The following is a 121896-nucleotide window of genomic DNA, read 5'->3' on the forward strand; positions in this document are numbered from 1 at the left end:
GACCTGGGCAACAGCTGTACTTATGACTATTTATCATGTGAAAGCCTCAATGGTTAAAGGTTGAAATACAAACGATTTCACTACAAAGTTTTTTGATGAGCAGAACTTGTACTGTGAACTTATTACGTATACGCCTAGTAATATGAGAGTCGAATACAATTTAAACAATTTTATGTATATGTACATTAATGAAAGCTCGTCAAATTAAGTATACGTTGTGGTGTACATAAGATATATTAACATTATAGTGAGCATGAATTGGCTGCATCAACTTTTCACTTTGATATATCAAGTATACGTCTAGTTGTTGCCTTTTGTTGCCTTTTATTTCCTCTGTTGAATAAACTAAATTGCTACTGAGTTATTTATAACACTGAACAAATAATAGTGGCTGTCTAAACTGGCAGCATAAAGGCTTTTAAAATATATAAAAAAGAAGAAAAAAGAATTGCTAACAACATTGTTAATATTTAGAAATTAGTTAAACGAAAAAACTCACATATTTGTCTTCTTTTCTTCTGCTAAGAAACTAAAATTACTTGCACTTCAAGAACTAAAATTACACTTTTTAAAAATTATAGTAAAAATATGGAAAAGAGAATTATAAAAAAATATTTTCATATACAAGAATTTGTCTCCCATATTTTGTCTGGTGAATAAACTCAGATTTATTTATAAAACTGAACTATCTGGAGTGGCTCTTAAAATATATAAAAGAAGAAGAAAAGAGAATTCCTAATATTTTTAACACTCCACAATCTACACAGAAGATAGTTGTAATAATTCGTTCACAAATTTATCTTTTCTTCTTCTGCCAAGAAATTGAAATGTAATGTTCTTCAACAACAAGAATTACACTTTATAAAAATTATAGTAAAAATATAGAAAAGAATATTGTAGAAGAATTTGTCTGCCATATTTTGTCTGTTGAATAAACTAAAATGCTGCAGATTTATTTATAAAACTGAACAAATAGTAGCAGCTGTCTGGACTGGACTTTCACATGGCATTTCGAATGGAAACTGGCAAATCTCTTGGGGTAATAGGATCTTTGAAAAAAGAACCTTGCTGTAGAGCGTATTTGCTATTCAGTTCACGCATTCTTTTCACGCGATTGTTTTTTACAAAACTCTGTGCAATATTTTAATACCAAATTGACAGGTCCACAACAAAAGTGTTGCACGGAAAGCGCGAGGCCGCAGTTTTATGCGGTTGTTATTGTTGCTTTTGCTCGTTGTTGATGTATTTGTTTCGCTAGATGTCAAACGAGAGATGCGACGCTGCTGTTGCTGCTGTTGGCTGTTGCCAATTAATCACGCAGCTTGCCCCAATAGATTTAAATTGTCACATCGTTTATCAAGCGAAACAACAAACGTGGCAAGTGGCAACTGCTAGTTGCAAAAAAAAAAACTGGTCACAAAGAATATTAAATATTTAATAATTATTCGCGTGAGTGCGTAAAAAATAGTTTTGTAATTAGACAGGTCGATGGAAAGCAAACAAATTGTCGAGTTGAGCTAATAACGCGATAAACTTTCAAACAGTAAATTATTGATAATCCGCTTAAAAGCAGTTTGCGAAAAAGTGCTGGCAAATACCATTAATAAAATGTACGAGTAGTCAACTAATCGCAGCAAATTCAATAGCTATTAATGCGAGTATAAAATAATAATATAATTTATGCGACTGACCGAAGTGCAAACGAGCAAAAGCAAACCGATGCGAAGCACAGTACAGAACAAGAGAAATGTATTCGAAATGCGAATGCAAACAAAATGCCAGAGAGAAACCGAGAAAAAGCAAAGCGAGCTAAGCTTCGGTCCAGAGAAAATGTGTACTAGAAATTAAAAGATAAAATAGCAATTAGTGAATCTTATCTGAAGAGGAGAGTTTTCTATCTTCTATCTTCGCTCTAAGCGCTGCTGTTTGCTAATTGAAAAACAAACTACATTTGCGGCAATTTATGCCAGAGACACGTTCGCAGCTTACTCGAAGAGCTTAGCAAACTGCCATAAAAATATTTATTGTATTTAAATTATGAATATGAATTCGAATACGATGCTTGGCAGCTCTTCGAGTGTGTATGTGTGTGTCATGCCAACAGGCCAAACAAGGCATTGCAATCAGCAACAAGAAGTGTTAAGCAAGCATTATGTTTGACACTATCGGCTGTTGCCACGCCCACTACTCCCACACACACAGCGGAAACGGAAGTGTGCCACAAAAGCAAGCTGCATTTTAGCCTCTTCCTTTGATATGTTCAGAATATTGTACAACAGTTTTCTCTCTCGCTCTTTCTCCCTCTCTTTGAATGCAAATAAAACCCCACAGCTCAGATGAATACACTCACATGCACTCACAATCACACACACTAGCGCGCACATTTATTTATATTTCTAAACAATTTTTCCTTTCTTATTTTATTTGAACACGCCTGGTAAATATTTCAATATACTCGTATTTGCATCATGAAGCTGGAATAGAAAATGAAAATATTTTCCAGGCTACAATGAATTCGAAATGCTCTGAGTTGAAAGGATTCATTTTGAAGAAATTGAACATAAATAGAAGCGAATTTAAAGCTCTCTAGAATATGAATTTACTTCTAATTTAAATCGTAACTAAAGGCAACTCTAATTGTGAATTACAACTGCATAAAATTATGCATTCTCTCGGCATTTCTTTTAACTTTTATTTGCGTCATGAAGCTGGAGTGGAAAATTGAAATGTTTTCGATAACAAGTTTAAGAGAATTAATTCAGAGAAAATTAGTTCTGGATAGAAACAAATTTAAAGCTGACTAGAGTATTCATATACTTGTAATTTAAATCTCAACTAAGCTCAACTCTAATTGTAAAGTAAAACTTCCTAAATAATAAAAAATGTAAGAAATTGAATCTAAATAGAAGCGAATTTAAAGCTGTCTAGAATACTAATTTATTTGTACTCTAATTATAAATTGAAACTGCCTAAAACAATGCATTATTTTGCCTTCCATTAGCATCTGTTATTCCCCAACTTAACTCTCATTATAAGCACAAATTTAAATAGCATAAAGTAGCTGACTTACCCAAGATTATAGTGTACACTTTGACAGCTTCTAGTTAGATTTCTTGGTCCGTTGGCTTCCTCTGCAGTTGCTGCATGCGTTTGCTATCTATTGACTTCCACATGATACCCTTTTGCGTTGCATTGAAAAGCAGCTAAAACGAATGCAGCGAGAAACGAAGTTATGCAATGTGTCAGCAGCAAAATGGAGAATCGAGAATGGAGAATGGAGACAGCACGTAAACTGAAATCAACTTACCGAAGGATGCGAGTATTTGCCTGAGCCAGAGCGAAGCAATTGCATGCGGCATACGTGGCGTATGCGCAATTAATTACATAGTTATTAATGTGAGGCGAGCGAAACAAACAAAAACAAGTTGTCCACTCGGTTGGGTCCATCATTTTAAGTGGCCATATTGCAACATGATTACGACTTAAGCTGCAAAAGACAGACAGATAATGGTCAAGAGAGCGAAGAGAAGAGAAGTGAAGCGAAGTGGACTGAAATATTGAAATGAATCGCGAAATATGTGCAATAAAAATGTTTTAAATAAACGACACTCGACTTTACGGAAAGCACTTGGCATAAATGTTTTGCGCACACAACGAAAACCGAGTCGACTGAAATGGAGGCTGATGGGGTCACAGCAGGCTTTCAGAAAAAGGATGATAAATGAGCATAAGAGTTAAATGCCAGCGCAATTGAAGGCGGCAACATGGAAACAGAGAGTGAAACAGAGATGGAGATGGAGACGGAGACGAAGAGAGTTGCATATGCCAAACGAGCGTCATTAAAGCTGTTTTATGGTCAACAAAAGCAGCTCAAATAAAAGCTCAAAGCGAGACTCCGACTCCGATTGCGACTGCGACATGCTTAATTGAGCCAACCATCGACCATCGACCATTGCAGCATTGAGCTGAAGCTGAAGCTGAAGCTGCCTTCGTCGTCTTCGTAGCGAGTAATTGACATTTTAAATGCGAGCATTTGCTCGCTCACATGGCGTATGATTGATGTGAACTCAGCTCGACACAGCAGCAGCATATGGTCGTCGTCGTCCCTCGTCTCTTCTTCTGCAACGTTCTCTCAGCTAAGCAGCTTACAGCTGGCAGTATGCATAAGTAGCTCAAATTAAATTTGGTAAGCGCAACAAGCGTTGCCCCATATAAAGTACATTCTCAAGGAAGAGAACTGTGTCTCCCTCTCTCTCTTCTCTCTCTCTTTGGGGGCAACGCATGTTTATGAAAAATTACTTAAGCTGCAGCAACATGAAAATGAATTTTTCAACAGCGCTCAGTCTGCGTCTGACCTGCTGTCTTAAGCTGTCTTAAGCAGCCAGGATAACAAACAAAATACACACACACACTCGCTCCTCTTTTCCCCTTCCCTCTCTCACTCACCCATTCTCTCTCTCTTGTCGTGTCACGCGTAAACGGAGAGCGTGGCAGCCTCTGCAGGAATCGCAGCCACAACAGAAGCTAATAAATAATTGTCTGGTTAGCAAAAGACAAAGCATAGGCGCTGCCTCTACAAAAGGGACGAAGGACAGCAAAAGCGACTGCGACGGCGACGGGTTGAAAAATTCCCTCAGCAATGGCAACATAAATAAGCATATATAAATCATGCATGCCTTGCTTCTGCTTCTGCTCCTTCTACAGCTTCTCTGCTCGTCGTCTTACTTATGCCGCATAAATATATATGGCAACAGTCAGTGTTAGAAATTAACGTCTGTGGCCAAGCAGCCTGCAGAAGTCGTAGACACATAATTTATAGACAAGCACCCAAAAGGGCTCTACTTTAGCCGAGTGTAGTTAATCTCATTAAAAACAACACTGCTTGCGAGATTATTGTGAGCTTTTGAGTTGCAGTAAACTATCGTTAAACTAGGGAATATCAAAGTTGGACACATTAAAAAGGAAATTACTATTTATGCTATGAATTGAGTTCATATGTCCCTGCATTCATTAAAAGGTGCTTAATGTAATGCACTCATAGCATTGTGAAAGTTATTGATTGTAAATATTACCTCGAAAACTATGATTATTATATGAAATTGAAGAGAAATTGAAATTAAATGGTGAAGAGTAGCACTCTACTTTCAAAACTTAAAAAAATTATTGAAATTGATTTTTAAGATCACTGTAAGACTATTTTAATTAAGGTAATATAAAAATGTTATTGACTATTGCGATCATTTTTAAACATAGAATAAATCATTAAAGGGTTATTGAATTTGTAAGCAAAGAGTACTGAAGTTTCTCTTAATGTTTGTCAATGTTTTTATCCTATGTCAATTGAATTCAATCAAATGAACATAATATGAAGTTTTCAAAATACAATTACTTCATCCTAATGACACAATTGTAACAGGCTGTCAGAGCTGTATACATAATAGTATGGCAATCTAGCTATATAACATGAAAATAGCTATAACAACAGTAGAATATAGTACTGTTAAAACATATGTAATACGATGATAAACAAAGCATCGAGTAGTCTATGTTCACACTATGTTAATTTTCCTCTTTAAAATGCTATGTGGAATCATTGGAAATGAAATGGAATATTTAAAATTAAAGAATATAATGAAATTTAAAGAAAATAATGTCTCTCACTTTATGTTAATGTTGTTAAAGTTTTTAGATATCAATTAAATTGAATATTAAATATTAAAAGAGAGAATATTGCATATTAAAGTGTGTGTTGTCTTTTTGTTACTTTAAATGCATTTAAATCTATCAAGTATTATAAAAAATGAAATGTCAGCTACTCCACCTTAATGGTAACATATTAATATTTAAAAACTAGTAATATTATTTGCTAAAGTTCCACCCATTAATAAATGATATCTTAACCACCATCAGATTACTAAGATCTTAATGCCATAATAACTTTATCACAGCCAAACATAGTTGAAATGTAAACAAAAGATTACTGCATAAAATGGCTGCTTTAGTAGTTAAATTGGTTATAGGAATGCCTTCATTAATAATTGAGTAGAGTTGGCGTTGTGCGCAAACATTTAATGCCCAGTGTATTATTTGGCATAGCAACTTTTAATTAATTCCAAACCATTTAACTGTAAACAAAGACAGCATAAAACGTGCCCACTTAAACGGGACAGACTTATCTAATATTTTACAAGCCATTTGAAAATGATATGCCAAGTTCCCAGCACTTTAAATGACTTTAAGAGAGACGCCCACTCAAATAATTAGCGCCAATTGTTGGTCGTAACTCAAGTCAGAAAAGGGTTAATTAAGCAATGCGATTCATAAGCAAAGCAAATAAAAACTGCTGTTGATTACCTTCTAGATTATTCATGGACACTCTTTAGTTTTTATTGGCATTTTCACTTTCGTTTCGTATTAAAGCACAAACTAACACTTAAAGTTGGGCCACACACAAATTGAGCAGCTTAATTGAGCCGCAAATCTCGGCCCACATAAAGTACTCTCTCTCTCTCTTGTTGTTGTTGTCGGGTGACTGGCCCCGAAGCGATTTATAACTAAACAGTAACAATACTTAATTAGATACTTTATCCGGGCATTAACCGTAACACCTATGAGAACACAGCGCAGTGGCCAAGAAGTTATGGCAGCTCAGGCTCAGTCTCTTCCTCTCTCCCTCTGTGTGTTTTTAGCAAATTAGGTTAGCCAACTAATAGATATACACACACACACACAACAACACACTCATTTTGGTAAGAGTACTTGGGGCAGCAAGCACAACTACAACTTCATTAGCTAATTCAATGCGGCCGTTACGTGAGGCGATGTTCAACCAGCACCGCGTATGCCAATAAACACAATTTTACGCTAATTGGGTAACAAATATAATTGCCAAGAGCAGCGCAATAAACCACACACAAACAACAGTCAATACACACACACAACACACAAACAACGGATGTGCAAGTGCATAAATATGAGAGAAATTGTAGTGAGCATTTTGGGGCAAGCTGCTAGACGAGTGTCTGCCTGTTGAACGGTTGAACGAGGCAACGAGGCAGCGAGGCAACCAATCAAATGCCATCGTGGCATCCATTTAGTGGGGATCAACCTCAACAGGTTCATTAGGTAAGTAGCTGGTAGCTCACGTCGCCACTGCATTCGTAGGTTCCCATTGTAATTAGCCCAAAGTGGAGAAGCGGCAAACGCTTATGCCCCATGCCGCATGCCCCATGTTACCTGCCACAACACAACGAACGCACGCTGTTTGCTGCCGCGTAATGAGTTTCTCAATTCATTATTAATTAAAGCCTAAACAAACTCCAATGCTAAATTATTTGCAATTCAACAGGCAAACAGCCGAAACAAGTTCCCTTCCCCCCTCCCTCTGTGGTCTTGCTGCAACTACAAAGCAAAGGGAAAAATTTGCGAGAAAACTCAAGCTGAAGCTCAAGTCAAACGTTTGCTGTTTGGTTTTTGTTTGCCTAATGCCTCGGCCTCAGCTCGATTTATTTGCATTTGCTTAATTGAAATAATTGTCCTTAATTTGTTTGTGCCTTCGAGCAGCAGTCCCCCGGCCCCTTTCCCACCTCCTCTCCCCACTCTTTTACTTCTTTCGAGTCTTTCGCAATTGATTGTCTGCGATTTGCGCCGCTAATGGCGTACAAATCAATTATTTGCAAGCACTTCTCGGTCTCGACTTCGACTTCTGCTGCTGCTTCTGCTGCTTTTACGCACAACACACAAAAAATTGATTAAAATTGATTTGCCACAACCGCTCAAAGAAAATGCGATGCGCAACACAACACACAATTCAAAAGATAGCAGACAATGCCACTGCATATTTAATTTTATTAAATTATTTGCGGTTTTTCTGCCTTTGCTATCGCTTATACACTTGAAATGCCTGTCTAAAATTAGCTAGAAACCTCAAAATAAAACATTCATATTGCAATTTATATTCAGCTCAAGACGAGCCGCAAAAATGCAAAGTAATTAGTTAATGATATTCATTTAACTAATTCCTTTCTAGACTACAAAAAGGGGTTTCAATGGATTTTTAATTCAAGCCGCAGACAGTCTAAGCAAAAGAAATAAGTTTAGAAATTGGATTTAGGGAAAGATTAGAAATATAGAAAATAAAGAAAAGTATGAAGTTCATATCTAAGAAAAGAAAGCCTCAAATAATCTATGCAAAATAAATAAGTAAAAGAAATTGAATTCACAAAAAAATTTGTAGCAGCAGAAGCTTATGTGAAAAAGTCGAAATTAAATAGAAAATTAATACAGCATCAAACGAAGATTTAAAACTAAGATTATGCTCTAAGAATTTGAACTATTTTGGAATGCATATTTTCAAAAGAAATGAGTCTATAAAATCGAATTTAAGAAACAGGTTTGCAACAGTTAAAGTTAAAATATAAAGGACAAAACCGAATAGAAAACAATCCATTTTTAATGACAGCAAAACAGTGCAGTACTAATGTAAAATATACCAAATGAACAAACAGAAAAATAAAAAAATATACTGAAGGCTATAATTGGTATATCGATATAGTATACCAAAAGAAGATATTTACTAAATTGAATCAAATTTGCTGAAGGCAAAAAACAAATTAAGATAATAATAAATTAAACATAGTTATGAAGATAAATTATCAGATTTATTCTATGATCCTATGATCTCTAACGATTTCCGAAATAATTCTACTTTAATTTGGGTTTCAACTATTTTATTATTATTTATTTATTTTATTTTTTATTATACTTCTATCATTCATGCTTGCTAGCTATTTTAAACTTTGTTCTCTTTATTTTAACCCATTATTCGAATTTATTTCATATTATGAAAAGCTTTTTGATATTTTTTACGAAAGAAATTCGCAAATCGCATAAGCTGAAATCCTCGTCGACCTGTTAAGCAGCATGTGTGCATTATTAGCTAATATGGCAAACACCAAAAATTCATTTGAATTGATGTCAATTCGAATATGGAATGCACCCTCACGCACATACACATTTAATGGCATCGCTTGCAATTCAGTAATATATTATATGGGATGTGATCTGTGAATTTACATCCATGAGCTAATGCGCAGACATCAAAGCTAAAAAGCAGCGAAACCAAACCGCTAAGCAGGCACCACATTCCGCACTCCGCACTCCTCTCACCGCTCACCACGCCACCGCAAAAAGAATAACACATCACGCATACGACATGTAAGCCGCATTATGAATATTTTGTTAGCTAAGCGCTCTTGACTGCGAATTTTGCCCCCCGCCCGCGCGTGTGCAAATATCAAATACTCATAATCAACATGCAGCGACAAAACATTGAAAACGCATTTCAGTTCATTTGATTTATGAATACAGCGCGACAATTGACATTGCGATTTTATTTTTTGGTGGTTTGTTTTGCCGGTTCTTTGCTTTTAGAGTAAATTGCAAGGGGAAGGGGGAATATATGTACACACAAGCTAATGCATCAATTATATCCCTTGGTGTTTTCGGTTTGTCGTGCATTAAAATGCAGCATGCAACATGCTGGCAACATTAGTACTTCAATAGAAATGAAAATGGAAATGGAAATGGAAATATAAATAGAAATAGAAATAACTCTCGCCCACTTTGCGGCTATTGCACTTTAATTGCTGAATATTATTATTATTATTGATTTTGCCCATGTGCGACGTTACACTAAATGCATTCAATTCCAATTGCAATGGCAATTTTTTTTTTCTCTTGCTGCTTTTTTGTTGGTTTTGCTAAACCGCAAATGCTTTTATACCCCAAGTAGCTTAATAGGAAATGCTAAACTAGTTATTATTAGTAGTTAGGGTATCTGCAAGTCGTACTTTGAATATGTTTCAACCACAAAATTGTCGAAAATGTTTTGGAACAGTCAACTTTATTGTGCGTAAGCCCGAAATTGCAAATGCAAATGCAAATGCCAATTGTTGAATCAGCCAAATCAGCGCAATTTAACGAAGCGAATTTTCAAGTTTATGGCAATTGATTTGGCGATTTGCATTGGGCTGCTTATTACCGCTATTAATGTTACCTAATGGGACCCTAGACTCGGTGTCAGCTAATTGAATGTTTTGCCAACGATTTTGTATGTGAAATATCTTTAAAACCGGGAAGGAAATAAAAAATACTAGTAAGAAAGATGCAGTCGAGTGTGCTCGGATGTGAGATACCCGCTACCGCATATTCATTTTAAAATATACCAAATTAATAAACCGCAAAGGTACTACAAATATACCAAAAGCTATGTTTGGTATATTGATAAAGTACTCTATATTGACAAAGTACCTATTGACGCTGATCAAGAATATATTTAAAGGGTCAGAGTTGCCTTCTTCCGCCTGTAACATAGATTTTCTGCAGACACAAAGTTATAATACCCTTCTACCCTTCTATGGGTAGCGGGTATAACAATTCGACACAATATTCGTAGTTTTTATCGGGCTTCAATACATGCCAAGTGAGCTGCATAATGGACTGCCATAGTCTTATCAATGCACTGCCATCGCCCCCAGAGTAGACCCAAACAGAGCAGCTGTCCGAACCGAAATGCCTAGCGTGCAAGTGTGTGTGAGTGTTGGTATGTGTGTGTGTGTGTGAGCTGGCAAGCAAGCAGCCAAGTATAAAATCGTAGCATACTTTTGGGCAGCACGAAAAATACTACGAAATAAATACGTTGCATTGCAAAAGCAACTTTCTGTTGTTATTGTTATTACATACATATATGCACTCTATATATATATATATACAAATATATATGTGTGTACAGCTTTACATTGTTGTAATTTCTTGGCTGTGCCGCATATTGCGCAATCAAAAAAAATACGAAACGAGGCAAAGCGCCGCAATCGTGAATTTTCAGGTGCGCCACAGCAGCAACCCCAAATAAAAACAACAACAAACATGCAAAATAAAATATAAAAAAGGGAAGGAGAAAAGGGAAACTTGTGTGCAGCATATTTACTTACCTACATAGTAAAGTATTCCCACGTATATATTTGTATAGAGTGCAAATGGAATGCGGCATCATTGCATTGCTTTATATTGTTTATATTTTGCCATTCACTTGTTGTCGCTGTTCATGCAATTGGTATTGTTTATTGTCGTCGTCGCTGGCTGCAAAATAAATTGATATATTTTATTGCAAAAGCTAATAAATAAAAAACGATGCAAAACAAATAAAACTGGTTATTTATTGTTGTCATGTTTAGACGCAGCCCATTGATGGACTTTTAAGCTGATAAAATGTATATTTTTATGTTCAAATGAATTATGCCAGCAAATGAAATATATTTCAAAATTTGTTCAACTATTTTTATAAATATTATTTGAATATCAAACTAATTTATGAGCTCTGAAATTACCTTTACGTATATTTGCATTTAATTTCACATTTTTCACCTCATTTCTGATTAGAAATTTTGTTGCTTACACATTGTAAAATCGAGTTGTGAATTTAATCAACACACACACACACGGGGCGTATGCTTAATGTGCTGGCTGCTAAGTCAAATGCAAATACGATTACGCAGCTGCTTCAAAATTAATTAACTGCCAAAGGGAAACTCACTTAAGTACCAACTGTTTTTGGCCAAACATTTTTCCGGCAGCAGCCAAAAAATTGAATACTTTTTACCACAAGCAGCAGCAGCAGCATCAAGTCGGAAAAATACTTGTTACTGGTTACTCGTTACTCGTTATTCGGTAACTGTGAATAGCTCAAGTACAAGGTAACAAACCAAAAAACCAAAGGCAAAGTCTGCAATGCCACAAAAATTCGGTTTTACCAATCGCACGTTGAGTTGAGTTTGGATTAACGTAAAGTTGAACACACACACAAAGCTACATAAAGAGTGAGTGAGCGAGATAGAGAGAGAGCGAGAGAGATACAGTTGCAGATAGCTGAGGGTAAATCAGTTTTAATTGATATTTACCAAAGTACTTCATGTAAGCAAACACTTTCAATTTGCGTCTAAAGCAAATTTCATTGCCAGAGTATTTTGCGCACGGCCAAAATTGAAAGTATAGAATTCTTTTTTTTCTTTTTTTTTTTTTGGTTTTCTGTAAACCAACTGACAGAGAAATATGCAATGCTTTTACTATAATATGTATGTGTGTGTTGCAAATGAATTTTGCAACAATTTTCATTTCACATTTCAGAATTTTCATTGAGACCATTTTGGTTGTTATTGAAACAATAAACCGCGATGTTCTCTCTGCTCTCTCTGAATGTTTCTGCAGTGTTCAGTGTGTTGACAAGTGCTCGCCGGGAAATTAACGTTTTACCGCAAAACTGTTCGCATGGCCAGCGTCCAACATGCAGCGTTCAGCGTCGTCGTTCCACATTCCAATTGCACTGTCAACACTCGCACATACACAGAGATCCACAAAATTGTTAACCGAAAAACTGCAGCAGTTGAGTGGTTGTCAGTGGTTGCCACCATCTCTCCCTCCCTTTCTCTCTATCTATGTGTGTGTGTGGCTTTTGCGGTATTGCCTTTGCACACACATTCAACGTTAATTGATCCAACAGCAAGCAGCAATAAAGGATTTGATTTTGCAGCATGACAAAAGGCAATCCCAGTCCGATGCAGGCTCTATCATTTGCTTTTGCCAAGCCAACCAAGTAGTCATTCAGTCACGCAGTCAGTCAATCAGTCAGTCAATCAGTCAGTCAGTCAGTCAGTTAGTTAGTCAGTTAGCCTCGCAATCAACTTGTGAGCCATTGCCTTGTAATTGAATTTTAAACTTTATTTACTGTTTGCGCACGGTGCGCACTGCATTTGCCTAACGCTAGACAATTGCTTCTTCAGGCTCAGCCTGAGCTCAACTCAACTCAAATCAGCTCAAAGTGGGCGTTCCTCTCTCTCCCTCTCTCTCTCTCTCGCACAGTAACACAAAAGTACTTACAGTTCAATTACCCAAAAAGAAAAACGGCAAAACTTCAACCACCTCCCTCGATTACATGTTTTTTTTTTTGGTTTTGCTTCACTTTACAAAAATACAACACTTGGCAGCTTTTTTCTGGCCGCCGTTTTTCGCTGTTGCCTGTCAATCAAAAGAGCGCGCACACACAGCAGACAACAACACTCTGAAGATGATGGCAGAGGTAAAGAGGGGCGTGGCAATCATAGAGAGGGGAGACCGAGTGAGTTATGGTTATCTGTGAATTGCGGAACAGCGGGAAAAAGCAGCGCACAGTGGTTGCAGTCAGTAAATGCCCAAGGGCTTAGGCATCACAACTGACTAACTGCCTCTGCATATGCTTCAGCAATTGCCACACAAAACGCTGCACAAAGTTAAAAGCCAGAGAGTGTTATTTTAAGCAGCTTTTTGCCAAACAAAGTTAACTCACATAAACTGATGAATTTGATCGATGAGTGACTAAGTAATTTGACAATATGGAAAACAAGAGAGCTTCTGATATATTCCTTATAAACAGTAATAGAACTTGGCTAAAAAAATCACAAAGTTAACACACAAACTGAGCCTTATATGAAAAAGTTTCTCAGCTTGGAAACTGCTAAAAACATATTTAAAAATAAATCATACTTTAATGATTCCATAAAATATATCTAAGCAGCTTTTGCCAAAGAAAGTTGACTCACAAAAAGTGATCAATTTTATCGTCCAATGAGTAAACAATTTCACAATATGCAAACCAAGAGAAAAAGCTTCAAAAATATTCCTCATAAATGGACCTTAGTCGCTCTGACTCAATAAGAAATTGTATTCAATATTTCAATAAAATAACAATAATAATAGAATTCACAGAATGCACAAAGAACTTGAGCCTACAATAAAAATGTTTCCCAGTTCAAAAATAATTTCTACTCGAATGATTCAATTAAACTGAGCCATAAACATTTCTATAATAACAACGAATTTAAACAAAAGCTCTCCAAAATAAATAAATAAAGTATTCAACAACTTTTAGCTACTATTCGTAAATATAACGTATACGTAGCTTCATAAATGTATAAGTGTTCAATAGCAGAAAATGAAGATAACATAATCTAAATTCATTTTAAAATTCACAATGACCTTCACTATATTAGAAGCTAAGATTATTTTGAGAAACTTTTTCTGTTTTACAATAAAATATAAATTCACTCGTTTTAAGTTATTCGTACGAATTCTTTCATTTGTAAGTACCTATGTTATGTATTTCAATTTCAAAGATCTCAAACAATTAATTAACTATTCACTCTCGCTCTGAAACTCTAAATCGAAATTAAGCACAGATAAATCAAAATAAAGTGTAATTTTATTCTTTGAAGTAACAAGTTGTCTGCCTAAAGCTAATAATAAAAATAAAGAGCCCGAATGCCAAATGCATAATAATATATTTTAATGTGGTTTAAGGCAAATTGAGACTACTGTCAGAGAAGACATGCAGTTGGTGGCGAAGCTTTTTGGCTTTGCGCCGACTGAACATAATAATTTTGTGCTGACTTATTGTTGAAATTTGTAAATTTGTGCTGAGCTAGGCTAGACATGTCAGACAGACAGACATGGAGAGGGAGACAGCAGACAGACAGAAAAAGAGAGAGAGAGAGAGAGCGACTGACAGCGAAGTAATTCAGATAATCACAAAATCATTGACAGTTGAGATTTGAACAAAAAGCTGTAATAATAAATGCCAATAGACGCTGCCAAAAATACAAATAATGAACGGAGTACGTGTGCGATGCCGATTGTCTGACTGATTATATACATATAGATATCCATATATAGAGATAAACGAGTGTATTCATTGGCATATCGTTGAGTATTTGTATTTGGGGGGGTAAATTGTGAAGTGTAGCAAGTCAGCAGAAAAATGCATTATTAATAAGCTGTTAAATTTGCCGAGCAAACAGAACACAACGCATAAATAATTCACAGAGCAACAGACGCATGAAGAGAGAGGGAGAGAGTGAGGAAAGGGGTTGCACAGTGGGGCAACATGTGACATTTTGCATTTGCACAAATCGAAGTGGAAATTATGCACATCGAATGCTGCATTTTTCAGAGCGGAGTTCGATTCGCGTTTCGCATTCAACGTTTACAATATTTTGAATGTTTAATGCCACAAGCATTGATTCGCTGTGACAGACAGGCGAGCAGATACCCTGTACTTCCCTGTCACGATGCCTGTCGCTGTCAGCTGCCTCTCTGATGCAATGTTGCACGTTGTCAACGCCATGTTGCGTTTGCCCCCAACTCTCTCTTTTGCCACATCCAATGCGCGCAGCTGGCAACTGGAATAATATCAAACTGTGTTTATGCATTTGCAATGCAACAGCAGCAGCAGCAGCAGCTCGGCTTCTGCAACTTCTTGTCTGCTTCTTCGGTGCCAGTCGAGTGCCCTGATGTATGCATTTTGGCTGCAACAGCGAGCATTACTTTTTCTTGTTGTTGTATTAAAAATTCATTTTTCTGCGTGTTGTTTACATTGACATTTCATTTATGTTTGCTTATGCAGCTGCAGATAGCTTTGCCAAACTCCTTTCGGGTTTCGCCTCGATTCGATAAGTAATTGATACGGTTTTCAGGTTCGTTGCTCCAACAGCAGCAGCAGCTGCTGCTCCTTAGCCAAAGGCAACTTGCAACTTACAACTTGCAGCTGGCAACTTGGCAACTTATGGCAAAACATAAGCATAAATATTGCACTCTATGTTGCCTTTGCTTTAAGTGAAGTACAAGGAATTTAAGACAACTGATTTCTAAAAAAACAAAGCAGAGTGTGCAGCAAGTGTCAATTACGCCAAAGGATAACCGAAAAGGCCGCAGCAAAGTGTGGCATGGTTAGACTGTGGTCACTTGCTTTTTATACCCGCTACCCATAGGGTAGAAGGGTATTATAACTTTGTGCCGGCAGGAAATGTATGTAACAGGTAGAAGGAGGCATCTCCGACCCTATAAAGTATATATATTCTTGATCAGCGTCAACAGCCGAGTCGATATAGCCATGTCCGTCTGTCCGTCTGTCCGTCTGTCCGTCTGTCCGTCTGTGTGTCTGTCCGTCTGTCCGTCTGTCCGTCCGTCCGTATGAAACACTGGATCTCAGAGACTATAAGAGATAGAGCTATAATTTTTTTTCGACAGCATTTGTTATGTTTGCACGCAGATCAAGTTTGTTTCAAATTTTTGCCACGCCCACTTCCGCCCCCGCAAATCAAAAAAATCGAATAACAAGCGTAATTTTAAAGCTAGAGTCACGAATTTTGGTATATGCAATAATTACTGTAATAATTATGATTCCTGAAAATTTGGTTGCGATCAGATAAAAATTGTGGAAGTTATTAAAGAAATACTTTCGTATGGGCAAAAACTCCTACTTACTAGGGGTCTGAGTTGCTTTGGCCGACAATCTGGTACATTGTGCCGTCTATGGTATATTTTGAATGCGGTACTATATCGATATACCACATATACCATTTGGTATATTTTTTAGTATTTTTTTTAGTATTTTCGGTATATTTTGAAAATGATACCGCAATATTTTGCCTTTATTTAAAATGGGTAGCGGGTATCTCACAGTCGAGCACACTCGACTGTAACTTTCTTACTTGTTTCTAGCTGCTGCTGCAGCGAAAGTGTGAAAGAACGAGAGTGAACGCGTGGTCAGACGTTGATATTATGGTGCTTTGAAGTGGCCCCCGAACACGATGATGATGATGATGATGTTGGCGATGACAATGCCAGCAACTGTTGCAACTACGACTGCGACGGAAGCCAACAAAAAAGGGGAAACAGGAAATGTCGCAAACACTAAATCAGTGGAGTGCATTAAAGCACAAGTGGCGAGGGTTGAGTGTGTGTGTATGTGTTTGATTGCTAGCAAATATTGATGCCATTATGGCAAATGAAATGAAATGAAAAGATCTCGTCGACAGACATTATTGCGACAGTGAAGCTCATAAATCACTTGTCACATCGCAGCATCGCAGCATTTCAATTTGTATTTCCATCAGCTTCTGTCTTTCAACTTAAAGGCGCCATCAAAATTAGCAAGCATCAAGCAGGAGAGAGAGCGAGCGCTACATGTGGCATGCAAAATGTGGCTGATTACGTGAGCGAGCGGCAGCAATCCGTTCGTGCAACAAAGCCAAACAACGCCCAGCGCCAATGTCAAAATTACCCGCAGACAACGCGCGTTTGCTATTGTTGACAATTTCCTGTCGTTGTCGTTATTCTCTCTATGTGTTCGAGTGTGTGTGTGTGTGTGGCTGCGGGGCGTGGCAGTTGCCCTCATTGTCATGCGGCTCATCAGCGAGTTGCAATAAAGCAAAAAGGAAACCAGCCCAGGCGACCCAGGCTGCCAAAACAAAGCTGCATGTGCATATAGAGTAGACAACAAAAGCAGCTATGTGCGTGTGTGTGTGTGTGTGAGAGTGAATAGGAATATGTGTGGGCGTGGCCAGCGACTTTGAAGTCTTCAAGACAATTTCAGACATCAAAAAGTAACTTTTGTTTTTGAAGAATTTAGCGAAAAACTTTAGCCTAATCAACTCGTTCGTTCTTTATCTCTCTTCCTCCTATCTCCCTCCCTTTCTTCTCCTATTAGAGTGCCTAAATTTAGTACACGCCTCGTATATTTAGTAACTGTCCTCTTAAGCCGCTTCCGGGCAACTAAAAAGAGAATCAGCCCCTTAATTTGTACGCTTCCCTTTACAATTTTTGTATTCTTTTCTTTTCTGTTTTCGCAGCATTTTGTCCCTTTGTATTTTGTCATTCTCTGTGGCCATATAGAAGCCGCGTGCGAAGCCGCTAAGTAATCACTTGCTTACGCAGAGAGTTACCAACAAAGAAAAAAAAGAAATGGTAAAGAACAAGCGAACAAAGTTTGGCGAGAAACTTGCGACGAAACGAATTGCAGTGTGCCTGCATTAAAAATACAAAAACCCCCCAAAAGGCGAGCCAAAAGGGAATGCAAAATCAAAGTATGATGGCGCCAGGTGCCCAACCTGAACTGCAGGACATAAGCTGCAGGACGACAGCGTGGCAGCGTGGCAGGACGTGGCCGCAATGCGGTCGCAACAAGAGGCAAACCCAGAAGCAGCAACAACAAGACCAACAGCAGCAGAAGCAGAAGCAGAACCAGGCCAGGCGCAGTCCATTAAACGTGTCAAAAGACGTAACGCCCGAGGGATACAGCTCCATATACACTACACACACACACACACACATACAGACACACAGCTCGGGGGAAGGACGAACGACGTGGCACAAAACAAACGAAGTCAAGTTGCAGTTACACTGCCTCCCTCTTTCCCCTTTCTCTCTCTGTGTGTGTGTCTGCACTTTTGCGGTTATCGCTGCTCAAGTGGCCTTTTCTTTTGGCCAACGAGGCGCACCAGCAGCATGGCTGCTGGCCAACAAATAGCTGCTGCTTGTGTGTGTGTCTCGAAGTGCAAACTGCAAACTGCAGAGAGCGTTCAGTGACACTTTGGGCCCAAGTCAGTTGGGCACTTGCTAGTCGCATTTCTTTGGCGACAATGTCTCAATTATCGCGGCAATTCGCTGACAGTTTGCAAGCGCCGCAGCACGATAACTAAACAAACAGAACGCTAAGTGAAATAAGCGCAGCAATAAAAACAATTATTACGCTTTAAAATTTAAGTGATTTTCAAATTAATTGCATTAAGGGCAGAAAAAGAAAGAAATCATTAAACTTTGAGAGCCTTAAATGTAGTAATAAGATAAACAAATACTACAAGTAATAAAATATAATAAAATGTAGTAAGAATGAAAATAATTAATACAAAATAAATATAGAAATTTATTTTTGTATGCTTATTCAGATCCACCCAAACAAAATGCTTCAATTACCCAATGCTGCCCTAAAAAGTATGCTATGAAATTTTACCTATCTTCACACGTTGCCCTAAAAAGTATGCAATGAATGTTTGCCTAGCTTCATTGCCTCATTTTGGCAGCGAAAACAATTGTTAACAAGCTGGCTACCTTCGAAATGGAATAAGTATCGAATATAATAAATTCTGATTGCGCATAAAAGTCCAAAGTGGCCGCCATGGGAGTTGGGGCAATCAAATAAATTAGCGATCCGTTGGGCGATGACTTTTTAATTTGAACTTTGCAGCTGCATAATTGCAACAATATCTGATTCTTTGTTGTTGTTTTCATTTTTATTGTTATGTTAACTGTGATTGCCTGTCATATGGGCTGGCTGCTTGAAGCACTTTTGCGCTCGACTGCGGACCAAACAGCAATTTTATTGACCATTTCAAAAAGGGCCACAGGACACAAGAGTGCCCAAGCTGACAGAGAATGAGAAAGCAGAAAAACACAAAAAACAAAAGGCATATCACACAGTTAACAAACGCGTGTAATGATGCCAAACAACAAACAGACAGACAGAGAGAGAGAGTGCAATAACAATGCCAACAAACTGGACAAACTGGACAACTATGTGGAACAAATGCATAACTAAGATTTCCTATTTCAGTTAACAATTTGATAACAACAGCAACTGGTTTTTGTGTCAACAGTCAGACGAAACGAAACGAGAATTTCTCTAGATTTTCAGTTGCCTTCTCTGTGCGTTTCCCAATTCCCCGGTGCACTGAGCCATGAGACAAACAATGGCTAACAATATGCCATAAAAATGGAGCAGACACACACACCGAGAGAAAATAGACAAAGTCCTTACAGCAGGCTGCAATTTTTGGTTTACGAAAGTGAATAAAGAGTCAGATTCATGTGAAGAAAATGGTGCTGGGTATCTCGTAGTCAGGCGGACCCTTTATGCAAACTTTAACTTGTTTTTACTGTGTGCAGTCAGCAGGCAAAGAGCTAAACTCAAAGCATTCAAACGAATTCATTTGAGAAATTGATATTAGAAAGCAATTAGTAACATTGCAAAACTTCGACCCCAACTCTAAGTTCATTTTGATGCCCCTCGATGGGAGGCGATGGGAGCCGAAGAGAGGCTCGGCTCATACAAGCAATTGCAATTAACGCCTGACAGTTGCTGTCCTCCTCAGGGCAGGAGAGTGAGGAAGGGAAGGAGGCGGGGGTACTGCCTCTGCCTCTGCCTCTGCCGCTACCTCTGCCTCTCTCGTTAAGTCTTAAATTTATGCCCGTACACAGTTTACTTATTTCTGATTCGCATTTTCTCTCTCGTTTTTTGTGGCGCCTGTTGTTGTACTTCTGCTTACACGCAATTGTCATTTATCACTTTTTATTGATTGCCGTGAATTTATCAATATCCGCTTTTACCGAGTACAACAACGGTAACCGCCCACGGTGTGATGCGGTGTTCAACCACGCGGCCCACTTGCCGTATACGTAACAATTTTTAATGCCTCTCGAATGGGTCGCCTGCTATTTGGGTTTTTTTTTGTTTATTTTCGTTCATTCCTTACTCGCTCTCATTCCAGAGCTGTGTATTTCTGTTCAAGGCATGAAATTGATGCGCTTTATATGTAGGTTTTCCTCTGTGGGAGGCGTGTGCAAAACTGGGCGTGCTTAATGTGATTATTTAAAACATTTCGCCAGCCAGAAAGAAATTGAATTGAGCGGCGCGGAGCGGGGAAGAAAGGTGTCATTTATTAAGAAAATTAAACCAGCAAAGTTGGCGCAAAAAACCAAACAATTTGTCTAACACGATCAAATGCCAAATGCCAGACAAATGCCAAAAGTATTACATAAATAATTCAAGTGAATGCAGAAAGAAATGTTAAATGTTATAAAATGCTCTAAATGTAATTAATTTAATGAGCACAATTTGTCTAGCCTGATCAAATGTTTGGCATTTGCCAGACAAATGCCACTTAGACAAATATTACATGAATAATTGAAGAGTATGCAGAAAGAAGTGCATAAACATGCTCTTAATATAATTAATGTAGTGAGAGCAATTTGTCTATCTCGATCTAATACCAAATGTCAGATAAATGCCACTTAGAAACTTCGACATTTGATTTCATAAATATGTTAGGTGAAGTGCAAGTAGATAGAAGTGATACAAGTTTTGAAATTTAAGATGATTTAAAAGAATGTTTTGATACTTTTGGAATGCTTCAAAATAAATTAAAATTCCCACATTTAACATGAAGTTTTAAAGAATTTGCCTAGCAGGATCAAATAGGTGTTAGACAGAAAGTAGTAGAATGTGTTCTAAAGCTCATAAATTTAATGAGAAGCATTTGTCTATCGATATCAGTTATATCTACCAAAAATATTATTTAAAATATTGGAAGATTTGCAACAAGAAATCATAGATGATTCCATATATAAGTACAGAAAATCCTTTGTAGATAGTAATAAAAATACTCTTAAAAGCTCTACTAAGAATGTACCAAGTAAAAAGAAGTGACAAATCTTTTAAACATAAAATGCCTATAAGATTTGCTTTGTAGATTCAATTCAAAATTCTTTTGGTAATCGGGAAATGTAATTAATTTTACGACATAGTTTTTCTGTCGCATACAAAACTGTTCACACAAGAATCCCCTGTTGAAACGATAATGATAATGTCCAAGGACATAACTCGCACCTAAGCTCTGACATATTAGATCTCAACTGGAGCACACAACTGAAGTCAGTAGCAACCACCCGAGGTTGATCTCCTCCCCATGCTTAGGGCACAAACATGGGTGCTACCCTTTTGCATTTTGCCTGCTGTTCCCCAAAATCGAGGCTGCTTCTTCAGCTCCAGCTCCTGCTTCTCCTGCTCCTGCTTCTCATGCTTGGTGCCTGAAATGGCAGCTTAAGTCAGTGGAAATCCAAGGACTTTGCGTTAAGACCGACTCGCATGCAATTTAGCCGAAATGTATTACATTCAATTTGAATACTAAGCCGCTTACCAACACTAAAAGTTTGATGTGCACACAATAAACAGGATTTCTGGCTACAATTAGCATGTAAGCTGTAAGCAGAGGACACACCAACAGACTAAAGCCATGCATAAAAAATGGCAAAAGGTCAAACTGGCACCAACAGAGAGAGAGAGAGGGAAGGGGAAGTAGAGGGGAGACGCACATGAACCTCGAAATTGGCATTGTGCTTGAAGTGAACAACCGCAAAACTGGCAGTCAAAGTCGCACTAACCAGCGCAATTAACACACAAAAGGGCATATCAAAGAGCGGCAGGATACGAGTATATCCTGCGAGTGCAAGGACGCAGAAAGCAGCGAAAAGAAACGGATACTTATTTAAAATTTATGTAGCGTAATTACAAGCGATTTAACCCATTGCTTTGGGCCCTCTCCCACTCCCTTGTCTCTCTCCCTTCTCTCTCTCTCTTGAATTTCTCACTCTTCCCCATCAAGGAAAGCGAGCGGCTCAAGCAGCCCCAAATTGTAGGCAATCCTTTCGAATTAAAAAACTCAAATACAAATGGAAATGGCAACGGCAACGGCAGTGGAAATGAAAATGGAAAAGTATTTGCTTCGTTCGTTGCTTTTTTTTTGCTCTCGTTGCGGCAGCTGGGTTCGCCTGTTAAGCATCTAAATGACGGAAAAAGGGGCTTGGGAAAAGGGGCTCAAGAAGATCCAGGGGAAGGGGTTTGCGGCCTACCGCACTTTCAGATACTAGTCTATAATTTTTATCGAAAACAATCTCATGCCCAAAAACCACAAAAGTCATTTGCCTTTGGCTCTAGCTTTAATTAGTTCAACGGTGTTTATTCTACCCTCCGAATAAAACGGAGAAAAAATCACATCAAAGGGTATGCTGAACATAAAAGAATTCAATTGAAGTCAAAGAATATTGCAGCAGCTAAAGAAAATTTATGTGAAAGGAGAAGCAAACGATTTGCAACAAAAACAAGAATATCAAGAAGCCCAAATATAATCAGAAAACAATCTTGAGGATAAAGAATAAATCAGATAAGAAGAATCGTGAGGAAAAAATAAGCAATAGATTTGTAACCAACACTTAAAAAAGAAATCTGGGTGCCAAAAACATAAAACTTTAAGAATCTGAAGGATAAAGAATATGTGTACACGCTATAGATTGGCAACAATAATAAGAAAATCATAGGGAAGAAAAGATAAAGAACAAATCAGCTACGAAGAATTTGTCACAATCACAAAGAAGTGAAAGATAAGCAATAATAAAGAGGAAATCAGGGAAACAATAAATATTGAGCATAAAGAAGCTTTTAAGGACAGTCACACTTAAAAAACTTCAAAATGAGATCAGGAACACAAAAATTTAAAAAAAAAAAGAAACTTGAGGATTAATGATAACTATGTCATACATAATTTGTCACTATCAACAAGAAAATATTTACAAAAGGTAAGAAAAAGATTTATAAATATTTACAATACAAATTTTAATGATCAGCGAGTTTCTAATAATCTTTCTTTTAATAATTTTCCATTCGAAAAGTAAAAAGGGAATTATATTCACTGATAAAAATATAGAACAAGTTGAAGTCCGAAAGTAGAAAGGGAGCTCTACTTAATGAAAATGTATAGAACAAGTTTTGACTGCATGAATAATTCATGAATTAAAGCCAACAACAGGGTATTTTCGAGTCTATCACGCTCAGTTGACATTCATATTCACTATTTTTGCTCAGCCCGCAGAATAGGAGAAACGTTGTTGAGCCCATTGCACATTGGGCTGATAATGAACTTAAATTATTTATACACGACGCAACAACAACAGGAACAGAAACAGAAACAGAGTCAGGCTCAAATTTATTGCATTAGGCGCGTTTTAATTACACCTGCGGCAGCACACACACACACACACACACACATGCGCAGAAATAGAGAAGGGGAAGGGGAAGTGAGATCTGTTCAGTCAAGTGCGGGCTGCTTGTTGTGCGTATAATTTAATTAGTGACACCAACAAATGCAGCAACAACAACAGCAACAACAACGCACTCAAACAGTGGCAACAGTTTGTGCCACGCCCATGCCGCCCTTATCCTAATGATTTTCATGCTTTCGCATACTAATTTTCGTCCAGGTAGCCCTGGGAGGTGTCCTCCTCCAGTCCCCAGTAAGTAATGATGGCATATTACACCATCGCAATGGCATCAACATCGCCATCGCCATCGACATCGACATCGCTTCGTATCGCATAGCAAAAAAAGAAAATTACTCACCATTTGATGCTTAAATTTATTGCGTGTGGTTGCTGTGGGCGACCCACGTTGAGTTGAGTGTGGGTTGAGTATTGTGGAGTTGACTGTGGTGTTGCCTTCCTGATAATGAGATTCAAATCGCATGCTGATTAATGCGTCACACAAATTGAAACTGAACCAGACTCAAATTGTATTGTACTACTGTGGGCAAAAAGTAAGGTGAATTTGTTTGTAAAATGAAAAATCTTTATTTATTCTTCTAAATCAATATCATGCCCTTCAAAGTAATCCTCTCCCGATAAAATACACTTATGCACACATTTTTTCCTATCCTCGAAACATATCAAATAGTTCCTTTTCGGTATAGCCAACAGTGCCTTCTTCGATTTAGCTTTTATCTCCTCAATCGACTCGAAAAGCGTTCCCCGAAGTGGTCTCTTCAGTTTTGGGAATAGTCAAAAGTCACACGGAGCCAAATCAGGCGAATACGGTAGTTGTGGAACGATATGCCTCGAATTTTTGGCGAAATGGTCAAGAAAAACGTGTACAGAAATTGGTCGTGTTTGGTACCAAACGAGATTTGACTTTTGGTAGGCCCTAATGGTCTTTTAAAATGGTTTTCACAGATCTTTCTGATATTCCGATCATATCAGTAAGGTCTCTAATAGTCAACCGACGATTTTTGCCTCCACTTTATTGACGTGTTGGTCATGTGTTGACGTCGATTGTCGTCCGGAGCGCTCCAAGTCATCAACACGTTCTCGACCCTCTTTGAAGTCTTTGTACCACTTATAAACATTTTTTTTGTGTCATGGTAGAATCACCAAAGGTCTTCCGCAACATACTCAGCGTTTCCGCAGCCGAAATTTCATTCAGCAAACAAAATTTGATGGCACTTCTCATTCAGACATTGTAAAAAATCGAAAAATGCACTCTTGGTCGTTTGGAAAACACAAGCGTAAATATATTTCTGATAATGACATTCATATGAAATTTGGCCCAGATGTCATTAAGAGTCTTCACAACTTAAGAAAAATAGAAAAATATTAGGCCGAATTGTTAGGCCCGCGAAGTTTAAATTGAAAATTCACCTTACTTTTTGCCCACAGTAGTATTACTCTCTTCCCACTCTCTCTCGCTCTTTGGCTTTGCCAAATTGCTGCAACATTCCGAGAGTCTGCGGCAAACTCTACAATGATGAAATAATACCTATTAAATGATACTAAAATAAATACACTCTTGTACTTACTTCCACAATCGCATTCTACTCATGAGTGTAATTTGATTGCTGCGCATTCATTCGGTTTCACTTTGAGTGTGCTACTCGATTTTGAGGTGGGTGTATTCAAGGTATTTGATGAGTACCCAATGAGAGTGCAGAACATATGCTGGGCTTGATGGTCAGAGACATTTTGGAAGAAGTAAAGTTCTTTCTTCTTTCTTCTTAGAACTTCAGCAAATGAGTATGAAAAACTGTAAAAAAAAAAGGAGAAAAGTTGTTAGTTAAACTTGAAATTAATAAAAATATAAGAGCAATAAAAAACGTACTCCGAAATACTCCAAATTAAAAGAATTAATAGTCAACTCTCTAGTAGCAAAATAAACAAGTAAGAAAGCTACAATTGAATGTGATATTTTGAAAATTTCGCTATCCATTCATTAAAAATACCAAATAATTAACCGAAAACATACTAAGCTATACCGAAGGCCATATTTGCTAAATAGTGGAAGGCAAAAATACCAAAATATACCGAATACTATATTCAACATATCGCCGAAGAGCCGAAGAATGTTCATAATATATCAAATTATATACCGAAGGTGATATTGGTATATCGCTGAAGTAATACATTAAAAATATACCACAACTGTGAAAATATACCAGATTGTCATATATCATGTCAGGGTATAAAAATGTAGTTACTTATTTTTAATTATAAGTTACTTTTTAATACTTTCTTCCTTATATAATAATTTGCATTTACTACTTAATGAAAAATTGCAAAATTTGGTATAATTATAATTATAATTATTATTATAATTCTATAACTAGTTAAAATATAATTAATCTTATTATACTTAACATTTTTTACATTGTTGTCAGACTAAATACGCTTAAGATAGTTACATTAAATTAGAGGTTAAGTTAGTTACCAAATTACACAAAACTCTAGCGCATTTTCCTTCTCTCTAAATATTTACAATTTTTTACATTTTCAGCGTCGCTTTTTCTCTTTTTTTTGTGAATGAGTGAGAAAAGAGCAAAGTGGAAATGCCGCAGTCACTTTGTGCTAATCATCATATAAATGGTTTGTAAAATATTAGATAAGAGCCAGAAACTGTTAAATGTTTTGGAATTAAATGCGTGATTTACCCCGTTGCCGTTACTGCTGCTCTCGTTGCTCTCGCTGCTTTCGTTGCTGTCGTTGCTGGGCAACAGCTCCTGCTGGCAAGGACGACGCCAAGCGATTTTCCATTAAATCCTTGAACAGCTAACGCGCTTAGCTGTCGCAACCACAGCCAAGGCATCTCCGCCCCAGCATGGATGTGACCCGAGCTGCAACTGGAGCTGAACATGAAGCTGAAGCTGAAGACGAAGACGAAGCTGAGGAACCATTGCCAGAGCTTATGCAAAAATTTTGTTTTATAAAATTTTCAAGTCAAGCGCCTAATCCCAACACTTATTCTTATACACTTCAATGTCGTACACTAAAAGTGAGAGAAGAAGAGAGAGAGAGAGCGAGAATCCCTCACAGAGGGGAGTCCAGAGAGCGAGAGGAGTGAGAAGGCCGACGCATTGAAAAGTTTTTCTTTTCTTACCAGACAATATTTTATGACAAGTGCTGCGAGGAAGTCAGCGAAGGCGGAGGAGAAGATTTAAGGTTGTGGTTGGGCGTGGCAACACATTGGCACATTGCCGGATTATGCCACTGAAAAATTCATTCATTTGCCTCAACGACGACGACGAAGACGACAAAACACAACTCAAACCGAAGCAAGGCGCAGCCACAACACTTTGTAATATATAATTAAGATTACAAGCTCCTTTGGTTTAAGTATTTTGAGGGCTGGCAGGGCAAACAAACAGGCTTATACTTTATGTACGTATATCTTAACTTGACTGATAACCGAGCTGCCAAAATTTATTCATGGCCTGGCGGTTGCCCCGCCTTTGTCCCTTCCCCTCTCTCTGTCTCTCTCTCTCGCGGCCGTTTTCCAGCTTATTTGCTTGTTTATGTCAAGCAGCGACCCTTTTCGCCTACCTCCCCCACTCTTTTCCCCTCTCTCCATTTCAGTCGCAAAATTTAATTTATCCACTGCGCGATTATTAAATCTTAAGTGTGAACTTTGACCGACAGCTCTACGCGGAATTAACCAAAAGCCTTGACGAAATGCTCTAATGCAAATACCAATTCAATCAGCTAAAGACGCTTGAGGAAAAATTCCCAGAACTCAATTGATAGACAGATAGATTACTGTGTATGAAATTCTTGGAGAAATTATCTAATTAATCTAATTAATTCGCAAAATGTTCAATTTTAATTTGCATCAAAAGGTTGCAAATTTCAACTGAAGTAATACATATGAATCCTTTATGAAAATCATTAAAAGGTTTTGCTATATTCGTTGAACTTGAATTCATATTTTCTCTGGCTCATTTCTTTGTAATAAGGAGTTCTATTCGTTTTACAGCAAAAATAAATAATTATTTGAACTAATTTCGAAATTTGTTACAAAAATTTGCAAAATTTGTTAAACATTATACATAAAAAAAACGTGATTGTAGAACAAAATATTGTTCAAGACTTAAGAAACATACAAATCATTTTTCAGGATTCTTTTTAAAACCGAAAATGTTTCTAAATTTGCAATCTTTTTATCAATCTAGTTTTTTTTCTTTCTGTGCAGAATTGTACAACACTCTTCAGCAATTGTTGCACAGTACATTTATAGTTGAATATATTAATTCTTTAGGAAAATTTTGTGAACAAAATCTTTAAAAACTGTTAAAGTTCTTAAATATTAATTTTCGTTTCTTAGACTTTTAAATATACATATTTTATTCAAATTTTGCATTTATTTACGTATATTTTATTTTAATTTTGATTTCGCAATCTTTTTTTGTGTCACAAATGACTTAAAGTTCTTTGGCTGCTGTTTGGCGCATAATCCACAAAATTGGTTTAAATAATTACACACTTTGCACCGCAGCGGATGTCGCCCGACCATGCAAATTAAGTGAAAAATTACAAGGCAAAAAATAATTACACACTTTGTATGCACTTCGCTTTATGTGTGTGTGTGTAAATGTGTGTGTGTGTGAGGGGAGGTCACACAATGCCATTTGTGCTTGCATAATTATAAAATTACTTGCCGCCAAGTGGCAAACAACGCGCACTTCCTTACTTCATTCTTTTGTGGTTCACACTCTATTCCTTAGAGTAAAGACTGTATATAAGATATAGTATATATAAATGAGTATATATAATATACTTTTGTGGACTTTATGCTACGCTTGCGTTTCCTGTTAAGTACGCAGAATGAGTAAACTTTGAACATGACTAAAGAAAAAGTTTTTTTTTAACTCCGCAAAAGGCTGAAACTATTATAAGAATAGAGACTTCAAGGTCTTGGATTAGATTTCCAAAAAATTAAAATATAAAATAAGTATTACAAATATTGCTAATAAAAATTCAATTTTTATTAACCGCAGAATCTTTGCCATTGAAAGTTTAATTCATTGCCTTTCAATTATGATATGAGTCCAAGAAAATTAGCTTTTTATTTCAACTCAGAAATTTCAACACCATATTGTAATCATTATCATCAATACAACTAATTTAAGCTGAATATTGTAACAGCTTCTTCACCTTCTAAGCTTCAACCCTCTCGCATATCTTATGCGATTTAATCGCTCAATAATTCCCCTTAAGTATTCTCATCGAAAAGCCCCCCTCAATAACTTTCGAACCCCTCGCAAACTGTTGCGCAGACAAGAGAAAAAACACGAACTCAAGGTTCAAATAGATTAATTAGCTAGAAGTAGTATCTGGAGCGCAGTTGTTGGCGGATATAGCATGTGTTGCATGTTGCACGTTGCATGTTTACCACTTACTTATGTATAAGAACTTCCTCTTTTGAAAAAAATGGGGGACTAAAGGGGAAATCGTTACGTTTGTTACGTGTGAAGTTCATTAACAGACGTCAGGCGATCACCTGCGTTGCATCATTTTTCAATGCTCAGTCCTGCTGAGACACACACACACATAAACACACTCAATGGAGGGGGGGGAGAAATTGCCATTATGGCCTGCCACTTGCCACTTGGCCAACGACAATGCCCAATGCCAGCGGCTGGATTTTCTTATTCGACTGCAGCGAGCCATAAAATTATTATGCAAATACCGAGGGGAAGGTGTGTTCGACAAGGAGTCAGGCGTCCGAGGGGGGCGAAGGGGGAGAAAGGGAGGAGAGTGTGCACATTAGACGCACAAGCCGTTAATATGCAAATGCACGAGGCTCATTCATAAAAAGCAGCAGTAGAGAAAGAAAAAAAACACACACACACACATAATAAAAATGGGAAAAAGGCAGCACAATTTTTGCACTCAAAGTCTGCGGCGTCTGTGTGAGGTGGCCATTCATCTAAGAGGCAAGCAGAGGGGGGAGAACAAGGGGCGCAGAGTTGGGGATCAGCCTACAAAGCTGCAACTGGGCAGCGGAAAAGGAGCACACAATGAAGCGCACAACTTTAGGGGGCGTGGCAACAACGAGCATGTGCATAGTTTGTAAGACTAATGAGCAGTCAGAAGTGGCTTAGACCGATTGTGGGGGGAAGCGGGGGAATTACCGTTAAGATGTTGCATTCTACGAGGGAGAACAAAATGAAGGGGAACTAGCAACAATTTTATTCCTAAGCGGCCTCGTTTTAATTGATTTTGTGCAAGGCAAACACTTTGGTCTCTTGATAAGAATATAATTGTTAAAAAATCTCTACAACGTAGAGAAAGAACTTGATTTTGTCTGTGCTGTAAAGTTAATTTCATTGACTTTAAGTTGCAGAAATGAGTGTAGAAAAGTGGAGTTTAAAAATAGAATTTGAATATACTTAAGCTGAATTTGAAATTAAATTCTTACTTACAAAATTAGCTAAGAGTATTCATATATTAAATTTCTTTTTAATTATGTTTAAATTGCATTTAAATTTTGAAATATAATTTACACTAAACCTTAAATTTATCAACACATAAATTGCTCAATAAATCTTGTTGGTAATTACTCGTACAATAATTTGCAGCAGTTACTTTACACTATATTATCAAACTAATATTCATGAAATTAATTTCCAATCTTGCAGCAATCAAATTGCACTTAAAAAAAAGACAAGCAAACGAAAAAAACAACTCGCAATAAATTAACAATTTGCATTTAAAGCTGAGCTCATTAAACCGAATGCTGTCATTAATTTAAAATAATTATCAACAGTTGATGTTATTTTATTTATTCCGTTTCGTTTTCGCTTTTTTTTTTCTAGCTAAGAAAGTGAATAGCCAAAGCAACTCCCCAGTTGGGTACAGTGGCGCATCATTAAAGTTGACAATGTCCCAGTTGTTGAGTGCTTTTTATGGACCACTTGATTATATGAGACACTGAGAGGGGAGTAGAGAGCCTGAAGTGTCTTGGCGAGGGTGACACACATTTACATAATTATTAGAAACAGTTAAATGTCCACAAATTGTAATCGTACTTGAGGCAGAGGCCAAGCACACGGGGGAGTCGTTATTCTGGCCAGTCGACTTGACTCTCAACTGTCCAATGGGGACAGATCGAGGCCACATTATTCAAAGTATGCGGCGTCAATGTCTCAGCGATGTTTGTTGTTCGTCTTCTTGCTGTTGCTGTTGCTGCTGCCCACGCAATCTAAAGGACGAAAATATCTTGGCGTAATTTGTGAGCTGGCCAAGACTTCGTCGACTGTCGACTGTCGACTCTCGCCTGTTGATGTGCGTGCCTTTGACTATGTATTTAAAAATGTTGTGTTTTCACAGCAACAACAACAAGAACAGCAACAACAACAAGCTAAAGTTGCCACACAACACAACGAAATAAAATAAAATGTAATTTTTATTATGCTCAGTGGTTTTTATTGCCTGCTTTATCGTTCTACAAGTTCTTCTTCGTATTGCCCTTGTCTTGTCTTGTCTTGTCTGATATTTGTCTATGGCATGTCGCCTTCATGTGGCATGTGGGGCATGCCACAATGGCCACACACACACATACATACCCAAACATAGATAGACAAATAGACTTGGACTTGGACAGGCGCCTTGAGTTGGCCTTTGGCTATATATTTTTGCTTTTTATGGCTTTTTTATTGACTTGATTATTATGTTGCTGCTTGTTTTCGACCAAGCGAAAAGTTTTCTTAGACTTCGGCCCACCCGCAGAGAAATTAAAAAATAATTTAGCGCCCCTCCCCCGCTCCCCGCTCCTGCTTTGCTCTTTTACCGTTCCCCCCCGCATTCCCTCGAGGGTTGCTGCATAAATTTCGAGAGCTGTTTGCTTGACTGGCGCAGGCTGTGTCTGATTGCCTTGCGGGTTTGCCACATAAATAAAAAGCCCATTGCCCAAGTTAGTACTCAGTTTACCGGTTGGCAATTCTCTCTTAAGCATAGCCGTAGCAGCTTCTAATGACGCCTTTTGCAATTTATTGTGAGTGAGTGTGTGTGTGTGTGTGTGTGTGTGAGTTGCAATTGTTATGACAGCATCGAGCTCATATTTCACGATGGAATCTGTTCGATCTGTTGAAACCAAAACCCAGCATTTGCAATACGTATACGCAGTGTGGCCCTCACATGCCACTGAGCAAATCAAATTTGCCAAGTGTGTACGCAATAAATTGTCAAAATTTCAAGTTTTCTCGTATGGTTTTTTTTTTTTGTTATTTGTTTTTTTGTTCGCTAGAAAATCGTTGGCACATTTAATTGAAAAATGTTCCGTTGCCAGACAACAGACGACGATGCAAGGGGCGAGAGACATGAGACATGAGGCGCGTTGGCAATTTATGAACTCGAATGGAAATGTGAGAACTGGTCTCTGCAACTTGCCGATGGCCAAAATGGCCAATAGCCAATTTCACAGTAAAAACTAATAAAACTGTGTCGGACTACAGCAAATAAATGTATGTATGTATATAGTATGTTGCGTATTGTATGACCGAATATCCATTAGTGGCATCAAATGTCCACTGAAGTGACACGCTTTGGGCAACAAAATCCGAGAAATCAAATGCCCTGCAGTTCAGCACACAGTGCGTATGCGTTATTTAAATAAGAAGAAACAAAACGAAAGTCAGACAAAAAGTGATTTCAAATGCCAGACGAAAGCAAAAACATATTCGAAATCAGTAAATAATACTCAAGGCGTAAATATCAATAAACAAAAGTTTCTAAGAAAATGTCGACAAATTACGTATACGTTAGTTGAAGTTGGGGTCGGATTTAAATTTCGCTTGCTTCCAAGTGTCAGTTTGGATTAATTGCAGTCCCATTTTAGTAAACTTAAAATTAAGCCAATCTCTTCTTTTGGGCTTGCTTTTTAAAAAACAGCCATTTTATAAGCCAGCATGTTGACTGCCTGCGGCTCTGGGCCAAAATGACAAAAATTAACTGCCACAACGTCAAGATGCAGAACAAAAACAAAACACAAAACACAAAAAAAACGACACAAAAAAATGTAAGAAAAACAAAACACAAAGAGCGAAAGCACTGAAAGAGCAAAGCATACTCGTTTGGCATAAGCGAGGACGAGCCCACAACGAGAAACCTAGTCTCATAATTAAAAATTAAGCCATTCGCCTATTAGTTTTAACCCTCATTAACTTTAGATAAACTAATCTCCAAAGTAAACCACTCGCATTCATGGCCTTTTGTCTGTGTGTGTGTGTATGCGAGTGTGTGTTCGCTTGCTCGCGACCCTGCCCGAGGGGTGCCACGCCCCCACCGCCCTCGCTGTGCACAGTAAGTTGACTCTCGACTCTCCACTCTCAGTTGTTCGTCCGCGCCTACAGTGCGTGAAAAGCTCATCAAATGCGAAGCGAACGCCAACGAATTTTTTCTTATTCGCTTGGTTTTTTTTTTATATCTCTGCAGCCTTCTTCTTTCTTCAGCTGTACAAAATGATGTAGAAACAGGCCGAACCTAATAGTATGCTAAGCAAAGGAAAAAAAGAATTAAAGGAGCTGCAAAAAAAAAGTACACAACTCGGAGCACAAAAAGCGGAATGAACTCGGCGCAACAAGAGAAAGGAAAAATAATTAAAAACGCAACCTTGATGAAAATGAAATGTTTACAAAGACACAAGCGCACAAAATAAAGAACTGTGACAAGAAAAAAAAAGAAACGAACTGAACTGAAATTGTTGAAAGGCTAAAAAATAACACGAAAAAAAACACACTGAACTGAAACTGAGAAAAAAATACAAGCAACATTTGCGCTGCTCAAGCAGCGTCACAAAACGAAAACAAAAACGGATACACGCAACGGATGCAAAGTTTACTCAAGCAAACGAGACGAAGGCGAAGGCGTTGCGGGGGGCGTGGGCGTGCGAGGGGTAGCTAGAGGGGCCCCAAGTAGTAGGGACGGTCAGAGGTTGGGGCAAAGGAAGGCAGCTAAGGCGAATCGCAGAATGCAAAGTCAGGCAAAAATTAACTAGAAATTTTCTTTTTAGCCAAGCAAATGGCAGTCGCTATTCAAACTGCCAACCATATGCTTTTCCTTCCCTCCCTCTCTCCTCTTCCCTCTTCATCGCCCACCCAAATCAAATCCTCTTCCCAATCCTTGGCAACTATAAAGACTTTTCTTAAGCTCAATCCATAACCCGCAGCTCAGCTTGCGCTGTCAGCAGTCAAAACTAAATGGACCCCAACAAGCTTGAGAAAATAAATGTGCAAGAATATTTAAAAAGAGTTGAGAGATATCAAAAAGCAAAAATATAAATAATGAAAAAAGGAACTTATATCGAATAATAGGCAAAGAAAATGGATTACATTATTTGCAATAGAAATCAATTAAGAATTTAAATATTAATTTTCTTAAGTATAGTAAAAAGTTATGAAATACTAATTAACAATTAAGAAAACAGTGCGGTACTATTCTTAAAATATACCAAAGATTATATTTGGTATATCGATAAAGTCAATATACCAATTATGGTTTTTGGTATATTTTAACACTTTTCTGGTATATTAATGTGGTATATTTTGAAATTGATACATTCTTTAAAAATGTGTAGCGGGTATTTCGCAGTCGAGCACACACGACTTTAGAATTTGGTATCTTTTTATTATTTTTCTGGTATATTAATTAATAACGCACTGTTTTGTTTTTATTCACAATTCGTACCTGGTATCTCACAGTCGAGCATAGTTGATGAACCCAAATCCTTGCACCAAAAACTTCGTTTGCTTATGGTAAGTATGCACTTTGAAAAGTTCACTTTATTTATTATTATCTATTTAGAAACTTACACAGTTTGCTGCTTGCATATGTATAATGTGTGTTTGTATATCAATTAGAGCTACTTATAGTTTAAACATTGGCTTTGCTCATGGGTTTGCACAATCTCTCTCTTTTTGTTTACAAACGATATAATAATAATATTAATAATAATAATTACAAAGCGCTAAAAATTGAGCAAATTACATGAAGCACTTGACTTTACACTTAAATATCCAAAAAAACAAATTGTATACGATCCATCCATTCATTCGTTTCCAAAAAAATAGCAAACGCGAGCAAACAATTACAAAATGTACAATTACAATTACAATTACAACAAAGCTGCCGAAGTGGCTAATAATTATATATTAATACGAGTATCTTGACTATATATCATTAAACATTCTCACAAGTAATTGAATCGGATCGAAAAATTACGCAATTAATAAATTACACTTGAAACTTTTGCTATACAATTGCTGATTACAACTAATTAATAAACACATTCAAATCCTTCGAATCTCTCTCTTTGAATTGTCAATTGTCACTGCTCTCCTAATTGGCCGAGGGTCGATGATTCTGTTGCTGCTGCTTTGAGTTTCCTGGATCTGATTTATTCTCACGCACCATCAGCAGAAGTTGCAACATAATGAGCGCCTCCACCTTGTCCAGCGGATCCATGAAGCCGCGCTGCAACCACTTGGGAATCGTGGTGCGTGCATGACTGAAGCCCAGCTTGTTCAGTATGTAATCCACTCCATACGGTTCGATGGACTTGCCAGCCCATGAAAGCAGTCGCACTGTCGGCTCCAGATGCCACGTTTGGCACTCAAAGTGCCGCCAATCTCGCACAAATGATTCGATATCAAAGCTGGGCAACTGCGCGGCTCCATCTGCTCCTGCTTTCGCCTGTGCTCCGCCATCCTTCACATCGCCTGCGGTCGTATTTGCTGTGCTCGTTGACGGCGTCGTTGCCGTCGTCGCTGATGCTGTTGTCGTTGTTGTCGATGTATTTGCTATTGTTGTTCCTGTCGTCATGGTTGTCGTCGTTGTCCCACTATTCGTCGCGTTGGCCAAACTCGTGTGACTGCCGCCCTGCAACGGTTCCAGGCTGCTCTTGCTGCCACTCATCTGTGTGCCCTGCACCGTCAGGTTCGTGTTGGAGGCACTCTTCTTCTCCTTCAGGTCGTCCGTTAAATAGGGCTTGAGGTTCGTCTTTTGTGATAGATTCGGGGAGGCTGCACGTGCCGACTGTGCGCCCAGCTGCAATTTATGGAGTACAAGTTGGAGTAAGTATTTCTTATATTCTTTATATCCTCTATCCATTTTAAGTAGGCAGACAAAGGTGTTGAATGTAGGTGTGTGTGAAATGTATAGGTGATGAAGATGAAAGTGTGTAGTTAAAAGGCAGAGGCATCTTGGTAGGATCTATTTAGCTTGTATATTTTAGAGTATTATCAATTGAATTTCCTCTACAAGTGTAGGAATCTTTGTTGATTTAAAGACCAGATCTTCGAATGTTTGTGGGTGAGTAAATTTTGACAAAGTTGTACACATTAAGTGGGTAAAAGATGGTGTTGAAGGTGTGTATAAAAGTATGTAGATGATGAAGATGAAAGTGTATAGTTGAAAGCACAAGACATCTTTTAGGTCTATGAAGTAGCAACTATTCAGCTCGTTAATAGGATTATCTATGAATTGAATTTCATTTACTAGTGCGAGAATCGTTGTTGGTTTGAAGGCTAGTAAGTGCTCCAATATGAATTCATAATATCTTTGGATGTTCGATGCGTATGGTGAATAAGTTTTTATAAAGATGAAAATGTACATTCCTAGTGTTGCAGGGTTTGTGTTTATATAGTTAATGAGAAAGATGAAAGGTTGAGATCTATGAAGTAGCAAGTATTCAGCTCGTTAACTCCATCAATTAAATTTCAATCACTAGTGTGGGGATCTTTGTTGATTATAATATCAGTGAGTGCTCCAATGTGAATCCATAACATCGTTGGATGTTTGATATGAATGTTGGGCAATTTTTTGATAAAAATGAAGTTGTATATTTCAATTGGGCAGAAGACGGTGTTGAGAGGTAGGTGCTTATGAACATGCAGTTAATGATGAAATTGATAGGGTGTAGTTGAAAGAACGAGCCATCTTTGAGGTGTATAGAATAATAACTATTCAGTTTCTTAACAGGATAATCCGCTAATTGAATTTACTCCACAAGTGCAGAAATCTTTTTGCTTTGAAGACCAGGAAGTGCCCCAATTTGAATAATAAGATGTTCGATTGTTATGACTGTTGTTGTAAAGATGAAGTGATACGTTGTTCGGGAATACAACACTTGGTTTAAGTAAATTGGCGCACTATTATAAAACACTTGTGGAGAATTTCTCCTCACTAAAAGCAACAGCACTATCTCACTTAATAAAAAAATGACGTTATAGTCAACTATACATACTTATTTATGTATAACTCATCTCGTAATATAACTATTGGAAATGTACATTTAAAAATTGTACGTACAGACAAAACTATTTTCTGTTCTCTACACATAAAATGTAGAAAGATAAAAAAGGAAGTTGGTTTGAGGTTGAGCTTAGTGTGTTTGATAGTAAATTAAGGCTCGATCTTGTTCGATTTATATGTGTAATGAATATGTGTATATGTTGACTCACCACTTTCTCCTTCTCCGTGACATAGGAGGTGATCAAATCATGCAGAAAGAAGAAGGCATCCGCATCCACTGTGACAAATATGTGATCATCGAATTCGGTGATGAAACTGCACAAAACTTCGGGCTTTGATTCTGTTAATAAAATAAAAGTAAGTCAACTATGTTATGTGACTTATAAAGTGTTAGTTTACCACTTGGTTCTGGTGTTGTTGGTCCCTGCTTGTGCTCCGTCTTGAAGTGCAGCTGCAGACTGGGCAGCGCGAAGATGACTTCACGATTGTGATTATGCTCCTGCGATTTGGCGGCGCTGCTGCTGCCCGAAGCACGTGTTCGCTCAATGGAATTGGAGGCAATCTCTCGCTCGCACTCCAGCATGGGGAAGCGATCGACAGCTGCAAAGAAAAGATGTTATAAATAAATATTCAATAACTTTCATTAAAGACAACTCACCATCGATTTCGCTGTTGGCAAAAGCATAATGGAACCACTCGTTGAGTGTCTTGAACTGTGGTGGAAAGATTATGTTGCGCGTAATGCGACTGACGATGGCCATCGAATGGTTTTGCTGCTGCTGCACCTCGGTTGTTTGTCCCAAGCAAGAAGTCAATGTTTGGGTGACGAGCACTTCGCTGGTGTCCTCCAACTGTCGTGCCTCGGTGGCAAAGTTAATCGAAGGCGACTTCAAGCTAAACAACGCCCACGCCTTCGACTTGAAGTTGATGCCATGGAAGCAGGCCAGCGAGATGTTCTGGCCACGCAGCTCCACGGTACCGCCAAGCACGTTGCCATGGCGTGGCAGCCGCGTGACCAGCGATGGAACCACCAACCCTATGGCCTGGGCCAGCGGCTTCTGCCAGTGCCGATGATGCCGTGCATCCGTGTTGTCCACACCGTAGATGTTGCCCACTGTTGCGCCCGTTGTTGCAGTTCCCGTTCCAGCTGCTGTTGGCAGCTCTCCGTTCGGTTTCTTCTTGAGCTGCTGTCGCCGCTTGATGCTCGCAGTGCGATCCTGCAGACGCGGCTCGAGGCTGGAGAAGACGCGCTTTGATGACTTGAACTGCTGCGTGAAGAACTCTTCGAGTTTGAAGTACATCTTCATAAGATCCGCCGTCGTCGACTTGGATATCATGATCTGCAGCTGATCCCAGCTCAGATCGCCGTGTATAAAGATCAGCGCACGTGGCTGATCCTTTCCACATGCAGCAGCTTGAGCAGCTGTGCGCCACTCATCTTTCATGGCGGCAGCAAATGTGCTAATGCGAGTCATCAGCACCGAGGTGCCCATGTAATCGAGACGCAACTCCAGCGCCATGAAGCTCAGGCCCAACGTGTGATACGGTTCCATGCCCGCTTCCTCCTTGATGTGGAAGCGTTTGTTGATCTTGTTCACCTCGAAGCTGCCGCCCACAATGCCACCCTTGGCATCCAGCGCCGAGCCACCCAGATAAATGCCAGCATACATATTCTTGTAACCCGTGCTGCCGATCGAGAGTCGTCCGTCGGAGCGAAAGTCTTTGGTCAGCCAGACGACATTGCCACAAACGTTGCCAATGTTCATCTGCACATTCAGCTTGGTAAAGTTGACGGCAAAGATGACCAGCGTCTCCCAGGCGGTGATCTGATTCTTCTCCGACGGCGGCGTGCCCGACGACTCTGCACTCGAAGATTTGCCCAACGATTTGAGCTTACGCACGGCCCCATAGTGTCCCAGTGGTTGCATCGCTGGCGGCGTAGCTGACTGTGGCTGATTGTCAAAGTCCAGACGCAGTTTGTCCTTGCTGCGTCCCTCGCTGGGTGTGGGCGTGGCTGGCGGCACTCCAGTGGGCGTCTCACAGCCCGACTGCTGCTGCTGTTGTTGCTGCTGATGCACACTCAAGTCACCGAGGAAGAGACGCCGCACAATGCGACGTCGATACCAAGCCTTGGGGAAAGCCAAGATCTCGGTCAAGCGACGCATATCGTACTTGAAGCTGGCGCTGCCAATGTCCACAATCGTGGAGAAGCGTATGACAGCACGCGATTGATCTAGCGCACGCTTTGAACTAGGCAAAGGTTCGATGTAGACTTTGCGACAGCGCGTAATGTGAAACTTGACAAACTCCACATTGATGCTGAGCGAATCTTTGCGCTCGCTGTCGCTCAGCGGCGAGAACTGTGTCTCTTTGGAGGTCTTCTTGCCGCCATACGGATGGAAAATGTACACATTAAAGTCCGCCAAGCAGCCGGTGACACTCAGTCCGCCAGTTGGCAGCGGTTGCTCAGCATGCGATTGTGAATTGTGTTGCTGCTGCTGTTGTTGCTCCTCATCGCCGCTGCGCTTAGAGCTGAACACAATGTCCAGACTGGGCAGTTGCAGCATGCACTCGACACGCGAAACAGGCAAACAGCTAAATCGGAACGTCGATGGCTGCATGTGGAAGTAAACTATGACATCCACTGGGAACGAGGCGTAAGTTGCATAGTTGGCTGGCAAAATGTCCAGATTAACAGCAGCCTGATGCGAAGGCGTCACCGGCACGCTGTTGTTGTTCGCCTGACGCGTTGGAATCGGTTCAAGGGTTTGCTCGAGGAACTCGAGGATATGCGGCGATATGATGGTCTCCTCAGGAATGCTCTGCAGAGTCATCCAGGCACTCAATGTTGCCCGCTTGTTGCCCAAGCGTCGCATGTGTCCAAACGAAGTCGCTGAGCCGCCGGTTAAAGGCGTGTGCTGCAGTTCCTGCGGCTCTGGCAGCGTGCGCGATTGATAGTGCAGCTTGACATCGAGTCCGGGGATGTGGAAGATAGTCAAATCAGCAAGCAAAGCATTATTGTGAGCATTGGCATTGTAACGCAACTTGCTTTTGTCACGCTGCCTTCTCGATGGCGTTGGACTGCCCCAATCGTTGCCAATGCTGCGCTCTCGCTTGTGAGACTTGACACTCGAAGCAGCTGCTCCTGAGGCTCCAGTGTAGCCCGCACGCTCCTCGCCGCTGTTGTTCTCCTTGGTGTGCAGCACACACTTGCCGGAATTGACCAGAACTTTAACATCCAGCTCAAAGTCAATGTTTGGCTCCGGTTGCTGTTTCAGAGCATGCGCATGCTTCCTTCGCATCTCCACCGAAGTGCCATCCACATCGATTTCACTGGGCGTGCAATCGCCATGACCTCCAGCTGCTCGCCAGTCCAGTTCATTGTCTGCTGTTTCGGTGTCGGTGTCTGCATTTGGTAATGAAGTCTGCCGCATGGCATCCGTGAAGGTTACTCTTCCCACTCCAGTCTTTAGCGAAGCACTGCGCGAATGACACGAAGCTGGTGTGCTCTGCAGACTGGAAATCTCATCGTTGGACGCAATGGTGTCGAGGCGTCGTCCTGCGTAGCCATGGCTGCCATTGTCCAGCGGCAGCTCCCGCGCTGTCATGCCAACTGCCACCCCAGAGACGCCAGCAACGCCTCCACTTCCAATGTACGAGTGAGAGCGACTGTAGTTCTTCAGCGAACGTCGCAGCGAGGGTCGCTTCCACTTCTGGATCATGTCGCGACGGAAGTATTTGTAGCACACCGCCTGCAACTCCTGCAGACGACGCTCCTCATGCGCCACCGTGTTGTGTGAGGCACCCAAGGTGCGCAGATCATTGATGATCTTCAGCTGCTCGGCCATCTCCTTCTCCATCATAAACGAACGCTTCTTCGAATCGATTGTTGGGTCAAACACAAAAGCAGGGAGATTGTCAAACTCGCCTCGCCGTCGCACATACGTATCACGGCAGCTTTGATCACCCTCATCACTATCGGGCGATTCCATTTGCGTTTCGTCCTCCTCGAAGCCCGTGAGCATGGTAAGCGTGTGTCCCAGCGAGGACAACTGTTTGCCAATGTTCACATCCAAATGGATGTCGACACCTTCCATTTGCCACTTGACATTCAAAAGCCACTTGGCATTCTCGCCCTTCTTGGCTGCCGTCGTACGCGAGCAGACCTCAAAGGTGCCCTCGGAGACAACGCACACATTCATAATGGGCTCCACAGAACTGGGCTTCCAATCATCCAGATTGGTTTCGAAGTCATCGGCAAAGCGCAAGCATAAGCCCTGGAACTTGCCCTTGGACACAAGAGAGCCTGAATTACAAGCTGAGATGATGGTGTTCTCCAGCGTGATGACCACAGCGCCCTTGGCATCAAAGTCCTGATGATATGATCGCGAGCCATAGGACTGTAAGGGAAGATTTGTTAATTAGAAAGGTATTCATAATGAGAAAGTGTACGATAAAGACAACATCAGCTATAGAATTAAATTATTACTGATTATCATTAATGAATTAGAAAACCTTTAAAGAATACTATTAAAACGTAAGAGCATGAGCATTGATTGAAATAGTTCTAGCACTGAAATTATCAACGATAAAAGTATTGTTATACATAGACGGACAGACGATCAAATAATCTTGTCTTTAGCTGTTGATACTGTTGCTTAAAATGAAGTTGGAGACGATTCCTTATATATATCCTTACACTCTATGGACTCTAAAGCAAGTACATTAATAATTAGCAACTATTAAACTTTTACTTTTTTAAAAAAATCATCACTTCTGATACATACCACAGTATTGACCTGTTTGAGTGGCAAACAAATGCCCATGTCCTCCACAGTTAACTGCAGGAAGAGTGTCGATAAATTAGAGCTGGCAATCTGTCCAAAGGCCACGCGATCAAACACCTGCTGAGTGGTGTGAGGCGTGTGATCATAGCAAAGATTGGCACGCTTCTCCGCCCAATATTCGTAGGCGTTCTTGTAGTTCAGCCAGACCAATATGGCCTTGTCCACGGCTATCGGCTGTACGTAGACCAGGGGACGCTTGAGCGTCAGCAATATGAGCTCCTTGTCTTCGTTGAGCAGCTCATCCTGGAAGGCATTACGCAGACCGATGGTCGTATGGAAAAAGGCATATTGCTGGAACTCCGGCTCGGCCTCATCAAAGATCACATTGCGTATGATTTGGCCCAGCGACAGATTGAAATCGATGTGCGCCTTAAAGAACAGCTTTCGATTGCTCAAATCACCCAAATTCTTGACACGATTCGACAGCTGCAACTCCAGTGTGCCTGTTTCGAAGCGCACAGCCGAAGAACATGGCGTGGTCGCAGTCAATTGAATGCGTTTCATCGATATGTTAATAGAGAATAAGATACGTTTCAATGTCGACTCCTGCACACTTGCGCTGTCGCCACTCTCCTCAGTCCAAAGTGGGACAGGCTTCTCGCCGCCGTAAACTTTTTGCAGCACCTCGTTGATCTCACGCATGAAAACCTTTTGCACAAAGACCAAATGATTGAGCAGATCGGTGGTCAGACAGCGCTCGAATTCGCCAATCTCAGCGCTGGCATTCACATAGCCACCTTGCCGTAACACAATGCCCTCAATAGTCTCTGTGTGCTCCTGTCGATTGTCTGGAATATACTCTGCGAGCACATGCACTGGCGGCAGTCCAATGCAAGCCTCCGAAGGCAGGTTCATTTCATTCTGCAAGTATGGGAATTAATAAAGAAATTTCTCATTAAACAACTGCTTGACTCACCTGTATCTTGGTGTTGAAGCTCAGCGTATGCGTGGGCAAATCAATCACAAACTTGGCTCGCTGACCTGTCACCCCCATGGAGCTGACGTGATTCATGCGATACTGCGCCTGCAGCGAAGGCAACAGCGCAGCATTGATAGAGAGGCTCTGCAGCAACACATTGAACTGCATCACCAGCGGCTGAAGCAAACCATTTTGATTCGCAGTCGCTGGCTTTGTTTGCGCCAAACGCGCTGCTCTTCTCGCTGCCATTTGCGGCTGTTGCTGTGCGCCGCCAGAAACTGTGCGCTCTCTCATCTCACTCGCTGTTCCCACTCCGCTGCCTGCGCCGCCCGAGTTACGCGCATGGAAAGGCGACTCGGGTTCCTCGGCTGTGTGCGAACGCAGCGTGGAACGTCCCGAATTTCTTTTTACTCTCAATTCTTGCAGTGTAGAAGACAGTTGCTTCGAACTACGAGTCATCATGCCGTGCAATGCCACCGGATGTTGGGGTATATCAATGTTGACAGCGCCAATGGAAAGCAGCCCGCTGTTCTTGTCCTTGCCGCGCTTCGAGAGACTCGAATAAAGCGTTTGACTCTTGCCCACAGTCACCTTGACAACAGTTCTGAAAAGGAGAAAATAAAGTTAAATAACTTTTCATTAAATGGGAGAGCGTAAAGCACTTACTGCTGACTGGGAGCCACGCCCTCGAGCAGCACAATCATGGCACGCCCCACCTGCCCAGTGAGCGAGCATTCTAGCGACACAGGACGTGCCTTTTTGCGCCATGTCGCTGTGCTGTTTAATGTGGTAATCTCCGACTCCAGCTTCAATCCGGAGAGCGTTGCCAGCAGTCGCGTCTTGTGTATCTTGGCAACGCCAAAGACAATCAGTCGCGTGCGCTCCTGCGGCACACCATCCAGCAAATGCATATCGCGATGCTGTGGCAATGGCGTCGGTGCAATTGTCAAATTGTCATCGTCATCATTATTGCCAAATGTCGACGCCGGTTTCTTGTGCTCGTTCAACGAGCTGCGCTGCACAACAGTCTTTGTCTCTGGCATTGTGCCATACAACTCCAGCAGATGATAGATGGTCTTCCAGCAGTTGGGTGTCTCCAGCAGCGGGGGCATTGGCGCCATGCCCGATTTGGTCAACGTATTGTTGTAGTCGCCACTCACACTGGTAGCACAGCCGCCATTCAAGGATGCCTTCGACTCGGTGGACATCTTGAGAATGTTCTGATCATGCAGCGAGAGAGTGGGACTGTCACGCAAGGGCGACGAACTCGATTCATTCAAATTTGTGTAGCCCAGTTTGCCCTTGACCGATTTGCCCGTGGAGCGTAGCTTCTGTGCAAAGCTCTGTGGTCGATTCTTGGCATTTGGCGAAGGCGTTAGCTGTATTATGGGCGCCAAGCCGCTGCCGCGTCCACGTGTTGTGGGCATCGTAGGCATTGTCTCGTTGAACTTGTCGTAACGCTCATCCGAGAAGCTTTCCCCATGGCCAAAGCGCTCGGCTACCGAGGAGAAGGGCAGCAAATCCGTTGGCTCTGAAGCTGTGTATAGAAAAGACATATAATTAGCACACATTCAATTCAAATTTTCTTCATTTTCACTCACCCAAACTGCACTCGTCCTTAGTCTGACTCTTCTTGCTCAGTTCTGGCTGTTCGTGGAACTCGTTCTGCGCATCCTTCACATTCTGATACATGTTGCAAATCTGATGCAACAGTCGAAGCAGCGGCATATTCACCTGCTGCGAAATGAAGCGCACATTGAGGCTGAAGTTGACCACAGTGCTGGTGTGTTTCTTCAGCTGACGCCGCGACATGTAGATGACGTTCTGTCGCGCCTGATCCACCATGCCATCGGACATCTTCAGCACCTCAAGCTCAACGCCAACGCGTTCGCACAGAAACAGTGGCGTATCCATCATAATCGATGCACGTCCTCCATTGGATTTCTTGTTCAGCTTGGCAGGCTTCGTATTCGTGTTGTTTTTCTTATCGCCCGCCTCGCTGACCACAATGTCCACGCGTATCGAATCAAAGGTGCCAATGAGCGATAGATTTGTGCCAAAGTTCTCCAGCGACGAGATGTCCGCATTCGAGAACTTGTTAATCATTTGCTGTGGCATTACGCCGAGGCATGTGAGCAGCGGTTCAAAGATCAAATGAGCATCCAGCAGCTTAATAGAATCTTGCATAATGGCACTGCGAGTATGCGTCTGTCCAGGCATTTTGGGTGGCACAGGACGAGCGTGTTCCTTTTCGGCAGAATGCTCTTTCTTCTTGTTGTTGTCCTGCTGCTTGGCCATCCAGAAGTACAAGTCTTCCTTGTGATTTTCAGCACCCAGCCAAAACTTGTTCACCGAGTTCGTTGAACTCAACGAACCCTCTTGTAATGCGCCATATTCTGAAGGAAAATTGCATTTATTAGCAATCACTCTTATTCAATAAATTACAATTCTTAGCTTACCAAACTCAGGCATCTGCTTCTCCACCAGATTCGAGATGATGGGCAACATTTGTATGCTAGAACGAGATGAATTGCCATGTGAATAATTCGAGGCTTTGCTGTGCACTTTGCTCAGACTTGATTAACATATTTTGGTAGCGACGACATTGTGATGCAATGGACAAGGGTTTTTTTATGAAAAGAAAAACACAACACAGGCAAATGGCATTAATATATATTAGCATACATGCACAAGCATAAAAGCACATCTACAACTTACCCACGACGTGTGTGATGTATATTGGGCGATGTCGAAGTCGAACGCTGCGATGCGGGACCTTGATGAACTGCTTCATGGGGATAGGACATGCCTCCATATTGGGAGTTGTCTGTACAGTGAAAGGAATTTAAAACAATTGAGTATTTGCAATTCAACTTAAAGAGTATCATATGGCATATCAATTGTGCACTATTGTGGAGTTATAGACAACAGAATTGATATAACATTTGTGTGCTGTGTGTGCAGCAATCAATAGAAGAGAAAAGCATTTACTAATTAAAAAAACAAAAAACAATTACTGCACACACATCACTTGATTTCTAACATAGAATCAAAATTTTGGAAAGATAGTATAGCCAGAAAGAGAAGACTGAGTAACATTCAATATTTGAGTACATAATGCAAACGCAAGGCATCAAACAATATGAAATCATGAACACTTAAAGCGTTTTCGTAAAGGAAACATGTGAGAAAAGTAGGAAATAAGGAAAGTTAGGGTAGTTTTTAGAGAGTAGAATAGTTAAAATAGAACACTTAGAACGCATTATAAAACTGTCGTTAAAGTAGCGAGCAGACAATTCTACAAAACGAAGAAATAACAACAGAAAACGTGCATAAATTAAGAAACAAGAACAGTAACAATAAGAACGAAAACGATAACGTTGACGAGAACAATCTATATAGCTATATACAATATCATAAAGGTTATAACAAAAGGAGATAGCTGCACGCCTGCATTGAGGCGTGACAGCTGAGCAGCGTTAATCAAAGGAATACCAATGTGAGTTCGATGATGCTGTGTTTGCCCAAGTAATAAAGCATTCTCACTCTCTTCCGGATGCTCGCCGACGCCAGCATAGGCGCCCATTTCAACATCACCTTCACACTCATCCGCCTCGCACTCCTCCTCATTCTGCGGGAACGAGAATGTCACATTGATGGGCCTGGCCAGCTTGTTCTTGTACTGATGCTCGAACAGAATGGGATTGTACAAGGTGTTCTTCCACTGACGACTCAGCACAATGATGCCCTAAAGATATGGCGAAATGGTAAGCTACAGTTGATATAACTTACTATATTTACTCACCTGTCGCAGCGTATTCAGGTGCGGCACCTCGCCATGCTTGAAGATCTGCTCGGTTCGCTGCACGCCATCGTCCAACACCAGCTTCTGCATGATATAACACAATTGACAGCTGGGATCCTCCTGCAGCGTCTTCGACAGCAGCGTGTAGTTGTTCGCATAGCGACTCTAAGAAAGAACAAGGAATTAGTAAATGAATTTCACACGTATTTCGTTGCCAACCTTCTTAATCTTTGGATTGCGCTTGATCTTCTCGTTCTCCATGGCATCGGCCATGAGACAAGCAGCCACCGCGGTTTGTCGCGTGTGCAAAGCCTTCAGCAACGCCACAATTTTAATGGCCAAACGATTGCTAGGATTCATCCATGCCGTGATTGCAGGCGACGCTGTGCTTAACAAATTCCAATCGAGTCGCGTCAAGTCAATCTTGCGAGTGATGGGCACGCAAGGAGGCGCCGCAAAATTGAACCAAACCGATTTCAGCTCAATCACACACGAAGAAGTCTTGTCGGTGCCTTTAACATTCGAGAGCGCCTTGTCATAGCCATCCTTACCATCTTTGCTAGCGCTATTTGGCTTCTGGGCACCAGAATTCTGTCCACCGGAGCCTACACCTTTCTCCACATCCTCATCGGGTGGTGGCTTCGCTGTACCTGGTGCAGAGCTATCTGTAGCCTCGGGAGTATGCTGGAATTTCTCTTTGGGAGTCTTGGGTGTTGGTGGCTTCTTGGTAATCAAGCGCCAGGCAGCTTCCGCCTTCGATGTGGCACCCGTGGCATCTGTTGAGGTGGCAGCTGCTTCATTGCCAGCATTACCCGATGCCACAACCAATTCGTTGAGATTGAATCCACCGCCAGTTGCCGTAACTCCTTCAGCACCAGCTGTCATCTCGGCCAGCTCCTCTTTGCTGTTCTCCGACTTTTCAAAGTGCGAACGCTTTACGATCTTCATGCCCACGCCTTCGAGACCGCACTCGAACATGATGTAGCCAATGCTCTCGATGCCCGTGCTCTCGGGCATCTTAAGGCACTCGAAGAGCACTTTGCTCTTGTGCTCTGGAATTGCAGTCACAATCACTGGCGTCTCTGGGGCACACGATTGGCCCTCGGTCTTCAGGCGACGCAGCTGCGCATGCGCACGTCCAATATCCAGTGTGATGACAAGTTCTTCCAGCTGCTTCTCTGACGTCTCAATAAGTATAGGTTCGCCTTGAACATTGTCAGGTCGCGTCTGCGAAGAGAGATGTGCTAGCAGAGCTCTTGTGCCTTTCATGATGCCGCCCTTCTTATGACTGCTGCCCGATTGCACCGCCTGCTGGATGTAGACGTTGTGCATGGAAGCACGTGTGGTTTTGCCCAGATGGAACTTCGTGGAGATGCCCTCCATGTAGAACGTCAGCAGCGACACGCAGCTCAAATCCTGTTAAATATTTTCCCATTAGTACTTTATTAAAAAGAGTTAGTGAGCTTTGCTTACCTGCACATTGTCCAGCGCTGCTACAGAGATAATCTCCTCCACAATCGATGACTGCAGCATGGTGATGCTCACCTTGGGCAGTACAATCAGTCCTTGGGTCTTGGTCGAAATACTCTCCTCATACACATCGCTCAAGAAGGAATCGCCAGGTCCTTGCAGATGACGTTCAGTCGTCGATCGCTTGGAATTCGAGTGTACTTGCGACCAATAGCTAAGACTCTGATCCCGCTTCAGTATATTGTCGTTCTTCACTTTGGCTATGCAGGAGGCGTGTATAAAATTCACCACGGAGAGCAGATGCATCGACTGTATGGTCGGAATGGCTGCCTCGACCATTCTGTAAATAAAACAAAGGTTCAATATTAGTGAAGATATAATGGAAAGAATAGATAAAATATATTAATCACAGTTTAGTCAGCAAAATTTCGTCATTGTATTAAAACATGCTGGTTTATAAGAAGCATAGAAACCGCAGAAAAAAGAATAAAATGAAGTGGAATGTATAAATATAAGAAAATAAATATCGTCTACATTCCATACGACAATTAAACCCTTATTGAACATTGAAGTAAACAAATAGCTTTGCGCTTTTATGCTATATTAAAATTCATAAAGCTTTACAGAATTTGTAAAGACAACATTAAGTTTAAGTCTAAAATCATTCGAGTTTCTCTGAAAGTTCACAGCATTTATTTTAAATCAAAGTCAACCAATGGGAAATAACCAAAACTATCGTTTGATGGCACTGAAATAACATAAAAATTCAAGTAGCGAGTTATATAAAAATGTTTCTATTTCGACTGACTCTGCTGTTATCCTTAATCTGCTACCTGGCAGCATATCCTGTGGTAAATGCTTTACAATCTTAAAAGAATTATCAGTTAATCGGTCAACTAAAATAGGAAGTGCCAGTGAAGCCAGCAGGACAAGAGAATCGTATAGCACTTGATCCAGCTGATTATCCTGATTTAACCAACGGCCTAAGCGATGCTGAAGTGGAGTCGACGCTCAACGGACTTTCGTTAGAGGATCTAAATGCACTCAACAAACTTTTGGATGATGCCAACAATGGACCCGTCGAATTAGAAGGTAAGCAATAGTTTAAACCCCAGCTCATAGGTATCCGTAACATTATCCTATCCAAAGCAAGCGAGTCTAAGGGGTCATCATAGGCAGGCAAAGAAACAGCACTACGAAGAGATGGAGAACACCGATGATGAGCAATCCGTCAACGACAATTGCCACGATGAGGATGATATGGACAAGGAGAGAGATCCGTGCACCGTACGACCCAAGTGCAACAAGCCACCAACTTGCCCCACCACAAAGCGTTGCACTTCGACCAGAAGATGCTTTACCACATCCTGCAAATCTCTGGATGGTCTGCTGAACATTAATTTCGACGGGGAACGCAGCAATAAGAAGTATAGAAAACTAAATGCTAAGCCACAAGAGGAATGCGATCCAGAGGATGTGTTGTGTATACAACGCAATCGCGATAAGGCCAAGCAGCGACCTAACATGCAGGACTTTTCTGATCTGTCACTTGATCAGGATCAGGGCAACAACATTGACAGCCTCGAGAAGTTGGCTGCGGAAGCTCATCAGGATCAATCTTTGGAACTGCACAAAGATCTAGATGGGTGGCAATCTAAAGGTGAACCTTCCGCAGATATTTTCAACTTGGATCCCTACAAAGTGCCCAATGTAGATAGCAATGGCAATGCGAACGACCTAAAAGAGTCCCCCAAGCTGACAGGCTTGATTGCCGAGGATGAGGGACAACCAGCACAGAGCGAGGAGGAAGCCAAGCCAGGGGAGGTTGAGTCACCCTACGAGCGACATCAACTAGCACGCGTGGCACACGATGATCATTTAAAGGTTGACGAGGAGCAGCAGCCTGAAGAAATAGAGGATAATAGACAGCTGAATGCTGCCCCTGCGCTGTCTCAAGAAAGATACAACGATGATCTCGAGGTTGAGGCAGGGGAGCCTCATGGCAACTTGGCAGCCAACGAAGGCAATGAAGGCGACAGGTTGGCGCCCTAAATACACATTATTCAAAAGAAAGCCACTTACAATTACACACAACACCCAACACTCTCTTCAATATCCAATCCTGTTGCAATCCTGCTTGCAGTTTCATTGCCCAAAATGCGCAAGAACCACTTCGTTATGTTATCCAAACGGATGATGGCTTGATCCAGAGCGAGAATGAGCAAGGAGAGCATAGACTGCGCACAGATAAACAACACAGCGAAATGCTTAACTTTGCCACCTATCAACTGGCCAAGGAAGCCAATCCCCAGCTAGAGTTTAAGCGCTTCAAGCGCGACAACAAAAAGACAGACGACGCACCCGAGGTTCGTTTGAGAGAATGGAAACAATAAGTACTTGATAATCAAATTTACTTTTACAGAACTCGAATGAGAGCTATCTGAAGAAGCTGATGGACTCGTTTCCTCGGGATCAGGTCAGCCAAAGCAATCTGAACATTGCCATTAGGGAGGCGAAACGCGCTCACTTACGCGTCAAGCGTTGTTAATTTTCAATTATGATTTATATTTTTTATGCACTGAGTTCGAATAAAATAAAATAATAATATAATGCACTTACCGTTGCAATCCCTCGAGAAGCAGCGGGGTGAGGAACACATTCATCTGCCCCTTGAGTCGGGCCACCACTGAGGTGCAAGCGGCGCCGCCTTCTGCCTGCAGACTCATGAATTCGCCATCGTCGAAGCCATTTGTGGTCTTATCCGACTCCTCCTCCTTCAGCAGCACACTCGGATCCCAGGGATGCGACTTGGGGCCACCCATAAACGTGGCCGAGCTGTTGCTACCCGTGCTGTTCTCATATCGTGGCACCACTTTGATCTCCCGCCAACACGAGTACAAATCAAAGTGTGGCAACATTTTGCTGCCAATGTACGTGAGTCCACCATCCTCGTTCTCATGGAAGAGAGGCGTGGAGAAGACATCGGGACCGAGAGGGAATGAACAGCCGTTCCAATTGAAGCACTTCACCTGCGACAGGTGATTCAAGTAGCTGGCCATGAGCAGCGGTGAATCGATGATGGGTCGATTGACCTGCTGATGCAGATTGACCAAAGCCACATCTTCCTGCGACGACATGGCAGAGATGAAGGAGTTGGAAGACAACGATGGTGTGCCTGAAGAAGAACCACGCGAATCCGCCTGTGAAATGCAGAGCAGAGATTGCAAATTAACGATGGTAATCAATTAAATAAATGCGATTGCTACAACAAAAGTAATTATTCAGACCAAGTGGCACAAGCACAAGTTGCGGGTTGATGGAAAAAGAGTGCAGCTAAAAATGGTGTTAATCCAGATGATAAAATTACACTTAAAACTAAACTAGAAATTAATTCATCTTAGACTAGTTCCAAGGACATGCACGAGTTTAGAGCATGCAATCAAATTGAAAACTGATTTTGTAGATGAGAAAACTATTTTAAGGACATTGGCTGTCTCTTAATTTTCTCCTCTGCAAACTTCGGTTTATCCGAAGATCAAACTTATTTTGTTTATAATAAAACTAGAGTCAAAAAGAATTGCACTTGACTGAACATTAAGATTGTTTTTTTTGCTAACGAAAAGATTTAATGTAAATTGCGCTACGTGGTTAGTTAAAGAGTTAATTAGTTTGGTTATGGCTTTTTTTAAGATTTGGTTTTTTTTTATTGTTTTTTTGCTGTTACTAAAAACTACTCACATCGTGAACAAAATGTCGGTACTCGGGTCGTGATGAGATATTTGTTATTTTTCTTATTGGTGTGGCAAGACCATGTATGCGTCTCGCGTCTTCGTTCTGGATGAGTTTTTGTTTTGGTTAGTTTGTTCGATTTTAATTATTTAGTATTTGGTTTTTGGATGAACCGAGAGTTTGAGTTTGTGGAGAGGAATAGAATTTAGGTGTGGATTTTATATATATATAGTTTTAAATTACAGTTATAGAGAGATGTAGATAGATAGATAGATAGAGAGAGAGAGAACTTAAAGATACTTAAGAGAAACATGCACAAATACGAATATATTATATATATCGCCTTAAGTTCAAGTTCCGAGACGATTTGAGAGTTGAGTGAAAGTGAATTAGAAACTTGGCCTCAAAAGCAGCAAAGCTAAACGCCGTAGGTGTATATATGGTATATATAGTTGTAACATATGATATGTATATATGTATAGTAAATACGTAAAGACCTAACATAGAGATACTTAAAGGAGCTTCGCTTAAACTTGACTATGTTTACCAGTTCTGTGGTGCTCTGTGGCCGCTTTGGCAGCGTCTTGTTGCTCTCTGGTGCATGAATCTCCAGATCGCTGCGATATGTGGGCAGCGTGTGGCTGCCATTCTCGTTCTGAGCGCCAATGCTAAGATCAGAGAGATGTTAGTAAACTTTTCTGATTGAAATCAATTGAAAGTTACCTTAAGTCCGAGGAGAAGCGTTTCTTGCCCGACAATATGATGGAACCATTGCCGCTGCGCTGTTTCATTGAACCGCGCTGTGACATCACATTCGATATGTCCTCCTCTGCGGAGAAGAACATCTCTGATGGATTCTCTGATGTGAGCGATATGGTGCGCTGCACCTCACGAGTCAGCTGATCGCCAGCATGCAACGCAATGTCCGCGATTTCAAATTCCAGCGGATGTGAATGTGGCGCCGAGTGCGACATTTCATCGGGCATCTTAAAGAAAACAAATATTAATAAGAAATGCTTTACAAAACTGTATTTTAACTAGCTCACCTCGTGGTCATCATCGATGGCCACCTCGCCCGTCAGTCTTGAGTCCGAAATGCTTGTCTTGGGCGGCGAGACGCGCAGTCTATGCGAATCCGAGCCACGTCTATGGCTGCTCGCATTGCCACCATCAACCGAATCATGTTGCAGCTGCAGCTTCTTCGAAGGACTGTCCAACAGGCGTGCATAAGGCACCTCAACAGAAGTCTGTCTGGTGCAAGTGTATCGCTTGCTGCGTCGCTCCAGCGTGTTGGGCGAGCCAATGCTTTCTCGCGACTTATTCCGAGTGCTACTCAACTCTGGTTTCTCTATAACTCCGCCGCCAATCTTGAACTTGGCGCCATCAGGCAGGGCACAGAGTTCGGATTTCTTTAGGCTGCCATTGCGCAGCTCCACAGCGGGTCTATAGAGCTTGCCCTTGCCATTAAAGTCCGCCGAGTCGTAGAGCGAGACGCAGTGCAGACTGTAGGGCGGAGTGTGGAAGACCAGTTGACCCTGATGCAGAATGCTTTCGCCAAAGCCAAAGTCCTTGTTGTTGTTGATAATACTAGAGAGTAAAATAAATTACTATTACTATTATTCAATTTCAAACTTTATTTCTATACTCACAAATAGCGCGCAATGTTGTAATTGTCGTTGACATCTTGCGCCGTTGGCTTGAAGAACTTCTGTCCATTGCGATTGCTGCCAAAGAAGGCGCAGCCACCAATGCAGCCACAACGAGAGATTTCCGTGCTCGAGCTGAGAGCGCTGCCATTGTTGGACCACAGGAACCACAAGCGCTTGAACTTGGCGTCGTGTTCGCGCAGAAAACTAAGCAAAAAATTAAAAATTAATATCAGAATTTCAAATGTACGAAAAGTCGCCTTACTTGTGCTGCACGAGATGCAGCTCGTGATCGGGTATGGGCAGCGCAGAGGCGCCTTCGAGTAGTATGGGACCCAATGAAGTGCAGCCCACTTCCACCCAATTCTCGCTGAGCTCAGCCACTTCTGGCGTGCGCTTGGCGGCATGAGGATCGGGGCAATTGTCACGCAACTTGCTGCGAGTGCCTTCCTCGCGTGAATCGCGACGCTGTGAGAACGAATTCGAGCTGCGCTTGCTTGTTGGCTTGTGTGCATAGTGGGAACTGCTTGGCGCATCCTGTGACTTCAGTGAATCCTGATCAGCGCGACGCAGCTTGCCAGAACGATTGCTGCCCGTGGTGTTGGTGTTGTAACTGCTGTTGGGCGCATTGCCAGCGTGCAGCATAAAGAGACGCAGCAATATGGAGGGCAGCAGACCCGATATGCCCGACTTGACGCGTTGTCCGTGCAGATTGCAGTTGGCCAGTCGAATGGGCGAGATCCAAGCATGCAACGCCGTCCCGCTTTCTATCAAATAAACATCCACCGCATCCACAGAGACACGCGTCATCTTGTACTTAATGTCCTCGGATGAGGGGCATTTGTATTTATTTTCTTCTTTGGTTTGGGGGCACAGATTGCTGGGCACTCCGTGATGGCAGTTGCGCACTGTTTTCGGTGACTTAAGGCAGTTCTCCGGATCGATGGCTAGTAGTATGAGCGTCTCCAGGCCAGTGACCACATTCACCAGCTGGGGCAGCGTTAATTTTCCCGTCAGCTTGCCCAGCTGCACTTCTACCAGCCACGAATACTCTAAAGTATCCTCATCGAGCGCACATCCCTCATTACTAAACATGGCGTGACCTCGCACTTGGACTGCCGAGAGCATCAGATGACCCTGATGAATGTGCTGATCGCGTCGCTGTCGCTGCAACGTATCCGAGGTAAGCAGATACGATGGACTGACGAGCACCTGCAGCGTTGTCTCATGATAACGCTTGTTCATCTCGAAGCCGAAGCGTTCGATGAGCACCACAGGGCAGGGTGGATCATCCGGATTGCAGTTTTTCATCACATGTGCCTGTATGTCGTGCACAATAACGGAGACCATTACCTCCAGCGGTCGATAGAGACGCGGATCGAAGGGTTTGCGCTTCTCCTCGGGAGCTGTTGTTTCCGATATGGATTTGTTGGCCAACTCTTTCTCCTTGGCCAGCAGCTGATCTTTGGGATTGGGTGTGGCGTTGGGTTCCTTCAGATTCACATTGGATTGCTCCATGTCTGTAAAGTTCTGATCCTCGCCAAAGATGTTCTCCTTGAGGCTGATAAAGTTGCGCAACACATTGCCATAGGCCATCAGCACCGAGCTGCCAATCTCCAGCTCCACGGTCACATGATCCGCTGGCAGCGTGCCCGGATCGAACTTGATGTGCTGCTCAGGCAGTGATTGCTGCCAGTTATTGCTCACTGGGGACTTGCGTACCTTGGGTATGCGCATCGGACTGAGCAATATTTCCTCCTTCTCGGGCGTCGTGATGTCCGCCTGAGGATCAGGCCCCAAGGGCGGCACCGGGTGATATACATACTGTATGGATAACGCTAGTATTGGAACCGCCCAGCAATCGATCCAGCCGGCGCTGCGCTGGCAAATCTTGCGCCACTTCTTCGTATACAACTCGGGACGTCGTATCAGTTTGCCCTCGCGGGTCAGCAGTCTTGCATTCTCGTCTATGGCTAGCACAATGGGACGCACCGAGGAGACCTCGGGCACGTACAGACTCAAGTCGAGACCCTCGCCATGGATCCAGAACTTGAGCGTCACAGTCTTAGGCAGGAAATCATCGAAGGGCAGAGCAAAGCTCATTTCAAACACATCGCCACAAAATGCCAAATGATTATTCTCCTGATTGGCGCTGCTGCAATCGATCCAATTGTATTCATTGCACAGCATGAGTATCTCAAACTCATGCAGTCGTATGTTAAAATTGCACGTGTATGGCACAAAGCTGAGTATATCGGGTCGCGCCTTGTTCGCCCAATCTTCGATGAGATCCTGGAAGAAGCACTTGTGTTTGTACACAATGAACGCGCTCGTCTTGCAGCCTGCGAGCGAAATGTTCCAATCCTGCGGTGCATTCCATTTGGTTGGGTAATGTATGCGCACCTTGTACTCCAGCGATTCGAACTCTGCCAAACTGCGAAACTGCAGCGATGTCGTTGCCTCCACATGGAACAGTTGACCCTGGATTTTGGACGTATAGCCATCGGCTAACGTTACCCAGGGTATTGTCACCTCCACATACGAGGCGGGTCCCACATTGATATGCATGGCATTCGTCTCCTTCTCCTTGGAGAACAATATATCAATGGTGGCCTCGTTCAGCACGCAGAGCGTCACATCGAATGATTGATAGCTGCGCAACTCGCCCGGCTGTGGTGTGGGCGTCACTTCGGCCTCCTTCCAGTCGGATGGATAAAAGTATCTGTACAAATGATCACGCTGTCTGTCCGCCCAAGGACCATAGCTAAAGTCCGTGCCCTTCAGGCAGTGCGCATTGATGCCCCACACCGGTGGCGAGGGCTCCACAACATCTCCGTTCGCCAGCACGATTTGAACGGGGACTTCGGGCACCACGCCCGGCTCATCCATGTAGAAATACAAATCCATTTGATTGGACATCATGACCACGAAACCTTCGCCCATATAACGTGGTGGTTCATCAATCAATCCCGTGTACTTGGGACTGGGACAGAAGAGCACCTTGGCATTCTCCACTCGCGCCTTTACAAAGTGCATAAAGTGATCCAGCTGACAGACAGCTGGCTTCGTGCTGTAGGTGCAGTGAGCCTCCTCCATGGAAATGGAGAGTGTGGTTGGCGTAAGGCGATTGCCAAAGACAAAGCGACCCGAGCTTATGTCAATCTTGATCACAGGTATCAAATCACGCCATGTTGTCGCCTGCATGGCCTCAGAGTTCTTTACGGCATTCACTCGCTGACTTTGCCGCGCATTCTCCATGTTCATGTTGTGCTCTCGCAGTTTATTGCGCTCCTCAGTGCTCAGCACATCGTTGGGTATGAGCAGCGAGGGCTCCAGGCCAAAGGTCTTCTCCAGTTTGTCATAGAGATCTGAGCGATTGTAAATGTGCAGTTCGTAGCCATTCAACTGCACCGACAAACGCGTGTCAGAGTGCGAGAGATCTGCAAAGGGAAATTTATAATTGCTGTTTAAATTTACATATTGAATCATTTACCTTCTGAGACATCTTTGGGCATATAGGAGCGCCACCAGCGGAATATAAAGTAGCCATCCTGCACACGCATCGTGTAGTCGAAGGTAATGTAGACAAAATCCCGGAACATGATCTTGCCAGCCAACGGATTGAGGGCTACCGAACCGATCTTGAAGTAGGCGCCCTTGATAAACCAACGATTCGCAATCTTTGTGATGAGCATGCCCACGAGCCGGGAGTTGTAAAAGTTGTTGTAGGTGACCCAGGTGATGGTGGTGAGCAAAGAGCAGATCAGCCATATCTGTGGACAGACGGTGCAAGGTGTAAATAACATTTAATTCAATTAAATTTAATGCCTAATGCCCAGCACACAACACAACAAGAGCGCGAACAAAAACACAGTAACAAACTCGTTAGTTCGTTTTACGAGCTGTGTGATTATTCATCACTTTAAAGTAAAGTCATTAGTCAGAAATCTTGAATAAGCTATGCTGATAAAAAGCTCGGGATATAATTAGAGATTCGAGTAAGGAAAAGTTAAGAATATTTCAAAGCTTTCCTTAGTGCTTCGATCACGTTTCTCAACTAACTTTAACCGCGAAAGTGATCTGTTTATAGTGGGAGTTGTATAATTTATTTTATAACCTCCTAACTCTTACTGCTAAATCGGTGTAATAAATATATTAGAAAATTTGAATTTAATATCTAATTACGAAGAATAAGAAAAAGAATAATAATTATAATATTATGAGCTATGCTGTACACAAAATTACAGCCTCCTAGCTATTACCGATAAGGGAGTGCGTTTAAAATTCTGTGAATTCAGCTTAATAGCTTTTGAAATAAAGAAGCCATTTCTTATATTAAAATCTTACATCCAAAGTTTATTTTGTATATCAAACAGTATGCACTTGTTTGGAGGACATAGACACAACAGATGTAAAAGAAATTTAGGCCAGACCAGAAAGTGACCATCATCTACTCAAATAAACTGACGGGTACATCGCTAAATATGGCACCAGCAAAGGTGCATTTCTTTGCCTCCTTGATGACAGTGCAACCATTGACATTCTTGAATCGCATATTGTGACCCAGCGAAACAACAGCTGCACCAGCAGCAGATGCCGACTCCTCATTGAGCAGCTTGCGTCGGGCAGGGGGTCGAAAATATGCACGACCTGTGAATGGATTGACAAAGTCCGACCAGTAGCCATCCTGCATGAATTCCGTAGCATATTGCGATGCGATGAGAACAAATGATTTGATGGCACTATTCACATCGCCCTCGAAATACAGATTGAAAATGCTAAAGTTAATCGGTTCGGCAAGCTTCTCGCAGGGAATGACAAACTGTTGTTTCATGTGGGTCAACAGTAACTTGGGACAAGGCACCACTTGGGCACGGATTGGCTTGACGCCATACCAGCCCAGGGAATTGTAATATTTAGTCAGATCGAATTGATCGGCGGTGGTCACCAAGTCCTGATAGGCTGGACCCACATTAGAAGGCATATAGAAGTGATCGGTGTAACGATTGCCCAGCAGCGGATACTGTGGATGTGCCTCCAAGTGCTCGTCTGGCTCCAAATCCTCCTGTTCGTCCATGTCCACCAGTATGGGATTGGGAAGACTGCTGCTGCTGGTGAAGCGAAAATGCGGCTTGACCAGCAGGGCTTCCTTTAGGCAGCGACTTAAAACTCTCAATGATTGCATCGTGTACCAGGCAGGAATACCAAAATTTTTAAAAACTAGCAGAAAACAAAGCGATTCACAAAGTCTCCGGCGATATTGCTAAAGTTACCGATATTAATCAGATAGTAAAAAGAAAAATCTGACCAATGGTAATAATTTTGAATATCTTGTCTTGTATGTAAAAACAAAAGGTGCCTGATAAACCACATTTATTATTTCGCCCGTCTACTTATTGTCAATTTAGTTTGTCAATGAGAAGTTGATTTAGAACTCAGCCTGAAACTCTTTAATCATGATTAATACCTCATTAGTATTTTTTTGAAGAGGGAAATTACTAATAGTTCGTGGAAATTGAATTTATATTGAATTTTAATAAATTCGTTCTTATTCAGTTCTGATTTTCACACTGCAACTCTTTAATGCAAGGCCAACGATCCTTTTAATCGCTAATCGATAATCGCACAATTATCGACATTGTGGCGGCATGCAAATAAATATTTACAGTTCGACTTTCATAATGAAACTTTCATTCATCCGCCAATCGCAGTGCTTCAAGTGACTAGCTTATTAGTGTAGCTGAGTATGTGTGGTATGTGTCAATGACCAAAACACATTAAGTGATAAGAGAAGCATTTGGAATAGCTGTTTTGCCAAGTGGCTGCGACGACTATTAAAGTGGGCAGCCGTCACCATACAGAAGCGAACGCGCTCGACGTTCATTTCGACATGCCTGTATGATGATAAAGCCGTCCTCGGTTCAATTCTGATTCTGATTCATGCTGTCTCAGCGACTCGTCGCATGGCGTATTAATCAAACACGCACACAAATGCAATGCACGCATGTATGCAAGTGTTAGGGTGTGTGTGTGTGTACTCACCATGGGTGCATCGATTTTCATGTTCTCCAGCGGCACATTGTGTGTGCGATTCCAGTTGCCGACATCTGGGAAACCCAAAGGGAATCCATTGTCGCTTGTCTCCTCCACTTCCTCCATTTTGGCTGTTTTTCTAGCCGATTAGTAGCTTGGGCAGTGCAATGGGCGGGGGGGGAGGAAGTGATGTTATTTGCTTGGTCGTTTATTAAATTATCGATTCTTGTTGCGTAGGCGCACTTTACACATTATTGCAACTTGATTTACATTCATATATACATTTACATATATATATTGGCAGCTTTTTGCACATTTGCTTTTCTTTTCCTAAGTAAAACTCATTTAAACTCACACACGCACATACACACACACGCGTATACAAAGTTCGATTTTTCCCACTTTGTATTTGGAGGTCGTTGTTGTAGCAAAAAAAGATTTTCGTTTGCGGTTTACACCCACTTTCGTCGCAGCTACGCTATAGCGAATATTGCAATTCGATACGCAGTGTATTGCGCACACGTTTGGAAGTGTTTTTTGGATAATTAATTGCAACTATTTAGCGCGAAAATAATAAGAAAAAATAATGTTGCACTAGAAACGAAAACACTCCCATCTTGTGCTGCTGCTTCTTCTAACTGAACAGCTGAGCGCTGTTGTAATCGATAACTGCACTGCAATCAACTTGTTTGATTTCGATAGATGTGTTATCGGATTGTCGCTTGCAATCAATTACTTTCCAAACAGCTGTTCGTAAACTGTTCCCACTTCAGAGAAAACATATGTTACTGTTACTGTTACTGTTGATGGTTTGTTTATTTTTATTCTTACGCTACATTAGAAACTAGACAAAATATTGCGGCTTACGCATGGTGATGCCATGATCAGCCAAAGCAGGTACCAAATCCTCCATTGCCAACGTGTACTTGCGGTCCTTGGGATTCTTCTTGTCCTGCAGGTAGAAACAAGTTATGATTTTTCGAGAGTCTTCTAGCAATATTTTGCGTATTTACCTTGCTTGAACTGTGACCGCTGGAATGTTGAATGTTTGTTGTGCGTGTTTTGCAATGCTGCAACGCATCGTTGGTAATGTCCGCAATGAACTTCTGTGCCGACACCGAAATCAATCGCACAATACGTGGATCAACAGTATTGAACCCAGACTACAAAAATATACATATAATAAATTACTATCAATTTCGAAAACTTTACAAATTTGTGCTTACGCTTTTTAGTATATGCAACGTCAACGCATCGGGCATAGTGGGCGTGTAGTCTTCCAGTTGTTTTAACAATTCCTCCATATCTGCGTCTTCAGCCGATGTAGGGACAGCTTCCACCTCTACAGTTTCTTCTTCCTCTGTATCGGATGCAGAGAGGTGGGCATCGAAATCCTTGCTCTCCGTATCGGTTTCCGCTGCTGAAACTTCACTTTCGGTCGACGTTAAAACCATATCTTCGCCATCAGAAGCCATTTTATTAATATTTATTTCACTTTTATTTGCGTTGCCGTGACGCTGTGTTGTTTTTCACTTTGTGTAGATTGTGATAGTGTGACCGAAGTTTGGCATGCTAAAAATACCATATATCGAATTGCCATATGAAATAATCGCTTAAAATTCCGAATAGCACATATCGAACCTGAGCCGACATATCGAATTCTCTGGTCTCAAATAATCGATTTATGGATTTTGTTTATATGCAGCAGCTGCCAAGGTGACGTGATGTGAATTGTTTGTTGACCGGCTCTGCATTTGATTAAATCACTAGTAAACTGAATTAAAAGTACACTAAAATAAGTAGCGACATGTCTGTGATTCCCAAAGAAGTGCTCAGCGACTACAAAGAGCTGTTCGAGCAGGCGAACAAACTAGTCGAAGACGAAAGCAAATCGGATCCACCCACTGATCCATATCGCTCCCATTACAAGGCGCGGGATGTGCTGCTGACGCTCAAGAAGCTGCTTGACGATCAGCTGGTGTCGCTGCAGGCCAGCGAAGCAGATGGCGGTCAAGAAGAGCTCATCTACAAGGCGATGCTAGGTTTCGTGCAGCGCGACTTGGGACGCATTTACATATTCACCGAGGAGTCATCGGAAGGCGAGAAGTACTTGGTGCGTTGTTTGGAGCTGCTGGAGTCACACAAACAACGTCCGGAGTGCATCATTGCCTACATGGGTGCCATCAATGAGCTGAGCATTGTGCTCGGCTCCAGGCAGGAATACAAAAAGGCTGCCGAACTGCTACTGAAAGCGGAGCAAAGCTACCAGGCATTTAAACAAAGTGGAGAGGTTGCATTGAACTTAACAGAGCTGCACACTCCAGATGAAACTCCTGGTGGAGGCAACCAGGAGCTGGAGAACATCTATACGCTGTGCGGCTTTTACTTGGCCCAGATGTATGGCCACATTGGGGAGCCGGAGAAGTCGGCGCAATGCTGTCATCGTACCTTGTATCGCCAGCTGCAGTACAAGACATATGATCCCATTGATTTCGCTTTGAATACAGCCACATTGTCGCAGTATTACATCGGCAAGGATCGCTTCAAGGAGGCGCGTCATCATTTGGCCGCTGCCACCATCATTATGGCGGAGCATGAAGCGACAATGTTGAAGCCCGAGATGAGCGAGCAACAGCGTGCGGATTACACAGAGACCTTCAAGCATCGCTATGCGGATGTGGCCCGTTGCTGGGCCAAATACGGACTGAGTTTGCTGCAGGTGTCCAGGGAGCGTCTGCTAGCAGATGACGATGAAGATGAGGACGGCAATAAACTGAACAAAGCCACTGCTCAGCTGGCTTTGGAAGATCAGGACTATCGCTTTGTTGATCTCGATTTGGCTGCCTGCGAACGTCGCGTCAGCTGCGACTTTTGTCTCACCTTTGACGATGCCAAGCTCGTGTTTCACTTTGTCAACGAGTGGCTGGATGTGGCCAAGGATTACTACAAAGCGGAGACGGAGGCTACCGAATATGCCAAGATAATGCAAGACTTTGCCGAGGCATACGAGGCCATCGCCTTCTTCGAGGATAATCCCGAGAACCAGGCGAAGATGCAAAAGCGACGAGCCAAGTATTTGGAAGATCTTCTCGATTTACTCGACCCCGTGTTCTATCTGAAGATCTGTCGCGAATGCTGGTATGTGGCGGGCACGGCACATGCTGCTGTGACGGACATACGTCTTGATAACATGAAGGCGCAACAGTCGCCGACGCCCGAGGAGGTCAAGAAGGTGAATCAGAGTTGCCTGAAGGCCATCAAACACTTTGAGAGCTACGTCAAGTCTTATCTAGTCGATAACACTGAGAAATGGCGCAGCAACATGGAGCTGAGCGAGCAGCGTTTGATGCTCTTTGCGCACTTTCACATTGGACGTCTCTATTACAAGTTGATTGGCGCGAATCCGCAGCAGCAGCTGGAGCAGCTGAATCAGTGTCTACGCTACTACAAACGCTTCAGCGAAGCTTGCGCCGAACACAAGGAAGCGTCGCAGCCAATGCATGGCGAGATTGGTGTGGTGCGTGAGATGCTGGAGCTGCTGCCCCTGAAGATTATGACGGTAAAACGCAGATTAGAGTAAAAAACCCTTTTTAAGCTTTACACATTATGTATTGTATATTGTTAAATATATTAGTCCATGCAATAAAATTCGTTCCAAGTTCTCAGAAAGGTAATCCCGTCTTTGCCGAAGGCTTCTTGCTGGCAATGCGCACCGAAAGAGGCGACTGGCAATTAGGTGTTTTGTACTGGCGACGTTTTAGCAGCGCCTTCTGTATCTTGCTGCCCACTTGCGCCAAAGGCAGCGCAGTCACATTGTCCAGCAGATTCTCCTGGGCATGCTGCAGCGTACTCGACACCAATTCATCCACATTGATGGCACGCGGATCCGCCATCGGTTCACGTTCCAGCACATCGACAATCATGCGCACAGTTTCATCTGCTTGGAATTCCTCCAGGGGCAGCACTTCGGCCAGCTCCTTGAACATGTGCAGCACAATGAATTGAGTTCTGTTGACAACCTCACAAATGCCTTTGGTACACAACGCCTCCTTGGCATGCTCAAAGATGCCTGAGATCAACTCCTCGGTATTCACATCCGAGCGTTCGTAGTCAAAGACAGCAACAACCTCCTGGAACAGTTTGCGCATCTCCTCGGCACTCATGTGTATCAAATACTTCTTGGGTACAATGCTCTCCAGATGCTCCGTGATGCACTCCGCAATGCGATCCGTGTAACGACCCTGAAAACTGTAAGCAGCCTGGCACAAATACAACGACGAACGCTGTGCAAAGCGACGCACATGATCCGGAGTCGTGTGGCGACCAAAGAACTGATTGAAGGTCTTCTGCACCAGCGTGTGCACGCGATCCATGATGAAGTCATCGGGCATGGGCGGCAGCATGTAAGCCTCCACATTAAGTATGGCCGGACAGATCTCTGCCTCGGCTGGCATTGGCGTCAGCTCATTGAGAACGGGCTGCTGTTGTTGCTGCTGCTGTTGCAGTTGTTGTATGGGATCCAACTCATTAATCTGCAGTGGTTTCGCCTTCAGACGCAACGTGCAGATCTCGCGTTCCAGACTCTGTTAAAAAGACAATCTCATTAATGAAGTGGAACTAGAAATAAAGTGTACTAACTTACTTCGATCTGCTGGAGCAGCGCATTCTCAATGCCCATCAACTTCTCAATGTCGTAGTTCAGATTCAGCACCTGAGGATTAGCCCACTTCTCGTAGTTGCGTTCCTGCACATCGAGTATGTTGTCCAGTACATTCTTCTGCTCCAGCAGCACCGTTTGTAAGTTCACCTTCTCCGTGTTCGTCTGCGTCTCCTGCACCATCTGCTCCTCGCAGCGGGAGAGCTCGATCTAAGAAAGGATTGCATTATTAAATTGTAATAATATACAATAAAAAAGCGATGGATTATGTTAAAATAGCTACAAGTGGTTCGTGTCTTCATTAAGCACTAGTTGAAATACGTGCTGTGGTTTGTGTCTTAGCTTAACTAAGAAATACTCAATGAAAGCTCGAACTCTTTTAGGCAATTACAATTATAATGTAAATTTAGCCTATTTCATGATGTGTTGCAGCTATCATAAGGGAATGATCTTACTGTTTAAGAATAAATATATTTAAAACAAATTATTTCCCATTTCCTCTTCACTTACCTTGCGCTCCTGCAGCTCTTTTTCAAGTGCTCTCATCTCATCCTCTGCTGTTGTTTCCAGCTCAAAGACGTAGCGTCGCAACACCTCCTCCTCCAGCTCATCCAGATTGATAATCACCCCAAAGCGTTTCATCTGCGCCTGCTTAATCTCCTCCTCCAGTCGCGTAATCTCAAAGCGCATGAATTTAATGTCACGATTCATGCGACGCAAGTGCACAAAATTGATGCGATGCCAACGCTTCGTGGCCTGCGTCTCCTCATGCAACTTCTCCGCGCGACGACGCAAATCGATCAGCATATCCGCATCGAAGAGTATCGCCTGTGACACATCCCGGAAGTCGTGTCCCTCATGAAAGTGCTGCAGCTGATCCATGCGCAGCACTGTGCTCACTTGCACCTTGTTGATCTCCTGCTGCCTGTTGCGCTGTACAAAATGGAAAGTTTTTTGACATTGATCAGTTAACAATGCAATCTAGTTTACTTTAGGATTCGTATTACTCTCATTTTGGTGTAAAGTTTATAGTGTTTAGTGTAAAGTTTATATTAGGGATGAATTATTGCAATTAAACTCTTCTATGACTTATTGATCAATCATGTTAAGCCTCAAGAATGTAATTATACATTTAATATTATTTAATATTTAGATATTCTCTACAGCATTGGGCAGCCTTTAGCAGCATGTTCCTAAGCTTTATATTCTGATATGAATTATTTCAAGCTGCTTTTCCTTACCTAACGGTACCTGCACAGCTCAAATGGTAAGAGCTAGGAGGCTGTACTGTTTATGTGAATTAACAGCAGTTGCGTTAGTTAGCTAATATAATTTAACATTTTGAAATTATTAAGTTTAGTTTTTCCTAAACTCTATATTCTGCACTTAAATATTTGACTGTTTTTCCTTCCCAAATGGTAAGAGTTAGCAGGCTGTACTCTTTACATGAATTAAGAAAAGTTGCGTTTACAGATTTTTAACATTTAGTTTTTATCATCTAAAGTTCACTCTTAAAATTCGACTCACCCTAAACTGGAGCAGCGTGTTCTTCTCGCGCTGATAGACTTCCTCGTGGTACTTCATCTTGGTCTGCATCTCGGCAATCTCGCGACGCTTGCGCTCCACATCGGCCTGGTTCTCGAGCAGAGTGCGCTCCAAGGCGTGACGATCCGCCCGCATAACAAAGGACCATTCGTAGAGCTGGCGTTCCAGACCCGTCGGGCAGGTGGCCTCATCCAAGCGTATGGTGGTCATGTCCAGGGAGTCAACGCTCTGGGCATCGGCGCCCTCATCCTCACTGGACGAGGACGACGATGACGAGGACGAAGACTCCTCGTCGTCGCCACGCACTCGCTTCGGCGGTCGCCACTTCTTCTTGAAGATGCGACGCAGAAAGTCGTAGAACTTGTGCCCCTTGATGGCGGTCATGAAAGCCACCTGCAGTCCGCTGATCTGCTCATTGATCTTATCGATGGCCTTGCGCAGCTCGTCCAACTGCCGATTGGTGGCATTAATGATCACCTGCAGTTCATTGCGTGTGCCCATCGCATGCTTGGCATTCTGCAGCAGCTGCGATTCGATCTGCTCGCTGTCGCGAAGTATATACAGCTCCTGATTCAGGCTGATCATGAAGGCAGTGAGAAACTCTGCGTTCAACTTGGTGTGAAAGCGCGCCACATGCAGCTTCTCCATCTGCAGATCGAAGAGACGCACCTGCTCATCTACATGGGCAATGATCAACAGCTGCTCCACCGTCAGCAGACGGAGCCAACGATGACGCATCTCCAGCGTGAATGGAGCGTTGCCCTCCTCATCCAGCTCATAGTAGGCCAACTCGCTGGCAGGTGGAAGCTTGCCGATGAAGGCGACGAGTTCCTCCGGCGGTAAAGTGCTGCTCAGCTTGGATATTTGCAGCGTTTTGAATTTGACCACCTCCTGCATATCGGGATTGTCCAAGGCGGCCATCTCATACAGACTAATGTTGTCCACTGTGCGCTTTGGCTTCTTGCTGTTTATCACCTCATCCACAGTTGCTTCCAGGTAGAGTATGTCATCCACATTGGCGCCACAGCCGGGCAAATGGTGCTCGATGAGATTCAGTTCGGGATACTCCATTTCCAGGTCAATCTCATTGATGTGCTTCAGCTGCAGGCGATTCACCTCCGGCAGATACTCGTGAATACGCTCCAAGCGATCGCGTTGCTTCTGTATCAGCTCCATGAGATCCTTCTTCTGGTCACGCATCAACATTACGCGCTGATTGAACGCGTCCAGCATCTCAAAGTATTGCTCACGACACTCTACAATCTCAATGTACTTTGCTGTCAGTGTCTCTGTTGTCTTTGGTTCGTAATCCGAATTGATCTTCAACTTGTAGTCGCCCAGATTTCGTTGTGCTTCGGCAATTTTTGCATCATCCTCGGGATGATTGCGATTGGGATCGGGTTTCTGACGCTCCAGCTTGTCCCAGTCGAAGATGCGTCGCACCTCATAAAGCTGCCTCTTGCGATAGCGTTGCAGCAGTCGCATCATCTTTCTGCTGAAACGCGGTGTGATGCTCTTTGGATCACGGCCGAAGAAAAAGGTCTCCGGTGGTGGGCCGGTGATGGAGTCCTCCTTCTCCTCATAGGCAATCACTTCGGTTAAGCTGTAGATGAGTGAACGGAGTTAGTTAAAGTAACTGAAAAACAACACAAAAGGTGAAAAAGTATGTTGTGCAAACTGCCCTGAAAAGTAGGCAACAGAAAATATGAAGAGCAAATAATGAGTAAACAATTTGATAAATTGAAATGTAAAACCTATAAAATACTGTATTAAATATATATAATTGATTAATATTTGTTTTTATGACTAAGTCCATTGTGTAATTTACTCTATTATCTATATTCTGAAATGAAAATATAAAATTCTAAATGAAATAGATTTATTTACCATTTCTTAAAAGGGAAAATTACGAATTGCTTACAATTTGGGTATAAACAAATTAAATAAAATAAAGTATGCTTACAATTTGGGTAAATTTAAGCATATTAAAACAAAATGAAATGAAATAAAATAAAATGCAATATAGTAAATCAAAATCAATGATAATTGTTAAAAAAAAAAATAGTCTCTTTAGACGAAAGTTCTTTAAATATATGTACATATATAGTAAATACTAAGCTGAAGGCCTTCGCTGCCATTGCTTTACCAATAGCGTTAGTATTAATTTTAATTATAACTAACCTTTTAAATAAATATATATATAGTTGATGGGCTCTACTCAAAATTATTAGGTGAAAATTTTCGTGCAGATTTTCAAAAAATAACTATCTACTCTTACACTTCCGGCTGATCTGGTATTCGTTCATCAATGCGTCTGCTGCTTGTTGCAATTATAAAGTAAGTAATTTTATATATATTTCTTGTTTAAGGGTTAGAGAAATAACTAAACCAAGCAAGAGCGAGCTGACTTACCGCATGTCTTGCTCCCTTTTAAGACGATCCTCGATGTCGAGCTTAATTTGCTGAAACTCTTCGCCCAAAGTCTCCAAGCGAAACGTGGAAACAGGTTCAATATTAGCACTACAAAAATAAAACAAACTTAATAAAATATAACAACTTTAAACCAATTCCAAGCCTTACCAAAGAGGCGTTATGGTAAATGGCACGTGGTCGAGTTTCTTAAGAAAGTGATTGTAGAGCTTCGAATGACCAACTTGAGCAAACTCCAGATCGTAGGCAAGATCTTCGCGCACATCATCCAGCTCGGCTTGAAGTTCATCGCGTATTTGTTGCGTGATGCGCGGATCGAGCAGCAAATCCTTGTCGTGCACCCGCAAGCCCGCAGGCAACTCATCATTCCTGCGGACTATTTCAAAGTAGACACTCTGCAGAGCTCCAATCTTGGCCAGAACATCACGATCATGCGCCTCGGCTGCTTCCTGCTGCCGCTTCAGCTCCGCATTGATCTTCTCCTGTTCCAACGAAGGCGTCTCCGGATCAATTATGTCCTCAACTGGACCAATGCTGGGCATGTGTGGCAAGGACTTCATCAGCGAATGTCGCACCACCTTTGGACCATTCCAGTTGTACAGGAAGACGTTGCCATCGTAGCCCACAGAGACGAGATGTTTGCCATCGTAGCTGCTCATGATGCAGGGAATGATGCCCTTGAGTGCATCGTGCATGGGATAGTGACGATAGTCGGCTAGATCCGTAAAGTTCTCGGGATTGAAGTGATTAATGCGCAGACTGCCATTCATCATGCCAAAGAGGATGAACTCATCGCTGAGGGAAAAGAAGAGAAAGTAGTAAAGAAGTCGAAGGTTAATCGAAATACTTACACGATGAGGTAGGAGTGTATCTCGATGTCGTCGGCATCCGTGATGAGCGTGCAGAAGCTCGGCTCTGGGACATCGAACTCCAGCTCATAGATGTAGCCAGCATCGTAGCCAGCCATGGACACCCAGATGGTGTTTCGTTCCGTGTAGCGCAGCCAGATGATGCGATTGGGAATGCTGGGAACGTGCAGCGGCTCCTCTTCCTCATCTGGTTCCGAGTCAGCTAAAGCACTCTCCATATCAATCTGAAGACCAGGATTCGCCTTCTTTAGCTTCTCGATCTCACGCATCTTGCGCTCGCGTTTCTTCTCCTTGCGCTTCTTGATTTTCTCCCTTCTCAACTCGCGACGAATGCGACTCTTAACCGAGACGAAACGTGTGCTCCGCAAGCGTGTGGCATCGGTGATGTTGTAGGACAAATAGGTCTCCTCGTCACTGACATTGGTGCGTATGTTGTACTCATAGACCTCGCCGGATTTGCAGCCAATGAGCACAACTGAGTCCTGCTCCTCGTGCCAGTAGAAACAATTTGGCACAGCCTTGAACTCTACAAAGCCCAACGGCTGCAGCTTCACCAGCGAGTTGGATGCATTATTACTCAAGCAGTAGATGAACATGCTTTTGTCCGCGGAGCCAGTGAGCAGCAGCGAACTGGAGCGATTGATTGTCAACCGTGTTATGGGAGCTGTGTGAGCTTTAAAGGCGTTGACTAGATGCATCGAAGCCTTTTTGGGATCACTCAAGTCGAGGAAGATGTGCCGCAGTATGCCATCCTCAAAACCAGCGACCATCTCGGTGCCGAACTTAGAGATCTGTGTGTCCATCCACAATATGTCAACCCCGTTCGCTGCAAACTGTTTCTCCAGCAGCAAACGCTTCTCCTCGTAGTCGTAGACAAAGATCTTTCCGGTCTCGGAGAGCGCCAACATATGCGGCGACACTGGCGACATTTGGGCAGCCAAGACTCGTCCGCCTACGCAGGAATAGAGCTGTTTCGGCTGCCTGGGAACATCGTAGGTGTTTATGTCACAGAACCAAATGCCACCGCTGCCATCCTGAGCGTAGTAACCAAAATCCTTCTCCTCAAAGGGTTTAATCTTTTGCATGGCGCGTATTTCGACCTCGGAGATTTTAAACTCATAGATCGGATCGATTTCGACAAACAAATCGTCCTCCGGCGGATCAGCAATATCAACAGTCTCCCAGTACCAAACACGCACATACCCATCCATGCCCACAGTCGTCACCTCGCCGTTCTTCATCGTAATCCGTGTGATGGGCTTCAGGTGACACGGTTTTCGTCCCTTGCGGCAGATCTCAAACTTAATCAGTCCCGCCTCCCACAGCAGCATGTTGCCCCAATCACAGCCAGAGATGACATTCTCATCGGGCAGCATGTACATGGCGGAAATATCACTGAAATCCGTCTTGCCAAAGCGTCCCAAGTCTCCCTTGAGCTTCAGTCCGGTAAAGGTGTTCGCCATCTTCCAGAACTTGATGTGACTGAGACCCGAGGAGCACAACAAAATGGGATTGTACTCTGAGAAGTGCACGAAGAGTATGTTGCTCTGAAAGGACTTGGCACGCAACACAACCTCAGCGCGCTCCCAGCGCCAAATGGTAATGATAAAGTCCGGATAACCAGCTTGGGAGGCGAACAGCTCACCACTCGAATTGTAGGAGCCGGCAGTGAAGCACGATTTGGCTGCGCCGGTTAATTTGATGCGCACATCGTGCGAGGGATACTCGTAGATGAAGATGGTCGGCTTGGGACCGTTCTCGCCCACAGTGAACAGATCCTTGTACTGTGGCTGCTCGTTTTTGGTGATGAAGCCAATGCCACAACCAAAAACAGTCTCTCGAAAAGTCACCTCTCGACGCGAGATGCTGAAGTAGTGCAGAAAGTTGCCAGAGACAAAGATGAGTGTGTCATCGTCCAGGAGAACCAGATTGAAGAGCCGTTTGCAGTCGTAGCCAAAGGAATGTCTGCAAAAGAAGTTCGTGAGTAACCAAAAAGTATTTCTTGGTTTCTTTGCACTTACTTCAGCTCGATGATCTGCTGCGTAAATGAGATGCCGTAGTCGTCATCGCCCAAATCCTCCTCCTCGCCCATAAGCTCCACATTGTCGCCCAGTGAGGAGTCCATGTCTTGACTTATTTACTATATCTATATCTAGCTTGACTTTTGAGTCAACACGAAAAGTTCACATGACTATTTATTATTATTCGACTTGTTGCCAGGGAAGCAAACAGGACGAATTGAACGCGGAGCATGCGCAGTGAACGCTTGATGATGATTAACAACTAAATAACAATTACAGATGCAACTTATTTAACAGCAAATATATTTTATATTCATTTACAAACAGCATAATTTATTAGTATAATTACATAGGTAGAAATTAACAATCAACACACTAAATCCTTGAAAGCATCATCATCGTCTTCATCGAAAAATGCGGCAATATCCTGTGCAGAATCCACGTTGTTGTTTGACTCGGTTTTTGCTGCTGTCGCTGGCGCAAAGTATTGCTTTAAAGTTCCAGCTGCCGGTGAAGCTGCTTCAGATTTAGCAGGCGAGAAAAACTCTTCCATCTTGTGAGACTACAAAGAGTACAAAAGTTATTAAAAGGTCTCTTATGTTGCATGTTTTATATCCTACAATCGTGGGCGCTGTTGTGTGCGTTGCCTTCTGCAAATTCTCCGCAAAGATGCCCACTTTGCTGAGCACCTCTTGCTTGTTCTTTAGCATGTTCCAGATGGTGTCGTCTGCTGTTTGCGTTGCCATTAAATAGCGACACACCACCGGCTTAGTTTGGCCTATGCGATGAGCTCGACTCTCCGCCTGCGCCAAAGTCTACACAGCAAAATAACTTATGTAACATTTATATATTTATTTATTAAACTTTCTTACGCTTGGATTCCAGTCTAGCTCGGCGAACACAATCATCTCGGCAGCCGTCAAAGTGATGCCGGAGTTGCACGCCTTTAGGGAAAGCACCGCTACCTTGCAGTTGCTTTGCTTTTGAAATTTGTCTACATAATCAGCTCGCAGATCGCTGCGCGTTTGTCCATCGATGCGTATATAGTTGACCTTAAGACCAGTTAAACAATCACTTATAGCATCCAGCATCACACGATGATGCGCAAAGATTATAAACTTTACTTTCTCCTTAATCAATGTCTTCAAATAGGCGCTGCAATGAAAGCAATATAAATCAATTGGATATGACAATTTAAATATTTCTTGCAGCTTTACCACACAGCGCGTGTTTTGACTTCTGCTGTGCGCGCATAGAAACGCAGCAAGACTTCCTCGCGAGATCTGCCTTTGGCAGACTTCAGCTCTGAATTGAGATCTTTGCAAGTCGTCTGGGCATTCTCATCTGTCCAGACCAGCGCCGGATCAAGCACAACTGTCTCACTGTGAAACAGTATTTTAAATTAATAAAAGTTGGAATAAAAGCGTAAAGTCTATTAAGATTCTAATATTACAAAAACAGTTAAATTAAAAACGGTTTCTTAAACAATTTATTGACTTACCGATTCTTCTCAGCCAGCTGCGGCAATACCTCCGCCTTGGTGCGACGCAACATATATTTGAGCAGTAAAATGATCTTGAGTTCATGTAAATTTGATTGACCATTCGCATCCCAGCCAAAGTTGGTTTGCTTGCCATCGCAATAGCGCGTGGCTGAAATGAAATATATACATTAATTTAATGAAAATAAACTAAAGACTTAACTACTTACTAAATTCAATAAAGTTCATGAAGCGACTGTCCACCAGCTGCAGCTGCGTGAACAATTCAAGAGGACGCGATAGAGCTGGCGTGCCAGACAATAAGATAACTCTTTTGGCTGTCTCCGCTAATCGCTTGGCCACCGTGGTGCACTTGGCTTTGCTGTTCTTCAGTGTGTGCGATTCATCGTAGATGACAATGCCAAACTTGCGCTGCGACAACTTATCCATGTGACGCTCCATCATGTTGTAGCTGGCAATCAACACCTGAGCCTCGCCCACATACGTTTGATTATTGGCCAGCACCTGGACATAGTGCAACGGCACCGCAGGCAACAACTCGGCAATGTGACGAGCCCAGGCATCACGTGTGCTGGCCGTGGTGCATATCAACAGAGGCCAATCGTCCTTGAAGTAATCAGCCACGGCCAAAGCTTGATATGTTTTGCCCAAGCCCATTTCATCACAGATCATAACTCGACCCTGCTGAGCAATGGCAAAGCTGCAAAGTAAAATACTTTGTAGAACAGTTGGTGAAACAGTGACGTGCACTTACCAGACGCCCTCCTCCTGAAACGGCATCAGTTTTTCGGCCAGCGTGGGTGCAATAGAAGCCAGAACGCTCCGTTCGAGTGGCTTTGGCGTTTGTTGACACAGGTCCATGACTTTCTTTGGTATGCTGCCGATCACCACATGCGGTTTCATGTCGCCCACGTGTTGCTGCAGCGCTTGATAATCTTTTAGATCGAAGTCCCAGATGCGTGTGTGACTATCATACGATTTGGTGGGCATCATCTTAAAGACTTGAATGAGTTTCTCGTGGTAGGCGGAAGGTTCTACCGCAAATCTGTGGGCACTGATCAAATAGATACGACAGGTCACAGCTTTAATGAAAACTGGCGCCAGGTTGCTGCCACTTGGGTCCTTCTTCTCTGGACTGAGGCTTAAACTGGGTCTACTTGGTCCTCCATTGGGACGCTGATAGGGATGCGCTGAAGCACGGCTTAGTTCTCGATTGCTGGTGGTTTTGATAGCCTTAAGAGCATTCAGAAAAGCTGAACTCTTGTTGGTGTTTAAACTTCCACTTGTTGCTGGTTTATTGTTGTTACTTTGTGGCGGGGAATTGTAAAACTTTGCTGCTGACTTGGCGCTCAACTGTTCGTTGGCATTTGTAGTGGAAGACGCCGCCTTTTTGGCCTGCAATTTAGCTATGGCAAGACGTCTCTTTTCGGCAATTTCGGCAGAACTGCAAACCGACATTTTGTGGGCCGTCAATTGTTAAATAATGTCAAATTTATTTTACTTCCTAGATAACTGAATATTGAACTGCAAAAGAGCGCAAATGCGTGAGGATTATCGGCAATCGCTTATCGGGTATTGCTTGCTCTGTATTTGTGACGTCACATGACGAAATTAATCAAAATCGTTTTATATTTATTTATTTTTTTTAGCATCTGCGTAAATAGCTGATAATTGTAATTAACAATAATATGAATAAGGAGCTTGCTGTGATTTTTTGCAATATAACCCACTCATTTATTTACAGCTTACGTACTATCGATAATTAGTTTGCTTGCAAGCTATCGGCGTGGTGAAAAACTCACACGATAAACATGACAATCTTGTCAATGCATTTGTTCTTGTGGCGCCTGCGTAAATCAGCTGTTCATTTGTAAACAACATTCATTGTGTGTTGCTGCTGTGTGCTAACTGCGTATAAAATACAATTTAATAGTTGCAATTGACGCAGTAATCACGTAAGCATGTGTACGCTGCACATTGAGGAGGAGACACATTTAGCTGTCATGGGCAGCCGCAGAACACGCACTCCCAGCCCCATGATGATGCTGATGTCAAGGCCACATAACGGAGAACTAACGCTCTTCGATATTAGCTGGGAGGATGTGCTCATACCACACATGTGCAGCCTGCTGTCGCTTAAGGATCTCTTTAATTTGCGTAGTTGTTCACGCACCGCTCTACGCTTTGCTGAAGCGGCGCTGGAACGCCAACAAGAACTTCAACTCTCCGGGAATAACACAAGCAATATCGAGCACGCTTTCAAGGTGATGGCCCGCTGTTGTCGTCGCCTGGAGCACCTGCATTTGGCCCGTTGCAAGTGGCTAACCGACGAGCTGCTGCTGCCGCTGCTCAACAACAACAAACAGCGTTTGAGCGCCGTTAATCTTAATGAATGCATCAACATCACGGCACTGTCACTGCAACCCATCATTGTCCAGTGCAAGGAGCTGCGAGTGCTGAAACTCTCCAAGTGCCAGTGGCTGACGACAGGCGCTGTCGATGCGCTGACGCTGCATCAAAGCAAACTTGTGGAGTTTGACATCTCGCATTGTGGCGCAATTGGCGAACGTTGCCTGATCATCTTCTTTCGCAAGCTCAACAAGCTGACGATTCTATCGCTGGCCAATACGCCGAGTGTCACGGATCAGGTGCTCATCCAAATTGGCAACTATTGTCGCGCGCTGGAGCACATTAATCTGATTGGTTGCGCCTCCATCTCGGACTATGGCGTCCAGTAAGTACCACAAATATATTCGTCTCGTTCCGCTGCATCCTCTTAGCATCTCTTTCAGCGCCCTCGGCGTGCATTGCAAGCGACTGCAGTCGCTGCTCATTCAACGCTGCCACCGCATCACGGAGCGCGCCTTGGCGCCACTGCGTCAACAGCGGGTGCACATTGATCGGCCACGTGCCCAGAATGTGGCTGCAGCCTACAACTTGAACGATTTCTATCCCAGCGATTTTCTTATTTACTAGTCGAGTCCCAACAACAACCACATCTTTTCCCTTTTCTCCTCTCTTTCTCTCTCTCTTTTAACCACGCTCTCAACTCTTCTCCGCCTGTCTGTCCACCCCACCTCAACTGCCAACTGCAGCGCTTTGACCCGCAGCTGCCCCCAGCTCCAATCGCTAATGGTCCAGCGTTGTCCACTGGTCACTGAGCGCGTCCTTGCGCCGCTTCGTGGACGCCTTCACATCGATCGGCCCAGCATGGGATACAATCTGCCCGCCATGCAGCATCGTCTCTATCTGCAGGTCTGAGACAGGAGCGAAGACTGGAGGCTATACGACGAAGGAAGCAAGTCATCTGTAAATATTGTTTACTGTACAGGCAGCTGGAAGGAAGCCAAATTAGCCAGGGATTGCAAAAAGCCATAAGAATAGAATTATAAATAATCTTAATTTTATGCTGTGCAATTTTTATTAACAACTCATTATTTACTATCATTTCAGATATCAAGAAATAAGAGTTTTAAGTTTTTATAAGAAATGTACAATTTTTCCAATGCCTGATTTTATTCGTAGTTAACATTAATCGAAATTTGTATTAAAATTGATCTATACGTTATGCAATTAATCAACCTAAATTCATAGTTAGCAATAATTAAAATTACAGTACAATTTATGTAAACCTTATGGTCAATTTCCCAAGCAACATGATTCATTGGAAAAGCAATGCATATCTAAATATCTGCAATGTATGTTTTAAATAACTGCTGTTATTGGGCTTTGTCCGCATTGTTATTAAACTTTGACAAAAGGAATGTTAATTTAAGCAACAATAAAGAAATTATAGTCCAAATTAAATGCTTAATTTTTTTATTAAAGTGCACGCGCTTGAATTACTGAGTTCAAATCAAAAGAAACAGCCTTTTAAATTGTATCTAGTCAGCATTTAACTCAAATTTTAGCTTTGAGTGCAATTCACATGCAACGATCACTCAAAGAGAGTTTTGACTTTACGCTCAAATTTGCCACTCACAGCGACTCAACTTACTCAAACTTTTACCGGGCGCCAAATTGAGCTTTGCTGCTTGCTGCTCATTTCTGTTCGCCTGTTACTTCAGCTAGTGAATTTGACATTTTACACCGGCTGTTGGAGTTCGGCGAGACGCAAACGCACACATGTGCACACTTTACACACACACACACATAATATGCACACATACACACACACTCAGGCTTAGTTACTGTGCTTGTTGTTGCTTTGCACAAATTGCCTTAGTTTTGTTCTGGATGTGTTTTTTTTTATTTTGTAGTGTTGTTGCTTTTGTAATTGCCCTAATGTGTAAAAGTACTTTTTGTTGTTGCAGTTTGGGACTTTTCGAACGCCAACAGCTGGACTAAAATATTAAATTTCCCAGATGAAATGTGCAGCAAACTGGTAAATTAAATTTTATGTGCACTCATAATGCAATTGACTGACAAGTTGAGACCTTTGAATTATAATTAAATTATAATATCGCACACGGTAAAATCAGATTTTTCCCCCAATTAAAATACAAAAATTAAGCGTTGATTTTTAGTTGTTTTTTTTTTAATTATATATGCGCGTTTTATTCTTAAAATTCTAACCTTATCGCATAACATGTTTAATGTTTATTTGCTAAGCCATTTTGCCACTTTTCTTCACAATTGTACAATAACAATTTAAGACTACGAATAGACGGACGATGCCGGGCTAAACGCCAGCAATAAATAAAATAATGGCAATTCTCCAGCATTTTTGTTTTCAATACATATAATTCAGTTAAAAATCCCACAACAAATGCCAACTGTTTTTGCCGATGATTAAAAATGTTCAAAAAGCATTCTTAGCAAAATAAAATACTTATTATAAGCGTACAATTAGTTTACTTTTACATAGTGCATTGTTAACAAACATCTTTCCCATCATTGTGCTGATATTAGAGGCGAACTCGAGGTAGTCTTCTTCGTCGTCGTTGTTGCTGTGGCATCTCCGCTGCCATCGATACTCAGATGGCTGAGGCCATTGTTGGCCCTCCAATGCTCGTGCAACTGCTTCAGATGCGCATGAGCAGCCATCGAGAAGTTCAGACTGGGCATGACAGCGTTGAGACCCGGCTCCCCGGTGAAGGCGAGACCACAGAGGCCGAGGTACGTGTGAAATGGATCTGGTGAGGACTGCGGCCATTTGGCAAAGCCGCCAATTAGTTTGTCCTGTGTGCTCAAGATGTATTCCCGATTCGCAGCATAGTCCGTCAACTCGAAACCGTTGAGAATACGCAGCGAGGCGCCAATCCAGAAGGAGTAACAGGTGTCCACTGGTTTATTGGGACGACCCTGGAAGCCATCCACTTGTCGGAAGACAAGCCAGCGTTTAATGCGCTCCAAAGTCGTCGCATCCAGTCGGTCGAGTTGGCCACTCAACTCGAGGGCAGCCAGCGCACAAAATGTGGTGCCTCCATGGGCTTCACCCTCCAGCTCCTGGCTGAAGCCATAATCGTAGCGCAGGCTACGCATAATAAACTGAAACATGGACTCCTTGTTCACGCTGCCCCAATAGTCGAGCATGTGACAAATGGTGGCAGCACAGTAGACGAAGCGCATGTCATCCTCGCTGCCATTGACGCAGGCACTGAAGCTGCCATCCGGACGCTGCACCTCGGCAACTCCATCCACGATACTCTTGCGGTCGAGACGGGACAAATCATCGCCCAGTGTCACCAGCACTGCGATGCTCGTGTAGGTCATGGCCAGATGACCCCATTGATACTGTCGCATGCATTCCAGCACCTTGGCATCGTCTGTTTGTGGCAGCATTGCTCGACAGCCCTGCAACCAAGAGAGTAGAAGGTTAATATGATAATAAATATAAATATATGTTAATTTAGATACATGACAATTTTGCATATTCAAAAAACAGTCATATAAATTATTTCTTCGATAATGATTAACTTTAAACTAATAAAAATCAAAATATTTTTATGACTAAGGTAATTAACTATACATTGATATGGAAAAGTGAGAGAGATAGAGTTATTGTGCAAGATAAATGGTATTCCCTGCAAAGTGGTTATGCATGTTGTTGATAAACCGACGACGTTGGTGATAAGAGACGACAGCGTCTCTGGTTGCTGCGCAAATACAACTCAAGGTAATAATTATGCATGAGAATAAATTGTTGTTCCAGTAACTAAACGAAGCAATCAGTGCAGGTTCCGGTTTTGTAGTTAACTCTCTTGAAGTTGGCATAAATCATGAAGGAACATTAAATCTTAATATGCTTCACTGCTCTGTGTAAATCTTGTGCTGAAGCTCGCGTCCGTCTGCCGCAGCGGCTGCTGTAGCGCCACGTAAAGCGATAAGTTTGTTTGTATTTGCTTGCTATTCATCTTGTTTGTCTATCGTATCTGAAGTGAAGGAAGTTAGTAGGTTGACAAGTATTTATGCTCACCATAAAGCCACCGCATTGTTTTTCATCGGCGCGTGGCACAACCAAGCCACCGTAGGTCCAGTTGATGATGTCCTCGCGCATCTGTGGCGTCACCAGGTTCAGCGAATTGAGCACATCCAGTCCACATATGGCAAAGAACACAATGGTGCTCCTGTTAAAGGGAGAAAAATTCGATTACAAGAGTATTGGCTACAAAATGCATGTCTCTAGCTCTCACAATGCCCAAGTTCTGGACTTTCAAACAGACCGTCAATCAAAAATATGGAAATTATCCTTTACTTACCTCGTACTATCATGCGAGGACATGCGGGCTGGCAACAAGTGGAGGAAGCGCAGCAGGTTCTTGGCGTGCTTGGAGAGCAGCACGGGCTCGGGCTCGTTGGCATCCGTCATATCTACAATGTGGTACGAGGACATGTTTGATTCTGTTTACTTATCACACACACACACACAGCTCTTTCTTTCAATTGTTTATCTTTTTATCAATGTATTGGTTATGACTAAGCGACGTCGCTGTTGTCGTAATTTCTTTTTATTCTCTTCGTGGTGCTCTCAGCTTGATAGTAAGCAACCTAATGAACGTGCACTAGGCACGTGTATACAGTTAAATAGTCGAACATTACCTTTTTGTTATTATAAGCCGGTTTTTTGCATCGCTCTCCCGTAATTTATGAAAAATATATTGCAGATAGCAAACAGCACAAGCAAAGACGCTGCCTCTTCTTTACGTTCTGTGTATAGGTGATTTATGATAGTGTTAGAATTCTTTTTGTAGCCCTGGTTATGCGATGCAACAGCTGATTTTCTTTTATGCCGCTTAGCTAAATTTTTGATATTTTTTAAATGAAAATGATTATTTTAATGTAAATAAATTTCACCACTTCATATTTCTCTCAATTTAAGTAAGAACAATAAGTGTTCTTAACAACATATCAAGCAATCGACTTATCGATAATTATCGGGTTCAGTTAAACCTGTGGCCGTTATGTTGTGAATGACAAACAGCTGCTAGGCGCACCGCATTTTAAGTTTATTTTGCTGTTTTCTTCATAAATAAAAAGAAAATCACACAAAAATGCGGATCACACAGTTTCTGGCGAGTAAATTGAAGAACTTCTCCAACCTGCCCAAGGAATACATAGAGCGCAGCAAAAAGCAGGCAAGTAAATAGTGCAATTGTAACAGAAAACGAGTGTTGACCGCTCACGTAACATCTGCGCTGCCTCTGGAATGTTTACTGTGCTTAATTTTTAATAATTACTGATATACAGGTGTATTGGCAAACGCCGAAAGAAGCAAATTATCTTCCACGTACTGTTGAACGCAAGCGTTATCGCTACACCACAAATCGTTCATGGACTGGACACTTCAGGCAACAAAATATGCCCGGCACTTCCCGGCGCAAAGTCTTCGTGGAGCCAATTGGTGAGTGAAAAGTTGTCTCCATCAGATCCACTTTAACTCTTGAACTTTTGCAGAGGACTGGAGCTTCTTTCGCGGCGATCGCATTGAAGTGCTCGTGGGCAAAGACAAAGGCAAGCAGGGCATTGTCACCCAAGTGATTCCCGAGCGCAACTGGGTAATTGTCGAGGGCATCAATTGGCATTATCGACGAGTTGGGGCCGAAAAGGAATTCCCCGGCATAATCATTAAGTCCGAGTCTCCACTTAACGTAACCAAAGACATTCGTCTGGTCGATCCCTCTGATCTGCAGGGCACCGATTTCGAATGGCGTTTCACCGAGGAAGGCGAAAAGGTTCGCGTCTCAATGCGTTCGGGTCGTATTATCCCCATTCCGGAGACAAACAATCAGACCTACGACTACAAGACTCCCAATGCGTACATAGAGCGGGAGAAGGACACAACAGCTGCTGTTGTGGGTGAGATTACCTTCCAGCCAAAGTTGGCCACCTTCGAAATGGACATTATGGAGGAGATGGGCATCAAGGAAGAGCGCACGCCGGCCAAGAGCTATTGGTACTAGTAGCATAACTTGTTTGATTGTTTAAATAAATATAAAATACACAAAAAGTATATTAATCGCGAGAGAGATTGCCTTTGAAAAACCTGCTTCCTTTTATAGCACAGAATATGCTGTTCAAGAGATGTCAACAAGTTAATGACAGCCTAATAACATTACAGTTGCGTGTTAACTTAAGACTGTTAACCTTGCAAGCTTAACAGAAACATATAATGCGCTATTACAGAGCTGTTAAATTTAGCAGAATATCTGCTACAAGTTTCGTTATTAAAAAAAATTGCCACCTATCGAATGTTTAAGAAAATGTTAACCGTTTCAAACTTTTCAAAAATAGAATATGTTTATTAAGTTTAATAAAATGTTTCGCCCCTATTACTGACGATCCAGCAAAAGAGCTTAATAATTATGCGATTTAATTTCGTAGGTACATTCAATGCCTTCATCGGCTAAATTTAATCTAATCTTTGCGAGCTTCTCTTTAACTCGCAAAGGTGTATTGGCCTTCCAGGTGGCACAGGATGGATTGGTGCAATACTAAGGATGGAATCAGGCTTTTAAAATGGTTTTATAGTAGATTCGTTAAGAAGACTCACTTCATTAAAAGGTTCAACTAATGAAATCCACTTTTTTTGAATATCTTCTTCATGCTTCAAGAAAGCTAAACCTTCCTCTGCGCTTATTACATTATTGTCTATACAATTGTAACTGGTTCGATCATTGGAATACTAAGAATGAAATAAATCTGTTAAATCGTTTTAAAGTTGATTCGATAAGAACACTCACATTTCCATGACAGTCCACAACAACAGCGAAGATAAGAAGCCCAAATAATATTGTTTTCATTTCGATTTGCACAGAGTCACGTCTTTCGTAACACTGAAGATCTTTCGTCTTCAATACACAACAAATAAATTAAAACGCATTAGTCTTGGCTTATCAAAATAGCGACACAAGCTGAGATGATCTTTGATTCATTGGGCATGACTTTTCGCAATCTACAAAGCGACCAATTCCAATTTGCATTGAGTGATAATTGATTTTGTGACAGTCTAATCAAATCCTCTTGCAAATTATAATATAATATTTTCACACTTGACATTAGGTAATAAATATTTAGTTATCAGTAAAAACATTATTCATATTTATTGTTCTAAAAAGTAGTTGAAGAATGAAAAACGTAGCTCACTTGCGTGCTGCATTAAAGATTTCCTCGCGATGTTCCCGCAGAGTCTGCGCTAAACGTCGCACCGCCTGCTCTGCCTTATCAAAATCCCTGCGTAGAGTTTTATTAAATGTCTCATAGAGCCAGGTGCAAGTCTTGGACATGCTTGATTCATAGCTGTTGAAAACGCGACTCGTGTGCTCGTAACTGTTGAAGGAATGAGGTGAAGGGTATGAGAACACAATTTATTTAAATTAAATGCATTACTTACCGCGCTGCATTGGAAATATCTGTTATTAAATAAGTATTACAGTGATTAACTGCCAGCACCTGTCGATGACTCATATACCTAAGTTCCACGTGGGGCAGCGCTAGTTGAGCCGCCTCCAGTGACGTCAGCGATGCGTGCAGTAAGCTGCGACAATCCAACGCTGCCTGCAGCTTTTGCTTGGGATCGCTAAAGAAAGAAAGAAAGAGATGAACATAAACAAAATGGCGGCTGATGTAGTTGGCAGCTATTCACATCGAAGAGATTGCACAGTGTTATCGAAAATGTAGCTGCCAGCTATCGACATGTTCCATGCAGTTGGCAACAATTAGTGTAATCGATAATATTGCCATTCTTCAAGTTATCGAATTTGAATATCGACCGTTAAGCACTTACATTAGCTTGTTGAGCTGTCGCCACTGCTTCAACGCCTGTGTGGCCGAGTTTGCTGCAGCGCGCAATAATGTGCCACAAATGCGCCACTGCTCCATGGCACTTCCCAGCTTGTCACGCGTATCGCGCGCCGACTCTAGCTGCTCGTCGATGCTCTCCTCAAGGCGGGTCATATAAGTGCCGCCGCTAATATAGGCAATGATGCCATCCTGGTTCACATAAAGCTCATTGAGTTCGGCATAACTAGCCGAGAGCGTTTTAACGCGCTGTTTCGTGTGTTCAAGCAGTTCGCCATAGTAACGTATGCTAAGTAAATAGAGCGCCGATTCGCTCAGATTGGCAAAAAAGTCCTCGTGCATGGAAGCCTTGCGTGGATCGCCGATTATGCCTAGATTATGCGCCAGCTGTAATTACACACCAAAAAACACAAACAATCATTGTAAGTGAAAGTCATTAAGGCGCGTTAATTGTTACTCACCTGGGCCAGGTCATTGGTAGGCGTATTGGCGACAATTTCATTGCCTGTGCTTCGTCCCCCGCCCAAGGTCAGTGGCAGTGCCTCTGGCTCGTCACGAGCTGTTTCGGTCTGCATTACTTTGGGCATTCCCTCCAGACCGAGCATGGCATCGCGTTTCGCCTGCAGATGCTCAATCCAAGCCTCGGCGGTGGCCAAACGTGGACCCGGACAACCGCCCTCCACTTTGCTGATCTGTTCATCCAACCGCACATATTGCCTAACAATATTCTACCAAAAAGTAAGCGATAAATTGGAAATTTCATTTCAGTTAGTTAGTCAGGTAAATTACCGTTGTGTTGGCGCCGCCATTTTGTTGCAAAGACAGCGCTGCATTTGGCACCTGGTCGCCGCTGACGCTCGTCTCCATGGACGAGCCGCAGCCCATCATGCGAGTACAACAGCACTGTCTATAACTGCCACAAATAATGCCAATAGCAAGAGTGACATTTTCGTCAAACCTTGCGAGAAGAGCAAGGCAAGTGAATTTGAATTTTGTTCAATCACGTCCGCGTTCACGTTCGTTCACGTCCGTTACGCTCGCCTGCCACACGTCGAATGAGAGGCCATTGTCCGCCCGTCCGCCTTTTGTCCAGTTACGACAACAACAACAACAAGAACAAGAACAACAACAAAGTTTTCGCGTTACTTGTCAAGCACAAGCCAAATATGCCACCACCTCAGCTCCCTCCTCCCCCTTTGGCTTTCACTACTTTCGAGCTATCCATTCATTTGTCCATTCATCGCGAACCACTGCCATTAATGCTTATTAGTGGGGCGAGTGAAGTGGGGCATTGAAGGGTCATGGGTGAGGCGGGTGTATAAACAATTTATATTTGTTTCGCTTGCATGTCGCTGTTGTTGTGAATTGGCGCACATACTCGTCGATTTATATAGTAAATTTGACAAACAAGCGGCGAACAATAACAAACAACAATCGACAAAAAAAAAAAAATAACAAATTCTAACAGCTGCTTGGCAGAAAACACTAAACAGAGTCCAAAACATTTGTTGTGACATTAACTTATGCTGCAACTGTGTCCCACAAAAAAAAAAAGAAATAAATATAAGCGGCCACCCAATTCGGGGTACAACATAATCCATCAACAAGGATAACCATCTAGATTTTGATAAATTACCAACAAATTATAGGCTTCTAACACACACACACAGAAAAAGTGTCAAGGAGAGCGTGTAAGAAAGAGAGCTGAAGAAAGAGAGAGAGAAGAGAGGCACATGCATGCTTATATACAGTTAAATTGACGATTAGGCATTCGTTATTTAGACATTCAATTCCACTTAACCAAATGCTTAACTACTAAAGTCAAAACCAACAAATCACGCTTGCGCTTATTGAACCTAATTTTTTACATGTTACAAGTGAAATCAAAATTATATTATACACTAATAAGCGAAAGACGAAATGGAGTTTATGAAAATGCTTGCGTGCTCCCAATGTTTTCACACAGTTCAAATAAATGAGATTTTTAGCTATGTAGAGTGTTTTATTTAAATTAAAATTTTGATTTTTGTTGCAAAAAACCTTTGATTATTTAATATATGCATAATTGATAATATGTGCCTCCACCTCTGTTATTTATTTATGTATTTCTTGCTTAGTTTTTAGTTTGATACAACAAAATTCATTCTTTCTTTTTGTAGAATTCATCGGCAGCAATTCTATTCAATCAATAGTAAACAAATTTGATGAGAAATAAAATCTTGCTCCAAAAAGTATGCTACAAAAATGTAGTAAAACCGCTTAGTAAACTTCGCTTCAAGCAGATCTGATAACATACAAATACTTTATGTACAAAGAAATCTACATTCTAAAAAACTATTTTTTCTATTGTTGTTTAATCTATATTTTGTAACTTTTAAGATATGTATAATAAAATTGTTAATGCTGCTCTTCGATAACTAAGAACCTCAGACATTGAAAGAGATCTGAGAGATGGAGGATGTGCTATAAAAACAATAGGGAAAAGACCTAACCTTTTCTTATTTTTAAAATTGTTTCAGGTTGTGTTTTTTTGTTCACTGAAAAGATGTTCGCACGCGACATCCGTCAGAGAATTACTCATATAAACAATGCGGAAGTGTTATCATTCATTCAAAAGTTTAATATAACTACTCAATATGCAAATGCAAATTCAAATGTATAATTATAATTTTTAGCCTATTGAATTATAATTTTCTCAATTAATTTAGGGATGATTTTCACATTAACTTAATTGAAATTGCTGCAACTAATACCTGTCTAATCAATAATAAATAGATGCATAAAAACTGGTTTTTTGACTAATCTACTTAAACTGAATTATTGCAATACGTGTGGGGATCAGTGTAAAACATCGTTAGATAGCTTTAGGCAGCGCCTAATTCGAAGGTAATTGCTTAATTGACTTTGTGTCGAGGCCGTCGCCAAGTCCCTAGAGCAAAGACATGTGCCGTGGTCCGTCTAGTTGTCATTGAAGCAGAATGAAAAAAGGGTCGTGAATTGTTTTTAGAAGCGCGCGTTGTACGTGCTTACAATGTGCACACATGGCGTATGCGCAATTTCAGCTCGTATATGCAGTCGAAATTAATAGGTCAAACGAAAAAAAGTTGTGAATTAATCATGCAACCGTTGGACAGCTAAGCGAACTGTTGACACGTCGCCATCAATATTGCACCTAGCTAAAGGTGCGAGGAGGGAAGGGGGGGAGGAGTTTGAGGGTGATTCTCATATACTATTCGTGCTCGTAGTACAACAAAGCAAACTTGTTGACAAAGGCAACTGCGAGCCAGCAACGAATGCGGCGACCAAAACAAAGAAATGCCAAAAGAATGCAAACATTAATTGCGCAGGCGCCAACAAGTTCATCCTTATACAACAATACCGAAAATAACAATAAAAAATAACGTCGAGAGACTTCTGGAAGGCACGACGAACACGACTTCAGCTCATTCAATATTGAAAGCGCGCCTCCGTCGCCTCCTCCTCCTCCCTCCGCTATCTCTGCTGCCGCTGGAATGCGGTGGTTGCTGTTCTCGGTCACACGAAGCCGCACAAATGCTTCACTTGCTCGCCACTCAGTCGCAACTCGAGCCGTGCACGGCAAACATGTCGTTGTCGTTGTCGGAGTAACTTTAATCGCTCAACTTGCAGTCGAATTTTAGTGCGATGGGCTTGCGGGAAACTCTGCGACAACTGCGCCCTGGCAGTCCATCGCGTGGCAAGTGCAGCATCGAGCTGCAGCGACGCAGCAGCAGCAGCGGTGGCAACAAAGCTCAGCCTGGTCAGGTGCAACCTCATCCCAATCCCAATGCAACACAGCCACAGGTCACAGAGCAGTCTCTGCAGGTTTGGCGCTCGCTGCCAGCCGAGATTCGTCATGATCCGAGCATGGCCAGCTTTCAAATGGAGAACGAACGCATACACGGTGAGTGAAGCGAGAAAGACGGAGGAGGAGGAGAGGGAACTCTGCTAGCAAAAGGATTTTCATGTCTATTACGCAGTTATAAACACACATTTATTTAAATGTCAAAAGTTTTAGGGAAACACATAAAAGAAAGGACAAATGAAGTGATTAAATTTTTACTTAGTTTTTGTTTTACAATTTTTATAAATGCCTCTTTGTTACAGCGATAGAATTTAGTTTCACGATTGGAGAAAATAACTAGAGAATTCATTTAATTTTTTGTTTGTAGACAATTTTTAACTCCCTTGCTGTTGCTTTTATAACAACCAAATCTAGTTTTACACTACTATGAGAGAACAAAATAGAGAGGTTAATAAATATCATATATAATTGTTTTGTTAACAGCTTAATTTCAGTTTACGTTCGTTTAATAAAGAAATCTACTACCTAAATAATTTCTCTCTATAGCCAATTAAATGGCACACTTAAAGTATTTGTTCTTAATTAACTTATTAAAAAAAATATATTACCCAAGGGACTTCAATTAAATCAATTAAATTAAATGGCAATAAATGTCTGTTCATTTATTAAGAAAAATATATTATCTTCTTAATACATATAATTAAATGACTGATTTTAAGTTCACTTTTGCTATTAAAAGCTGTTAAACGTTTCACTAAATCAACGAAGTTAGCAACACAAGAAAAGCAAGTAAAACTTTCTTATTTTCAAGACTGTTTTGTCAATCTCAACAAACTTATTTTAATCTTAATAGTCAGAGAAGATAAGAAAGAAATTCGCTTGGCAAGCAGAGACAGACAAACTCTCAAACTTGGCTGCAGTCCCCAAATAATGGCAACTTTGACTTGCAAATCTCGCCAACTCATTTCGAATCGACAACAAAGTTTAATCAAAAACTCAGCCACAACACACAAATCCTTCAGCTTAACCACAGCTGCCGCCTAAAAGCAGGCAACACAATTTGTCTTTGGCCTAATCGACATTTCAAAACGGCCATCAAATCGATAAATTGACAAGGGTCAAAACAAGAGGCAAAGCATTGAATATTTCACATGTTTCTCTTCCACTCTTCCACTCTTTCCCTCGCCCCTTAGGCTCAACGGCAGCCAACAGCGAGGCGGGTGAAGAGCCGCCCAACGATGATGACGATGTTGATGATAATGAGGAAGTTGAGTCGCCAAATCATTTGCAAGAGATGAAGGACGGACGAGCCTCCAGCTATGCGGGCTCTGACTTTCTGGACATCAAATTGAGACCCTCGGGCGAGGGTGACAAGAGCACCGATGATGAGGCGACCACAACGCACTCGGAGCACGAGCCACATGCCAATGGACCGGGGAATGCAAAGTCGCTGGCTCGACGCACGCATCACAAATCGAAGCGCTCCAAGGAGCAACTACAGCGCGACAAACTGTGGAAGCGTTGTGGGCTGCTCTTTTTCTGGGGTCTGGCGGCAACTGTGTTGATCACAGTGGGCGAGAAGCATTTGCTGGAGAAGATCATCGAGGTGCCGCAGGGCGAGCAGGGCAAATGTGAGTAGAGAATTTCAAATAATGGATATAAATAATAAAGCAATTCTTGATGGCAGTTTTCAAGCTGGAGCAGAAGCCCACAGGAGACTTTCGACTGCAGCTGCAAGGCGCTTTTGAAGCGAGTTCTAGTTTACTCCTGAAGAGTGCTGAGCAGGAGAATGAAACTGCAATCTACAACTATTTGTTTGTACAGCCGCAAATAGCGGTGATAGACAAGAATCAAAGTCAAGAGTTTAAGGTAAATTCAACTGCTTTTAGTTAGTTTAGTTTTTCCCCATTATTGCAACAGATAGTTATAATACATTTAAGTATTAAACCAAATATAATAATTAAGCACTTTGCTACTTTAGTTTTATGTGTTCTTATTTATCACAACACTAACTAACTTCCGAGGAATGGACGTGGAAACGACTGACTTAACTTTAAAGTCAAGATCAGTTCCGATACATCATTAATCGATATTTTATGGATTTTGCTATGCACTTTTCAACACTTAACACTTCCTCTTTTTACAGGACATTCTGGAGCCTTGGCAGCTGCTGCTAGTTGCTGAAACAGAGCTGGACAACGCCTCCGCTGTGTCCAAGAATCACACCTATCACCTGACCAGCGAACTCAAGGAGTTGCTTGCTCGCAAAGACAGCTTAATGCGTCTGCATATCTACAGCGATGTTGCCCAGGATTTGGCCATTGAACTGTGCTACAATCCTCTGATAGTCAACACACGCACAGGCAGCATTCTGGCCGGGATTATACTGCTCATCTTCTATGGTCTGTTGATCTGGGAGCAGCTGGAACGTCCCTTTGTGGCCATGATCTGCTCGGTGCTCTCGGTTACCGCCTTGGCGGTGTTTCACGATCGTCCCAACATGGAGGAGATTAAACAGTGGATGGACATGGAGCTGCTCACTCTGCTCTTCTGCATGATGATCCTCATACTCATCTTGACCGAGACGGGCGTCTTTGATTACTTGGCTGTCATTTGCTTCGAGATTTCAGGCGGTAAAATCTGGCCCATGATTTACAGCTTGTGTTTGACTACTTGCTTGGTGTCCAGTGTGCTGGACAACATGACCACAGTGTTGTTGCTGACCCCAGTGGCCATTCGACTCTGCGAGGTGATGCAGCTGGATCCCATTCCTGTGGTCATGGGCATCATTGTGCACGCTAATATTGGCGGCGCTTTGACACCCATCGGAGATCCCATCAGCATCATCATTAGCTCTAATCATCTGATAGTGGAAAGCGTGAGTAGCAGCTTTATTTTCTATTGAACTTGGTAAATCCCGGTGTAGAATAGAATGCTAGCTTATTTTTGATTTTATAGAATTACGGAGAACCCATTCAATACTTCGAAATTGTGGTTGATTAATATGCAAAGAAATAATCTCTAACAAATCTTAGTGTAGAGAGCAACAAATAAGTGTAAAAACCGCAACCATTTTCGAAGAATTTTATTCATCTAAATACTACAAAATACGACAACAAAACAGTACACAAATTAAACGATAAGAGCTGAGTGATTATAATTTGAGCACAGCATGCCTAAAGCACTTTCAATTAAAAGCGAATAAAGTCCGGATAAGAATCTCTAAAGCTGTTGAAGCTGCGGGTCAGATTTGCTGGCATTCCCATAGCTTATATTCGTAATTAACAAAAAATGTTTATAGCTGTCGAATTGTTATTTTATATTATGCGTAATTCAAAATGAGTAAAAGTTCTTTAGCTATTCTCAAAAGACCTATGTTATATGCCGATCTTGATAACACCTTGATAAGAATTTTTAGCCTTTGGCAAACTTACTGATTGAAAGTAGAGTATTGCTCATTATAATAATTTCTATAACACATAAAATTACTTGACCTGACAGACTTACTAAGCTAAAAATAAGCTAGAGGCTTAAGAATTCTCCGTGCAATAAGGCAAGGTTTTAACCTTGTCTTATTGCTCGAGGAAATTTTAAACTTATTAAGGAAAGAAATCAGCAAACTATCCCAAAATGTTTTTCATTGTTTTGGAGTTATAATCTCCTTAATCTAAAATTGAGTATTAAAAGTAATTCTATTACCAGCTAATACTTCGGAACACCTCTTTCTTCTACTAGTCTAATAACAAATTGCTTCTCCACCCAGGGTGTCAACTTTCTCAAATTTGTGGCACACATGCTGCCTGGAGTGCTGTTGGCCCTGCTCCAGAGCTGTCTCTACTTGCGTTTGAGCTATCGCAACATTGATGCACTGCGTCTCAATGAGCCCAAGCAACTGCGTGAGCTGCGACGCGAGATCAAAGTGTGGCAGCGTGCGCTGAATGCGATTGCCAGCTGCTCCAAGGATGCGCAGCTGGTGCGTGGCACGTTGCAAGGACGCGTCAAGCAGCTGAAGCGAGCTTTGCGTCGTCAGGAACGTGGCGTTGGCTCCACAGAGATTTACACCAGCACGCTGGACGAGCTGAAGCAGAAGGTGAGTTCACTTTCCATTCCATTCCTCAACTCTTTTCTTTCAACATTCGTTCTCTTTGCAGTATCCCATCAAGAACAAACAGCTGCTGTTGCAGTCAGCTGGCACTTTACTCTTTGTCATCGTTTGTTTCTTCATTCAGTCCGTGCCACATTGGCGCACTTTGCCTCTGGGTTGGGTCGCTTTGCTGGGCGTTATCCTGCTGTTGATTGTGCTCAATCGCGAGGATATGGAGCACTTGATACACCGCATCGAGTGGACAACGCTGCTCTTCTTCGCCGCCATGTTTGTGATGATGGAGTGCGTGGAGCGTCTCGGTTTGCTTGTCAGCATCGGCGAGCTCACCGAGCATGTGATTCTCTCGGTGGATAAACATCACAGACTCACGGTGGCCATCTTCATGATACTGTGGACATCGGCGTTGGCTTCGTCGGTGCTCGACAGCATTCCAGTGACTGCCATGATGGTCAAGCTGGTCACTTCGCTGGTGGCGAAGCCTTCGTTGGGTCTCCCCCTCCAGCCTCTTGTCTGGGCTTTGACTTTGGGCGCCTCTTTCGGGGGCAATGGCACCTTGTATGGCGCATCGGCGAATGTGATTGCTGCGGGCATTGCCGAGCAGCATGGCTACAAATTATCCTTTACACGTTACCTTAAGACGGGGCTGCCCATGATGCTGGCTCAAGTCACACTGATGACAGCCTATCTAATGCTCGCCCATGTGGTGTTTAGCTGGGATTAAACCCACTTGAACTTTATTTATCAGTAATTTATAATGATTAAAAGTAAACGATGGATTTCTAACTACAAGTATCAATTTATCTGTGTATTCGATGGTATTCTTAAGACTTTTTTTTCGGAATTGTTGCCTCTCAATGTGTTAAACCCTAAACTAAACTTGTTGGTTTGTGATTTTAAATAAAGGAATTACTTTAAATATAATAAACAGTTTATTTTTTCTTGAAAGTGGTCAAAATAAACTGAGGAGCATTATTATTTTATTGAATTTTATTTATGAGTGTTTCCTTTAGAATTTCACTGTGCAATAAGGCACGGTTAAAAGTGCTTTGTAAGGCTAAGGATTATAAGGCTAAGAAATTAGTCGACTATCAACATTTTTAATAATGAAAATATTTTTTTTTTTCCAATGTTTACTGATGGAGACAAGTTTCCGAAGTGTTTCTAAACCCTTTGAATGTTACAAATAAATGTAAGTTTCAGCGTGATGCAAGAAATTTCTTTATTGGAAAGAGAGCTCAATAAATCTAGTTGTCAGTGTAACCTAAACTATAGATACGTATCTCAACTCTTAAACTATGCGCCAAGAATATTTATGAGCCACCTAAAAACGTCTTCAACTTTTTCCAACACATTTTAGCTATCCTAGCTGAAATCTACATCAAGCTACCATAAGTTTTGCATAATAGCAACCTTTAAAATTATATTTTCTATATTGAAGAGTCTTCCTTAACGTTGGCTTGGTTAATATAAATTTCCTATTACCTTTCCATTTTCTCCAACCCATTTTATCTATGCAAATTCTATCAGCAGTAAATTTTACATAATAACAACCTTTAAAATTATGTTTTCTACCTTAGCAGCTTTCCTAACATTTGTTTGGTTAATATAAATTTCCTTTTACCTTTTCATTTTCCTTTCCTATTCGAATTTTGTTACTTTATCTAAGTCCACCGCAATTCCTCAACAGACCTTTTTGGCTAACAAGAACAGAACTTAGTTAAACAAACCATAATTAACCGCAATTACTCAGTTTTCGACCCAAAATAAACTCAGCTCAGCTGTCGAAGTGCTGACGCATCCTTGTGTCCAATTGATATGCGACAAGTGTATGAAATTGTGTTTCATTTATTTATTTACATCGAGGAAATGAACAATCAATTTGGCTGTCAAGTGACGACAAATACAACGACAAGTCCTTCACTCAGATTAACATGCTTAAGTGGCGATTGGCAAAGGTGGCAAGCAAAAGAGAGAAAAGCTGAGGAAAGAACGAAACGGAAAGAACGGAAAAGCGGAAAACGGGCAAAGCAAGACATCTGGAGGGAATTGTTTGGTTACATTTGTTCCGCTTTCCATCAGCGTTTTCCATCAGCATTTTTCCAAAACAAATTGCACTTTAAGTTTCTCTTTTCAGTCAAAATCAATTTAAGCAGCGACTACGACAACGACGGTGCGTTCGCTGCTTCAGTTCGCAACGAATTTTAATTAATTGCCACTTTGGCTGGTCACATTAAACGTGCCTTTTAAGCTGTCCCAGTCAAGAATCGAAAAAAAAAACGAGCCAATCAAATGGAAAATGCTAGACAAATCGAGTCCTTTGACCAATTCCATCGAGTGTTGCAATCATAATTAAGTGAAAAAGTGCAAAAAGTGTTTTTTTTTTGCGTGTGTGTGAAAATGTCTTCTCCCTTTGCGTACACAAAGCCCACGTTCCTCATCACCGATCATTCCCATGATCCCTATCACTTGGCACCGCAGCAGCAAACAAATGAGGACGAAGAGGAGGCGAGTGGCATTAATTTGGAGGCCGAGGATGATTTCGATCCGGAGGAGGAGCGACAGCGCAACACTAAGCTGCAGGAGTTGACACGCTGCCTGCATTTCAATGCGAGGCTTCGGCGTAATTGGTGAGTACTTCAGACACATCAAGTATACGTCGCGTGCGCCCAAAAAGTTTTTCAATTAATTAGCTCAAGCATGTAATTGGGCGCCCACCAAGAAACCCAAGATAAAAAGCTACAGTCAAGTGTGCTCGACTTTGGGACACCCGAGACACATTGTGAATGAAAGCAAAGTAGTGCGGTATTAATTTTAAAATATATCAAATTGAAATACCATGAAAATACTAAAATATACCAAAGGCTATATTCGGTATATTATCATACTGCATTCAAAATAGACCATATAAAGCGGTATTAATCTTAAAATATATCAAATTAATATACCATGAAAATACTAAAATATGACTATATTCGGTATATTGTCATACTACATTCGAAATATAACATATACAGCGATATTAATTTTAAAATATACCAAATTAATATACCGCAAAATATACCATATAACGTGGTATTAATTTTAAAATATACCAAATGAATATACCGCAAAAAAATATACCAAAGGTTGTATTACCATACTACATTAAAATATACCATATAAAGCGGTATTAATTTTAAAATATACCAAATTAATATACCAAAGGCTATATTCGGTATATTATCATACTACATCCAAAATATACCATATAACGCGGTATTAATTTTAAATTATACCAAATTAATACTACTAAAAACATGTCAAAGACTATATTCGGTATACTGATACAGTATTACATTAAAATTATACCATAGAGTGCCAAATATACCACAGAGTGCAAAATATACCATAAAGTGTAAAAATATTCCAAATGGTCAGCCAAAAAAACTTTCAAAGATGCACAAATTTATAATACCCTTCTACCCTAGTAGGGTATCGGGTATAGAAAAAAACAATTCCTCTGAGCACTTGTTTGATTGTTGATTCGCCATTAAGAAGTTTGAATTCATTTTGGACATTTGCCAGGAAAATCACGATTTCTAATTGAATAAAATACGCAGGCATTTTCTTGTCAAAATTATGTGGGAATAGCAACAGTTGTTCAACAAAAGCAATTCGACTGCACGGTCTACTGAACAAGCACAAATAATGCTACGTATACTTGATAAATACTACGTATACTTAATGTCACTCAAAGTGATTCCACGAAAATATGGCACATAATATAGCGTTAGCTTATAGTAAGTGACTGTAAATGACAAGAACTAATTGCTGGCGACAGTAGCAACTCAATATATTTTACGAACTTAGCGAGTCACGATTCTCTATGACTTATGGGAAATAAAGAAAAGGCGTTGGCTACTTTTATTGCTAAACGAAGTGTAGAATAAATTGTCGTAGTTGGTTGAAGTTGAGTGTGAATAATGACTTAGAGAATATTCAACTTCTTTTTCGAATTTTAAATATATTTAAACCAAATTTGAATTTGCGATATTCGTTTGTATTTAAAACAGATCTTCTAAATCAATTGTTTCTTGGAATAATTCATATGCAGTAGCTTCTTATGTAAACAACGTGCCAAACAATGCGAAAATGCGAACAGAGAACTTGAATAAAGTTAGTCTTAATCGTGGATCACATGATTGGCGCTCGGCCGTAAGATATATCCGTAAACAAATCTATGAATATGTGACTAAGCACGTCGCAAAAAAGCGAAAATCTGAAATGCGAGGGCAGGCAATTGATGGCGCTATAAATAATATTCATACTCATAGAATCGCAGTTGTCGCAGTTTGGGGGCAAACAAATTAAATGCCAGCCAGCTCTTGTGGCATTTAAATGCCAATTTAGGCATTAAGAGTGCGTTATCTGTGGATCAGAGAACAGCAAAAAAAACCCAAGACGTAGTAGAGTAGAGTAAGATAAACACGCGAATTTCAATTAAAAGTTCCGCTCAATTGAAGCTGACTGAATAGAATTTTAAATGCAAAAATAGGCAAAGTATTACGTTGATATTAATTGGATTACAGTTTTGAAGTAGTTTCTTGTTCAATTTAATAATTTATGGCGCTATCTTCTCTGATTATTTATGCTATTTAATCGCTTGATTCGCATACGTAAATGCCATTAATTTTATTCAAATGTCAGCAGGGCTTTTGCCTTCCGTTGTAGGTCAGATCTTTTGGCCTTGGCATTGATATAGTTGACAGTGGGCGGCTTCTATCAATTTCAACAGTCCCGCATGAAAGTTGTTTGACTTGCATACACAGATAGTCTTCTACACGCACACGCATTAACAACTAAGGCAAAGCAATTACCACGTGATCAATTTTTAATAGAACTGTGAAACGAAAGCGACAACAAGACAACGAGACAACGAGAAGGGAAAGTCAAAGCGATGTGGCATGATATGAGGGCCAACTGCCATTCCATTGACATTGGGTTAGTTTCTGGGGAGGCGCAGTTTATCTAATGTTCTAGTCTCTCTCTCTCTATGTATGTGTGTGTGTGTGCTTGCTTGTGTGGGTGTGGCTGGATTTGCTTGCCGTGTATTGTGTTTGCTTTGCGGAAACTTGCCGCTAACATGGTTTCTGGTTCGCCCCTCGAACATGTGGGATTTCCGCTAAGAATTTACCGTCAAATGAAAATGCCAATTTGTTGCCAAGCGAGAGCTGCCACAAACGTTAATGTAAAACTAAGAAAATTTAAATGAAATTTATAGCAATTTCTTATTCAAATTTCGTACTCTTAACTGCCCACTAAAATTGTCTAATAAAAATAGCGATTGATGACTAGCGTAAATTATAGATATTCAAAATTTAGCTTTAAAACAAAAACTATGAAAAATTAAACGAATGATCTAATAAAAATGACGATTATTGAAGGTAATTTAAATTAATCTATGAAGCATAATGTACCTTTCTGTTTAATATTCAGTCTAAAATTATTTCCAAGCGACAACTGCCGGCAACATAAATTTAAAACTAAATAAAATTAAAAAAAATTCAACTCAATATTGTACTGTAAAGTTAACTATAGATTTAACGACTTGTTTTAAATTTTCATCATCTTCAATTTTAGCTAATTACTATACTTAGCTATTCAAATGAAAATACAAATGAGCTTCAAAGTAAAGTCTAAACAAAATTAAGAAATGTTGAAAGAACTTTTATGTTATTATACATTTTGTATATTCTTATATTCCTTAGCAATAGTGTTAGTGTTTATTTTAATTATATCTAACGTTTTCAAATAAATAAATAAATATTCTGTTTAATATTACAAACCAAAGATATCCTTTTGTTAAAAGTGTATTGAAAACCTTTGCCCATTTAATCCCAAATGTCAACAGAAATTGTCAACTTTAAAGGAACATTTTTGCTCACTAAGAGTGGAAAGGAAATTAAAAATAAGGACAAGAAAATAAAGTTCGAACAAGTTTAAAAAACACTTTTTATGAAAAAGTTTCAGGATAACTTTTTAAACTTAATTCAAAGCTTTTACTCATATATTATTAGCCATGAAAGAGTAGGAAAAAAATCTAAAAGTAAAACTGAAACTGAAAAGATCGTGTAATATTCCTTGACATTTTATGGTGAAGCTTCAATTAAGCAAGAAATATTAAAGAGTAAATTAAGTATAATTTTACTAAAGTTAAAACTTTATTCTCCAAACAGCGCAGTTAACTGTCTCATCAGTCTCTCGTCTCAAGTTCTTTATTGGCATTCAATCTCAGCTGCCAACTGTTGCACTGTTGCTTGCCCCAACCTGTTGCCGTGCTGCGCTTTTCCAGCACTTTCGTTGAGCACACACTCGATTGACATCGTCGGAGGCAGCTGCACCCAGAGACAGAGACAGAGTCAAAGCCAGAGAGACGCACACATGACAGCGAAGCTAAGTTAAATGGCAAACTGTTTGAACCTTGAACACGTAGACACACACAAATACATTAGCATAAAAGAGTACTAGTGACAGTCACAGTGTCAGTGGCAGTCACCGTTCACAGTTTTGTGTGTGTGTGTGTGGCAGTCACTTCACCTACTGCGCCTTTCGGTTTCATTATTGGCCGTGGGCAGGGGGAAATTGCAAAATAAAGGAGCGTAAATTCTACTTGAAAGCGGCTTAAGTGCCAAGCAGCGCGTGGCTTTGCATGAGCTCGTAGTGAATGCACGACTAACGGAATACCCTGCAGATTGAAAAAGTGCTAAAGCAACTCGTGAAATCAAGAAACTTTTCACTTTTATTCGCATTCACAGCGCATGGCTTGCCATAATACGCATACGCCAGGGATGCCAGGCTGATGATGTCTATTTCGGTGTCGCACTTTTGTGGGCTTCGTAGTTTTTTTGCTTCTCTACTGTGCTGTGTGTATTCAATAGCACTTGAGCGAATTGAGTTGGAAATGCGAACAGATCGAGAGAATTGAGACGCACATCAAAAGTCGACAGTCAAGACGACAGTTGGCGACACACAAACAAACACACAAACACACACACACACTCATGCAAATTTATAATAAATTTATCTTTTGTGGTCTTATGAACAGAATTAGAGCATTTAGGATTTAAGGCTTGAGTTCGCTCTCTCGATTTGTCATGCTATAAATAGAAACCTCACATTTGCGTGTGCGTTTCTTTTTTCTTTTCTTTTTTTTGCGCTTTTTGAGTACATTTCTGTTTAAATTCTTATGATTGAATTAGGCTTTTATTTTGACTCGAGCTCTTCTTCATACATTATGCAGAAAAGATATTAAAGCGTATCGGCAACTGATTAGTCACAGCTCAATAGTCAATTTGAGGCATCGCTGGAAGCGAGAGAGAGCAACAGCTACGATTGAAACCGTTGATTGAAAGCCAGCTTTCCATTCAATTCAACTATCGACGAGCGACTTTCAATCGGAGACAGCTGCGTTGGCGTCGCTTTGCGTCGTGTTCCGAAGCGAAGCAACGTCGGAGACGAGAACGAACACAGCCGGTCTGTGGTCTGTGTTCTGTACACATGACTAGCAAACACCGCATAGCATCAGAGATTTATTCAGTTTACAACTTTCGGTTGCAGCGGACGTGTGTGTGTAGCAGAGTCGGCAAAACTCTCGCTTTTCGGCGGCAGTACGAGAAACTGAGCAGTAGAAAATAAAAAAAAAAAGTTAATTCTAACACAGTTCAATAGAAATAAAATAACAAAAAGAACTTAAACAATTGTTTCGACGTGCACAAACAAAAAGCGAACAAATTTCGTGTAAAATTGAGCAAAAATACTTTGCGCTTTGCAGCTGTTGCCAAGCAGTTAAAGGTATCTAATTTCTGTGCCTCCTCTTTGCCACTTTGCTTTAATATCAATTTAGTTAATTAGCACTCAGCAGACAATAAGACAAATTAAATATACTAACTCTGTTTATGTATATTTTCATTTTTTTTTTTGGCAGTAATTGGACTAGCTCTGTTTCTCTCTCTCTCTATTTTTATATTTTGTGTGTGTGAATCGTTAGAAGCCTTTGCAGGTGGTAGCTTAGAAAACACTTCAATATTAAATGAAGTTCATTGGAAATTTAGCAGACAGTCGCTATTGAGTTGCGTCCTTGGGGGTCCTTAAGTAATATATTAATCAACTCCTACACAAATATTTCATTCGGTTGATGAGTAAAAACACACCTTTTTGCGGCGACCCATCAGAATGCGATATTATGATTATTTATCAGCTGAATATCTGTGTCAATAGTTGCCGCAGGCCACGCAAATAACCAATACACAAACTGGCACGCAGAATCGTTAAGAGAAACAAACACACAACAGCCAGAACAGACCACAGACACCCCAAAAAGTGACACTATTTCTATGACGCGCTCTAAAGTAGGCAACACAAAAGTTGCCAGGCAGTCACACACACACATACATAGATAGAACCTGTCAGACAGACACGCAGCTGGAAGGCGCAGCTAAGAATAGCTGTTGCTATTAACACACACATGATTCCACGCATGATAGTTAATTATAAAAGCAAAAGGAGTAAAATGCGTAAATACTCTTAAATTAATGAGCCAAAGCTATTTGGCCAACACGCTTGATTACTAGTTGGTCGAAAGTGAATCCACAAAATGTCATGAGCTTTAACGTTATTAAATTACATCTTTGATAGCAATTCAAACAAGTTGTGTAGCACGTTATTCTAGACACTTTATATACTCAACAATTTATATTAAAGTGTCTGCAAAAGCAGCTAGTTATTCAAGTGCTAGATAAGCATGTCTTTCTAGTTGAAAATATTTCTTGAGTTGAGTTTTGATAAGTGCTTGAAGAACTTATAGAAAATATTCGCTTCTACTTCACTTCTACATCACTTTCAAACAGCTTCTTTGCGCTTTAAAAAGTGTCATGTATTTTAGTGAAAACTTTGAGCTTTTACCAAAATTCTGGGAAGCGCATTTTGTAATTAAACTTCATTTAAAATTCACATTAGCGCAACTCTGTAAGCAGCTTAGCCGCTTCAACCCAAAAGAGAATTTCTATGCGATTATTTCAAGCTGAAAAATTAATTAAACTTTCATTTAAAATGCATAGTTTCATTAACTACAAATAGGATTAATTTAAATTGTAATAATATAAAACTTTTAAGTCTTTGTAGGTCAACTGTTTATAAAAAGTCAATTATTCACGTAAATTATCAGCAATATATACATATTATAAATGAGTTATAAAAGCAACAAAATGATATTGATAGAAGTAGTGACAACAAACATTTCTTTTAATTGTACAAAAAAACTCTGCAATACAAGCTCTAAAAATAGAAATTTTATTCATTCATCAACTGTGTCAATAAATGTGTCAATTATATTTGACAAATTTTCATCGTAATTCATTATGAATGAGTTGTTTAATCAACAAAATATCATTTAAAGAATATATGTAGTTAAAATAACTGCCACAAAGATTTCTTTTAGTTGTATAAAAGAACATTACAATTTCTTCAAACTCAACTCTTAAATCGAAGCTTTAAAAATAGAAAATTTACTCATCCATCATCTCAGCTCAATAAATGCGTCAATTATTCATGTTGTAGCAATTGAGAACTTTCGTTCTAGAATCGTGAAAAGCATTTGAAAACATTCATTACACATGAGTCTTTAAAGCAACAAAATAATATTTGTATCTAAAATAACTACAACAAGGATTTATTTTAGTTGTGTACAAAACGTTCTTAAATAGAAGTTCTAAAAATAAACGTTTTACTCATTCATCATCTGAACTCAATAAAAGTGTGTCAATTATTCATGTTATAGCAGTTGAGAACAGTTAGCAAGAACAACGAAAAGTTATCGAATCGTGTAAATCGTAGGAAGAAAAGCAACAAACATTAATATTAAATGAATGCTTAAAGCAAGAGTATCTTTAAGTCGATTCTCCTTCCTCCAACCCAGACACCAACTTGTTGTCCCTGCTAATAACTCTAAGTGTATTTCAGTGTCTGAGCTGTTTGTCTATCTGTCTATGTCTATGTTTCTGTGTGTGTGTTAGCTGTTTGTTATGGCCCGATGACAAAACACATCCTTTCATTTCATTTTCATGGTTTTTCGCCCGCAAAACAAAACTTGTGAAAGTAACTTTTTTCCTTTTTTTTTCTTCCGTGCTTTGACATCATTTTTTGCTTGCTTGTAACTTTGTTTTGCTTACATTTCTTGTTAAACAAATTTTGAACTGATTGCCAAAGGCAACAAAAAAATAGCAGTTTACAACTTTTGGTTGAAATGTGGCAACTTCGCAAAGTCATTAAAGTTGCCACATAATTAATAAGCAATGAAACAGCGAAGACAAGTCAATTTGCATTTGGATGCTCAAAGCTTTTCGCTCCACACATGATAGCTCACTATATTTAGATGTGCTCGTTATTTATACATACTATATGAGAGAAGGAAGAGAGAGAGAGTGTGTGTAATGAGCTGATGCGGGCGGGTCATTCATTGGGTCATCGCGCATCCTCCAGGATAATCCCCCAGAGCAGCCATTTGATGTCGCTATCAGCATCGGCAGCCCTCAGAACAGAACAGAACAGAACAGGCGCGTGGCCTTAATTTGTGTGCGGTCAGTTATTTTGCATATTATTATTTTTGGGGGAAAAGCAGACGAAATTCTTAATTACTTTATGCTACGCACAATTATTTTGGCCTTGTTTGTGCTAATTACTCGATTACTCGTTTACACGCACAGTGCAACACACATCGAGATAATCAAATGGAAATTAATGCGCATTAGCCAAATTGAGAGCCAAACTCAACGCGAAGCTACGTGACCAACTTCTGAGCCAACTTCTAACACTCTAACTAAAGCTTCAGCTATCCCAACTAATGCGACACATCCGCCCGCAAAAATAAACCTTTCAGATCAACTGAAACGTGTTCACATTGTTTTTGTCGATGTTCATGTCGAGCCGAAAAAAAAAAATGAAACTAAATTAATATTGATTCATTGATTTCTAATCAATTGAGCTCAGCGGGCGATGTGTCACTAAGAAATGCCACGCTGTGAGCCGCCTGTGATCCTTCTTCCTTCAACCCTCCCCCCGCCTTCTAATTGCTGTCCATTTTTTTATTCTGTGCATTTTTTTTTCGGCCTTCCTCGATTATTTATCCATGGAGTTGCGTGTGCGCTGATGGACTTTAAGTGGCGAGCAAGTGACGCGTAAACTCAACATTTTTCCATTCACTTTTACAGCTTCATAGTTGACGCAAGTGCACGGCCAACGTTGCGTATGCGTAATGTGCGAGTGAAACGTGCACAAAATTCCAAGCAGAAAGAATAATAATAACAAAATATCATCATCAAGATGTACACGAGAAAGGTTTAAAGCGTCAGCAGCAGCATCAGCATCAGAAGAGCTAAACTCAAATTAATTTACATCAATTTAGAAAACGAATCAAAACGAAACGAAACCAAAATCAAATTGTGATTTGCGATAATAATTAATATTAATTGACGCGCGTTCAACCCAACACATAAATATATAAATATAGAAATTTGTGATTTTAGTTAATTAAATCGTAAGCGTTAATTCAATTAAAATCCACTAGACAGAACTTTACATCAATTAAAAGCATTCAAAATAAGAAATCAAAATTGCGTCGCCATCAAATAACAAAATTGAGCTTAGTGTCAACGGCATTGGCAACGGCCTCAGCGTGGGTCAGCCATCCAGTGAGCAATCATCGATTCGCACTCAATCGAGGCGCATCAGCAGCACCAGCAAAAGCAGCATCCACAAAGCTGAACGCCACAAAAGGCAGCGCAACGTTTGGCCCTTCAAGATGCGGGTGAAGGTGGGCAAATTTTGCCTGCAGCGACAGGCGTCGGGCCAAAGCGAAAAGTTTCCACAGCCCAGGTGAGTTTTCGATAAAGAAAATCAGCAAAGACGCCACAAAGTTAAATAAATCCATTTAAAGCTTAGCAAACTTGCAGTTTTATTAACTAACGTCATCTCAAGAGTAAATAAAATGAATGTCGATAACGCGACAAATGATAACTGAGGCGTTTATCTAACTCTACTAAAGTAGCGCAAGGCAAAGCACTATGACTTTATTCAAATGATAGCTATAAAACGGTAATTAAGACTGTTGGGTTAAGCATTATAAAATGATTCAAATTATAGCTATAAAGCAGTAACTGCAGCTGTAGCAAGCGATAAAGTTATTATCGATAATCATGTAATCGACTTTTTACATAAAAATAATATATGCTTCGTAATATGATAATCATATTAAATTTAAATCCATATCATTATTATCGATAAGTTATCGATACATATAGACAAATAATTAAAAACAGAAAATGGTGTCTTTTATTAATATAACTGCGTAATATGATACACATCTTTAATTTAAATCGATATTATTAGTATCGATAAGTTATCGATACATCTTTAGACGGACAAATTAAATTACAGAAAATGTTGACCTTTAGGAGTACATTTGAGGCATACAACTGAGTCCTTAATGTAAATCGATATCATTATTATCGATAAGTTATCGATATATATCAAATTAAATTGAATTACATAAAATGTTGTCCCTTATGAATACTCATATCTCGATAAGCTTTCGATAAATTTCAATTTCGATAAACAGATGTATTCGATTAAATTATCGATAAATTTCAATTCAATAATATTATATAAAATATATTTCTCGTAAGTTTTCTACCTTACTAACATCATTTTCTGCCGTTTATATAACAATAATAATAATAATGTATCCAATAAGGTGACAACTTTATGGGACACACTTATAATTAACAGATTCATTATATATTTATGAGCATGTGGTTGCGTGATTTAGAAAACTCAATCAATTTAGCTGGAATTTACTTGCAAGCTACACAAATGTCTATCGATAAACAGAACTTATTTATAGACGAGATAAATAACAGGTATAGCAACTTTAATCCCACTCAGAGAATATCAGATTCGCTCAACAGCTGTGTCAAGCTAAGCTTTAAGTGAATCCGCACAGTTTGATTATTGTATTATTTACAATATTATTTTGTGCCTGCCGAAGTATTTGGTTCCTCTTATTTATACGACTGTGTCGTATATCTCTGATGGGCAGCCGAACGCACGTGCCATGGACCCAACTCAAATAAAAAGCAACAGAGAAACAGAGAGTGTGAGAGAGAGTCGCAGCATGCTTCCATAAATATAAATATGCTGTTGCAGAAGCTGTGGGCAAACTAATTTACCTCAAGCAAATGGCAGAGACATGTGTCGGGCAGCCTAGCAACAACAACAGTCGAAGGAAGAGGACTAAAAATAATGGAATATATTTAATTTCCGTTTACTGATAAGAAAGCAAAAGACTCAACTGACAAATGTGCGTACTCAGGTTTTTATTTTCTATTATGGATTTAATACAATGAGCTGGAATATATGTGCATAACTGAGAGCATCATTGGATTTCAAAGGCATTGCGACAGATTTCCACTTGATGGCAATCAGGTGTATGGCAGCCATTCGTCAATCAATCAAACCAGTCGCCGCTCAACTTCAACTCAAACTTAAATGAAGCGTGCTAAAGCAGCTGCTGCTGTTACTCAAGCTTCTCCTTCTCGGTTTCTAAGAGAAGGCGACACGTGCGAGTCACGTTGTCCTGGCAACTTTTGCCCAGAACGTGTTGAGCAAGCCAAAGACGAGAGTAAACCAAAGCCAAAGCACTAATTAATTTGCATACACAGACTCTGACGGGGATCTGACTTCAATCTCTCTCCCCTTCCCCCTCAACCTTTGGTCTTTATCGGCTTCCGCTGGAGCCGAAAGTTCTGTTTGCCTCTGGCATCGTATTATTCAGCAATTATTTTTCAATTTACTTTTCGGTGTGTGTGCTTAAGCAGCGCAATATGAATAGACAATGGTCTGTCTGATAAGGAGGATGGCCACAGGCCAAAGCTTAGAGTATGCGGCATGCCAGGGCTTATCACTCATGCGCCCCGTTGGCTTCTCATTTTGCAAAATAAGTCATTAACGTTTGTTTGGCGTCAAGCTAACCGAAATGTGGGTCAACATCACTAAATGTGCCAAAAAACCAAAATGGAAAAGAAACTGACAACAACTAGCATAATGACGTTGCCTGTTCTTGATGATGATGATGACGACGACCTCGTCGAAGCAACAAGGTCAACGGTTAAGTGAGGCAAAGCGCCATTTTTACATTGTCGCCGCAGCAGCTTGTTGTGAGCACATTAAAAATGTGATTATGGGCATGCCAAAGGTTGTCCAAGTGTGTGTGTGTGTGTCTGTGTTTTGCTTTTGTCTCGTGTGTGTGTGTGTGTGCGTGTGAAATGCGAAATGGCAAGTGTCATAAACGTTATGCATAATTAAAACATGTGATGCCAAAATTGGGAATTAGTAAATTGCGTATGACGTATACGCCACATTGTACGCAAGTTTGACAAGCACTGTGCACGCAGGTGACAGCCTTAAAGCCAATTTCAAATAACGTCACACAAGTTGAAGCTACCTCAACAGCTGCGCAGCTGCCTCTTTGCTTAGTCGCAGCCCAAAAGTATGCTACAAAAATTTCGTCAACGAAAACATGCCAAGGAACATTAACGTGAAGAGAATGTAATTAGCCATAATTAATAATAGATTATGAAACTATTAAGTTAGGCTTGAACAAATTCATTTAATTGGAAACTTGATCTCGATAAAATAAATCATTTAATAACAATTTGTTGCTGAGAAATATGCAAATTACATGCAATGCAATTTATGAAATTCCTTTCAGTTATTTAACATAGCAGTCAAGCGACTTTGAATATTTCTTATGAGAATGCAGTCTATATATTGCTATATAGTACAATTTGTCTGGACGAAGCTCAATGTGATACGTGGTGCCCTATTAAGTTGTTAGCTGGGGGAAACGTGTGCAAGTTCATGGAATCGTTGGGGATGGTTGGGTTGGGTAAGCAATTGAAATGTGTGAAGAGCGTGCGCGAATTTCAATTAATTAACTTACATTTTTCGCAATGGAAATTTACGGCTGTCAAGAGATTTAAACATGTTAATCAAAGCTGCTTTTTGTCGTTGTCGGCGACCGGCGCTGATTTAAAAATAAACCTTTTTTTAGTAGCTTATTTCAAGCATTCACTGCGAGTACTCAGAGTACTCAGAACCACATTCGGAAATGTGGCCAACGATTTCAATTCTCTTCAAACACAAATAGTGAAAAATTAATGAAGCGTGTCGCATTCAAAAGCGCCTCGTGACTGACGCCCCCTTCAAATTTTGGTAGATTTCGGCTCTGTAATTTTATTATCAAGCATGTCGCACAATGACCTATATTAATATGATGAATATATATTTTTCTCAAGTAAGAATTTGTTAAACATATGCTAAGACAAGTTGCTTGAGATTGTGGGAATTATATTCTATTCAAGTATGCAAATAATATAGTTTTATTATGTGCGAAATGACAGTACAGAGATATAACAATGCATGATAATTAAAACGGATTGATTATGAATATACTCATGCATATATAACAAATCAGATCGACAAGAAAACTTGTCTTCTTAATTGATTTATTATACTTTAGCTAAGCTTATTATCTCGATAAATACATATAATCATCTATAATTAAATATAAGAACTTAATTAATGTGTTAATTACCGCAATTTTCAATAGTTTAGTTTATGTAGTGATAAATATCTATAATTATACAATAGTGTAATCTAAGTTTGCATATACTTTACCCTCTTATATGAATTGTTCTATTCGTTATTGTATCTATTGATCATTTAATGAGCATTACGTAGTACAATTATTTGCAATTCAAAAGAGTGCACAATAGATATAACTAATCTACAATTAAGTCGAAAATTCTGTTCTCGATTACGTGCTCATTGTTTTTTTCTGTACCCCATTGTGTTACTATTTCAGTTGTTATTTTACATTTGATTTGGATTTTTATGACTTATACAAATTTTAGTTTCATAAAAGACTTCTTATATAAGTCTCTCTATCTTTCTCTCTCTCTCTCTCACTCTCACTATGTATCGCTTTCTCTCTCTCTCTCACTTTGTATTTCGTTCTCTCTCTTTTTTTCTCTCTATCTGTCTTTCTCTCTCCCGCTCTATCTATCTCTTTCCTTCTCTCTATCTGTCTTTCTCTGTCTCGTTCTATTTATCTCTTTCCTTCTCTCTATCTGTCTTTCTCTCTCCCGCTCTATATATCTATCTCTCTTTCTCCCACTCTTATTCTGTATCTCTATCTATTTCTCTCTCTCTCTATCTATCTCTATCTATATTTCCCTACTTCTCTATTTCTCTCACTCTCTCTCTTACTCTGTATCTCTTTCACTTTCACTCTCTCTCTCACTCTGCATCGCTTTCTCTCTCTCTTTCTCTTTCTCTCTTTCTGTCTCTCTCTCTCTCTTTCTCTTTCTGTCTCTCTCCCTCTCTCTCTATCTACAATATATCTACCTCTTTATCTCTCTTCGTCTTGCGATCATCTCTTCTAAGTGGAATAAAACCATTTTGCAGTCCGAGGCAAAACTTTTCCATTTAGAGAAGAACACGAGCTGAAGCTCAAGCAAGCGCCGGGTCATGTGCTGTAAAGCGAGACTCGCTTTCATTTCATTTTTCATTTTTTAATGGAATTGCATTGCATTTCATTCTTATGTGCGCAGTTCTTCTCAGTATGACAACTACTAAGCACTAATAGAGCCATGGTCAGCCGCAAAAGCGCATCACGAGTGTAATCATCATTAATACTATAAGTGTACTTGCTACTATTATTATTATTATTATTAACAATATCGCTGCTAGGTTTGATGAGCGTCAGTTTCAATTTCAGCGCATCCATTGAAAGAAGGTTTTGTATTACAGCCCGCCACAAATGTCGCAGACATGTCTTAGGGTCTTTATTTGCTGTGACGTCACTTGCATCACGTAGCGCTCAGCTGGCCAAAAGCTTGGCCGCTTCAATTTAGCTGATTTGCCAAATATTTGGCACATGCGTCTGCAAACTTTTTTCGGCCCCTCGACAGGCATAAACAAACCCTTCCCCGCTGTCGGCAATAAAACAAAGCTAAACTTGTTAGAACAAATTAAAGTAAACACATTGCGCACAATTAATGCGCGTATAAGAGTGAGTATAAGAGTTGTTTATCGCAGTTGGGAGTTCATTTTATTACTATTCACAAACTAAACTATTCTTGTCTAATAATTAACGCGATGAAATAGTCGATTGACTTGTGCACAGGGTATGCAAATTAATGGACTGAAGTAATAAATTTAAAATGATGAGTACTATAAATAAATGAGTTGATTATAAGCAAAAGCTGTTCATATACCCTGTAAACCAATTTGATTGATTGGCTTTATTGAAGTGTTATCAAATTGAAATTGAATAGAAATCAAATAAAAAATATAAATAAATAAATGAGTTGATATACCCTGCAGATTATCAAACTAATTTCATTGATTGTCTTGATTGGACTAATATAAAATTGCAGTTGAATAGAAAGCTTATAGAATATTGAATTTAAATGAAAATATGGCATTTAAAATATTGAGTTGCTAAAGAATTTATGATATAACAATAAGAGTTATAGAATTCACTCAGTCACTTTGCACTTCTATACACTTTCACACAAATATACCCACTTGACTCGATTGCAGGGTATGCGAGCAAGATCAGCAGCATCGCACAATAACTGTCAAATGTGATAAATCAAGTGTAATTGAAAGAAGTGCAAATAAGCCAACGCCAGCAATGAAAACTGAGACACACACACACGCACACACAAAGAGCGAGAAGTAGAAGAAGAGAAATATCAAGTGAAATGACAAATGATAAAGTAAACACGCAAAGGCAAAATGCGAAATCGCAATGAACAAAAGGAAAAGAAAAAGAACATTTTGAATTGTCAAACTGCTGCATAATTTGGTTAAGCCAAAGCCACGCTCACAGAGAGCGCACAAGAGAGCACCAAAAGAGAGAGAGAGAAGGAGAGCAAGTGACAAAGAGAGCGCTGAGCTTCTCAGTTGCAATTGCAAGTGATAGGCAGGCGGGGGGATGGGGGTGACAAGAACGCATAAATGCGAATAATGAGCCAAAAAGAAATGAATATATCAGGAAACTTTTTGCTGTTTTTTTTTCGCTTTGCTTTTGTTGTTGTAGTGTATTGTTATATACTGCTACTGTTGTTGTTGCTAGTGTTGTTAGTGTTGTCGCTTTATTTGCTGCGGCTGCGATGCGACTTTTCGTGGCGAATCGCATTCAAACCTACAAAATAGGGTAAATAACTGTGCATGCTAGTTAGTACCGCGAGGGCGTCCCAACTATGCACTGAGCGCAGTTGCGAACATCGCATTCAAAGATCAAAGATCAAAAGACTCTAAAAAAAAACGGATATATCACACACGAAAAAGAGAAAGATTCACATTAATCGCAATATTTGCAAGAAATCTGCGTGCGTGAAAAAGTGCAATTAACAAAGCAACTGAAGATACAGCAACAAGCAAATACGTTTTTTGCAATTTACGTAATAAGTGAAATTACACAAATTGTGCGTGTCATAATTACATAGAACGAACACACACACACACACATACACAGTAATAATAACATATCCTAGCAACCGCAGAGGCTCGAGACTCGAGAGTGACATCGCGACAAAAGTTGTCGGCGTGAGCGTGTTAAGGATGTCATACAATTACAACAACAGCTCCGAGGATTACTCACACGAAGATGAGTATGTTTCTCTCTTTCTGGTTCACTCCTCCATACAACAAATTGTCCTCAGCGTCGCAGTCAAGCAGAAAACTCATTTTAACTTTGGCCCAAAAGTGCCTCACCTGCTTGCTTGCTTGCTCTCTACAATTAAATTGGCCCTCACTTTGTCAAGGTAGCAAGCAGCAGTTAGTGAGAAGGTCGCACTCAAACGCCTACGTTATAAAGCAGCGTGTAATTACATCTGCAGACAAATCAATCATTAGGCACTCGCAGTCGTTAATCAACTGGAGTTATCTTTGTTGCTTCAAATCGCAGCTGAGTGTGACCAGATAAAGTTGGGGGAGTAGTTAAGGTATCGGCAATGCGTGTACTACAATCAGATTAACTAGATATCAGATGAAGAGATTGTTAAAGAGACGGGAAACAGAAAACTGTGAATGAATCAGATTGTGGAGAAATAAAAAATATACGAAATATATACATAGAATATATAGAATATATAATAATGTGGAAAAATGAAAAATATACTAAAAAGGTCCACAAAATCATCATTAATCTTCAGAGATCGCTTTCTATATGAATATTTCTAATATTCGAAAACTTAATATCTAACTAAGTTAACGGTCGAATAGATTGTTAAAGAAATGAAAAACTGAAAACTTAATGAATGAATCGTGAGGAAAAAATGAAATATGTATGTACTAAATAAATATACAAAAATTAATCATCGGAGAACGTTTTCTATTAATATTCCCAATATTCGTAAACTTAATACCCAACTAAGATACAAGGTTTGCTAAAGAATCCGGAAACATAAAACTTTGTGGATGAATCAAAGTGTGGGCAAAACGACGAATATATTATATTTCTATATTCAAATTCCCAACTAAACTAACAGATAGAGATTGTCAAACAGATACTGAAAGAATATTAAATAGTTTAGCTAAAAATGTAAAAATTAATTTATATTAATATATGTGAAACTCTTCTATATTAAACCAATTTATAATATACATATATTGTATATTACTTGTATAAATTTAGTGAATACTCAATATTAATAGGGAGCAAGACAATACTTTTTGGCAAGATATGTTGACAGAAAGCATATGAAACTTCAGATAGACAGTGTGATTACTAAAACAAATATTGTCCCAATACTACCCATCTTCAAAGATCTTCATATCAATAGATATCAGATACTAGTTGAGTTATTTATTTATTTTAAAAGATTAGATATAATTAAAATTAACACTTTTATTTATACACTGGCTGCAAATGCCTCCAGCTTACTAGGTGAGTTACTAGATTTGTTAATAATGATCTTATGCATTCTCGAGTTGTCAGGCAATAAAACATTCCCACTTTGTTTCTCTATAAATTCTCATTTAGTCATAGATATTGCGCACTCAGCTTATACAGAAATTCATAGGCTGCAATCTGTGCTTAGACGTACTTAAAATGCAATAATACAGCTCATTAGAATTCAAAAGAAAATCAACTCGGCATCAAACACAGGTCTCAATCAAGGCCTTACTCAGAGCTAAAGCAAAGCTTAATATGGAAACAAATCCCACACACAGATCTTAAGTTTATTCCAAGTGCATTACAAATTGCCGCACACTAAAATCAAGCCAATGAAGAAGCTGCCCTATAATATTCTATATGTATTATATACAGAGAGATCTGAGCTATCGCAGTTGATCAACAATTTAGCAAGTTCAAGCGAAAAAAGTGTCAGATTGTCTGTCGCCGCACGTTCTAAAGTCGCAGACGAAGACTCAAAGAACATGTGATATTTTAGATTGCCTCCATGAAAATTTCTTTCTTTGTCTTTGTTATAAACTAAATTTAACTAAATATAATTTATGAGTTAGTTCATTTAAGCAAGAGAGAGAGCGAGCGGTCTTTCTAAGCGGCATTTAAATAAACTAAATTAAGATTTCTGGCCACTTGAGTCAAGTGCATAAATTGCATTTACGAGTTTTGTATTCGAGATGTGTGTGCACGTGATTTGCGAGTACTCACTTGATTGTGGTGGGTGGACTCATTCATTCATGCGACGCAGCTGCTGCGTTTGCATTCTAATTAATGCAGAATGAGTCATTAAACTTGCATTTCAAACGGAATTGAAATTGAACAGACGACAATTAGCAGACAACTGAGACCACCCACAAATGGACGGACAATAACTAACTATAAATCTTTCTCTCTCAAACTGATTGACCTTAGTCGTGCCAAAGCGTGACTTAATTAAGTGCCAGGTAATTCTCAATTGTGATGGCTGAGATTTGCATAAGAATTGCAATCAATTCAAGACGCAACTTGTTGAATATTGTAATAAGCTAAATGAAAAGCAATTGCAAAAGTAGTTGACAAGACGAGCTAATTATACTTTCTACCCATAAGAAAGGTATTATAGCTTTGTGCCAGTAGGAAATGTCTGTAACAGGCAGAAGGAGACATCTCCAAGTATTTATGATTCCTTTAAATTTGGTTGCGATCAGATATTGTAGAATTTATTCAAGAAATACTTTCGTATGGGGAAAACGCGTAGGTCTATGGTATATATTGAATGCGTATATATCTATATAGTATATCAATATACCAAATATAAATGTCAGTATATTTTGGTATATTTGTGGTATATTATTGAATAAGTGATATTAAAACAAATTTTGTACTATATGAATATACCAAATATAACCTTTGTTATATTTTTAGTATTTTTGCAGTATATTAATTTGGTATATTTTAATAATAATGCCCCACTTTTTTTACTATTATTAAAAATGGCTACCGAGTATCTCACAGTCGAACACACTCGACTGTAGCTTTCTTACATTTCAATATAGTGCAGTAAATACTACAGAGTAACTTTTAGTCCACATTTGATGCGCTATAAAACTTCAAGTTAAGCTTCTTTGCTTGCTCTTAAGCCTATTGCTAGTGCTTCGATTTGCGTCAAATATCACAAAGTGATATAAATGCTTAGCCTGATATCTTCTTAACCATCATCCAAATGGGTTTTGCTTTTGGGTCTCTGTCAATCAGCATTGTGAATGCGTTTTGCGTATGCTAAAAGCCGAATTGAGTTTCCACTTCATAAGCCTTAAGCTGCCAAACACAAAAACGAACGAAAACGAAAAAAAACCCTTTAAGCGGCATTTTAAAGAAGTCGAAATAAAATTTACAAATTGTAGTCGAAAGTCGTGGCACATAAAATCAATATTTGGTTTTATTGAATTCCTCACACAATTGAGCCAAAATGTGGGCAGCACGTGGCAGCAACCAAAATGCCACGCCCATCCGCCTAAACAAACAAATTTTGTATTTATACGAGTTTGTTCCTGAGTCTGGGAATGAGTTTGAGTTTGAGTCTGAGTGCGTGTATGAGTATTTGTATTAAAGTCAAGTAATCTTATAAAATCTTTCTGTGTTTCTTTTCCTTTCTTTTCGTTCTTGCCTGCGCACATTTCATGGCTCCCCAACGTGCCACAAACCCACAACTTATGGACACCTCCTCCGCCTCCATCTCGTCGTCAACATATGCAGCGAAGTAACAGAAGGTGCCTTACAAGTCTGGCGTACGCTGCCCGAACGCATACGACAGGATCCCAGCCTAGCATCGTTTCGACAGGAGCACGAGCGCTTGCACGGCGGTAAGTGTTCGTCTTGCCCCATTGGAGGCAGTCACCTTTCTTTTCCTCCTCGCAACAGCAACAACGGCAACAACAACAACATTTATTTATCTCCGTCTTATGTGCTATGTTTTGTACCGTAGCAGCGGAGAGTTCTTAGAACTTTGTCGTTATGTTTGCGGCTGCCTAGAACAAACGAAACCTTGTTCAATCTCATAAAAAACAAGTATACGCATGTTAAGCTCTGCCACAATGATGATGTTCAACAAATCTCCTAGTTTTTGCACAATGCGGTTGTGGCAATATATTACAACTATTCCAAGCATATTGTAGTGCAGTTTTATCAGAGAGGTAGTTTAGATAGAAGTAACTTCTGGACTAACTAGACTTGAAGAGAGAATTCTTTAGCAATTTGGAAGTAACTGATGAAAGAAGAGACTAAGCTAAATCGTGGAAATTGTTATACAAATATGTTTGATTATCAATATCCGCTACCAAATAAAATACCCAACATCGATTTAGTTTTAAATATATATAAAGAACTTATATTTTCGTTACGCATTGCGCATCTAACCACACCGAATGTGCAGACAAAAGAAATTAAGATCAAGTGTGACCATAAAACGAAGTAAAGGATATTTAAAACTTAATACGGTCACTTTTTTATGGTAATTATGAAATATGGCCACATTTAAAACAAAATGTTTGAAGAATATTCCAAGAACAAAAAAAAGCAAATTAAGGTTAAAAAAAGTACTTTAATGAACACCCAATTTCTTTCAATATAAATCAATTTAGTAGCCTAAGCTTTAATATACCAAATAAATACAGTTAAAACGCCAGAATTTGTGGAATAAATATGAACCAAAAATCATAAAATAATAATTATATTTTTAAAGAGCTTAAACGTTAATCGCAACACTAAATTCCAAAGAAAATTCATCAAATTAAAAGCAAATTTAGGATGAGATCATAAGTTAGTCGTAATTCGTAGTTCCAAAGTCCTTTTTTACATACTTAAAATGAAAAGACACTCCCTCATAAACTACTTTTAAAAGCTAAAACAATTCCCCTGCGATAGAGCATAAAAAGTGCGGCTAGCGGCTGTGCGTATTTTAATATTATTTTGTGTATTTTTTATTGGCCCATTTTTATTACTGTAATTATTGTTTGAATTTTTTATTGCCATTTGCGTCGGCGTAGCATTGACATTGGCCACAGGCTCGACTCAATTCGGCCTTCTTCCTCCCCTCCCCTTCTCGAGTCTCGTCTCCCTTCTCTCCCGACTTGGCCTCAGGTTGTGTACAGTATGTTTTTCGTGCTTGTTTTTTTTTTCGCCAGTTGATTTGCATGGCGAATTGCTCAACTTGCGACAATGTTTATCACTTTAAATTGTTTAATGGAGGTACTATTTTTGGGTTTAGCATATTATGGTAATGCGCGGCCTTTACTATTTCCGTAATGTGATGTGATGCGATGCAGCCAATTCAGGGACAGGGACAGGGACAGGACAGGGATAGAAAGGTTCTTCGTTTTGTGAGCATTGAACCATTAAAGGAAAATTAAATTGCTTTGGTCAGCGCGCGTATCCTTGTGGCCAGCTAAGCGCCTTTTCATGGTCAATGGCAGAGGTATTTTTAGCTCAGTTCAAAGCCAATAAAAGTGGAAAGTAAACTCTAGATGACTGGCCATCGAGCCAGTCATCAATGTCGCGTTGTCCAAAGCGCAGCTAATGAATCAATTGACGCACAAATATTTACCAATTCCCCGACTGGGTAGAACATCGCATTGATGCAGCTGTCAATCGAGTTAATCTATTATTAATATTCCATCTCATTTACAGATGTGGAACCCTTGCCCTCCGAAGAGCAGCAGGAACAGGAAGAGCAGCAGCAGCAGCCACAAAGGAATGGACATAATGATGGCAGTCACGCCTTCACACAGATTGGCATCAATGTGACCAATGAGGCGGGGCAAGTGCATGTCCTCGACGGCAGGTTCGTAGTTCTGTGCTTTTCGAGTGTCAGTTACGTAATTAGTGCAACCAGTTTTCTGTGATCCCCCCGCTACTCTAGGGACCTGGAGAACAACAATGAGGATCAGCATGAAGAGGGCGAAACCTACTGCAGAAGCCACGTAAGAATGAGGTCTAATTAATCCCTCAAAATATATTTAAAGTCTTGATTATTTGCAGATCAAAAAGTATTTGATTTGGTTCAAGATATCGGTGCTCTTGGTTGTGTGGTGCGTCTTTACCGCCTTCCTCATGTCCAACAACGAACATGTCGATCAGCTGAGTCTCATAAGTGTTCCTAGAAACGGCTCATCAAAAGGTGAGTTACAAATAACATAATATACACAGGGAGAGAAAACATTCTAGGCAAGAATTACATTTTAAATGAAAAGCAAGGGATATGAAAAGTGATTCGGGATAAAATTTTCATGAAGTTCGAGATTCTAGAAAAGGAAATGCCTCTTCTAAAAGCAGGGTAGTAATACTTAAACTTTGAGAAAGAGAAACAGACTAAACAGACAGAAAGAGAACAAACTTAAAGGTGTCAAAGAGTTCTCTTCTTTAAGAATGCAAGATTCCTAACTTCAAGAATTTTGTCTTCTTTTTATGTAGTAATCCTGTATTACACCTTTATCCTTCACAGCCTTTCCCATTACTACGCCCACCCTAGAGCGCATTGGTCTCTCCCTGCGTGGTCCTTTCCGACTGCAGGAGAACGAGTTGCAGCTGAATGCGAGCGTGCCGCTGCCCGTGCTGCAAGTGCAGGTGACGCGCAGTTATTACGATGCCTTGGGCCAGGAGATATACACGGAGAATGCCAGCGAGCTGTGGCAGCTGGACATTGTCTACACCGATCTCATCGATGCCACCAAGGATACGAAAAAGTCGCGCACCTTTGAGCTGACACCCAGTGATCCAACAATGCTCTCATCAGCGAACTCGACGCGTCTCAGCTTCGAGTTTAGCTCGAGCATCGATGGCGAGCTGCCGCTGCAACTGAATGTGGATGAATCGCCCATCTATAAGCGTCATGGTGTGCTCTACGCTGCCGCCGTGCTCTGCGGCCTCTATGTGATGATCATCTGGGAGATTGTGAATCGCACCTTTGCCGCCATCATTGCTTCTACCTTATCGGTGGGCATCTTGGCTGCTCTGAACTCGCGACCATCGATGGGCACCATCATGGGATGGATTGATGTGGAGACGCTGCTGCTGCTCTTCGGCATGATGATCCTGGTGGCCATCCTCTCCGAGACGGGAGTCTTTGACTATCTGGCTGTGTATGCGTATAAGATAACCAATGGTCATGTCTGGCCGCTCATCAATTGTCTGTGCTTGTTCACCGCCGTGCTGTCGTCGTTCCTCGATAATGTTACCACCGTGCTGCTGATGACGCCGGTCACGATACGACTCTGCGAGGTCATGTCCTTGAATCCTGTGCCCATACTTATGTGCATGGTCATCTACTCGAATATTGGCGGCGCTCTGACGCCAGTCGGCGATCCGCCCAATGTGATCATCGCTTCCAACAGCTACATATCCAAGAATGTAAGTCACGATCTTTATTCGTTATTAAACTCAAGCATAAACTATGCATAAACTGTATTAGTTTGTGACAAGATTTACCAATAGTATTTATTCAACATTTTGTCATCTGGTATATTTTTCAGTCTGTGGTATATTTTGAATTTAGTAGTATTTCAATATACCAAATATGGTATATTTTGCACCCTATGGTATTTTTTGAATGTAGTACTATATCAATATATTAATATAGTATTTGGTATATTTTGCACTCCATGGTATATTTTCAATTTAGTAGTATAACAAAATACCAAATATGGTATATTCTGCACTGTATGGTATTTTTGAATGTAGTACTACATCAATATACCAAACATAGTATTAGTATATTTTGCACTTTGTGGTATATTTTGAATTTAGTATTGTATCAATATACCAAATAGTCTTTAGTATATTTTTAGTATCTTTGCGGTATATTAATCTCGACTGTAGCTTTCACACTTGTTCTTTATAATTTCAGTATTAGAGTTTATACCATTAACAATGCTTATGGTATAAATATTAATACCAATACTTTTGTTAAAAAAAGCTCATGATCAATTCATTTTCAAGACATTAATTCTTAAGTTTCAGAAGTTTAAGAACCCATCATTTTCCTAAATTGAAATACTTCTTGTAATAATATATGAGTAACAGGCCTTATACTTAATCTTATATTATATTTAAAAAACATTCCATTAAAAGTGTTGCATTTTTCTCTACACATTTACAGGGCGTCAACTTTGCGGTCTTCACGCTGCACATGCTGCCCGGCGTCATTCTGGTCATGATCCAAACTTACTTGCAGTTGCGCTTCAAGTTCCGCAACATCAGCGATCTGCAGTTCAAAGACTCGCCCGAGGTGGAAGAACTGCGTCATGAGATCCATGTGTGGAAGCGTGCGGCGGCCAGTTTGTCGGCATACTCCAAGGACGAAGAGCTGGTGCGTCAAACGCTGATGAAGAAGGTGAATCGCCTGAAGCGCAGCCTCAAGAAACGCATGACGGCAGTGATAACGCCAGCTCCAAACTATCAGCAAACTCTGGCCAATCTGCAGGCCAAGGTGAGTCCATCAAATACTTAGAATTCTTCTTTATCACTCATTTTCTTCCTCTACTTTTGTAGTATCCCATTCGCAACAAACAGTTGCTGATCAAGTGCTCCGCTGCCTTGATCTTTGTCATCAGTTTGTTCTTCCTGCACTCGGTTCCAGAGCTGCAGCGCCTCTCGTTGGGCTGGACTGCGCTCTTGGGTGCTATCTTTCTCATTATTCTAGCTGATATCGAGGATCTGGAGGCCATTTTAGCACGCGTCGAATGGTCCACTCTGCTCTTCTTTGCCGCCTTGTTTATACTCATGGAAGCGCTGACTGAATTGGGTTTGATTGAATGGATTGGCAACATGACCGAGGGCATTATTCTGGGCGTGGGCGAAGATCAGCGATTGATGGTGGCCATATTAATAATACTCTGGGTAGGCATATCCTAAAGGAATGTTCCTTAATTTATAATTTAATTCCTGCTTTTCCCTCTCGCAGGTGTCTGCTGTAGCCTCTGCCTTTGTGGACAATATTCCGCTGACCACGATGATGGTCAAAATCACCATTTCGCTGGCTCAGAACAGCACTTTGAACTTGCCTTTGCAGCCCTTGGTCTGGGCGCTTGCCTTGGGCGCCTGTTTGGGCGGTAAGTCTGCCACTTAATTAAGCTTCTACTCCATCTAATCATTAATATTTCCTAACTAGGTAATGGCACGCTGATTGGCGCCTCGGCGAATGTGGTTTGTGCCGGCGTTGCAGAGCAGCATGGCTACAAGTTCACGTTTCTCGAGTTCTTCAAGTGAGTACAGAAAAAGGATTTATCTTTTACCATTCACAACATAATCCTCTTTACTTTAAGGGTTGGCTTTCCCATTATGATTGGCAGCATTATTGTGACAACGGGTTATTTGCTGCTCTCGCATTCGCTGTTCGCGTGGCATTGATGAATACTCAATGAATATCTATCGATGAGTGATGATTGATAATGGATGTTGGCCATGGACAGCATGGGAATTGACTGTGTCGATTTCTGAACAAGGCGCACTTTACCTCGTTACCTAGAGCAACAATGTTAAACATTCGACACTTATGCATAATATCAGCTGCAGTTCAAACTACAATAATAATGAAAACAAAACAAAACAAAGCAAAGCCAAACGAGCTGTAAACAAGCATACACTAAGTATGCTACGAGCATATAAAAAATTTAATGATACTAAGCATATAATAATAATAATAGTAAACAAGAAAAACAAACACATTTATTTTTACACATCATTGTTAGTGTAGTGCGTAGTCTAATGAGAAACAAAACCAAATCAAATGTGAAAAAAAAACAAATTTATACATAAATGTAATTATTTAAAATCGAAAACGAATATGAAAATGTCGCTGAACTGTGAAAGAATTGTTATAGTATATGTTAAATGTACGTATAATGGAACAAACAATTACTGTGCTAAAACTAATTGCTGCTCGTATTATATTAATTTATAAATATACAAAATATGTATTAAATATTACAAACAAAAAAACAAATTGGTTTCTTGCTACATTTTCATTTCATTGATTATGAATGTCTCAATGTGGGAATTATTTACATTTTAGTGCAATAATTTGTTATTATAAATTTAGTCAACGCATAAGAACAATAAAATACAAATCGATTGTTTAAAATCAAACTGATGCTGTGTCTTATACAATTGAGTAGTAGAGAAATGATAATGCATGCGCTCAAAAGTATGCAATGATTTTATATATGCGCCCCAATCAAACGAATATGAGGAGCCGCCGGTAAGTATGCAACACTATTTTGCAAACACACTTCGTTAACAGAAGTCGTTAAATTATTACTTAAGACTTTCCACTCATTAGCAAATACCTGTCATAACTTGCACCTGTGATTTGCCATTTCATTTGTTTTGACAGTCAAATTGCAAACATTTCAACAAGTGTTGGCATACAAATACAAAAACAAACAGTGAATACTAATTATGAACACACTTTTTACAAATAGTTTGCAATGCAACAGCAGCTGCCAATGCACTTCAGCTACAACCATTTATTGCGGGCCATTACACTACATACCATAACCTTTAGTTAAAAGCGAGAGTACTCAATGACATTAGTTTTTGTTTTCCTAAAAAGGTTTTCTTTAAACGAGTATTTCAGGGAAGTGTCTGTGTTTTATTGCTGAGCCCATTTTACGACGATAGGCGTCAGAAGTTTCTATCCATTAGTCAAATGATGAAATCAAGTTTGGCCAATAACAGCAGTATAAATCCTCAAATGAGTCTCTGGTGCGTACCTCAAATCCTTTTCAGTTGCGACGCAGACGCGAATCGCGACGGTTGTTAACGCCACAAGCATTTTAAAAGACTCTAAATGTAAGACTGCGCTTCGACCTGGCTTTGCATTAAGTACATTTGTGAGTTGTACGTGACCTGTGCTAAATAAGTGACTGACAAACTTGGCCCACAAAGAGATTCCGATAAAATCTTGTATAACATTTATTCAAGTCAACAAATCTGGGAAGCAACTGAGCTCAGTTCAGCTCAAACTCCAAACGAGACGGACTCAAAAATAATGAAAACAATTGTTAATCAATCGTGGTAATCGAGTGTGTTGTCGTCGTATCTGTTTAGTTAATTCTTCAGTTGCTAATCATGTGTCTAAGAGTCTTTATCCTGTCACTGCTTCTTTGTGTGCTTCATTGTAAGTGAACAACAATTGCCAAAATCAATATGAAAATGTGTAGTGAAAGATTTTGTCACACGTTATGCCCACTCACGTAATAACCAGTTTTGACGACACAAACCTACTTTAGACTAGACCTAATACCTAAGAGCAGGTCAAGTCTGGATGCCGCAGCTTGTGTTAGTTTCAAGTTATTTGCCGGTCTTTGTGTCAAGGTTGCTATCTCGCATCTCTCTTTTTATTTATTATTCGCAGCTCCGATTCCCATTGTTTATTAATACTATAAACTGGCATTTAAATCAATGTGAAATAGATGGACTAAGTTCAAGCCTTAATTTAATTAAAAATGATGTGTATTAAACACAAATTAAATTTGCCATTACAGCACAAAATGTCAGAGGTCTTATAGTGCCTGAGGAAGTGGCTTCTGGACTTTCCTACTCCTATGGATTCATTCCCAAAATAAAGAAAGGTGAGTTTAAGCAAGTTAATTAACAGTTTACTATATTAATTCTTCACTTTCTTATAGGCATTGATTCACGCTTTGGTGTTGGTTGGCGCTTTGGCAAACATGCCGACTTCCAGCTGCAACTGGAGCTGGGACCTCAGTTTGAAACACGTCCACTTGGCGTATTAACCAAAAAGCGACAAACAATAAATAGCAAGAATCAACTTGATCGACTGAGAATGTTCCACCAATCTGGAATGGAAAAGTTTCCCGAGAAACCACAAATGAAACCGAATGTAGTTAACCAGCTGCAGAAGTTGTACAAAATGGCAAGTGAAGCAACGGAAGCGACGCCTACAACAACTGAGATGTTTATTTAAGCTAAGAATTATTCTTATGAGTAAAGAACGAAATTAAGACCTATTTTTACAGTGTAGATTAAATAAGGTAGGTAGGTACTAGCTGAGCGCGTTGCTTGACTTGATACAAATGCTTGAAGTATTCAAAATATAGTATTTAAAATGGTTAAAATATGTTTAGATTTGTCAAAGCATAGATAAGCAATAAAAATTAATAGAACTGTTCAAGATAAATCTGCCTTACAAAATGCGTATACGTATTTAATATACTAGCACTCGAAAGTATGCTACATTTTAAATTCAAACAAGTTTGTTACTTCTAAGCTCAGCTTACAACAGGCACCAATTAAGCTGACTTTCTGTCGCAGCCTATAAGTATGCAACACTTTTTGAAAGAGGATTTTTTGCACGCATTTTTTAGCCATTGGAATTTATTGCAAATTTGGGTGTGTAAAATAAATATTCGTATCGCACTCATTTCAATTATTTTTCTGATTAATTGTTATTGTGCGCAGCATTGATTGCCAGATAGTAAAATTGTAAATACTCACGCAGCCAAAATAAACAATGAAAGACTACTCAAGCAATCGGTGCTAATTACAGCCACACTTTAAGCAAACAATTTGCACTTCATCCGCCTGCAGCTGCCAATGCACTTCACTTTATCCATTTGCTGCGCTCCAATCACCACAGCAATTCTC

At 40.7% G+C, this 121896-nt stretch overlaps 14 protein-coding genes and 1 long non-coding RNA gene across 25 annotated transcripts; 7 read left to right on the forward strand and 8 right to left on the reverse strand.

Moving 5' to 3' along the window:
• Positions 1 to 3020: 3020 nt before the first annotated feature.
• On the reverse strand, positions 3021 to 11129 carry LOC133835000 (uncharacterized). Its single transcript, XR_009893505.1, has 3 exons — positions 10992 to 11129; positions 3308 to 3487; positions 3021 to 3203 (listed from the first exon to the last, which is right to left on the reverse strand). It is a non-coding gene; the product is annotated as an uncharacterized LOC133835000 (long non-coding RNA).
• Positions 11130 to 34534: 23405 nt separating this feature from the next.
• LOC133839800 (bridge-like lipid transfer protein family member 1) lies at positions 34535 to 60128 on the reverse strand. Of its 6 annotated transcripts, none has more exons than XM_062271419.1 (23): positions 59500 to 60128; positions 56951 to 57230; positions 53723 to 56897; positions 53461 to 53664; positions 52858 to 53398; positions 52535 to 52797; positions 52359 to 52479; positions 51821 to 51916; positions 50702 to 51282; positions 48086 to 48422; positions 46832 to 48028; positions 46613 to 46777; positions 46354 to 46555; positions 45526 to 45634; positions 45267 to 45322; positions 44409 to 45203; positions 43474 to 44344; positions 42805 to 43411; positions 41829 to 42749; positions 37700 to 41441; positions 37441 to 37641; positions 37251 to 37381; positions 34535 to 35835 (listed from the first exon to the last, which is right to left on the reverse strand). In XM_062271419.1, exons 1-23 carry the CDS (start codon positions 59614 to 59616, stop codon positions 35128 to 35130), a joined length of 15420 nt encoding a protein of 5139 aa, XP_062127403.1. In that variant the 5' UTR covers positions 59617 to 60128; the 3' UTR covers positions 34535 to 35127. The 6 variants fall into 6 exon arrangements, with proteins under 6 accessions (XP_062127403.1, XP_062127384.1, XP_062127374.1 ...); XM_062271400.1 differs by having other exon boundaries at positions 46303 to 46555; XM_062271390.1 differs by having other exon boundaries at positions 45267 to 45382; positions 59500 to 60127.
• On the forward strand, positions 48756 to 50692 carry LOC133839854 (uncharacterized). Of its 2 annotated transcripts, XM_062271475.1 has the most exons (5): positions 48756 to 48933; positions 48988 to 49174; positions 49236 to 50121; positions 50226 to 50448; positions 50505 to 50692. In XM_062271475.1, the coding sequence occupies exons 1-5, from the start codon at positions 48871 to 48873 to the stop codon at positions 50628 to 50630; spliced, it is 1485 nt and encodes a 494-aa protein (XP_062127459.1). In that variant the 5' UTR covers positions 48756 to 48870; the 3' UTR covers positions 50631 to 50692. The 2 variants fall into 2 exon arrangements, with proteins under 2 accessions (XP_062127459.1, XP_062127467.1); XM_062271483.1 differs by lacking the exon at positions 48756 to 48933 and having other exon boundaries at positions 49032 to 49174; positions 49232 to 50121.
• LOC133839910 (uncharacterized) lies at positions 57784 to 58876 on the reverse strand. Its single transcript, XM_062271558.1, has one exon. It carries the CDS (start codon positions 58640 to 58642, stop codon positions 57908 to 57910), a length of 735 nt encoding a protein of 244 aa, XP_062127542.1. The 5' UTR covers positions 58643 to 58876; the 3' UTR covers positions 57784 to 57907.
• A 159-nt stretch (positions 60129 to 60287) lies between the features above and the next one.
• LOC133839920 (transcription initiation factor TFIID subunit 10) lies at positions 60288 to 61051 on the reverse strand. Its single transcript, XM_062271571.1, has 3 exons — positions 60717 to 61051; positions 60504 to 60653; positions 60288 to 60442 (listed from the first exon to the last, which is right to left on the reverse strand). Exons 1-3 carry the CDS (start codon positions 60963 to 60965, stop codon positions 60335 to 60337), a joined length of 507 nt encoding a protein of 168 aa, XP_062127555.1. The 5' UTR covers positions 60966 to 61051; the 3' UTR covers positions 60288 to 60334.
• Positions 61052 to 61178: 127 nt separating this feature from the next.
• Positions 61179 to 63070, forward strand: LOC133839844 (KIF-binding protein). Its single transcript, XM_062271464.1, has one exon. The coding sequence runs from the start codon at positions 61298 to 61300 to the stop codon at positions 63068 to 63070; it is 1773 nt and encodes a 590-aa protein (XP_062127448.1). The 5' UTR covers positions 61179 to 61297.
• A 7-nt stretch (positions 63071 to 63077) lies between these two features.
• On the reverse strand, positions 63078 to 71172 carry LOC133839826 (cilia- and flagella-associated protein 44). Its single transcript, XM_062271441.1, has 8 exons — positions 71013 to 71172; positions 68974 to 70956; positions 68273 to 68917; positions 68105 to 68212; positions 65675 to 67295; positions 64658 to 65080; positions 64133 to 64357; positions 63078 to 64073 (listed from the first exon to the last, which is right to left on the reverse strand). The coding sequence occupies exons 1-8, from the start codon at positions 71114 to 71116 to the stop codon at positions 63153 to 63155; spliced, it is 6030 nt and encodes a 2009-aa protein (XP_062127425.1). The 5' UTR covers positions 71117 to 71172; the 3' UTR covers positions 63078 to 63152.
• Positions 71173 to 71317: 145 nt separating this feature from the next.
• LOC133839833 (SWI/SNF-related matrix-associated actin-dependent regulator of chromatin subfamily A-like protein 1) lies at positions 71318 to 74084 on the reverse strand. Its single transcript, XM_062271453.1, has 7 exons — positions 73268 to 74084; positions 72723 to 73213; positions 72514 to 72664; positions 72230 to 72394; positions 71885 to 72167; positions 71633 to 71827; positions 71318 to 71574 (listed from the first exon to the last, which is right to left on the reverse strand). Exons 1-7 carry the CDS (start codon positions 73969 to 73971, stop codon positions 71380 to 71382), a joined length of 2184 nt encoding a protein of 727 aa, XP_062127437.1. The 5' UTR covers positions 73972 to 74084; the 3' UTR covers positions 71318 to 71379.
• A 267-nt stretch (positions 74085 to 74351) lies between these two features.
• Positions 74352 to 76322, forward strand: LOC133839883 (F-box/LRR-repeat protein 15). 3 transcript variants are annotated; one of them, XM_062271516.1, is made up of 2 exons: positions 74352 to 75247; positions 75294 to 75751. In XM_062271516.1, exons 1-2 carry the CDS (start codon positions 74475 to 74477, stop codon positions 75487 to 75489), a joined length of 969 nt encoding a protein of 322 aa, XP_062127500.1. In that variant the 5' UTR covers positions 74352 to 74474; the 3' UTR covers positions 75490 to 75751. The 3 variants fall into 3 exon arrangements, with proteins under 3 accessions (XP_062127500.1, XP_062127509.1, XP_062127516.1); XM_062271525.1 differs by having other exon boundaries at positions 74354 to 75247; positions 75306 to 75751; XM_062271532.1 differs by having other exon boundaries at positions 74356 to 75247; positions 75609 to 76322.
• A 1002-nt stretch (positions 76323 to 77324) lies between these two features.
• On the reverse strand, positions 77325 to 79767 carry LOC133839870 (geranylgeranyl transferase type-1 subunit beta). Its single transcript, XM_062271494.1, has 4 exons — positions 79555 to 79767; positions 79215 to 79326; positions 78932 to 79082; positions 77325 to 78309 (listed from the first exon to the last, which is right to left on the reverse strand). The coding sequence occupies exons 2-4, from the start codon at positions 79322 to 79324 to the stop codon at positions 77407 to 77409; spliced, it is 1164 nt and encodes a 387-aa protein (XP_062127478.1). The 5' UTR covers positions 79325 to 79326; positions 79555 to 79767; the 3' UTR covers positions 77325 to 77406.
• A 143-nt stretch (positions 79768 to 79910) lies between these two features.
• On the forward strand, positions 79911 to 80962 carry LOC133839903 (large ribosomal subunit protein uL24m). The gene is made up of 3 exons (XM_062271544.1): positions 79911 to 80090; positions 80203 to 80356; positions 80410 to 80962. Exons 1-3 carry the CDS (start codon positions 80007 to 80009, stop codon positions 80913 to 80915), a joined length of 744 nt encoding a protein of 247 aa, XP_062127528.1. The 5' UTR covers positions 79911 to 80006; the 3' UTR covers positions 80916 to 80962.
• Positions 80963 to 81276: 314 nt separating this feature from the next.
• LOC133839872 (uncharacterized) lies at positions 81277 to 84177 on the reverse strand. Its single transcript, XM_062271506.1, has 7 exons — positions 83542 to 84177; positions 83214 to 83480; positions 82739 to 83139; positions 82346 to 82531; positions 81696 to 82281; positions 81506 to 81637; positions 81277 to 81446 (listed from the first exon to the last, which is right to left on the reverse strand). Exons 1-5 carry the CDS (start codon positions 83638 to 83640, stop codon positions 82095 to 82097), a joined length of 1140 nt encoding a protein of 379 aa, XP_062127490.1. The 5' UTR covers positions 83641 to 84177; the 3' UTR covers positions 81277 to 81446; positions 81506 to 81637; positions 81696 to 82094.
• Positions 84178 to 86306: 2129 nt separating this feature from the next.
• Positions 86307 to 91607, forward strand: LOC133842524 (P protein). Its single transcript, XM_062275648.1, has 6 exons — positions 86307 to 86674; positions 87769 to 88206; positions 88263 to 88444; positions 88722 to 89453; positions 90339 to 90665; positions 90727 to 91607. The coding sequence occupies exons 1-6, from the start codon at positions 86416 to 86418 to the stop codon at positions 91399 to 91401; spliced, it is 2613 nt and encodes an 870-aa protein (XP_062131632.1). The 5' UTR covers positions 86307 to 86415; the 3' UTR covers positions 91402 to 91607.
• Positions 91608 to 92894: 1287 nt separating this feature from the next.
• On the forward strand, positions 92895 to 119229 carry LOC133838763 (P protein). 3 transcript variants are annotated; one of them, XM_062269997.1, is made up of 12 exons: positions 98266 to 98510; positions 101924 to 102587; positions 112990 to 113096; positions 114919 to 115072; positions 115151 to 115211; positions 115270 to 115408; positions 115733 to 116637; positions 117386 to 117715; positions 117778 to 118125; positions 118190 to 118337; positions 118397 to 118490; positions 118551 to 119229. In XM_062269997.1, the coding sequence occupies exons 2-12, from the start codon at positions 102514 to 102516 to the stop codon at positions 118633 to 118635; spliced, it is 2445 nt and encodes an 814-aa protein (XP_062125981.1). In that variant the 5' UTR covers positions 98266 to 98510; positions 101924 to 102513; the 3' UTR covers positions 118636 to 119229. The 3 variants fall into 3 exon arrangements, with proteins under 3 accessions (XP_062125973.1, XP_062125981.1, XP_062125986.1); XM_062269989.1 differs by lacking the exons at positions 98266 to 98510; positions 101924 to 102587 and adding an exon at positions 92895 to 93307; XM_062270002.1 differs by lacking the exons at positions 98266 to 98510; positions 101924 to 102587 and adding an exon at positions 109033 to 109453.
• A 537-nt stretch (positions 119230 to 119766) lies between these two features.
• Positions 119767 to 121243, forward strand: LOC133850202 (uncharacterized). The gene is made up of 3 exons (XM_062286234.1): positions 119767 to 120406; positions 120774 to 120860; positions 120918 to 121243. The coding sequence occupies exons 1-3, from the start codon at positions 120358 to 120360 to the stop codon at positions 121214 to 121216; spliced, it is 435 nt and encodes a 144-aa protein (XP_062142218.1). The 5' UTR covers positions 119767 to 120357; the 3' UTR covers positions 121217 to 121243.
• Positions 121244 to 121896: the final 653 nt, after the last annotated feature.

The sequence above is a fragment of the Drosophila sulfurigaster genome, chromosome 2L, assembly GCF_023558435.1.
Source record: "Drosophila sulfurigaster albostrigata strain 15112-1811.04 chromosome 2L, ASM2355843v2, whole genome shotgun sequence".
Taxonomy (NCBI): Eukaryota; Metazoa; Arthropoda; class Insecta; order Diptera; family Drosophilidae; genus Drosophila; species Drosophila sulfurigaster.

Bases quoted from the DNA above. Each gene is read 5' to 3' on its own strand.
- LOC133842524 (XM_062275648.1), top strand. From the start codon at position 86,416: ATGGGCTTGCGGGAAACTCTGCGACAACTGCGCCCTGGCAGTCCATCG. The intron at 86,675-87,768 runs GTGAGTGAAGCG...CTCGCCCCTTAG, and splicing joins GGAGAACGAACGCATACACG to GCTCAACGGCAGCCAACAGC. The intron at 88,207-88,262 runs GTGAGTAGAGAA...TCTTGATGGCAG, and splicing joins GCAGGGCGAGCAGGGCAAAT to TTTTCAAGCTGGAGCAGAAG.
- LOC133839883 (XM_062271516.1), top strand. From the start codon at position 74,475: ATGTGTACGCTGCACATTGAGGAGGAGACACATTTAGCTGTCATGGGC. The intron at 75,248-75,293 runs GTAAGTACCACA...GCATCCTCTTAG, and splicing joins ATCTCGGACTATGGCGTCCA to CATCTCTTTCAGCGCCCTCG.
- LOC133839844 (XM_062271464.1), top strand. From the start codon at position 61,298: ATGTCTGTGATTCCCAAAGAAGTGCTCAGCGACTACAAAGAGCTGTTC.
- LOC133838763 (XM_062269989.1), top strand. From the start codon at position 93,078: ATGTCTTCTCCCTTTGCGTACACAAAGCCCACGTTCCTCATCACCGAT. The intron at 118,126-118,189 runs GTAGGCATATCC...TCCCTCTCGCAG, and splicing joins CCATATTAATAATACTCTGG to GTGTCTGCTGTAGCCTCTGC. The intron at 118,491-118,550 runs GTGAGTACAGAA...CTTTACTTTAAG, and splicing joins ACGTTTCTCGAGTTCTTCAA to GGTTGGCTTTCCCATTATGA.
- LOC133839800 (XM_062271382.1), bottom strand. From the start codon at position 59,616: ATGGAGGAAGTGGAGGAGACAAGCGACAATGGATTCCCTTTGGGTTTC. The intron at 53,665-53,722 runs GTAAGGCGACTT...TTTTTTGCTTAG, and splicing joins CTGCATCTCGTGCAGCACAA to TTTTCTGCGCGAACACGACG. The intron at 42,750-42,804 runs GTGAGTCAAGCA...CCATACTTGCAG, and splicing joins GCTTCAACACCAAGATACAG to AATGAAATGAACCTGCCTTC.
- LOC133839903 (XM_062271544.1), top strand. From the start codon at position 80,007: ATGCGGATCACACAGTTTCTGGCGAGTAAATTGAAGAACTTCTCCAAC. The intron at 80,091-80,202 runs GCAAGTAAATAG...ACTGATATACAG, and splicing joins TAGAGCGCAGCAAAAAGCAG to GTGTATTGGCAAACGCCGAA. The intron at 80,357-80,409 runs GTGAGTGAAAAG...GAACTTTTGCAG, and splicing joins AGTCTTCGTGGAGCCAATTG to AGGACTGGAGCTTCTTTCGC.
- LOC133839910 (XM_062271558.1), bottom strand. From the start codon at position 58,642: ATGCAATCATTGAGAGTTTTAAGTCGCTGCCTAAAGGAAGCCCTGCTG.
- LOC133850202 (XM_062286234.1), top strand. From the start codon at position 120,358: ATGTGTCTAAGAGTCTTTATCCTGTCACTGCTTCTTTGTGTGCTTCAT. The intron at 120,407-120,773 runs GTAAGTGAACAA...TTGCCATTACAG, and splicing joins GCTTCTTTGTGTGCTTCATT to CACAAAATGTCAGAGGTCTT. The intron at 120,861-120,917 runs GTGAGTTTAAGC...ACTTTCTTATAG, and splicing joins CATTCCCAAAATAAAGAAAG to GCATTGATTCACGCTTTGGT.
- LOC133839833 (XM_062271453.1), bottom strand. From the start codon at position 73,971: ATGTCGGTTTGCAGTTCTGCCGAAATTGCCGAAAAGAGACGTCTTGCC. The intron at 73,214-73,267 runs GTAAGTGCACGT...TTTACTTTGCAG, and splicing joins TTTCAGGAGGAGGGCGTCTG to CTTTGCCATTGCTCAGCAGG. The intron at 72,395-72,513 runs GTAAGTCAATAA...ACTGTTTCACAG, and splicing joins CAGCTGGCTGAGAAGAATCG to TGAGACAGTTGTGCTTGATC.
- LOC133839920 (XM_062271571.1), bottom strand. From the start codon at position 60,965: ATGGCTTCTGATGGCGAAGATATGGTTTTAACGTCGACCGAAAGTGAA. The intron at 60,654-60,716 runs GTAAGCACAAAT...ATATTTTTGTAG, and splicing joins CGTTGCATATACTAAAAAGC to TCTGGGTTCAATACTGTTGA. The intron at 60,443-60,503 runs GTAAATACGCAA...TTCTACCTGCAG, and splicing joins GCGGTCACAGTTCAAGCAAG to GACAAGAAGAATCCCAAGGA.
- LOC133839826 (XM_062271441.1), bottom strand. From the start codon at position 71,116: ATGGACTCCTCACTGGGCGACAATGTGGAGCTTATGGGCGAGGAGGAG. The intron at 70,957-71,012 runs GTAAGTGCAAAG...CTTCTTTTGCAG, and splicing joins CAGCAGATCATCGAGCTGAA to ACATTCCTTTGGCTACGACT. The intron at 65,081-65,674 runs GTGAGTCGAATT...CATTTTGTACAG, and splicing joins ACACGCTGCTCCAGTTTAGG to CGCAACAGGCAGCAGGAGAT.
- LOC133839872 (XM_062271506.1), bottom strand. From the start codon at position 83,640: ATGATGGGCTGCGGCTCGTCCATGGAGACGAGCGTCAGCGGCGACCAG. The intron at 83,140-83,213 runs GTGAGTAACAAT...GTGTAATTACAG, and splicing joins CTACCAATGACCTGGCCCAG to CTGGCGCATAATCTAGGCAT. The intron at 82,532-82,738 runs GTAAGTGCTTAA...TTCTTTCTTTAG, and splicing joins CGACAGCTCAACAAGCTAAT to CGATCCCAAGCAAAAGCTGC.
- LOC133839854 (XM_062271475.1), top strand. From the start codon at position 48,871: ATGTTTCTATTTCGACTGACTCTGCTGTTATCCTTAATCTGCTACCTG. The intron at 50,122-50,225 runs GTTGGCGCCCTA...TCCTGCTTGCAG, and splicing joins GAAGGCAATGAAGGCGACAG to TTTCATTGCCCAAAATGCGC. The intron at 50,449-50,504 runs GTTCGTTTGAGA...TTACTTTTACAG, and splicing joins AGACAGACGACGCACCCGAG to AACTCGAATGAGAGCTATCT.
- LOC133839870 (XM_062271494.1), bottom strand. From the start codon at position 79,324: ATGACGGATGCCAACGAGCCCGAGCCCGTGCTGCTCTCCAAGCACGCC. The intron at 79,083-79,214 runs GTAAGTAAAGGA...TCCCTTTAACAG, and splicing joins TCCTCGCATGATAGTACGAG to GAGCACCATTGTGTTCTTTG. The intron at 78,310-78,931 runs GTGAGCATAAAT...TCTTGGTTGCAG, and splicing joins AACAATGCGGTGGCTTTATG to GGCTGTCGAGCAATGCTGCC.